Source organism: Populus alba, chromosome 13 (genome assembly GCF_005239225.2).
Source record: "Populus alba chromosome 13, ASM523922v2, whole genome shotgun sequence".
Classification (NCBI taxonomy): domain Eukaryota; kingdom Viridiplantae; phylum Streptophyta; class Magnoliopsida; order Malpighiales; family Salicaceae; genus Populus; species Populus alba.
The window spans coordinates 4,699,980-4,844,158 of record NC_133296.1 but is presented as its reverse complement, the minus strand read 5'-3'; the positions used below and the strand labels follow the sequence as shown (position 1 = coordinate 4,844,158).

Genomic DNA, 144,179 nt, shown 5'->3' with positions numbered 1-144,179 from the left:
TCAGATTAATTGGGTCACCAGATCATATCAGATTTTTTTTTTCAATCATGTCCGATTTCAATCATGGACAATTTAATTTATTTTTTAGTTTTACATTAACCACCGTTTTATTCAATTTAACACCAAAAATTCCACTAATCTTCGTTATTCGTCTCTAAAAGAGCCGAATCTCTCAACATCACTCACTATTATTTTATTGTTTGTTAGAAAATGAAGTGGTGACAGATTTCGAGACAAACAGATATTTTATATCATTTTAATATTTCATCTTGTTTTTTATTGCCATATTCTCCTGACAAATCATGCAGGCAAAAAAAGGCACTTAAAAAAGCACAAATACAAACAAAAGCTTTTCTTAAAAAAACTACTTTTATTTTTCTCGAGGAACAAACAGAAGCTCTTTTATTTGTTTAGTAAAAGCTTTGAAAGAACGTGATTACTGTTATGATGATGTCTCAACAATTATATGTACTTTAGTGGTAAGAGTTATGTTTTATACAATTAATTAATTTTTGGGTTTTGATAATCTGATATATTTTTTTTTTAGCCCCGGTGCTTGGCGCATGCTAGTTACTGCAGCGTAAGTCAAGATATTCCATGTTTAATACCTTTTAAAAGTCATCTTTTATTAACATTTAAATAAGTATTTTTTTAAAAGAAAAAAAAAACTATTATAATTTAAAGAGAAATTTTGAAAATAAATATGCACTAGAATATAAAAATTAAAAACTTAGAACTTGAAAGATTCATGGTGTGTTTGTAATATATAAGTCTTATCTCTTTATGAAGATAGACAATTAAAATATAATTTTTACCTATCAGTTTTTAACGAGGAAAAATATCATTGATATATGCATCAAAATTGATGGAAATATATTGAGCCCTTGTAAAACTTTTACATATTATTCCTTAAACAACATTAATTTCAATGAAAATATGGGAGGTCCTCATATAACTTTTACACATTATCTCTTACACAACATTAATGCTGATGAAAATATAATAAGTTCTTAGAAAACTTTTATATACTCAAAAGTATGGAAAGAATATGATCTAAAATGTAGTTGAGCTCATAAGGATAAAGTCATTCTCCTAAATTGAACTTAGGAGGGATGCACTTTTTAACTAGGCTGAGCCCATGACATTAGATATTTCTCTAAGGTTGAGCCCATGAGAGTCGAGATTTTTTTTTAGGTCAAGTCCATAAGAGCTTAGTTTGGGCATGTTACTTAAGACCACGAGTTTTTGAGCATTAAAGAGATGTTTTAGAGCTGTTAAATTTGAGTTTATCATATATATTCCATTACTGCAAAGTTTTTTAAAAAATACATTGATGCATAGGGACTTGTCTTTAGATCTGTGTATAATCTAAGCATCAATAATTTTGTCAAATATTCAACAATTTTTTTAGTACAATAATCTTATTTGTTTTTCATTCTTCAATTCAAAAAATCTAATTCAATTTTAATATAAAGGCATGCCTAATTTTTAATGGTTCACACATGATTGTGAATCTTGACATAGACGTGCCTCTATTCTAAAGTTTTGAAATAAACTCAAATCCATTACTCTAGTTTAGCTTTTAAGCTTGTGCTAATGGGATGAAACATATCTATTAGTGGTATAAAAAGAAAACTTACATTTAAAATATTGCTTTCATCAATAGTCTCAAATATAAAAACTAGAATGAGATGAACATTGTGTCCAAAATTTTAAAAATATTTTATTTATTCTTTTAAGTACAAAGGAGAGATTGTTCTCTGTATTAACATTTAGGTACACTACACACTCTTTTTGGTTTTTTCTTTCTATTTTGTTATTTTTTGTCTTCATTTCATTTTCAGATTTTTTTTTTGGTCGTTTAGGTTACCTTTTGATTGGCCAAGTTGATTCTCCTCTAAATCAACTTTCACATGGTTATTTTTAAATCTAAATTAGATAAAAAGTTGGTTCAAGATGTTTTAAAGTTAATTCGTTGGACCAGATTTAATAGCAATGTAAAATGGTTCTCTATTGCCTGAATATTTACATTTAATTTTTTTTTACATGACCAATAACATAACATGAGTCTTAAATAAGGAGGCTTTTAAAAAATAATCATGTTTGAAATAAAGAACTTTAATAGGAATGGGATATTGGTGTTAATTTTCTCTACATTATTCGAGTTGAATGAAATAAGAAAAGGTGATGTATTTAAAGCAATACAGTGCTCCATTTATAAAAATGTGGCTTTTGAAGAACAATTTCATTTGAACTAAAGAACTTTAAACCTGTTCTTTAGTTCAAATGAAATTGTTCTTCATAAGCTCCAGTTCTATACATGAAATACTATATTGCCTTAGGCACATCATCTCTTCTCATTCCCTCCTAAATAATACGGGAAAAATTGCCATTAGTATCTCATTCTTTTTAAAGTTAAGTTAAAACAAGGTTGTTCTTCTGAACCTCTTATTTTTTTAAAAGTGTTCTTTAGAAGCCCTGCTCCAGTTTTGTATATGGAGCACTATATTGCTCTAGATACATCACTCTTCTCAATCCCCCTTAAATAATGTAGAAAAAATTGTCATTAATATCCCATTCTTTTTAAAATTTAGCTCAAATAAAATTGTTCTTTAGAAGCCTTTTATTCTTTTAAAAATTCTTTTTATTCAAATGAAATTGTTCTTCAAAATCCCTGATTTCATACTTAGAGCATTATATATTACTTTAGGCACATTACCTCTTTTTATTCCTCTTGAATATATATATATATATATAAAAGGCATGTCGGTGGTTTTTGAATAGTGAAACATGTTAATAAATTATTTTAATCATTTTATATCAAATTCAAGTTGTAGCTTATGCGGTTAAAGTATGCAAGGCAACCCAAGGTCACGTGTTTGAATCTTGCAACATGTATATTTTTTTTTAAAACAAAAATAGACAACTCGTCTTTTGTGTTTCTTTTCTTTTTGAAAGAAAAAAAAAAAGAAAAAAAATGCTAGGCTAGGTGATTGGGCCTCCCTTAGGTTCACGCGCTTGATTTTTTGGGACAAACCCAACCCAATGCAACTAGCCTTTTTTTGAGGTCCTTTCATTTTGTTTGGGTTTTTTATAAAAAAAAATTTATTCAACCAATAGAGTTTATAACCTGGGTCTCGAGTTTGTCAAGTTAAATAAATATTAATCAAAGAGCCGGGTCAAGATTTTTTAAGTTTGAATTGCTATACCGAGTGTAATAACAATGCTAAAAAGTTTATGACAATTTAGATATTAATTTTTTACGTTCTAAAAAATTTAGGTCTAACCCGCAACGAAAGTGTGAGAGATAAACTAGTATATACTAAAATATTTAGGGATTTTCATAAGTGTTTAATTGTTCATCAAACAATGAAGCACTTGATTTTTTCTTAAAAGAAAATTAAAACATATTTTTTCTTTCAATTAAATTCATCAATAGCCTAATTTGATGAAATTAAGCGTGAAATTATGGTAAAAATACAAAATTGTAAGACAGAGAACGAAAGTGTGAGAGATAAACTAGTATATACTAAAATATTTAAGGTTTTTCATAAGTGTTTAATTGTTCATAAATAATGAAGCGCTTGATTTTTTCTTAAAAGAAAATTAATTTTTTTCTTTCAATTAAATTCATCAATAGCTAATTTGATGAAATTAAGCTTGAAATTATGGTAAAAATATAAAACTATAAGAGAGAGAACTAAAATGTAAGAAAAGTGAAAATATATGGCTAACCCCAGCAGCAATAAAAATATTTTTTGGTAGAACCTGCAGCAAAGCGTATGTAGTAATCTAATATTTCTAAAGTAAATGAAAATATGGAAGGGGTACTTTTTATTTTTTAATTTTTTTGAAAGGAGAGTTTAATTTGGTTAAAAAAATGTATTTCTCATTGTGGACTTGGGAGTAGAAAAACCCTCTATGCTTCCGGCCTCTCGTGCACGCGACGCGTCGTGCACAAACACCGAGAACCTTTGTTAATATTTATTTTCTTCCTTTGCAAGAAAAAACTTTCCAGTTTCCATAAAAAGAAGTAGTTTTTTATTTTGCTTACTTCTGTGAAAAGAATAAAGGAGAAAGGGTTTGTTTTTCTAGTCAACCCAGTCCACGTATCAGAGGTACCCTTAAAAGAAGGCCTAAGCCCAATCCACATAACAAATGGAGCTCAAAAGCAGGCCTCAACGCATTCTTTTCTAGGCACTAAAAGCACTCTACACCAATATTGGTGGGTCTAAAATTTAAATTTGGGTCAAGTTCAGGAATTTGTAGCTGGTGCTGTGTATATTTGTTTTTATATTTTAAAAGTATTTTTTAAAAAATATTATTTTTTTATTTTAAATTAATTTTAAATTATTTTGATGTGTTTATGTTAAAAATAATTTTTTTAAATATTTTTAAAAAAATAATAACACGTTACAAAGCCTCCTTAAAACACGTGACACTAGGGATGTCAAAATCATCTTGCGTAATACCATACGCATGCACATGAGAAAAGATGGGCCCAAGAGTCATTAGCACTACCACAAAAAAACAGGTAAGGTTAAAGATTAAAATAACTTAATGCCAAAGCAATGTTAGATAAGAAGCAAGCAGTGGCCAAGCACTGTTTTCATGTCGCATTGTCTTCTGTGTTGTGTTCTGTTGAGTCATACTCATCACAGTCCACATAATTTGGGTTGTTGAGCAGATTGATGAGCGATTTCGACTGTGAACCTCGCATTTAGAATTGTGGGAATCAAATTTGTTTGACAATAAATGTTGAGTCATTTAGACTGTGATTGCTTTTAAATAATTTTTTATGTTAAAATATATGTTAATAATATTTTTTTTATTTTTTAAAAATTATTTTTAATATCAGCACATTAAAATGATTTGAAAACACTAAAAATATATTAATTTAAAGTTAATAAAAAATAAAAAAATTTCAAATTTTTTCAAAACGCTTTTGAAACGCAGAAACAAATAGGAGCAGATAGTCTCAATTAATTTTCTAATATGATAAAAAACAATAAAAACAAAAAAAAATATTGGGCCGGGTTAAACTAGATTAACACATGAAATCCATGATTTGATGCATGAGATTAAAATAAACTTATAAAAAGATGAAAACATAAAAAATCAATTATAAAAAATTTGTCAAACTAGTGACTCCAAAAGTTAACAAAATTGTAATAAATAAAATTATCTAAAATACCGATGGATGCAATTTAAAAAATAAATCAATTAAGAAAATGATATAAAATATTGAGGGATGTGATTCAGAAGATAATTTAATTAAGAGAATCATCAATACAAAAAAATAAGGATTAAATCTAAAAGGAAAAGATATAAAATAAAATGAGGGTTAAATTAAAAGAAAATCTTAATTTTATGGATTATTTAAAATAAAAATAGCAATAAAAAGAACATGAACTAAATTTAAAAGAAAAAAATCAAAGGGTTACTTTGAAAATTTGCAGGGGAAAGCTATGAAACTGAGGAGAAGAGATAAAAGAAGGAATAAGACAAGAAAAAAATGACCACCAAAGCAAAACTTGATATTTTTTAATACATGTGCAACCTAATAATGTAGGCGACACCTAAATGAATAAAACGCTACCATGGAAGCTGGATCTTGGCCACCAAACAATGCCATACATGTTGGATGGAGATCACAGAGCATTCATGTGTGTTTGCATGAGTGCCATGCATGTCCATATAAATGTCTCATGTAACCAATTTTTTAAAATTAATTGATATTTTATGTATGTCTAAATACTAAATTATCCCTGATCAGACTTGATAATCACAAAAAAACCAAATGAAAAAGACATTAAAACCCCTTGACTTAAAGGAAAGACAAATTTAATTGAAGGGCATTTAAGTTATTTTACTATGCATTTGAAATAATAAAAAAAAAAATACCTCTCCTTTCCAACGAACGACCTCTTGTCTTTAAGAGCATACCAATCATTTTACTGTGCAAATAAATAGAAAAAGTTTATTATATCCTTGCTCCCAAGGTCAACTATGTTATAATTTTACGGGAAAAATCATTATTTTACTATTTTAATTTATAGTGTCAATAAATCTATAGAGTAATAATAAAAAATGCTACAGTAATTCTACTACCCTTGTAGTTTCTTTTAAGAAGACATGCTCATGATCTTTTCAAGGATTGTACACACAAAAATTCTTTTTTAAAAACACATTAATATTAATAATTAACAATAACAATTAACCAAAAAAAAAGAGAATGGGAAATCACTTTGTGTGCACTATACACGCAAAAACATTTGCTTGTTCCCTCATGGCCTTTTTTTAACCCTTTTTGCTCCGTGGAACTTTTCATTTTCTGTACTTTGATCATTAAGCTTTATTTCTTTATTTTTTTATCCATTGCTAGTCTTATGTTTTGGGGTTTGTTTTGCTTTACATGCTATTGTATGTGCAATTTAAAAACATTATTTTTGTATAATAATAAAGCTTGCTATTTTAAATACAATTATAGGGTTCAATTAAAAATATATTTAAAGAATAGGGATTAGAATCTACTAAAAAAGAGCTTGTTTTTTCTATTTTACTGCTCAAGAGGCACATCTTTCCACACTTTGGGCCCTACTGTTTTTTAAAGTTTACATTTCAATCATAAAACCTTTTTATTTTTCATTTCAGTCCCTAATAATTGACAGAAGATAGATAAAACTATCAGAAATGGAAACGAGAGAGAAAAACTTTGATAGGTTATATTTCATTGAAAAAAAGACAAATCTCCGTGTTTATGAGTTGTTTAGATGCTAAGAGTTCAATGGAGGTGTTTTGAGTCTCTAATCATGTTAAAAAAAATGGATTAGAGTTCGAAAAGTTTGATTTGATTTTTAGTTTTAGGCTAATCAAAGTGTGTTTTGGCATTCAAAAAAGGGTTAAGAAGGTTTTTTAAGTGAAAATGTTGAAAATTAGGTTTTGAAATTTTTAGATAATCAAAGGTAATAAAAAATTATCGCAACTGATGTCGGATCATCTGGTTCTTTAAAGGAATGGAAAATCAGGTGCCTAGCTCTTCCCTGTTAAGGCTAGATGCTTATGACCTTTTTTTTTTTTTTTTTTAAGGATACTGCACTTGGGTTTGGTTTGATGCTCTTGGCCTTCATCTTTATATATATATATATATATATATATATATATATTAAAACAAAATCCTATTTAGATAGATAAATACATGCAATGATATTTTAAAAAATCATTCAATTATGCAATGTTTTTTTTTTTAAATAAGATTAGAACTTTTTATAGTATGATTATATAAGAGATTTTATGAACAATATTTTCAAAAACAATTGCTCATGAATATTTGATTACAATAAAATATAATTTTAGTTATTGTTTTATTGATTTATTATATTATTTTCCCGAGTTAATTATTCTTTTATTTTTTCATACAATCATATAAAAATAGTCGAAACATTATTTTTTATTTCATGCTTTTAATACAAAAAAGTCTTTTTTTTTGTCAAGATAGAAAAAGAAACAAATGAATAACAATGAGGAAGTCTTGGCTAAAAAAATACAATTGTTCTCTTGAATTTAAATCATTTGATTTTTAATGAATATTTATTTTGATTGCTTTAAGTTTTTATTTAAATATCCCTATTGTTAATAAAAAAAGTTATGGTTTCATCGAGATAAAATAAATAAATAAATTTATTTTTTTATAGAAAAAATACAATCTTACTTGAGAATTTAAATAATTGAATTTATTATGAGATGTTGGGGCAGGCGGAGACTAAGATGGAATAGGCCCACCAATATGCCAAATGTGATGAGAGGCTATTCCTCCCGGAACAAAAGGATATTTAAATAATTTAATTTATTATGAGTATTCAATTTAATAACTATATAATTAAATAAAAATAAGTTTTTACAATGATTTCATGACATCACTCGGACAGAAAAAACAAATGAATGCTAAATGAAATGTACCTATATCTTGTTGAATTGTAAAAAGATTATACTTGTCAAAGAATTATTTTAACCCAATAACTTAAGTTATTAAATGAGCTCTCAAAATATAATTTATATTATTCTCTAACACATCCCTTTAAGTGAAACTTGTACATGTCAACATTACATTGTACTTAATTTTTTATCAAATAAATGAGAATGATGACATTCGAACTCGTGACCGCTTGGTCATCAAGACTCTGATATCATATCAAAGAACCATTTAACCGATAACCATTTTTTCTTTCCCCCATTTATTTCTCTCTCATACCCTGATAAATACACTATGATCCTCATTGTTATATTTTTTTTAAAATTCAGATCTTTTAGTTTTGATTGCAGTTTTTTAGTCATTTTTCTTTTTATTGAAGTTTTATTTATTTTCAATTTAATTTTTGATTTTTAATTTGTATATATAAGGTATTTCGATTCGGTCCTTTTACTTTTAATTTTTAATTTTTTTCTTTTCTTTTTTATTAAAGTTTTTATTTTTTAATTTTATTCTTCCAATCAAGTTTATGATTTTTGTTTCTTCAATGCTAATGATGATTTCAATTTCAATTTGATCCATTTGGGTGTATTCGATTTATAAAAACTGAAAACAAAATTAATCACAGTGTACATGAATATCTTAAGTAAGCGAATAAATTTTTCAATGTAGCAATTAAAAAGTCTTGTTGCACCAATTAATTTTTATTAAAATTAATTTCAGCACTTTCTAGTCTAGTTAACCACTGTTTAATGTAATTATGCTACGATATGGGTAGGATTTAACTTTAATTTGTAATGTAAGAGAAGAAGGCACAAACATTGTGGATATATTTTTCAGTATCATAAAATTTATTAATTGAAAACTAAAATGATGATGTCTACATTTTATAAAATATATTGTAAAATATGTGAAAAAAATATAAAAAGTGTTGTTAAAGTAGGAAGTTGTTCTTCATTATAAGAAGCAAAAGATAGATGAACATGTAAATATTTAATTTCATGTCTATGGAAATTTTTAAAATTTTTATTTAATTATAAAATAATTTAAATAGATTGTCATAACCCAATTTTGGGTTATTCCCCCAAATTTCACTTTTTTTTAAAATAAAAATCAAAAAAATAAAATAAAGGCTGGCAACGCGAAGAAGGTAGGTCGGGAAATCAAGCTGCAATTTTTGGAGGAAATTCAAGGCCTAATTGTTCCCCATTATGCCCAAAAAAATAGGAATACAATGCAAATTCAAGGTTAAATTAAATGATTATTGGATGAATTTGCATGAAAATTAAGTCCAAGGACATAATTAAATTTTTAATAGGTCAATTTGATTTAATCATGGGCCAAATTGAATTTTAATTATGTTTAAGAATTAATTTGGGTCCAATTGAAGGATTTAATTAAGTGCAAGGACTTAATTATACTTTAAATGGGTCAAATTAATTTTATTTGGGGCTTAATTGGTGAAAAATTAAGTTTGGGAGCCTAATTTGGGCTTAATTGAGAAGAATGAAATTATACGAGACCAAATTTAATTTTTACCAAGATGATTGATTGAAATCAGGGGCCAAATTGAAAGAAAATTGAAGTTTTGGGCCAATTAGGGTTAAATTGACAAAATCCAAAGCCAAGGACCAATCTGCAAAAAGGCGCCAAACTATAGGGGTCAAATTGATAAAATCCGGGGGTCAAATTGAAGAATTGGAAAACGGCGCCGTGTTTGTGTTTTAAAAAAAAAAAAAAAACGCGGGTACTGTTTCATCATCTTCCCCGTGAAGCTGCCCGAGTGGCAGACTTCTAGGCGCATTTTCTACCTCGTTTGTTCCCCAAATCCGACAAGGCATGCACCGACATGTTCACCTGAAATCCCTTTATCCCTTGGAGTGGTCCGGTCGGGTCGAAAATCTTGGAAACGGCTCCATTTATTGGCCCAAAGTGGCACCCTCGGGCAGTCTGCAACCTTGGATTGCCAAATTTTGCAGTTCGAGGTGCACACTTTGAACCAACGGCTTGAATTCCTAGAGTCGAATCAAGGGCTGAGACTTTTTCCACGTTGAAGACAAGATTACCCTCTTTTTATCCCTATAAATAGGAGCCAATTTCGTGCTTAGAGAGAGGAGAAACCTGAGCTCAAAGTTGGACAAAAATCAGTTTTTCCTGCCCGGTTTTCCTGCAACCAGCCCTCTCTTTCCTTTTCCTCTCCGCCGTGGCCTCTAGCCGCCACCACTGATCTCTCCGCCGTCCTTCCCACGAAACACCACATCCCATACATCACCCAACAACCTCACCGAAGCCTGCAACACCTCTCTCTCTCTCCCTCTCTTCCCTGCAAAACTTCTTTTTTCTTCACCACCGCAACCCCAGCAGCAGCAGCAGTGAAACCACCCTTTCCAGCGGCTTCCACCTCGATCAGAAGCTTCTGCCTTTCCCAGAGACCTCCAGGACAGCAGCTCTCTCTTCAGCCGCTCCAACAGTTGCAACCGTGAGCTTTCCTTCTCCTCTGCAGGGTCTGTTTCCTTCTTCTTCCAGCCGGGACCAGTGCACGCTGCCGGCCTCGCCGCCTCCAGTCACACCGCGCACCACCAGCCAGGCTGCCGACTCTCTCCACGCCAGGTAACACTCTCCTCCCTGCTCCATTTTCGTTTTCGTTTCTGCATAGCCGCTGCATGCAGAATTCGTTTCTGCATGCAGTGGCTAATTAATTAGTCACTTGGGCCGGGCCGGTTCTGGCCCAGCCCGGCCCAAAAAAAAAATAAAAAAATAAAAAAATAAAAAAATTTCAAAAATATTAAAAAAAAATCATGTAAAAATTTGTGGTTTTCTTAAATATTTTTCCACCAAGTTTTGCATAATATCGAGTTGTATATTTACATTGTAAAATACAAATTCGGTATTAAAATACCTGGTTTTCTCCAAAATATTTCAAAAAAATCAAAGCATTTTCGAAAAGAAAAAAATATTTCATTGCATACGGCCAGATTCTAAAATTGTTCCAAGCATATTTTTCAAAACAAAAAAATACAAAAAAATGAAAAATTGCATCTTTTTCATGTCTTTAAAAAAATAAAATGGATATCGTAACCAGTTTATGATTTATCCATTAGGATTTGGCCAACATGTCAAAAATATTTTTCCAATCCTTTTTAGGATCCAAATGTAGACTTTAATATTTGTGGGGTGTAAATTACACGATAAAGTACACCCTCAGGTATTAAAGATACAAGGTGAAGACATGCGATGCTAAAATTCAGATTTTAGAACGGTTAGGATTTAACATAATAAGGTAGAGACTTTCTCATGAAGATAGATCTACCTTGAACCTTAGAAAGACCAATGAATAGAAATTCGACCTACAAAAACAATCAAACAACATTGCAGCTTACCTTAGGTAGGGTGCACTGGGGGTGATGCGTCTTCCCCTTGCACAACCAGTCCCTTACTCAGACTCTCGCAGACCATAGGTTCCTAGTGACCATGATACTAGGTGGCGACTCCAACGAACCAAGCAAAACACAAACAATAATAAACAAATCGCCAGCGGATGCCGCGCGGATTTTGACGTGCGACAGAATGGCGACTCCACTGGGGACAACCATGTGTGGTCGGACTAAGCATTGATTGTTTGATTGTTTTCCTTTTATTGGTCTTTAATTTTAGCTCGCATTTTTTTAGCATGCATTTTAATTTTGCGAATAAACCCTATTCTAGGTTAGGCGGGGAGTAGCGGTCTGCCTCATGACTTTCAGTCGGGGTTCAGATTCGTGAAACATCCAACTATGAGCTGAGTGTTTACTTGGTAATGGCGGTCACATTGTGCCCCAACCATTCCTTGTAAACCCCTACACTGCCTTCACGTGAGGTGGTCACTGGGCAGTTCATAGACCTTTTCAAGACCAGGTAGAATGCCTACCCATCATGTAATGACCTAGAACCTTCCTTTAGAGCATGAACTCTCTTGTTATTCATTTTGCATGAGTTTTTTCCATTCATACCAAATGTGCATACATTTGCATCCACACACATACATCCATGTATTGTAAATAAACATACATACATGCGCCAGGTTGAAATATAGGTCCCCAAAGAGTCTACAACACTCGACTCCGAGCAAGAAACATGGAAGGTGAAGAGCGTGCTGACCGTGATGCCCATTTCCAAGAAGAGTTAGAGTCTCTGAAAGCAAGCGTGGCTCGCCTCACTAGCTTACTCGAGCATACACTTAGAAATGCCTCTGTTGAAGGTCCTTCCAATCGACCTACTATGGCTCAACCCGAAGAAAACAATGAGTGAACATGGTCAAGAACCTCCACACAATCCAGCATTTGTGCACTCAACGCCATCAGCACCACCCCCTGTAGTCATAGATCCATTTGCCAATGAGTCTCACAAGACCAAGTCATCTGATGGCATTGGTCAAGATAAAATGGCAGCGTTGGAAGCTCGAATTAGAGCCATTGAAGGGGTAGAGTTGTACGATCCAGTACGAGAGCAGCAGAAATGTGTCTGGTCCCAAATGTGGTTGTCCCAAAAAAGTTCCGTGTTCCTGAATTCATCAAATATACCGGAACGCAATGCCCCATGACTCATCTCAAATCCTACTGCAACAAAATGGCAGAAGTAGTACATGATGAAAAACTACTAATGCACTTTTTTCCAGGATAGCTTAAGTGGGACAACATTAAGTTGGTACATGAGATTGGACAACACAAAGATCCAAAAATGGAAAGACTTGGTGGATGCTTTTGTCAAGCAATACAAGTACAATATGGACATTGCTCCTGATAGAACAAGTCTCTCCAATCTAGAGAAAAAGGGACAAGGAAAGCATAAGGGAATATGCTCAAAGGTGGAGAGACCTAGCTGCTCAAATACATCCTCCGCTCCTAGATAAAGAGATGGTCACTCTGTTCGCCCAATACACTCAAGGACCCATACTACGAGCATGTGATGGGTAGTTCGGCCCAGAAATTTACTGATGCTGTGGCAGTAGCTGAGCGCATTGAGCAAGGGGTAAAAAGTGGTAGAATATCTGTGCCCACTGAGAAAAGAGGCTTTGAGGGTAAAATGAAAGAGGTCGACTATGATGAAGGTGGTTACACGGGTAGGAAAAACCCATTCCAAAACTACCACACTTCACCCCAAATCGCCAACATCAATTTCAACCCTTCATTTCCTACTAGGAAACCTGAGTTTCAAACTAAACACCAAAAAACCCAAGAACAATTACCTCTATTACCATTGCCCTTAAATGAGATGTATCAAAAGCTACTGAGCATTGGGCGTATAGCTCCTGAACCCTTGACACCTTTACAACCACCTTACCCCAATTGGTACAAGCCCGACCTTTCATACGAATACCATGCTGGAGCCGCGGGACACAACATTCATACTTGCAGTGCCTTTAAGAAGAGGCTTATGCATCTGATTAAAGTCGGATGGGTCACCCTCGAAGGAACTCCAAACATAACTTCGAACCCTCTACCCAATCATGCTTCAGGTAGTGGATCGGTGAATGCACTAGAGGCGGAATGCTCTAGAAACCTCAAAGCACCAATGGCAAGAGCAAGGTGTGAAGAAGGCAATGTGCACTTTTGAGGATAGAGGACAAAGTTCTGCTATAGAATGGGAAGATGGAGCCTACCCAATTATTGCATTTTTGCTTGATCATGTTTGTTTTAACCCGTTTTAGTCTTGTTGGTAATTTGGCTCAATATTCCACAAGACTTTCCCTGTCTATTGAGCCTGTCTTGTTAATAAGATCATGTGTTTTGCTGTGTTCATCACATGCTTTCTTTTTTGTTGTTTCATGCAAATAACACTTTGAGCATAACCTTTAAGCATGAAACCATTGCGCCAAAAATCTTTAGGCGTGTTTCCCCTTTCTTCCAAAACTGTGCATGTTTTCACAAGGATTTTTGGGAATTCAAAGTTTAGTCCAAAACAGAAATCATGTTGATGTTTGTCTGAAACAAACGAGTTTTGGAAATTCAGGTGATTCCTTAGAGAGGTAACCATACACCTAGAAAACCCAAAAAAAAAACACCATGAAGTGACTCCAAAAGCTGAGTTTTGATTGCATGAATAATGAGAAATCACTCTGCATACTCGCATGAAAGCAAGGCTTACCGATCCTAAATGCATGCATTTGAGATGAAGAAAGGCCATCTTTGATAATCCTTTCACAAGTCTAAAATATATCATTTGCAGTCCCCTTTTGAGCCTAACAAATTTTTCTTGAAAAATAACCTTGTCTAGGATCACACCCTACATTGGGGGGGCAAGTGCAAAAAATCTATAATGATTGAAAGTGTCCAAATAACTCTTTGGGGGCATGAAAAATTCTTCAACGATGAAAGTGCCCAAACCATACTGGGGGGCATAAAAGAAAATTCTCAATCATCAAAGGTGCCCATACAAAGCTGGGGGGCATGAAGAAAAATCCAAAGGATCCAAAATTGTGAGCATAAAAAAATCTAATGCAATGATGCTCAAAATCAAATGAAGAAAAGAAAAACAAAGAGAAAGAGCCCAAGCCCAACACTGGAGGGCACCATGGACCATTTTACAAATCAATTCCAAGGTCCAAAAATGTATGAACAAAAGAGTTTGGGATATAAGCACTTGTGATCCTTAGTCTTAAAGTCCCTTAAACACCTTTTGAGCCTACAAATATCATTTTCTTCATAGCCAAAAGCCCAAGCCTGCATTACGTGCCTAATTAAGCCCTTTCTGATCAAAGGCAAGCAATTTGGATCGATAGGCAGTGCTTTCTCATGCGAAACAAATTTATTATTCATGCAAATAAAATGAATGCTTTGAAAACGGTTCTCAATAACCCTCAAATTGAAATTTAAACCTTTTGTGACCCACCAGACGTCACTTCGTGTTCCTCACATTTTCACCAACGGTTCTCAATAACCCTCAAATTGAAATTTCAACCTTTTGTGACCAACCAGATGTCACTTTCGTGATTGTTCACACTTTCCCAACGGTTCTCAATAACCCTCAAATTGAAATTTCAACCTTTTGTGACCAACCAGATGTCACTTTCGTGATTGTTCACACTTTCCCAACGGTTCTCAATAACCCACAAATTGAAATTTCAACCTTTTATGACCAACCAAATGTCACTTCATATTTTTCACCAAAAATCAAAACAAAAAGTTTTCATCACTTTTGATAACCTCTCAATAGGAATCACTTGAATTTCTTCAGAATGAGTTCGCTTTAAATCGATGTCAAAATGATTTCTGTGTCTGGAATAGCTTTGAAATTCCAAAAATTCTGCTTGAAAACAACTCCTTGTCAAACCTTCCTTCACATAGCCTCATCCCCAAACCCGAATTGAATACTTGGGGGCATGATCAAGCTAGGGGGCATTCAAAAACATCTGGTAGGGCTGGCTTCATGATTCCCTGTCTAAGAAACTATTGGGCAAAATTTGCAAGCCTTGATATAAAGGGGCGGAGGACAAAGAAGTATGATGATATCAAGTCCTTCCAAGTGGTCAACATCACAAGATATGACTCGAGTAAACAAGAGCGAAAAGAGCCATCAAAGCTTACTATCAGAGACTCCAACTTCTGAGAAAAGGAGAACTCCATGAAGAAAAGGGGACCTATACTTCTCAGGTAAGTATACATGCATATATTGAACATGATGCACTTCTTTCATCCTTGACAGATCAGTGTCTCATCATCATCTCTTTTTTAGTGTGCCTTCGAGCCCTAACCTTTTAGGTAGTGTGTTTTCCAACCCTACCTCTTTTTGAGTGCCCCTTGGAGCACTCACCTCTTAGGTAGTGTGTTTTCTAGCCCTACCTCTTTTCTTTTAGGGTGCCTTCGAGCCCTAACCTTCTTAGGTAGTGTGTTTTCCAACCCTGCCTTTTCTTGAGAGCTCCTTCGAGCCCTCACCTCTTTGGTAATGAGTTTTCCAACCTTGCCTTTTCTCGAGAGCTCTTTCGAGCCCTAACATCTTAGGTAGTGCGTTTTCTAACCACCTCTCCTTCTAAGTGCGCCTTAGAGCCTTCAACCCTTAGGTAGTGCGTTTTCTAACCATACCTCCTTTTGAGTGCGCCTTAAAGCCATCAACCCCTTAGGTAGTGCGTTTTCCAACCATATCTCCTTTTAAGTGCGCCTTAGGGCCATCAACCATCTTAGGTAGTGTGTTTTCCAACCCTTCCTCTTTTTGAGAGCTCCTTCAAGCCCTCATCTCTTAGGTAGTGCGTTTTTCTAACCCTACCTCCTTTTGATTGCTCCTTTGAGCCCTTACCTCTTAGGTAGTGCGTTTTCCAAACCTTGCCTCCTTTTGAGTGCGCCTTGGAGCACTCACCTCTTAGGTAGTGTGTTTTTCTAACCCTACCTCCTTTCGAGTGCGCTAACCTCCTTTAGAGTGCGCTTTTCATCCCTCGTTCCCCATCGAGTCCTATCATGTCATCCCTTTCAGACATTTTGCCTTTTCACCCGGGTAGGTCACCCATTATAATCAGACCTCTTTCAAAACTCTTTTCATCTTCCATTTGGGCCGGTTGCCCATAACAATAAAACCATTTTTGAGAAATCATTGCATTTCTCCCCACCTTCATACTTTTTTCATTTGGGCCGGTTGCCCATAACAATAAAACCATTTTTGAGAAATCATTGCATTTCTCCCCACCTTCAAACCTTTTCCATTTGGGCCGGTTGCCCATAACAATAAAACCATTTTTGAGAAATCATTGCATTTCTCCCCACTTTCAAACTTTTTTCCATTTGGGCCGGTTGCCCATAACAATAAAACCATTTTGAGAAATCTTTGCATTTCTCACCACCTATAAAAATTTTCATCATTTTGAGAAATCTTCGCATTTCTCACCACTTCGAAAAATCTCTGTATTTTTCACCTCTTTGAAAAAATCTTTGTATTTTTCAAAACCTTTCCATCTTGGGCCGGTTGCCCATTACAACAAAACCACTTTGAAAAATCTCTGCATTTTTCACCACTTTGAAAAATCTTTGCATTTTTCATCACTTTGAGAAATCTTTGCATTTCTCACCACTTTGAAAAATCTTTGTATTTTTCACCCCTTCGAAAATCTTTTCATTTTCAACTTGGGCCGGTTGCCCATTACAAAAAAACCACTTTGAAAAATCTTTGCATTTTTCATCATTTTGAGAAATCTTTGCATTTCTCACCACTCTAAAATTTTTCACCATCTTGAGAAATCTTTGGATTTCTCACCACTTTTGAAAAATCTCTGCATTTTTCACCTATTTGAAAAAATCTTTGTATTTTTCAAAACCTTTCATCGGGCTGGTTGCCCATTACAACAAAACCACTTTGAAAAATCTCTGCATTTTTCACCACTTTGAGAAATCTTTGTATTTCTCACCACTTTGAAAAATCTTTGCATTTTTCATCACTTTCCATCTGGGCAAGTCGCCCATCACAACAAGATCATTTTTGAGAAATCTTCGCATTTCTCACCACTTTGAAAAATCTTTGCATTTTTCACCTCTTTGAAAAAATCTTTGTATTTTTCAAAACCTTTCATCTGGGCCGGTTGCCCATTACAACAAAACCACTTTGAGAAATCTTTGCATTTCTCACCATTTTGAGAAATCTTTGCATTTCTCACCACCTTGAAAACTCTTTTCGTTTTCCATCTTGGGCCGGTTGCCCATTACAACAAAACCACTTTGAAAAATCTTTGCATTTTTCACCTCTTTGAAAAATCTCTGTATTTTTCACCACTTTAAAACATCTTTGTGTTTTTCACCCGGGTAGGTCACCCCTGACAATTCGACCATTTCAAAATCTTTGAATTTTCAAAAAAAAAAAAAAAAAAATCTTCCTTTTTTCTTCTTTACAACGCTTATTATTTAAAGTATCTTACAAAACTTTCTTTCATAAGCGTTGTAAAGAGGGGGGCAACTGTCATAACCCAATTTTGGGTTATTCCCCCAAATTTCACTTTTTTTTAAAATAAAAATCAAAAAAATAAAATAAAGGCTGGCAACGCGAAGAAGGTAGGTCGGGAAATCAAGCTGCAATTTTTGGAGGAAATTCAAGGCCTAATTGTTCCCCATTATGCCCAAAAAAATAGGAATACAATGCAAATTCAAGGTTAAATTAAATGATTATTGGATGAATTTGCATGAAAATTAAGTCCAAGGACATAATTAAATTTTTAATAGGTCAATTTGATTTAATCATGGGCCAAATTGAATTTTAATTATGTTTAAGAATTAATTTGGGTCCAATTGAAGGATTTAATTAAGTGCAAGGACTTAATTATACTTTAAATGGGTCAAATTAATTTTATTTGGGGCTTAATTGGTGAAAAATTAAGTTTGGGAGCCTAATTTGGGCTTAATTGAGAAGAATGAAATTATACGAGACCAAATTTAATTTTTACCAAGATGATTGATTGAAATCAGGGGCCAAATTGAAAGAAAATTGAAGTTTTGGGGCCAATTAGGGGTTAAATTGACAAAATCCAAAGCCAAGGACCAATCTGCAAAAGGCGCCAAACTATAGGGGTCAAATTGATAAAATCCGGGGGTCAAATTGAAGAATTGGAAAACGGCGCCGTGTTTGTGTTTTAAAAAAAAAAAAAAAACGCGGGTACTGTTCATCATCTTCCCCGTGAAGCTGCCCGAGTGGCAGACTTCTAGGCGCATTTTCTACCTCGTTTGTTCCCCAAATCCGACAAGGCATGCACCGACATGTTCACCTGAAATCCCTTTATCCCTTGGAGTGGTCCGGTCGGGTCGAAAATCTTGGAAACGGCTCCATTTATTGGCCCAAAGTGGCACCCTCGGGCAGTCTGCAACCTTGGATTGCCAAATTTTGCAGTTCGAGGTGCACACTTTGAACCAACGGCTTGAATTCCTAGAGTCGAATCAAGGGCTGAGACTTTTTCCACGTTGAAGACAAGATTACCCTCTTTTTATCCCTATAAATAGGAGCCAATTTCGTGCTTAGAGAGAGGAGAAACCTGAGCTCAAAGTTGGACAAAAATCAGTTTTTCCTGCCCGGTTTTTCCTGCAACCAGCCCTCTCTTTCCTTTTCCTCTCCGCCGTGGCCTCTAGCCGCCACCACTGATCTCTCCGCCGTCCTTCCCACGAAACACCACATCCCATACATCACCCAACAACCTCACCGAAGCCTGCAACACCTCTCTCTCTCTCCTCTCTTCCTGCAAAACTTCTTTTTTCTTCACCACCGCAACCCCAGCAGCAGCAGCAGTGAAACCACCCTTTCCAGCGGCTTCCACCTCGATCAGAAGCTTCTGCCTTTCCCAGAGACCTCCAGGACAGCAGCTCTCTCTTCAGCCGCTCCAACAGTTGCAACCGTGAGCTTTCCTTCTCCTCTGCAGGGTCTGTTTCCTTCTTCTTCCAGCCGGGACCAGTGCACGCTGCCGGCCTCGCCGCCTCCAGTCACACCGCGCACCACCAGCCAGGCTGCCGACTCTCTCCACGCCAGGTAACACTCTCCTCCCTGCTCCATTTTCGTTTTCGTTTCTGCATAGCCGCTGCATGCAGAATTCGTTTCTGCATGCAGTGGCTAATTAATTAGTCACTTGGGCCGGGCCGGTTCTGGCCCAGCCCGGCCCAAAAAAAAATAAAAAAATAAAAAAATAAAAAAATTTCAAAAATATTAAAAAAAAATCATGTAAAAATTTGTGGTTTTCTTAAATATTTTTCCACCAAGTTTTGCATAATATCGAGTTGTATATTTACATTGTAAAATACAAATTCGGTATTAAAATACCTGGTTTTTCTCCAAAATATTTCAAAAAAATCAAAGCATTTTCGAAAAGAAAAAAATATTTCATTGCATACGGCCAGATTCTAAAATTGTTCCAAAGCATATTTTTCAAAACAAAAAAATACAAAAAAAATGAAAAATTGCATCTTTTTCATGTCTTTAAAAAAATAAAATGGATATCGTAACCAGTTTATGATTTATCCATTAGGATTTGGCCAACATGTCAAAAATATTTTTCCAATCCTTTTTAGGATCCAAATGTAGACTTTAATATTTGTGGGGTGTAAATTACACGATAAAGTACACCCTCAGGTATTAAAGATACAAGGTGAAGACATGCGATGCTAAAATTCAGATTTTAGAACGGTTAGGATTTAACATAATAAGGTAGAGACTTTCTCATGAAGATAGATCTACCTTGAACCTTAGAAAGACCAATGAATAGAAATTCGACCTACAAAAACAATCAAACAACATTGCAGCTTACCTTAGGTAGGGTGCACTGGGGGTGATGCGTCTTCCCCTTGCACAACCAGTCCCTTACTCAGACTCTCGCAGACCATAGGTTCCTAGTGACCATGATACTAGGTGGCGACTCCAACGAACCAAGCAAAACACAAACAATAATAAACAAATCGCCAGCGGATGCCGCGCGGATTTTGACGTGCGACATAGATATTTGTAACAAAGACAAAGATTTAAATTCTTGAGAAAAAATGTATTTTTTTAGTCAAAATTATATATATTTTTATTAGCATACTGTTTTTAGTTTAAAAGAAACCTCTCTCTCTCTCTCTCTCTTCTCTCTCTCTCTCTCTCTCTCTCTCTCTCTCTCTCTCTCTTATTAGTAGTATATATGATTTATTGAATATAAAAAATGGAGCCAATTAAAATAAAAACTTTTCATTTTAAATAAGGAGGGAAAATATATTTGTTGAATCGAAATTTCTTTTCCTATTCATGCATTGTTTTTGAGAAAAATATTTTTATATTAAAAATATTGTTTATAAAATTAAAATTTATTATAATTTTAAGCAAGCTTCAATAAAAAAAAAAGCATAAATAAAAAACTACTATGCAAATTTGTAAACAATATAAGAATAATAAATGAGAGAAAGTTTATGAAAGAAATTTACAATAAAAAAATAGATATTTTGTTCATATTGAATGTTAATTAATGAGAATTTTGTTTTCAAGAAAAAAAAGCATATTAGATTTATTTATAATTATTTTTATGCTAATTGTTTATATTATTTGAAGACTATGACAAAATTATTTAAATGCTATTCTAATAAATTTATTCAAAGTTAATGTTATTATAATATTAAAAAAAATCAAACTAAAAAAATTCAAAGGCCATTTATTTTTTTTTAAAAAAGCCAAGTGTGCTTAAGTTGGAGGACAAGTATGTGTGTCTAGCCTAAAATTATAAAGTCTAGGCATGGTGGGCTTGAAAGCTAGGCTGGACTGAAACGCCTCATTTTTTTTTTTATTTTAAAAAAAAGTGTGTGTCCAATCTTAAATATAATATTTTCAAAATAGGATGAATGATGCATAATTGTGCTTAGGTAGATGACATGTGTTCACCTGCAACATTTGTTAGGATAAAAGTTATTTGATTCTAAAAATCAATTTTAACCTAAAAACATGGCAAAAATTTATGGAAATCTAAAACCCAATTTTAAACCATAAAACACCTTTTAATTGGATAAGAAACTCAGAATAAAATCATATTAAAAACTTTTGTTGAGTTATGATCTACCATGTTAGGAATTATTGAAGATATCAACCTTCTCCATTGAATTCATGTTTTAAAAATGAATCTATATACACCAAAATCATAATTATTGGTGGATGAAATTTGATCGTTTGAGAGCTTTTTTTTATTTTTTGATGATTTGTTTCTCTCATTGATAGACATCTAAATACTAAAACAAAAAAAATTTAAAGATCGAATTGTAAAAAGCTGAAAAGATAGGGATTGAATTTTGAAAGTTAAAAATTAAGGGACCAAATTGAAATCTTTCATTCCATTTGAACAATATAAGCATGATGAGGTTATATTATTTTTCAAGTGTCGTTTTTGGTCTCCAATATTTTCAGTATTTGAAAAACAACCTAAAATTCAATATTGTAATGTTGGTCTTTAATTTAATGTTAGATTATTATATAATGTATTAGGTATGCAATAACATGCAAATTGAAATATATAACATCATATAGAATATAGAATCATGTCAACATAATTGCAAGGAATTAATTGAAAAGCTATAAGTTAAACAAAGTCTAATTATCAATAAAGCTTTAAGATTGTTGTCTAAATTATACTAGCAAGATGAATTAGACAATTGAGCTTGTATATTTAGTTTATAATCATGTATTATTATAAGAACATGGTTAACTTGCAATCATTATAAAATGACAACATGCTTATTAAAAGAATATATAAACTTTTATAAAAAATTGAAACACAATCCTAAAGCATAATAATCATATTTAAACAAAAACTCGTGTAGGATGCTTGTTGAATCGCTCGTAAATATGTAAAGTTATTGTTATAAAATATTAATTCTTTGTTCTTAAATGTTTATTTCTCCTTGCTTGGTGTAAACATTTTGATCTTAATAACTAAGATTCCACCAACACCGTCTTGTTTAAATGGTCTCCTAAACAAGGTCCAATGAACTTAAAAGAATTATAACTCAATAATCTATCTATATAATGAAACCTAAGCTTTAAATTAGAAAGAAAACAAAAAGTATAAATAGATCTTAAAATAAGAAGGGGTATGCAGAAAATCAGTTGGAGAAAAGTAAATTCTTTATAGGAATTATGTGAAAAACAATATAGAAAAAACCAACTAGAAACACTTTTCTTTAGCCTGTTTTTATAAAGAATTTTAAGAACCAAAATTGATAATATTCTATTAATTATCGCTTTGATTACTCTCCATAAGACCACAATTAAATCTAAATGTTTTTTAGTTGAAAAAACTTTTTAGGTTTTGAAGAAACTATTTTAGAAAAAATTAATCAGATTATTATATTGATGGGGTAGACAAATCAATGGGCTAGAAGAAATAAATCGATATGGATCATACCCAGGCCCAAATTTAAGCTAGAAAAAAATAATCTATTGTAGCTTATTTTTTATTTTTTTTTATAGTAAACCAAAATCTAGGTCTGAGCATGAGCTGAGCTAAGCTAGGCCGCACATGCACATATATGAGTTTAAGTCCAATCTTATTTTACTTGGGACTTATAGGTTCTAAAAGCTTGGGTGTGTTTTAAGTCCAAATTCTAACTTTTCACATTCCTACTAAATAAACTACTAGGAAAACTTGTTTTTTTTTTTTTTATATGTTGGATAAAGTTTTTAGAGGGTATAAGTTTCTCCAAAGCATGCCAATTAAGAGTTATTTAAGATTATTTTTTTATTCATTTATAATTTATTTAAATTCCAATAAAGTTTTAAACCTGAAAAGTGAGTAGACCTCACTTTTAATTTGATATCAAATATGCCCATTAACCATGCTTTAAACAAGTTTTCCAATAACCTCAACCCAATTCCTTAATTAGAGCATTGTAGTAGATCTCAACTCAATCCTCAATGTTTTTCAATTGAACCTCAGACCTAATCCCAATTTGTATCATGGGCGCTTCGGACCTTGTCTTTAGACACCTTAGATCTTATCCAAGTTGAACCTCGAGTGATTCGAACTAATTTTTGCACTCCTATACTTGTTCCTAGCCTTAACATTGCATGAGTCAAACCATGTCTCGACTCAATGTATAGTATTGGCCCAAATCACAAGCCTCCAAACCAAGCATTCCAAACCACTTCCCATCCTAAAATCAAAGCATTTAAATCAAGCCTTGGTTCGACCTTCTGGCACAGAGGTCCTTGAAAGACCCGTAAGTGCCCTGAAATTGGTTCAATCCTCGGATCCTAGGCACCCCATTGCCGGCCGGTTATGGACTAAACCCTCAGTGCCTTGAACCTAGCCTCAATCGCACCCTGAGCGTCCTGAACCAAGTCTTGGATCAACTCTCGGTCGTATGTCTAGAGGTAGTCTCACACAGAATCACACGTGTTTTATACTAGGTCTTGGTTTGAACCCTAACATCTCAACCCGAATATTTCAGATGCCAAGTCTCGGCTAAAACCTTAAGTATAATTAATCCATTTCCATTTCCCTCACTCTTATACCTCACTTGACTTTCAAAATATATAAATGATAGTATAAAAAACAGTTTCGGAAACTTAGAATTTTTTTTTTAGCCCCACCAACTCAAAATTCATAAAGTCATGTACTTCAAAACTCACTTGTCAAGTTTTGATCCGAACAAACATAGTCCGTATAAAAAGACACCATCCTCCCCTTAGAGCACTTGTGTCTCCATCCAACTTTTTCACTTGATATATTTACCTTCACAGCTCCTTACATATCCGATTGAATAAACAACAACATCCACATCCCCATCTGAACCCTCAGTTCTTGACATAAAACAAGGACACTGTACTAACTAATTTATCATACAGAGGGAGTCAGAGAATGAGGAATCTGTCCTCAAGGAACTCAACAAGGAGCAGGAGTACACCCACACCATGTTGTGGCAAAGTGGGTATAAAGAGGGGGCCGTGGACACCTGAAGAAGATGAGATCTTGGCAAACTACATCAAGAAGGATGGTGAAGGGCGGTGGCGTACACTGCCAAAGCGGGCGGGGCTTCTTAGGTGTGGTAAGAGCTGCCGCCTCCGATGGATGAACTATCTCAGGCCTTCTGTTAAGAGAGGACGTATTGCCCCAGATGAAGAAGATCTCATTCTTAGGCTTCATAGGTTGCTTGGTAACAGGTATTTATTTATAATTGGATTTTATGGACTCAATTAGGAATGATGATAATTCTTTTTTTCCACATCATGATCAGCTGGGGAATGTTTATGGAGTAATTAGGTTTGGATGTCATTTATTTTAATTTGTTTGATCGCTTTTTAGGTTTTCACTGTTCTCTACCTCTCTCTCTCCCCCAAAATACCAGCATATACGAGCTTCGAGTTTCAATTAACAAATATTTCAAATTGTTTTCCGTAGAAAAAAGAATTCAGATTGTATCAGAATCCTCATCACATATGTAACTTTGAGGTCTTTCCCTCGTAATTATATTAAAGTTTTCATGGTCTCTCCGTGTATCCATGTATGGATGTATGAATGTTCTCTCGCACTTCTTTGCCATAGCTTTTCATCTTGATTTTGGATTCTTGAATCTATCAGATTATCGAAAGCTCTAAAACAAAGCTTTATCATAGTGCATCAACTTGTTTGTCAACATTTTACTATGTTGCACCCTCTTATTCTCTCTCTCACAATAGAGACTAGAAGTACTTTTTGTTCCGAATTTCAAATTAACTTAGATTATTGTTGTTTTTTTATAATAATCGAGATAACTTAGATTAATTATAACAACTTGGAATTTGAGAATATGAATATTCTTCCTGTTTTTTATTTTTATTTTTTGGATCATCGTGATCTCGTACATTCACTTTTCAGGTGGTCTTTGATAGCTGGGAGGATACCAGGACGCACCGATAATGAGATCAAGAATTACTGGAACACCCATCTCAGCAAGAAGCTCATTAGTCAAGGAATCGATCCAAGGACGCACAAGCCTTTATACCCTAGCCCCAATTCTTCAGAAATTGCCAAAATTGCTCCCATCCAAAACTCCAACCCTAATTCTTTTCCACTAGAAGCGAATGGCGGGGTCTATCGAGCTACAGCCACTAGAGAAAATGAGAACTTTACAATGACTAACTTGGATCAGTTTCCAAATCAGGTCATTGATGATGGTGCCAAAAACTGGCCTAATTGTGATGGTTTTAATAAGGGGTTACAAAGTCATCATGAACAAAACAAAGAGGAAGATTACGTTGGAAATGAAAATGAGGACGCGTTCTCTTTGTTTCTGGATTCTCTGATCAATGAAAATGTATTCGTGTATCAACAACAACAACAACAGCAGTTTCAGCAGCCTAAGATTATTGGACCATCTGGTGAACCTATGATTTCTTCTTCACAGGCTATTCATCATGGCAGCATTTCGGAAGCTGAAGTCGCATATTCCATGGTAGCTTTCGGTGAGAAAGATGGTGCGTTAAATAGTTATGATCTAGCTTGATCCTGAACCACAAGAGAGTACTGTATAAAGACAGTCAGAATGGTTTGTTACGACTATAAATATGTGCTAATGTGTGTTATATATGTTCTTCTTGTGAGTGTTGTACTTACAATATGGAATGGTTGTATGGTTGTACGTTTAAGTTGATGTACATGCATCACTATACTGTGAAATTATTGATTGGATTTTTTTTTTGTTCCTTTGGATCCTATCTCATAGACAACCTAGCTAAGGACCTTGTTGTTTTAAGATTAAACTGTTCTAGCAAACACCCTCTCAATTAATATGATATGTAGTGGAAGTAGATCTCTCTTCATAGAAATGCATGTGCTTATAGTTAACAGTTTCCAAATCACGTAAGCAAACTTTGATTTAACTTATAAAATCTCTCTAGCTTGTTAACTGTTTGTCGAAGTTTAAAAGTTTTTTTTTTTGTCTCTGGCTTATCAGAAAAAAAACAATTTCCGGAAAAGTTTTTATTTTTTATTTTTTAGTTTTTCAGCTATTATCTAAATAATTATTTCTTAATAAATATTATTATAAAAAAGAAACAAAAAGAAAGAACAATCCCCCTATTAGCATTTTTAGTGAATTTATTAATGCTTTGCTTCCTACTGGTATGCATGTGAAGAAATACTCCATGCATGAATACGGGCCATGATGTGTGCAGAGCTTAAATATATATTGTTACTGTTACATGTATGAAAGAAATACTTCCACAAAATCTAGGTCCTTGAAGTTTGTGCATAGTACGTGTGCACATAATATAAGTAGGTCAAGTCAAGCCCAGACGATCATAAATTAAACAGTAAAAATGCTATATGAGCTCATGTAATTATGTTATTGAACTTCAGTTGTGGGATCTTGATGATCCATAATTATAATTATGATCTTAATTGTATGAGCTTATGATGATCTTATATGAGCTCACACAGTAGTGTTGCTGTGCTTGATCCAGGATGTTTGATGCGGTGGTGCATATAGTGCGTGTAGTTACCTTGTTAAAACTTGAAACTAATACTAACATTTAGAATATAATTACTATACAGTATTTTGTAAGAGATAGATCAAAATGGAAAATACTTGGTACGAGTATTTAATGTTAAATCTATTAATAATTAATGACTCTAAATAAATATTAAAAACAATTAACTACACATTTATTTCTATAAACCTATCTATTTATCAACAAATCAAAAATATATTAATAGTTAATTACACATTTCTCTAAACAACTTATAGTTATTTCATACGGTCAAATCCATGTTTTTTTTACAAATCAAAACCTCAAAAGACAAGAAAACACCATAATTCTAGGAAAACACCCTCTTTTTTTTTTTTTTTTATTATTATTAGTTCTTGTTAAAAAACCTATTACAGCAGCACCTTGTATAGAAAGAGAAAACTAGAAAACCCTATTAATATTGAATAAAAAAAACAAAAGTAAAAAAACTCTATTTTCTTCAAATAAAAACAAGAAAGTCCTGATAATATAAAATAGAAAAATAAATAAAGAAATAAGTAATTTAGGATATATAATTACCATACAGCATTTAATTGTCTTTTCAGCACCTCCCAATAGAAAAAGAGAACTCCACTTTTATAAACCTCTTGCAAGTCAAAAATAAGATCTCTCTATCTGACCTTTCATGGGCAAAGATACAGTGTATATATCTTTTTGATGCATAGAAGCAAAAAGCAGAAAGAAACAAAAAATGGTTAGGAGTAGAATGTTTCTGTGGAGTTTAACACACCATGAGAGGCAGATAAATAATACTATATATGCATGTGAGGTTTATACACGTAGTAGGTGGGGGTAAGGGTGCGCCATAGCTATATTTTGAGGTTGATATATAAGCTAGCTTGCCAGTATATCTTTCTATCTTCCTCCTCTGTAATTACTTTCGAAAAACTGATTAGTTGAACGCAACAGGAACCAAACAGTCAAGATTTCTACTTAACTAGGTTTCTAGAAAAGAAGATCACTCCCTATATAGGTTTATGATGCAACGACAAGAGCAAAAAAGCAAAAAGAAAGACAAGATACAACATAGAAAACATGTCTATGATGCTTCCACACCAAACACCAAGCTGGGCCATCCCTTGAGAATGGATGGATTGTATAAAATGTTGAGAGAGAACGATGGAACACGCTACAAACTCTAGCTACATGGCAGCCTGCTAATCTTCTATAGCTAGAAATCAGTACACTGATGATCAATCGACATTTGAGGAAGAAGATAACTCAATTATCATTGTCAAAGCATAAAATGAAGAACGATATGTCAAGCACAAGTCAATAGAGCAATCATATGTATAATTCTGAGCGGAGGACTCACCTAGACGCATGGAATCTCTCACCTGATCCAGCTAGAAGTACAACATAACAACGGCTCTCAATAACATTTCTCCATCCCACTTAGCAAGCTAGGAGCACAAATCTGTGGAAGGAGAATGAAAATTTGAAAACATTCGATAGGAATTACCCAAGAAATCTGAAGCACAGCTAGCCAAATATGAATCTAGGGAAAGAGAAGGTAATTTTGTAGTCGCGTGAGAGGGATTTTTTGCATCACAATCATGTGTTTTTGGTTTTTCAGTGACCAAACGTTCTAACTGCGAAACATATGAACCTACCCTTCTTTTGGACTTTGCATCATTCTATGTTTCAAACGACCCTCTTTTTGACGCGCTCATTCCCATTAATGAAAAAGAAAAGAAAAGAAAAGCTAGCTTTTGAGATATTTTTGAAGTAACTCAATTCTAGATTCCCAAGATTATTTTATATAAAAAATATTTTTCCCTTTTGAAATATTCAAAAATAAAAAAATAAAAAATAATTTAGGGTCACAAATGGACAAACAACTTAAAGATGACAAAAATAGCTAAAAAGGGATTTAATTGCACAGATTGAAAGTTAGGGGGCTAAATTATACCAAATGACAAAGGTTGGAAACTCAATTGCATCAATGAATAGCCTAATTAAAGAAGACAATGAGGACTTGGGATCAAATTGAAGAAAGCTATTGAAGATTAGGGCAGACTTGCAAAATAATTAAGTTTAGGGACTTAATTAAATTTTTGAAGGGACTAATTGATTTAATCAAGTGGTTAATTGATAGAAAAATTAAGTTTGAAAGTCAATTTGGTCAAATTTGGAAGAATTAATTAAGTTTAAGGACTTAATTAAATTTTTAATGGGTTTAATTGATTTATTTAAGGACTTAATTGAAGAAAAATTAAGTTTGGAAGTTTAATTCGGGTCAAATTACAAGAATTAGAAGTTTTGAGGACTAATTTTGAATTTTAATAAGTTAATTGGTCAATTTAGGGGCTTAATCGTGAAGAAAATAAAGTTTGAAAGCTAATTAAAGGCTTAATTAAATAAATTCCAAACTAGAACCAAGATGCAAATGACACGTGCATTTAGGGACTAAAATTGATTTAGTTAAGGGTCAAGTTAAAATGAATTGAATGTTTAATGGTTGATGGGATCAAACGAATTAAAACATTTGAGAAAAAACTTTAACTGCAAGGATCATCTATTTTTATCAAAATTTTATACCCCATTTATCTTGAAGAACTTGTCAATATTTTATCTCTTGTTAACCTCCCTTGCATTGATGGATTAAGGCTAATTAAGGATCAATCTTCTTGTCATAACTTATTTTTTGGTTATTCCTCAAATTCATGTTTTTCTCTTTTTAAAAAAATCAAAAAACTATTCGAACGAAAAAAAATACCAAAAAATAATAATAATGAAAAGAGGATGTCAGAGCACCTAGAAAATTGCTAGAAATTGGTTGAGAAGGCTAAAAAAATTTAAAGATTAAAATTTGATAGTATATTTTTTACAGATGAAGAGCCCTGTTGACAAAAAAAATTTAATTTGAAGAAGCAAGGTTCAAAAACAAATATTTATAGACTTAATTAAATTTTATTGGAGGTTTAATTGAATTTATAAAGGGTTTGATTGCAAGAAAAATTAATTTTTAAGTCAATTTGGGCTTTAATTAGAAGAAATTAAAATTCTAAGGTTAAATAAGAATGTTTTAGAGTTGATTTGGTCAAATCAGGGGCTTATTTGTAGAATTATTGAAGTTTGATGACCAATTAAATACTTAATTGAATAAATAAGAAACCAAGAACCAAAAAGGAAAAAGGCGCTGAAATCTAGGGCTTGAATTGAAGTTCATTAGGGATGAAATTGAACAAAATTGAAAGTATGAAGCCAATCAGGGGTGTAATTAGAGATAAATCTCAAATTGAAGGACTGAAGCATAATTAGCAAAAAGTTACTATTTATCTTCTTTTTTTAGAGAGCCTGCCCTAGGAGCCTCCTTCCCAAGGCATTTGACGCCTCGTTTCTTCCTCAAATTAGATGAAACTTGCGCGAAAACGATCCCTTAACACCTAACTACACTTTAGTATAAACCTTTCTGGCTGATCGAGGCTGTAGAGGTGGTGGCACCGCCCTAAAGTGGCTAACTTGACCAGCCATTTTTCCTGCACAAAACTGATAGTTCATCATTGCTACTTTGAGCCAATGGTTTGGATGCTTTCGGGTCGAACCAAGGGCTGAGATTTTACACCAGAAGAGACAAAGTGTCCCTCTTCCATCGCCTATAAATAAATTTGATCTTTATACTCCATGGAGGAAGAAATTTGGGTTCAAAGATAGCTAAAAAACCAGCCTCTTTAACCCAGTTTTTGCTGCCAGCAGAACCTCCCTCCCCCCTCCCTCTCCATCGCAGCGTTTAGCCGCCAACACATCACCATCGGCTTGAACACCTCCATCTCCATCACAAGCAACCGCCCGAACACCTCATATAGTGAGTGCACCGCCGAGCCTCTCTCCTCTATAACTTTTCTTCTTCCTTCACCAGCAACTGACACCGGCCACCATTCTCTCCACCAAAGCCTACTAAGCCATCGACAGAACCTCCTCGTCGCAACCAATCTTCCACCGTAGGTCAGCCTCCTTTCCCTTCCATTTCTTCTTCTTCTTCTTCTTTTTCGGTGGTCTTCACTCTTCAATTTTTTTTTTTATAAAAAAAATTTAAAATTCAAAAAAATATTTTCTAAAAAAATTAATGATTTTCTCGTTTATTTTTTCTATCTATTTTGTGTAATATTAGTTTGTATTTTTATACTGTAAAGTTACAAATTCGGTATTAAAATACCTGGTTTTTGTCAAAACATTGCAAAATATTATAAAACAAAAAAAAAATATTTGTTTTCATGCATATGGACAAGTCTCTCAAAAAATCATCACATCGTATTTTCATACAACAAAAAAAATCATATTGTTTTTTACACATAAAACAAAAAACATTCAAAAAAGATTTTAGCATGCACTTTGGCTTTAATAACAAGTTTGTTAGAGCCATGAGAACTAGGTCAATATTTCAAAAAATTCTAAAAAAATATATTTTTTTGTTTTTAGTATCCAGGATTACGAATTTATATGTAAAACGTATTCCTGATATTAAAAATATAGTTTTTTTTTTTTTTATAGACATTAGAATAGTTAGGATTTTACCCTATAAGATAAAGACCTTCTTATTGAGAAGGACTTTTCTTGAACTATAGACGGACCAACAATTAAATAACACCTTAGCTTTTTATCAGACAATCAAACTATGCAACTTACCTTAGGTAAGACGTATTTGGGGTTCTAATACATTTCTTTTACGCAACCAGTTCCTGTACCCGATCTCTGAGATCAATTAGGGTTCCTAGTAACCAAAATACTAGGTGGTGACTCCCATTTCATTTTCCACTGATAAAAAACTAGATTTTCTTGTCTCCCTATATTTGCTAAATAGATACATTTAGATTGAAGTGGAATATTCACCGCGACGCCTTACACATTCTAATTAAGGATCAATCTTCTAATAAATGAATGTAAAGTTTTTGACCTTTAAACCGAGTGTGGTTTATTCCTAGTGGTAGATCCTTATCAAAATTTTATACTCCATTTATCTTGAAGAACTCGCCAATATTTTGTCCCTAGTTAACCTCCCTTGCCTTGACTGATTCAATCTAATTAAGGACCAATCTTCTAATAAATGAATGTAGAGTTCCAGACCTCTAAATCAAGTATGGTTTATTCCTAGTGGCAGATCTACATATCTTCTACACATTTTGGGTCCTTTGATAGCATATTTACATCATAATCTTCATGATTAATTCATTAAAGTACTTTACGTAGTCAACTTTGATTGAAAAAAAAAGGTTTATTCATAAAAGAGCCAATTTTAAGGTTATTTTTTTCTTGATAATGTTCACTACACAAAAGACAAAAGGAAACTATATACCATAGCTTTCAGAGAAGGTTATATAAGAGAGAGAGACAAAAAGAGTAAAAAAAAAATCTTTCTTAACAACCTATCTTTGGAAAACCACAATAGAAATTATAGGTGATTTTATAACTTCTTGGTTTTGCTTTAGCCTATAAACGAATTGCCTTACTATAAAAAGAAGGGGGGGTCAAAAGGAAAAAATTTCAAAAAGAATAATTATACTTTTGATATTAACACTTTTAATTATAATAAAAATAATAGTATTTATAAGAATAACTATATTTAGAAATCTAAGATTTAAAATCTTGGGTTATGACACTAGACCCAAAAGAAATTGGTCCAGAAGTATTATGATTAGTACTTAAAAGTGCATGTTTATCAAGGTTTTATATAATCATTTTTGCACTTGAAGTATCAATAACTCCTTAACTAAAGCATGTTTTATAATAACAAGTTTAATATTATAAGATACCTTAATTTATGATAAATGCTCATTTTAAATGCAGGACTATCACATAAATAAAAGGATTGATTGATGAGTTTAAGCATTGAAAGTTAAAGGACAAAGAGATGGCCAAACTTAGAAAAGAGATGTCGGTGCAGTCCAAACCGGAACATTGCTCGGTAATTGGATCATATCTGGAGCTCTAGATTTCGGATTTAGGTCCACTTTATATGGATGGAAAGGTAAGACAAAAGCCTACAACTTTCATGGGGAGCCCAAGATTTGAAAAGGTCGTTTTGAAGTCCAAATTGAAGGAACAACGAAGAAGTCCGAAGCTGTCCTGCAGCCCAAACACTATTTAGTGTTCAGCCCATATCTTGAGTTCTAGAAGTCCAAATGACCTCATCTTTTTTTTGTTGGAAAGCTGAGACAATTTCCTAGAACATTCTTGAGGATTCTGGGCAAATTATGATGTTAGCAATGGCATCTTGATCAGACAAGAAGATAAGGATTGTTATCTAGTCAAGATATGGCCACCCACTCATCAATTAGTCAACAAATCAATAGTTCCAAATTTTGGCCTATAAAAGGAGGCACTTACCATGTATTGAGGCATCTTGGTGTTCAGATCAAGATCATGCTCTTGCTTTCTCTCTTTGTATTGCTTATGTCTTGTTTTCATTAATATCAAGTTTATGCACTTCATTTCCTTTCCTTTGTCTAGTTAACTTCTTTCTCATTTATGTTCTTGTCTTGCTCATTTATGTTTCTTTCTTTCATTATGTTTAGCTAAGTTAATTATGTCAAGGTGAAAAGGGTACACTAATGGTGTAAGAATAAGTATAATATAAACTTAACATGGACCTTAACGTTGGATACTAACATGTTTTATATTTGTTATCTTGTTCACTTTTAATACTTTGCTTGTTAAATGGTTAATCTAGATTTATGTTGTATAACACTTGGTACAACAAATACTTGGTACTTTCATAGCCCATATTGTATGGTATAACCGACACCTGAGCTATGAAAGGGACTTGATTTGTTGTTAACATAAGTTATAATCATGAATGCCTGCCAACATTTACAAGTATTAGCTTTATTCGAATAAGATAACTAATGTAATCATGTTAATAATTTATAATCTGATTGGAACCTCCTTTATGTGTGGTTTCCAATTGAGTAATAAGAGTTTATATTTATACTTGTTTGAAGTACCATTAGTGGATCCTTTAACCTTGACATTTGTTTTTATCATTGTTTAATCCTTACGTTAATCTTTCATCTCAAAGTTCTCATTAATTTCTTCCTTCTCTTCTTTATTATTGTTGTTATTGTTATTATTATTATTATTATTATTATTATTATTATTATTATTATTATTATTATTATTATTATTATTATCTGTTCATAAACTCAGTATATAGGCTGGAAACCTGTGACCCGATCTTTTAGATCATTCGTAGGTATAACAACGCCACGTACTGAGTATTATTATTATTATTACTATTACGAGTACTACTATTGTTATTATCATTGTTATTGTTGTTATTGTTGTTATTGTTGTGTTGTTATTTATAATTTATACAATTGACCTCTCTGTGGTTCGACCCCGGTCTTGCCGGGTTATTTATTACTTTGACACTCCTGCACTTGGGAGAAGACATCAAGCTTTTGGTCGTGTCAAGTTTTTGGCGCCGTTACCGGGGAGGTAAATTCTTGTATAAATTATAATATTTATTTTATTTTCTCTTTTCACTTTTCATTTTATTTAACTTTGTTTCTTTTGTTTTCTTTTGTTTCTTTTTCTTTTCTTTTCTTTTCTTCCTTTTATTCTCTTCTTACAAGTGCATGAGAGTTTGGTCACGTACATTAAGTGGTCGACTTTGTAGGGTATCTTCATCATTTTCAGAAAATATGGCCGAAGAAGATAATCAATCGCTTCATAATGAGAATAATGAGAATAACCGTATGAGAACACTTAGAGACCACATGAATCCCACAAGAACAAGTGCACCCTCATGCATAGTTTTCCCTCCTGATGCATCTCATTTTAATTTTAAGCCAGGCATTATTCAACTTTTACCATCTTTTCATGACTTAGACTTAGAAAATCCATACTTGCATTTAAGGGAATTTGAGGAGGTCTGTAATACCTATAATGACTCAAATTGTAGCATGAACACCATTCGATTAAAGCTTTTTCCTTTTTCATTAAAAGATAAAGCTAAAACATGGCTACAAAATTTGAGACCGAGATCCATTCGTGCTTGGGATGAAATGCAACAACAATTTTTAAAGAAGTTTTTTCCATCTCACAGAACAAACTCTTTCAAAAGACAAATCATCACTTTCACTCAAAAACCAGGAGAAACATTTTACCAATGTTGGGATAGGTATCGAGATTTGCTTAATACTTGCCCTCATCATGGTTTTGAAACATGGAGATTGATTTCACATTTTTATGAAGGTTTAACACCTAGAGATAGGCAAATGGTTGAATTGATGTGCAATGGAACCTTTGAAGATAAAGACCCTAATGAAGCAATGGAGTACCTAGACTTGCTAGCCGAAAATGCTCAAAATTGGGATACCACAGGTACTTATGAGGCACCAAGTAAAACTCAACCTCATACATCTAGTGGAGGTATGCACAACCTTAGGGAAGATCATGACCTTCAAGCCAAGTTTGCATCTTTAGCTAGAAAAGTCGAGGCACTAGAATTGAAAAAGAGTGGTCAATTAAAATCTGTTCAAGACATTGTATGTCAAATCTGTGAAGCAAATGAGCATGCAACAAATAATTGTCCAACTTTGCCTTCTTTTAAGGAATGCCTCCATCAACAAGCCCATGCTTTAAACAGTTTCCAAAGGCCCAACCATAACCCATACTCGCAAACATACAATCCTGGTTGGAGAAATCACCCAAATTTCAGTTGGAAGAGTGACAACAATAATACACAAACTTCACAGCCACCGTTTCAAGCACACCATAATTTCCAAAATTCTCATGGATATGCACCTCCTTATGCTCCACCTCCTAGAAGAAATTTTGAGGAAACATTGCATGCATTCATTGAAAAGCAGGAGACAATCAATACTCAACTTGCTCAAAGCATGATCGATTTTAAAGATGCTCTTGCAAAATTAACAACTACTCTCAGTTTCCAAGAGAAAGGTAAGTTTCCTTCTCAACCACAGCAAAATCCAAAGGGGCAATACAATGCAAATGCAAGTGGTTCTGGAAGCCAACACATGGATCAAGTCAAATCAGTCATCACTCTTCGTAGTGGTAAGGTTATTGAAAAACCCATTCTTGAACCTTGTGAGAAAGATGATGAGTCTATCTCTGAGGGTAAGGAAGGGGTTGAACCTGAACATTGCAAAGAAAAGGATGATTCCCCGCTAGCACTTCCATTTCCTCATGCCATGACCAAACAAAGGAAAGTCAATCACAACTCTGAAATCTTTGAAATTTTCAAACAGGTAAGGATCAATATACCTTTGTTGGATGCTATTAAACAGGTTCCTTCCTATGCTAAATTTTTGAAAGATTTGAGCACTGTGAAGAGAAAACTGAATGTGAAAAAGAAAGCCTTTTTAGCCGAACAAGTAAGTGCCATTCTTCAAAACAATAATGCTTTGAAATATAAAGACCCTGGTTGTCCTACAATTTCTTGCTTTATTGGAGAACATAAAATTGAAAGAGCCTTACTTGATCTTGGAGCTAGTGTGAATTTACTTCCATATTCAGTTTTTCAAAGTCTCAATATAGGTGAGTTAAAACCAACTTCTGTAACTCTTTTACTCGCCGATAGATCTGTAAAAGTGCCTAGAGGAATAATTGAAGATGTGTTAGTACAAGTCGATAAATTCATTTATCCTGTGGATTTTATTGTCTTGGACACGCAACCTGTTGAAGCATGTAATTCATTTCCTATTATTTTAGGACGTCCGTTTCTTGCAACTTCTAATGCATTGATTAATTGTAGGAATGGACTCATGAAGTTATCTTTTGGAAACATGACATTAGAGATGAATATTTTCAACGTTTGCAAGCAGCCTGGAGATGATAATGATTTACAAGAAGTAGATCATATTGAAGAATTAGTTCATGATCAACTTGAATCTACTTTGAGTAAAATTGAGTTGGATGAATATGAAGATTTGCAAATGATTTATTCTCAGGAAGAAATCACGGATGAAAAAGGCACCGAAAATATTGATGCCGATCTTTTGTCAAGAGTGACAACAAATTTGATATCTGACATCACACCAATCGATGATTACTTTCCTGAAGAATCCTTACTTTCTCTCAGTTCAATGCCTTGGTTTGCTAAAAATATCAATTTTCTTGCAACAGGAGATTTGCCAGCTCACTGGAGTACCGAAGACAAAGGAAAGTTTTTGAACGAAGTGAAGAACTTTTACTTAGATGACCCTTACTTATTCAAAAATTGTCCTGATCAAATATTTCAAAATGCATTCCCGACAATGAGGTAAGTAATGTCATTAAACTTTATCATTCTGAAGCATGTGGGAGTCAATTCTCATCAAGAGAGACGACTGCAAAAATCTTACAAAATGGATTTTATTGGCCCACCATGTTCAAGGACACACATGCATTCTGCAAAACTTGTGAAAATTGTCAAAAAGTTGATACTGGTCAAAAAGTTTTGCTTTATAATTCTCAACTCCATTTATTTCCTGAAAAACTAAGATCAAGATGGAGCGGTCCATTTATTTTGAAACATGTGTATCCTTATGGGGCCCTTGATATTGAGAATCCAAAGAATGACAATGTTTTGAAGGTAAATGAACATCGTTTAAAAGCTTACTTTGATGAGTTTCCTAGTGAAAATGAATCCATTGGTTTGAATAATCTTATTGATAAAGGTTGATTATTTTGTTTTTCTCACATTTTTTTTTTGTTGCTTTTTAGTGTGACTTTTGTTTTGCTAGTCTCTCACCCCGGTAAAATGGCGGATAACAGTACTCCATGACTCTTAAGTCGGTTCTTTCAGTTTCCCAAATAACTGATATTTGTATATATTTGTACAATTCTCTGCTCTTTCTCCCTTCTTTGAATATTTTCCCCAATTCTAATTTTAAAATGGACACCACTCTTGAAAAGTTGAAAAGGTATTTTCCCGCTCTGCCTCAGAATGCGATTAATAAAATTTACCGTGCTAGGTGTGCAAGATTGAGGTTGTTAATGAATCATGGAATTCCTGAAGATATCCGTTGGTTAATTGAAGCAAAGGTTCGATTATCAGGTGAGTCATCCAATTCTTTCATTTCACACATGCCTGGAACAGGTAAAAGCACTTTTGCAAAGAAACGTCGTGCAAAACGACTGAAAGTCTGTCATCGATGTGCCAGATGGACTTGTAATACGACATGTCGTTCTTTAGGAATGATATCTGTAAACCGTGAAGATAAGATACAATTCATTAAGGATGGCCTGAGTAAGGGGTCTTTAGATAATCTTTTGTTGACCCTTGAGACGCATCCTAGTGGAGATGTGCATCGTGTAATTCATGATTTATGGCCACAATTCCATAAAGAACATGATCGACTTAGTCTTGGGAATCTGACTAAAAAAGACCCTGTTTGCCAGTTTTTAAGAAAACTGGATGGGAAGCCTATCCCCGACCCATAGAGGGCGTTTAAGCCGTTCTTGGACGTAAAACCAAGGGAAGATGTGAGCCACAATCACAACTACCTGTACATACATGCTTTTTCAAAATAAATAATTAATAAAGAGAGAGAGAGAGAGAGTTTGTGAGACTACAACTGGCCTACATATAGGTGGTATGATTGCATTTTCACTTTTTGATCTATAAATTCTTCTCTTCCTTCCCTTCATTTCTACTCATCCCATATATTCATCAAATATAGAAGTGTGTAGAAATGGCAGGTTCCTCAAGTCATCATATAAGAAATATTTGTGTTTTCGGTGGATCCAGTTCTGGGAAAGAAAAAGAGTTTTTAGAATCAGCAAATCATCTTGGTCGGGTACTAGCTGAGAGAAAGATTCATTTAGTGTATGGGGGAGGCAGCCTTGGGTTAATGGGAGGTGTGTCAATGGCTGCATTTTTAGGAGGCAATCAAGTTTTGGGGGTTGTCCCCAAAGCTTTAGCTCGTAGGGTTGTCTCAACACCTAATGCCCTAAAACCAACTGGTCTGGGAGTCATTAGCCTAAAACTCGTTACATGGGTTAAAGATACATTGTGTTTTAAGTTGTATGTGTATATAAATAAAAAAAGAAGAAAAAAAAAGAAGAAAAAAAATCCCAACCCAAGGAAGTTCACCTTAAACATTTGAACATAATATTGTTTTCTTCCAACAAAAGCCCCATCATCTATGTTTTCATTGAGCACACAAAAAGAAGGTTTATTAATATCTTGTTTACGAAGTATGAAGCAGGAATATAAATTTAATGAGAGTTTGTTTATCTGGATAGATTAATGGAAGTTGAATGATGAATGCCTTGCTTTGTGGAACTTGCAAATTATTTCTCTATTTTAACGCTTTAGATTACTAGGGACTAGTAATAAGCTGGTTGGGGGGTGTGATTAGTACTTAAAAGTGCATGTTTATCAAGGTTTTATATCATCATTTTTGCACTTGAAGTATCAATAACTCCTTAACTAAAGCATGTTTTATAATAACAAGTTTAATATTATAAGATACCTTAATTTATGGTAAATGCTCATTTTAAATGCAGGACTATCACATAAATAAAAGGATTGATTGATGAGTTTAAGCATTGAAAGTTAAAGGACAAAGAGATGGCCAAACTTAGAAAAGAGATGTCGGTGCAGTCCAAACCGGAACATTGCTCGGTAATTGGATCATATCTGGAGCTCTAGATTTCGGATTTAGGTCCACTTTATATGGATGGAAAGGTAAGACAAAAGCCTACAACTTTCATGGGAGCCCAAGATTTGAAAAGGTCGTTTTGAAGTCCAAATTGAAGGAACAACGAAGAAGTCCGAAGCTGTCCTGCAGCCCAAACACTATTTAGTGTTCAGCCCATATCTTGAGTTCTAGAAGTCCAAATGACCTCATCTTTTTTTTGTTGGAAAGCTGAGACAATTTCCTAGAACATTCTTGAGGATTCTGGGCAAATTATGATGTTAGCAATGGCGTCTTGATCAGACAAGAAGATAAGGATTGTTATCTAGTCAAGATATGGCCACCCACTCATCAATTAGTCAACAAATCAATAGTTCCAAATTTTGGCCTATAAAAGGAGGCACTTACCATGTATTGAGGCATCTTGGTGTTCAGATCAAGATCATGCTCTTGCTTTCTCTCTTTGTATTGCTTATGTCTTGTTTTCATTAATATCAAGTTTATGCACTTCATTTCCTTTCCTTTGTCTAGTTAACTTCTTTCTCATTTATGTTATTGTCTTGCTCATTTATGTTTCTTTCTTTCATTATGTTTAGCTAAGTTAATTATGTCAAGGTGAAAAGGGTACACTAATGGTGTAAGAATAAGTATAATATAAACTTAACATGGACCTTAACGTTGGATACTAACATGTTTTATATTTGTTATCTTGTTCACTTTTAATACTTTGCTTGTTAAATGGTTAATCTAGATTTATGTTGTATAACACTTGGTACAACAAATACTTGGTACTTTCATAGCCCATACTGTATGGTATAACCGACACCTGAGCTATGAAAGGGACTTGATTTGTTGTTAACATAAGTTATAATCATGAATGCCTGCCAACATTTACAAGTATTAGCTTTATTCGAATAAGATAACTAATGTAATCATGTTAATAATTTATAATCTGATTGGAACCTCCTTTATGTGTGGTTTCCAATTGAGTAATAAGAGCTTATATTATACTTGTTTGAAGTACCATTAGTGGATCCTCTAACCTTGACATTTGTTTTTATCATTGTTTAATCCTTACGTTAATCTTTCATCTCAAAGTTCTCATTAATTTCTTCCTTCTCTTCTTTATTTATTGTTGTTATTGTTATTATTATTATTATTATTATTATTATTATTATTATTATCTGTTCATAAACTCAGTATATAGGCTGGAAACCTGTGACCCGATCTTTTAGATCATTCGTAGGTATAACAACGCCACGTACTGAGTATTATTATTATTATTACTATTACGAGTACTACTATTGTTATTATCATTGTTATTGTTGTTATTGTTGTGTTGTTATTTATAATTTATACAATTAACCTCTCTGTGGTTCGACCCCGGTCTTGCCGGGTTATTTATTACTTTGACACTCCTGCACTTGGGAGAAGACATCAAGCTTTTGGTCGTGTCATATTACCTCTTAGTCTTGGGTCCAGACGCAGGACCCAAGAGAAATGGTTCCAGGTGCTTGACCCAAGGGAATTGGTCCTAATATAGGATCCATTAGCCTTAGATACCTAAGCCGAACCTAAGAAAATTGAGTTCTAACGTATTATCCCTCAACTTTGGGTCCTGACGCAAATAATAATAATAATAATAATAATACAAATTATAATATTTTTAATATCAATAAAATTAATTATAATAAAAATAAGAATATTTAAAATACAAATAAGAATATTTTTAATTTCAATAACATTAATTATAATAAAAATAATAATAGTTATAATATAAATAATAATATTTTCAATAACATTAGTTATAATAAAAATAACAATATTTATAATACTCCTAGAGGGCTTTGTAGACCCAGGTGAGGGTCAGCAAACCTAGGCAAACCTAGGCATGCAGGTTTGCAACAAATGGGCAGGTTTGTAGACCTTGAGCACGCGGGTCCTCAAATCTGCTTGCCTGGTTCTGCTGCCAGGCACGTGGGTCTGACCCTAGCACCAAGGGCTTGGTAGCCCAACACCATGTGTCTGTATTATGGGGCCTGCAACCCCACAAAAATTCGAATTGGCCATTTTCTCCCCAACCAAAAAGACAACCCCACCAATCTTTATAGTTTTTGCAACTCTTTGCAGCAAGGGTATAATAGCTATTTCATTACACCGCTCCAATTCACAATGATTTTAGCAAAGAGCAAACCCAAATAGTTCAATTAACAGTGAAATCACTTATAGTCTACAATATCAATTCACAATGCTTTTAGCAAAGAGCAAACCCAAACATTGTAATTTACAGTGAAATCACTCACAATCTACAGTAATTCACTGATGTGATTCCTGGAGTCTGCAGCCTTATCATGCCCCACCAAACATTGAAATCACTCGTAGTCCACAGTAATTCACGTTACAGTAAAACATCGATCCCTTTTAGTTATAACTAGTTAGAAGACCAGCGCAATGTTGCAGTCAATTTTTTTTGTATAAAAAATATCAAGAAAAACTAAGATTTAAAAGTATTAGGTCTTTCTGAAAAACTATATCCAAGAGTCTTGGGTTTGGTTGCAACGCCTGATGCAAGAGTAATATTTATAATATTAATATTAATAATAACAATAAACTTGTATTACCCAAGTTTAAAAGAGTGTGATAATTAAATAGATTAAAAAAATAAAAAAAAAACATAGAAAAAAACAACAACATGAAGAAAACAACTAATGGAGAAAAAGAAAAAAAAATCTAAATTAACTGGGTTAACCCGTCAAACATTGGATTCGTGTTTGTGAAAATTTGATAACTGAATTGAAAAAAAAATTAACAGGTTAACTCAGAATTAACTGGGCTAATTCGTCAAACCCGGGATTCATGTCATGAAAGTTTAATAACTAAATAGAAAAAAAATTAACATTAACAAACTAAAATAAAAAAAATTAATTAAAAAGAAAAAAAAAAAAAAAAAAAAAACAAAAGGCATCGGCCTTTTCACTGTGGACTGCATTATGCAGTCCACAGTCAAAGGCATGAAAAAGACAAAAAAACAAAAAGAAAAGAAAAGAACAGAAAAAAACTAACTGGGCTAAAAGAAAAAAAAATATAGGAACAAAAAAACTAATGAAGAAAAAGAAAAAAAAAATCTAAATTAACTGGGTAACCCATCAAACCTGAGATCTGTGTCATGAAAGTTTGATAACTAAATAGAAAGAATTTTAATATAAACAAACTAAATTATAAAAAAAAGAAATTAAAAAGGTAAAAACAAAGAAGAAAAAACCTATACGGAGAAAAAAATTGATGAATTAACTTGGCTAACTCGTCAAACATGAGATCCATGTCATGAAAGTCTTATAACTAAAGAGAAAAAAATTTAACATAAACAAAACAAATTAAAAAAAAAATTTAATTAAAAAGTAAAAAAAAAAAAAGGCATAAGCTTTTTCATTGTGGCTGCACTGTGCAGTCCAAAATCAAAGGCATAAAAACAGGAAAAAAAAAGCAAAAAGAAAAAAAAAACTAAAGGCATCAGTCGATAACTAAATAGAAAAAAAATTAATATTAATGAACTAAATTAAACAAAAAACATATTAATTAAAAATAAAAAGAAAATGAAAAAAACCTATAAGAAGAAAAAACAATGAAGAAAAGGGAAAAAAAATCCAAATTAAATGGTTTAACCCGTCAAACCTGATATCTGTGTCATGAATGTCTGATAACTAAATAGAAAAAAATTTAATATCAACAAAATAAATTAAAAAAAATTAATTGAAAAGAAAAAAAAAGAAGACATCAGCCTTTTCACCGTGGACTCCACTGTCCAGTTCACAGTGAAAGGTATAAAAAGAAAAAAAGAAAAAAACTAAAGGCATCAATATTTTCACTATGGACTGCATATAAAATTAAAAGATGAAATTGGAAGAAAAAAACTAATCAAAAAAATAATCTGAATCAACTGGGTTAACCTGCCAAATCAGGTTAACCCATTAAACCTAGGATTTGTGTTATGAAAGTGTGATAACTAAATAGAAAAAAGATTGAATATTAATGAACTAAATTAAAAAAATAATTAAAAAGAAAAAAGCAAAGAGAAAAAAACCCACAAGAAAAAAAAAACCAATGAAGAAGAAATTTTTTTGAATCAATTGGGTTAACTTGTCAAACCAAGTTAACCCGTCAAATCTGGGATTCGTGTCATAAAAGTCTGATAATTAAATAGAAAAAATTTATTATTAAGAAATTTAATTAAAAAAATAATTAAAAAACAAAGAAAAAGGAAAAAAAAAGACATTAGCTTTTTCACTGTGGATTGCACAATGCATTCCACAGTAAAAGGCTTAAAAAGGAAAAGAAAAGGAAATAAAACAAAGGCATACACATGGGTTATTTTTTTTTTCTTGCATAAAAAATATAAAAGGGCTAAGATCTAAGAGTGTTACGTCTTTCTATAAAGATATACCCAAAAGTCTTGGTCTAATTGTAACGCGTGACCCAAGAGTAATATTGATAATATTAATAATAATATTAAACTTACATGACTAAAGTTTAAGTGAGTCTGGCTGCAACACCAGATCCAAGAGCCTTGGATGTGGGTCTGCCTGCAAGATCGTGTCATAAAAGTATGATAATTAGATAGATTAATTAAAAAAAGGAAAAAAAAGCCAACATGAAGAAAAAAACTTATAAAAAAAAGAAAAAAAATCTGAATTAACCAGGTTAACTCATCAAATATTGGATTCATGTTATGAAAGTTTAATAACTAAATAGAAAAAAAATTGACGGGTTAACCCGTGAAACCAGGTTAACCCTTCAAACCCAGGATATGTGTCATAAAATTCTGATAACTAAATAGAAAGAAATTTAGTATCAACAAACAAAACTAAATGAAAAAAATTAATTAAAAAGAAAAAAAGCAAAAACACTCCGGGTTATCTTGTCAAACCAAGTTAACCCGTTAAACCCGGGATCCGTGTCATAAAATTCTAATAACTAAATAAAAAAAATTAATATTAACAAAAGAAAAAAAAAATTAATATTAACAAAAGAAAAAAAAAAAATTGACGGATTAACCAAGAATTAACCAGGTTAACCTGTGAAACCTGGAATATGTGTCATGAGAATCTGATAACTAAATAGAAAGAAATTTAACATTAACAAACTAAAATAAACAAAAAAAAATTAAAAAATATGGGTTAACTGTGAAACCATGTTAACCTGTTAAACCCAGGATCAGTGTCATAAAAGTTTGATAACTAAATAAAAAATTAACATTAACAAATTAAATTAAAAAAAAAATTTATTAAAAGAAAAAAGAAAGAAAGAAGTAAAAAATAAAAAAGGGGAAGGCATAAAAAACAAAAAAATAAGAAAAAAAAACAGCTTAAAAAAAAAAATATTGCTCAGCGTTTCACTATGGATTGCATAGTGAAACACTGAGTAATTTTAGTATATTTCTAATTAATTTTACATGTTGTTTCTTTTTGTGCCTTTAGTTTGAAGTAATTTGGACTTTATCTCGAACTTGGTTTTTTGGTTCATAGAATTGTTTTTTATGTTCTTGAGATGTTAGATCGAAAATCCATTGATTGATCTTCATGAAATCTGTTTTGATTATGGGTCCTATTTTTTAGGTTTTGGGATAGGATAGGAAGCCCAATTCATGTGATTGTACTGATCCTTTTTAAGGCCTAATGTAGTGTTTGTTTAGGAAAAAAATTGCCAAAGAAAAAAAAAGGTTTTTGGGTCTTTATGTGTTGTTTAGCTAACATGTCCTTATGATGATTTCTAAGCCTCTATTTTTCGTGTTAGAGTGTGTTAGACAAACACGCTTTTAAAATATTTTTTTAAGTTAATGATTTTTAGCTATAAACGTGTTTAATACATACACCCTAACATATTTTTCCAGCCTTATTTTTTTTGTTGTTTTTCTTGTGTTTTTCCAAACACTTCATAGTTTAATTTTTAATTAATTTTTAGATTTTTAGAAGGCTGTTTTATAATTAATTTTAGGCCTTTTATTACCAATTTTACCCCTTTATGTTTCAATATTTGAGATTCTAAATTTATATGTAAACCATTTTTTCCGGTATTAATAAGCTAGTTTTTTTTAATAAAATAAATAAATAAATAAAAATTAGTCTTTTAAAAAATTTATTTTAAATTACATATGACCGAGTTTCCAAAAAAAAAAACATGTTTGCATCTTTAATTAAAAAATACAAAAAAAAAGTATGAGAGAAAAAGAGAAATTTTTTTGCATGATTTAGCATTTCTTGAAAATATCTAAAAAATAATAAAAATGATATTTTGCATGCATCATGAACTTAATAAAGAGTTTATTAAGTCCATGGAAAACTTGGTCTAAATTTTAAAAATATCAAAAAACTAATTTTGCTTATTTTTAATTTACAAACTTATAAAGATGTTGGTAAACCCTTTATCTCTTTTTTTTTTTTTTTTTATAGAATTTTTATATTTGAGAATTACAAATTTATATGTAAGATGTATTTTTGGTATTTAAAAAAAAAAATATATATAATAAATTATTATTTGACTTTAGAATGGTTATACTTGACCTATAAAGCTATGATTCACCTTATTAAGGTGGATTTGCTTTAACCAATAGACAAAGCAATGGATAGTAAAACACAACGAGGCCTTAGAAATAATAAAGCAAATAAATGTTGCATTTTATTTTATGTAAGATATATTACGAGTGATATTGCCTTTTTTATATATAATCAGTCCTTTTACCTAAATTTTAAAGACTGTTTAAGGTTGTTAATGATCAAAATACAAGAAGATGACTTCAAACCTTTTAAATCATAAAAGGACAAGAATTTCTTGGTCTTCTCGCACACCCAAAGTCCTGATATGGGAGAAAGATCACTACGACAACACACATGTACAATAATATACAACCCTTACACGATGATGACCCAGCATAACAATTTCAATATAACATATTTAATTTCAAACTAATTAACTACATAATGAATTTGTGATTTTTTGCTACTAAATGTAAAATTAATTAAATCATTGCCTACTGAATGTAAAGTTTTAAAACTAAAATCAGCATGTCATTTAATTAATGTCAAAGCATGCTATCTTAAAGCAATCAAATGTAGCCTAATGAAAGTAAAATTAAAATATTAAAATTAGTAATTAAAATGAAAGAAAATAAGAAAGATATTAAGAGGCTAAAACTGCAAGTAGAAAAGTGTCGGAGATCGAAGAGAAGGAGAATGACATAAAATAAAAAGAAGATGTCACTATTTGTACGAGGTTTCAGAAAGTGCACAGAGAGCAGAGAGGAAGAGACTAGAGATCGAAGACAGAATAGAGAGACAAAAACTAAACATGGAGGGCAGCAACTAGGTGGGCGAGAACGAGAGACAGAGGGCAGTGAGATGCTCTTCAACTGATTTTGGCTTTGCTATTACTAATTTTAGGTTATAATTTTTTTCTTCTGTTTACACTTTTTTTAAAAAAATCAGTTTATTAGTGGTTGAATCAATTTAATTTAATTAAATCTTTTTCAAACTTCTAAAACCGATACCACAACAAAACTAGCTTGGAATGTTATGGGAGGTTTTTTAAATCAATTATTTTATGTATTTTTCTAATTGTTTGATTTTGTTTTTGCTTAGTTGATTCTAAACAATCCTATAAGGTAAAGGAGAAAGGGTTTGTTTTTTTCAACCCAATCAAACTATTCTGAGAATGTGGTTGTAGTTATTTTTTAAAATATTTAATGTACTAAAATGTATTAAAATGATCCAAAATAAAAAAAAAATAATTTTTAACATTTTTTTTTTTTTTTTTAAAATGCAGTTGGCAATGTGTTCCTAAACTATGTCTAAAAGCAGTTCTAAACCCAATACACATAACAAATGGAGCTCAAAAGCAGGCATTATTGCATTCTTTAATTTATAGGCGCAAGAACGCGACTCAATGATAATATTGTTGGGTCTAAAACTCAAATTTAGGTTAAGTTTGGGAAAGAGTAGGAAAGTGCACCAATTTTATTGAGCTTTTAATTAAAATGTCAATTTCATCTTTCGGAATACCATACGCATGCGTATGAGAAAAGATGGTCCCTAGGGTGATTAGTAGGGCCACAGAAAATAGGTAATCTTAAGATTAGCATTTCTTATTATCCACTAGAAACGTAAAATTATTTCTTGCTTAATGCCAAAGCAACGCTATACAAGAAGCAAGTCCTAACCAAGCATTCTTTCATTTGTCTTCTGTGTTCTGCTGAGTCATAATTTTGGCTGATTGACGAGCAATTTCGACCGTGAATCTGGCATTTAGAATTTTATAAGACATGTTAAGGATCTTTCTTTCTTAGGATTGCACGAACATGAAAAAATCATTTCAATGACCGTTAATATTAATAATTAACATTACCAACTAATAATTAAAAATTAACAAAAAAAAAATTAAAAAAGAAATGGGAGATCACTGTGCGTGCACTGTAAACACATCAATATTTGCATGTTTCCTCACTATATGTTAGATAATAAATTGGTCCAAAAAGTAGTTTGAGTCAAAGATAAGAAAGATGAGATAATAAGTTAAAGTTAATAATTTTGATAGGTGTTTCCATATCAAACAAAGTCTAGGGTAGATGAAAATGAGAACATACTTGGTTATAGAGTGAACCACATGGATCATAAAGTTAATTTACTAATAATAAAAGAAAATACAAAAAAGATGCGATCTAGACTTTTAAAAGAAAGCGCAAGTGAGGTTGGGTAGTTTCAATATATCGTGCGTATTCAAAATTTCAAGTAATGGAGAGAATGCGTTGTTAACAAACGATTATCTATAACATTCTCCATATAAATCAAGCATCGAGGAACATAAGAAAAAGAACTCAACAAAAATCAACAACGATAATTGCTATGTAATTGCTATTTAATTATCATATTTTTATGACACGATCTTATAACTAGATTCATATTCAATATTTTTAGATCCTATGTTACAATCAGGCTTACCTAAACTTGGATCATGCAAGTTTAATTTTATTATTAATATTATAAATATTACTTTTAGGTTAGACGTTGCAGCCAAACCCAAGATTCTTGGGTTTTAAAACTCAAAATTTTTAAATTTTTTTGAATATTTTTTATACAAAAAAAAAATGACCCGCAGCATCGCGCGGGTATCAATGCTATGCTAAAATATCCTAAAACATAAGCATTCCAAATCAGTCTCGGCCGAACCTTTGTGTGCCCCGTCACAGGTCTCGAATACCTCGGAACTGGTCATGGATTGAACCCTGGGCATCCCATCACCGATCACGGACTGGACCGCATGCTTCCCAAACCTAGGCCTAGCTTGCACCTCAAGCGACCCAAACTAAGTCCTCGATGGAATCCTACTATTCTAGAATTTGTCTTGTATAGAATCCTAAGCTCTTTATTCCAGGTCCGAGGCCACACTTCAAACTAAGTCCAGATTCGAACCGTCGGTATAATCCACTACCATTTCTTAACTCTTAAACCTGACTTGAATTCGAGAATATATAATGCATGATAGTATAAAGAGTAGTACTGGTGACTTTTAAAAGCTCATTTTTTTTAATCACCACCAACCCATTCAACTCAGGAAGTCATGTGCTTCAAAATTCCCTTCTCAAGTTTTGATCAGAACAAACAAAGCTCGCTAAGTTCGTATAAAAAAACAGCACCCACCCCTTGGAGCATCTGTCTCCATCCAACTTTTTCACGAAATATCTTCATTCACAGTTCCCATATATCCGTTTGAAAAAGCAACAACATCCATCATCCCCGGTCCATCAAAACCCTCCGTTTTTGACAGATCACAAGGACACTGTACTAACTAATTTATCACACAAAGAGAGTCAGAGAATGAGGAATCTGTCCTCAAGGAACTCAACAAGGAGCAGGAGGACACCCACACCATGTTGTAGCAAGGTAGGTATAAAGAGAGGACCGTGGACACCTGAAGAAGATGAGCTCTTGGCAAACTACATCAAGAAGGATGGTGAAGGGCGGTGGCGTACACTGCCAAAGCGGGCAGGGCTTCTTAGGTGTGGTAAGAGCTGCCGCCTCCGATGGATGAACTATCTCAGGCCTTCTGTTAAGAGAGGACGTATTGCCCCAGATGAAGAAGATCTCATTCTTAGGCTTCATAGGTTGCTTGGTAACAGGTATATATTTATAAAAGGATTTTATCGAATTAATTAGAATTGGTTATAATTCTTTCTTCTTCTTTTTTCTTCCTATCATGATCAGCTGGGGAAAGTTTATGGAGTAATTAGGTTTCGATGTCATTTACTTTAAATTTGTTTGATCGCTTTTTAGGTTTTCACTGTGCTCTACCTCTCTCTCTCTCCCCTAAAATATACCAGGATATATGAGCTTCGAGTTTCAAATAACAAATATTTCAAATTGTTTTCATGGTCTCTCCATATATCCATGTATGGATGTATGCATGTACTCATGCACTTCTTTGCCATAGCTTTTCATCTTGATTTTGGATTCTTGAATCTACCAGATTATCTGAAGTTCATAAACAAAGCTTCTATCGTAGTGCATCAACTTGTTTGTCAACATTTGACTGTGTTGCACCCCCTTCTCTTTCTCTCAATAGAGAGTAGATGTACTTTTGGGTCTGAATTTCAAATTAACTTAGATTAATTATAATAACTTGGAATCTGAGAATATGAATCTTCAATTTTTTTTTTGTTATTCCCGTGATCTTGTACACTCACTTTTCAGGTGGTCTTTGATAGCTGGGAGGATACCAGGACGCACCGATAATGAGATCAAGAATTACTGGAACACCCATCTCAGCAAGAAGCTTATTAGTCAAGGAATCGATCCAAGGACCCACAAGCCTTTATACCCTAACCCTAATTCATCAGAGATTGCCAATATTGCTCCCACCCAAAACTCCAACCCTAATTCTTTTCCACTAGAAGAGAATGCCAGGGTCGATCCAGCTACAGCCACTAGAGTAATTGAGAGCTTAAAAATAACTAACTCGGATCAGTTTCCAAATCTGGTCTTTGATGATGGTGCAAAATCCTGGCCTAATTGTGATGGTTTTAATAAGGGGTTACAAAGTCATCATGAACAAAATAAAGAGGAAGATTACAATGGAAATGAAAATGAGGACACGTTCTCTTTGTTTCTGGATTCTCTGATCAATGAAAATGTATTTGCGTATCAACAACAACAACAGTGTAATTTATTGGACCATCTGGTCAACCTGTGATTTCTTCTTCACAGGCTTTCCATCATGGCAGTATATGGGAAGCTGAAGTCACATCTTCAATGGCAGCTTTCGGTGAGAAAGATGGTGCGTTAAATAGTTATGATCTAGCTTGATCCTGCAGCAGAAAATTGCTATAAAAAGAAAATCAGACTGGTTTGTTACGACTATAAATATGTGCTAATTTGAGTTATATATGTTGTTCTTGTGAGTGTTGTACTTACATGGAATGGTTGTATGGTTGTGCGTTTAAGTTGATGTATATGTATCCCTATACTGCAAAAACTATTGATTGGGTTTTTTTTGTTCCTTGAGATCCTATCTCATAGACAACCTAAGGACCTTGTTGTTTTAAGATTAAAGTGTTCTATCTCTAGCAAACACCCTCTTATAAATTAATCCCTTTAATTTTATATATTTTTTTAATGTAAGCTTAGACTTGATCCAAACATTGATAATTAACTTTAGCAATTAAAACTAATTAAGATAATACCTAGTTATATATACACGAAGAGGAGATAATGATGTGCTTGCACTTGACATGATGAATAGGATATGTAGTAGAAGTAGATCTCTACTACTGGTATGCATGTGAAGAAATACTCCATGCATGAATATGAGCCATGATGCGTGCAGAGCTTAAATATTGTTATTATTACCTATATGAAAGAAATACTTCCACAAAATCGAGGTCCTTGAAGTTTGTACTTAGTACGCGTGTAGACATAATATAAGGAGGTCAAGTCAAGCCCAGTCGACGATCATAAATTAAACACTCAAAATGTTATATGAGCTCATGTAATTATGTTATTGAACTTCAGTTGTAGGATCTTAATTGTATGAGCTTAATTATGATGATCTTATATGAGCTCACACTGTAATGTTGATGTGCTTGATCAAGGATGTTTGATGCGGTGGAGCATATAATGTGTTTACTTACCTTGTCAAAACTTGAAACTAATACTAAATCTAGAATATAATTATTACATTAATACAATATTTCGTTAAGTTAGATCTAAGGTATTTAAAAAAAAAACAAATTAACGTTGAGGGTACGTATTTAATGTTATACAACATTTAATTATCTTTTCAACACCTTTAATTTTCTCAATAGAAAAAGAAAACACGTTATAAACCTTAATTACAAATCAAAAATAGGATTTCTCAATCTGAGCTTCATGGACAATTAAGGATACGTACGGTATATATAGCTTTCTGTACTTTGAGAGAATAAAAAAGCAGAAAGATACAAAATATGGGTAGGAGCTGAATGTTGTCCTGTTTAACACCCTATGAAAGGCAGGTAAAAGTTATGCATGTGAGCGAGGTTGATACATGTAGGTAGGTGGGGGTATGCATGGTAGCACCCCATTTGACTCATGGATGCACCCTCTCTGTTGAGGTTGCTGCACGTTTTGCTAGTGTATTTAATTTAATCCATAACTCTACAAGTAATCCGATTAATTAAGGCCACTAACCAGCTAGTCTATACCGTCCTCTTTCAACCTTTCTCCTCTCGAATCACATGCGACAATGGGTCAGTTGATTCCAACAGGAACCAATCAATCAAGATTTCCAGTTAATTAGGTTTCTAATATAGAAAATCACTCAATACATAGGTTTATGTTGCACAATGACATGAACAAGAAGGTAAAAAAGAATGTCGACAAGATACAACATAGAAAACATGTCTGTGATGCTTCCACGCCCAAGACCAATGAACACCCCCTTGAAGATGGATATATCAGATGGTGAGAGAGAAGTGATGGAACATACTATAAACTCTATATGATAGCTTGTTGATCTTAGAAATCATCACAAACGCTGATAGTATATGATCAATTGACATTTGAGAAAGAAGATAACTCAATTTCTATTGTCAAAGCATAAAAATGGAGAACAGTATATCAAGCACAAGTCAATAGAGCAATCATATAAATAATTCAGTGCGGGGTGCTCACCTAGAAGCATGGAATCTCTCACCAGCTGCTCCAGCTAGCAGTACAGCAACATGTGTAGTGGCTCTCGATTACACAACATTTCTCCATCCCGCTTAGCAAGCTAGGAGCACAAATTTGCAGAACAAGAATGAAAATTTGAAAAATTTCTATAGGAATTACCCAAAAAATCCGAAGCACAACCAAATATGAATATAGGGAAACAGAAGGTAATTTTGCAGTGTGTGTGAGAGAGATTTTGTGATCACATTCATGTTTTTTTGGTTTTTTAATGACCAAACGTTCTAACTGAGAAACATAGCTAATTTGATGGACCTACCCTTCTTTTGGACATGACTTTGTATGTTTCAACCGAGTCTTTTTCGACGCTGCTCGTTCCAAGTAAAGAAAAAAAAAGATAGGATTTAAAGAAATTTTAATGACATAATGAAAATTTTGATGCTGTACTTGTATAAACTTCTCTCTATTTTAATTTTTTTTATTTGAGTGTCTATAATTGTTTTTATTTTTTATTAATTAGGTTTCTTTATTCTTACTTAAGATATGTATTTAGTGGTGTTTTCAGAAATTTTCTTTAACAAATTAAGTCAATAAACATCATCTTTTAAAAAATTGCATAAATTATTTTTATTCTAATTTTAATTAAAAATTATGTTAATTAAATCCATAAAATAATTTCAAGTCACTAGATATCACTTTTACAAGTAGATAAACTCAAAAATATCATTGCTTGAATAAGACTAGGGCATACAATCTTCATTCATTTAGTAAATATTACGAGTGAATCTTGAATACTATATAATAGATAAACATTAATAAGATATTATTTATTAATTTTTTCTAGAATTTGGATTGGGTTTAATTAATGAGCCCAACAAAAACCCATTGGTTATTCATTGGCATATTGACTTAATAGACTATTGCTTACACGTCATGACCAGGAGTCACTAGGTTGTAGACATATCAATTACCAAGTTTTATCAAAATATAACATCTAAGGGTGACAAAGATGATCTAGACCTTAAAATAATTAGACTTAAATCAATCTCTCAAGGTTTAACTTACTGTAGTAAATTCATTCTCATCCATGTAGATAGACTACTAATATTATGCATAATAGACTATTAGAAATAAAAGATAAGTAGCAATGTAGCTTCCTTATAGCAGGATGTTTTAGGGTATTAACATATCAAGTCCTTTATCTTAGAATTCCAAAGACTAGTTAGAATTTTCTAGTAATTGTAATATTAAGTGATGATTTATTTTAATATAAGATCTTTCCCCTTCTAATAAAAAAAGCCTTTCTCTTTCCTAGGAAAACGAGCATGGTTGACATGATTTCGGGTGCAATTGAATTGCGCTCCATTAGGGATATTAGGACAAAACTTTATCCTTTTAGCTTTTATTATTAATGTGTTTGTTATGTTTATTGTTTAATTTGCGTTAATTTATTTGTTATTTTCTCAATCTATCTTTCATACTTAGCCTGTCATTTTTGTATTGAATATGGATGCATACCCATGTATAGTATAACACTATCTGAGAGCACACGCCATTTGCTTTAAGTTAGATGGAGAAGTAAAGGTACCATAATGGTCTTCAACTTGGGTAAGACTTGTGAAGTTATCTTACTTCTATTTGATTAACTATTTAAGTATGTTTGGCATGTCAAGGTATGATGGTCCTAACCTATGCTATCCACACCTAGTAGGTGATGCGATCCAAGCACCAAAGGATCCATTAGAGGTTTTGGTTGGTCTAGTTACAAGACTTAGAGTTAAGAGGTTTAAAGAGGTTTTTAATGGACTTGTTCAAAATATATGAGTTAAAGTGAACTTTAAGAGAATATTAAATAATAAGAAGCAAGTCGTGATTAATCTTATTCATGTTCAAGAGAGGCTTGTTGGTGGAACCAAGATCATTACACAAGGATTGGGAGAAGAAGACTAGATTTGGACAGTTTGACCTTTCACTACCTTTGTTATCATAACTAGAGCTACAAGTCGAATTTTGAAGTGATTTTAGTTGGGCTGGAAACTAGACTTTCATACCTTTCCAACGGTATATGACATGCCTTCTAATTATTTAATACAAGAGAGAACTATCTGTTTGAAGTTGGACTTTGCTGCTGCAGACAGAATATAAAAATAACCGAACTTGTCTTATTAAATTAGTTAGACTATTAAATTTTTTTTATTTTATGAGGAAACACTTGTTTGGATTTCAAACTTGTTTATTTTATTTATTTTAATTAGTTTGGGTTAGTTTTAGCTTGGGTTGATTATTATTTAAATTGGATTTATATGTGACCCATTAAGGAAACTAGAGTTTTTGGTTTAGAGTATAAATACTTTTAAGAATAATTTTACTTTTTTTTGGCTAATAATATTATGATTTTTGTTGAATTTTGGTTGTCAATCTTGATTCTTGATTGAATTTTCAACTTTTTAAAGAATTGATCAATTTTTGTTATGAAATTATACTCATTTTGCTCGTATGCAGGTGTAGGCGTTGTTATTGGGTTGATTTATAATATTGCTGTCTTGGAGCATGTCTTTTATTATAACAAACTCATTCTAATTTCAGCAAACTTAGGTTAAATAGATCCTGGGTTCGTGAATTTTATTCAATTCCACAATGATTCACATCACATAATTAAGTTGGTATCCTGATCCCCTAACTACTTGACAAGGAGAATTAGTCCAATCTCAACTATTAGCCTTGGCAACTCTTTTGATCTCATCCTTTTTCTTGATAGCGTAGCTGTTCATAAACATAATATATATCAATTATTGCTAAATGTTTTTTTTTTCCCTTCGAAGGAACGAAATTAAATAGTCTTAACAATCACAAAATTAATTTCCCCTCGGAATGTTTATGTGCATATATACCTGTTAGAAGATCCCTTGGCCGCATTAATCAATTCATCAGCCAAACATTCAGCTGTGACAAGAAGATATATTGCTTGGTTCACACGGCGAAGTGGAGATACATCAACAGCTTGCCTGCTAACCACACCTGCTGCGCCAATTCGAGTCGCATCTTCTCTTGGACCGCTATGTTGACACACAAACAAATACCAAAAATCGACCAGATCTAGTTAGTTTTATGATATATATATGTCAATTTAATTTAAATTAAAATGAGCATTAAGTCCTTTGATCATCTTTCTTGAAAACCAGGAAGGGCAAGAATTAGAAATTGAGTTCAATTTGTTGTTACAAAATACTCCAAAACTATTAACACGAAAAAAAAAAATTTGAAGTAATAAACAGAGACATTGAAAATTACGATGCTACAAAATGGTAAGCCATAAAAAGAAAGAAATGATGATTTATTGTGTGCACAATTTATCAAATGCAAGAAATCATTTATTGGATCTGTATATATATTTACCTGCTAACAACAGCATCAATAATGACTTGAACGGGGTTTTGGGCAGTAAGAAGGTTGATAATCTCCATAGCATGCTTCACAATCCTGACTGCCATCAACTTCTTCGTGTAACTTGTTGAGCAGATTCACCTTCACATACATAAATGTGTCTATATTTTAGAACTTGCATGCAAATTAATGTTCAAAGGTCCATTTGTTGAACAGCTTCACATCAAAGATCGGCCCAAATGGCAGTTTTTTTTACCAAATCAATATACATGAATGCTAGTGACTTCTTGATAATGTTAGAAGCGATGGAGAGCTGGGTTTTAGGACCCGCCACGTCAAATGATTAATCTGGAACACAAACATAAATAAGAGAAGTTAACCTGATCACATTTTACATGAAATGTGAAAGCTTGGAATTGAATTGATGATCTCTTGATAAATATTTAGATATCCTTGCTAATGAAACAAACCCACCTAATGGTTGTTTAATATATGAGATCAAATCAAATTATCATCTGAAACTAAAACTAAAACTAAAATTGAAAGAAATATGGGTTTAGAAGTTGTTTCTTATCTAGAAAAATGATTCTTGTAAATCAAATAATTCAATATTTTTTTAATTAATAGGGGCATCCGGGTCAGCTTGCAAGTGCCTCAACTAATTCCATGGACCCTGAAGTTAATGACCATATAAGCTTTTAGTGACCTTAAGGTTTGTGAGATTTGAACTGGTGACATCCAAGGAACAAATCTAGGGTCTGATCAGTTGAACTATACTCATCATAATTCAAATAATTCAATATTAGTTGGAAGGTATAGGTTGCTTAAGTTAATTTTTAATTAAAAAATAGAGAAAAAAGCATGTGTAGACATTCTAAACACGTCTTTTTGGCATCCTTAAAAATTTTAATTGAAAATTATGTTTATGTTTAATAAAATAAATTATAAAATATATAAATTATAAAAAAATTATTAACATTAATTAAAAACTAAAATAGGAAGATAGTCTTTCTTTTAAAGAGCAAAATATAGATGTACTGTGATGTGTTCTTATAAAAGTTTTATTTACTTATATAGAAAAAAATAATTAATTTTTGTAAGAAAAGAATTGATTTAAATTTTATAGAAAATTTATTATTTTTTAGTCTAAATTCTCCTTTTCTTATCAATGTAACTTTAAACATATATTTCTTTTTAGCAATGTAGATTATTGCATAAAAAACTAAAAGCAATTAATATAAATATTTTTAAAAAAATTAATGATTTTAAATAATAAATAAATAAATCTATTAATTGAAACTCTTTTTTCTTATTCATTTTTTCATTTAAAAAATGTCTTTTTTATTTGAAATATTATTTTTTAAAAATAAAAACTTATCATAATCTTATAAGAAAGTTTTGATATAAAAAACAAATAAGTTGTTAAATTAATCATTTTGATGCAATGCATTTAAAGATATAAGAATAATAATTTTAAAAAAATATATTATATAAAAAATTGGCAATAAAAAAATAATGAAATTGATATTTCATTTGCATTGAATATTCAAGAGTAAATATTTGAGATAATTATACATATTATGTTAAAATATAAATATTCAAAAAGTGATTTTTAATATTACTATAAAAACTCTAATATTATTTGAAAACAATGGCATATTAGATTAAAATTATTAAAAGAGAATATTGTTACAAAATTAAAAAATAAAAATGAAGGGCCATTATAAAATGAATGGACACACATGCTTGGGCTGGAATAATGGGCTCATGTACTTGGACTATAATTCAAGAAATCTAAGTGCATCTGGGCTTGAAAATCTAGACCAATATGCATGTTCTTTTTCACCTTAATGGACGGACCATATTTTGTCTGCTCTAATTTTTTTCTAAACTGAACTGATGACGTATCACCTATTTTAGAAGGCGATGTGATGTCCATCTGCAACTCTTTTCAATTGTCAAAAGTAGCTCTAGAAAATCCAGGTTTAAGTTTGTGGATTAAAAAATTACTTTTAAATTTTTTTTTTAATAATATTAAACAAACTTTTTATGACCTAAAAATTTATTTTCAATAACAAAACATATTTTAATTGATAAAAAATAAAGTTTATGATAAAAAAAATTAAGCATCAACTTAATATTAACTTGATATTGAGTTATGATTTTGACACCATAACTATATTATAAAAAACAAATTATTAAAGTCAATAATGCATTTTTAACAAACCTCTTAGATTTTTTTTAATTTTATTTCTAATATTTTTTTATTTTATAAGCGGTTTAAAACCAATTCTCTATTACAATTGTATTTAATTATAGTTTTTATTTAAATTTAATTAATAAATAAGTTAAATTTATGTTTGGAAAAATTATAATTCAATTTATTTTATTTTTTAAAAATATTTGTAAAAAAAAAATGAATAGATGTCTATTTTGAAAAGGTGTTTTTAATATCATTTTTTTCTAAGTATAATAAATAAGAAGCACTAATTTCTAATTTTTTCATATTATTTTTTAAAAAATTAAATCCCATTTTAAATTTTATCGTAAAAAAAATAACCAAACTACTGGTAGCAAAACTAATCGAATTCAAGGCAGGAGGAGGAGGAGGCTTGGATAAGTTTTTAATATTTACAATATTTAATTTTTATTACAGAGAAGAGACAAAGAGAGGGTCACCTTTGAATCCAGTGGCTTGCTTTCACAAGATCGTACTTGCCAAATCCAAAAATCGTACTTTGTATCCTCCTAGCTTGCTTTCACAATCACAGGAGAGTTGTGTGTGTGTGTGTGTTCAACAAAACACAAGATACCATACCATACCATAGCAGTATATTAACTCTTGTGCTAAGCTAATAGGACTTTGTTTTCTTTAGATTGATTCGATCTCCACTTCTAATCTAAAATTCATTTCTTTTCCATTCCCGTCTCCCGAATACACTATAAAAAGTAACAACTTTCCTCCCAAATCTATGTTTTGACCTCATCACTCCTGGAGCTTGTAAGTTTTTGAACAACATTTGAATTCGATTCCTTTTGCTTGTTTGATTTGTTTTGATTTGATTTTGGTGTAGGGATTTGAATAGACAATTAGGGTATTTGGATTTCGAGAAGAGTTGGGCATGAATGAAGATGGTCTTTATATCCAAGATAAAACGGATTGCACTCTTTGTATTGATGCTATCTATGGTGTCTTTGGTGGTTCATCTTTCTATTACAAGGCTTTCAGGCGCTTATTCTATGCAATCTACTTTAATGCCCTTTAATGGATTTGATTTCACTGCTTCTATCTTTGCCCCACAGGTTTCGATTCTGCTCTCTTCTGTATTCTTTTTTCAGTGTCTTTTGCATTTTTTTTTTTAATCTGGGTTTTCTTTCCTTTTCTTGATGTGGCAGGGTGATAGATTTGTTAGGAATATGAAGTTGTGGGGGCCTGTGATGTCATTGAAATCATTGCAGCCTTATGCCAATCCAAGAAGCAACTATCCTGGTAATGGGTTTTACTGAAATTGTCTATTCTTGTGTTTACACTTCTATTTCTTTTATCTTCAATGATGTGGTTTTTTGAACTGGTATTTCTCAAAGATGAGTTTCTTTTGGTTAGTGGTTAGCTGCTGTGGAATTTGGAAATGTGACATGGATCTGATCAATATGCTTTATAGGAGTGTATTTAAATGAACGGTGGATTAGTACGTTGCTGAGTTTTTTTAAAAAAAATTTTTGGGAGGTTTATGTAATTTATAGCTTGATTGAGGTAATTTCTTGTTGGTTCTGGTACCCATTTGACATGCTTCTGAAGGAGTATTCAATGAATACATGTTTTAGGGAATTGAGCAATCATTCCATTTGGTCACTTTTCCCCTTGTCATTTCCAATTAGGCGATCTTGTATTTTGCTGATAGTTCCTGTGAGTCAGAGCTGTTCTTTTTATGGGCTTGGAATTCCTTATTTAGTCTGACAAATTGGTTAACAATATGTCACTCCATTATTCTTATAACACTAATGCATGGTAGATGTGTTGAATTGGAAAAGAACAGTACATATCTAGTTAGATATTTTTATAATCTGATGGAACTTAAATGTGATATGCAATGTGCATCACTATGTTTAATTATATTATTTACATACTCTTACAGAAGTATCTATTTAAAAGCCTGTGAAAAATTTGGGTGGCATATATGTTTCAGAGTAGATTGTGGAAAATGTTGGTGACATTTTTTATTTTTGGATGAAGGGAAACCCTTACCAAGGTTAAACCTTGTGGTGCATGCAAATTGCTCCATTCTCATGTACTGGGTAAAACTTGGACTTGCGTTCATGGGCATGGATAGATAACCTTCAAGGAAGAGTTTGTACCTAATAAGATTCGAATCATGACCTACCCTTATCTTGGCACCTCTAACCAATCAGTCAACTCCTTGTTATTTGTGGAATTATGTAAACATTTCTTCTTTACAAGACCTGTGTATATATTGCCATATGAAATGTGCAGAAAAGAGCATTCTAATTTTTTGATTTCTAATAAATTGCTTTTACGAAAGCTGCATTCTTGCTTCCCATTTACTTTCATTTAAACAATGAGCCTATTTCCTTGGTTCTCTTGCCGTCTTGCTTGTTATATCATGATCTTTATGACCCTTATTTGAGAATTTCTCTCCGTGTTGATTTTTATTTGCATATATTTTATTTGATTTTTTACAGTTCCAGATGAAGGGGACAATGTTTACATTTATGCAAAACTTTTTGGTGGATTTGAGAAGATAAGATCCTCGGTATGATTCATTTGATATTTTAGACTTGTTTTGATTGTGATTTATAGTGGGAGTTCATAACATTTCTGTTAATTTTCTAGATCTGTGATCTTGTCACCATATCCAGGCTTCTAAATGCTACTCTTGTCATTCCAGAGATTCAAGAAAGTCTTCCATCAAAAGGCATTAGGTAATTTATTTTAGCTAGTTTAATGGTTTGTTTCACCATTATTCCATGTGCTTGTAAAGCTGACCATTTTTCTTTTTTATTTCTGAATTTCAAACAGTTACAAATTCAAGAGTTTTTCATATCTCTTTGATGAAGATCAGTTCATAGCATCGCTTAGCAATGATGTAAACATTGTGAAGAGCCTGCCTGAGAATTTGAAAGCAGCCAGGCAAAGGAATGAGGTCCGTACATATAAGCCCGAAAGATCTGCTTCTCCAAATTTCTACGTCAAAGAAATTTTGCCTGTGTTAAAGAAATCCAAGGTTATTGGACTAGTTCTTCATGATGGAGGATGCCTGCAGGTAGGTGAATCTATTGAAATGTAGGTCGGAAATGATTTTTGTTGTTGTGCAATGCTCTCACCTCAAAGAGCTCCACTTTTCTACTCAGAATTATCCAAATAATTGATTGTTGTCTCATCTATTTTTTTCTTCTGGGATATGACCTGTGCTTGGAGAAACTTTAGTATTTGAATGATAATTGTTAATTATTTTCTTGTATTCTCCATGCATAGATAGGTTATGCTCATTTCGATGATAGGAGTATGCTGTTCCATCTAGCACCCATTCTTGTAGGTTGTGATGCTCTTATTGATGACCACGGTCAGATCAGTGCCATGGTTCCTTTCTACTTCCCACAAGCTATGACCTTCAATGGTAGGAAATGGATTTCCCTGCATCAACATTGAGGACTTTGGATTCATTTAGCATTTGTTTTTAGAATGCCCTATATTCATTTCTTCCCAACTTAACAGATACCTCCTTGTTAACTTGATGGGAATGTTGTTACTGTTTGGTGCTATTTTACCCTTTCTGCCTGTTTGTTCTTGTTCTTTGCGGCCACCATATTTGATATTCACAAAGTTTGGCATTTGCAATTATGCAATGGGGCTCCTCACTTTGGGGCATTGAATTTGGGTATTCATGGCACTCTTGACATCTATCAATTATTCTTGATAATGCTGTAATCTCTATTAAAACATTCTTCTCAGTCAATTCTTCCACCAAGCATGTCCGAATTTCAGAGGCTTAGATGCCGGGTTGCATTCCATGCTCTAAAATTTCGCCGAGAAATTCAGATGGTTGGTCAGTTGATGGTTCAGAGGTATAGTTGATTAGTTTCTCACTTTTCCTTTCCAATAAAATTATAATGCAAACTACAAGATCTGTGGTTTAGCACTTTCTGTAAGAACACAGCCCACGTTGCATAATAAATTGCATGTGAATTCACAACTTATGAAGCATTTGCTTGCAGTTCTTGACTTTAACCTCATTTCCACAGGTTACGGGCATCTGGTCAACCTTTCCTTGCATTTCATCCTGGCTTGGTGAGAAACATCTTGGCATATCATGGTTGTGCAGAACTATTCCAGGCTAGTTGTTCAAGCCTTTTCTCCTCTATATGATTTTCATAATTGAAGTTTCATTTTTATGTTTCAGTTTCATTTCTTTTAATTTTTATTACTTATTTTGCTATTTAGTTGGTCAGAAATTTCAGTGGCTGGAATTTCAATTTTCTGATACTTTATCTATATGAATTTCTACCTCAAACAAAGATGAAGATAGACTATGCCAATATTTCATTGAGTTCTCTAATTTTGCTAACTCCATTTTCTAACTTGGCACTTCTTCTAGGATGTTCACACTGAGCTTATACAGTATCGAAGGGCACAGATGATTAAGCAAGGGATTCTTAATGGTGAGCTAGGTGTAGACTCACACATCCATAGAGACAATGGGTCATGCCCCCTCATGCCAGAAGAGGTATGCTCAGGGTTAAGGTTTAACTTTCAAGTCCAAACTGTTCAATGCATGCTTACTTTTTATTTAGACTGGAATTTGTTTATTTGCACATTGTCAGCACTCCCCAGAATTTGAATTATATTTACCAAATCATTTGTAGATTTCATAGTAATTCAAGTCCTTAAAGTTTCTTGCCTCTTAGCAGGGATTTTGTTTTTCAGATTGAGGAAATTATCAATAGAAAGGGAAAAAATGTACAAGTTGGAGACATCCTCCAAATAGAGAATGAGAAAAAATAACAAAAATTCAATATAAAAGATAGTCTAATCCCCCTAAATTAACTTTGAAACTCAAACACCCTAGAAGTTTTATTCTATTGCATACCAATTTTGTGGAGGTTGACTTATCCTAACATCATCTACTCTTTCTCTCCATCCAAACATTCCAAATAAGACTGCATCACCCCAAGGTCATATGCTCCTTCCTCCAAAAACCCACAAATTGACAGGAATCCTGTTGCAAGCTCAGAACTGGCTAAGTTTCTCTTTCCACCATCATTGGGCAACCCAAAGTTGACACTTCTAGCATGGTAGCATATAACACAGATCATAGGAGGAAGCCTTTTGTGAGAGGTGCTCTAACTTGCAACAAATTATTAGTTTTCATCTTATCAAACGTTACTATCTAGATGAATGACTCAACTTTGCAGGGTCCTTTTAGTTTTCCAAATACCCTTTGGTAAAACAAATTTTTGAATACTTGTGACTTCAAAAAGGCGGGAAAGGAATGATTTATGAGGAAAAAAAGGCTTGATTGGAATACTCTATTTTACAAATCTATTTTACAATCCAACATCTAAGAGAAAGAACACAAATCAATGACACAACAACAACAACAACAATGACTAAACCTCAGCCCAAAGCAATGGTAGGGACCAGTGAAAAGGATAGATAAGTTCATTTTTATAATTTAAAAGGCCAAAAAGTTCTAACATAATTTTTAAAGAGCGGTAAGTTCAATTTTCTAGTTTATCTTACAATAAAAGTATGTATTTGATTGTACTCCTTATACTCTTCCCATATACTTCAAAAATTATAATTCAAGTGGTTCTCATATACTCCCTATTATTTATAGCACTGTCGACCAAGATATGACCATTTCTACTGCAACCTCTTTATTCAGGGTTTTAGGCCAGCTATCTTCAATCTGGAACTGATGCTTTCTGTTACATAAATAAGGATCAATGTCCGCAGAAAAGCATGCATTCCCTTTGTGGTTCATATTCTTCATAATGGTCATTTGCAACTGAAATTTCTTGTTCTGTCTAAAATATTTTCAGGTTGGTCTTCTCCTTCAAGCAATGGGCTATCCCAACAGAACAGTGATATATGTGGCTGGTTCTGAAACTTTCGGTGGTCAACGTGTTTTGATCCCTCTGCGTGCCATGTTCTCCAACACTGTGGATCGCACTCGGGTGTGCACTAAGCAAGAACTGTCTGATTTGGTTGGTCCTGAAACACCTCTTTCTCTGAATCCTTTTCAGCCACCTCCTACCAAAAGTGAGGAACAACTTAAAGAAGAGTGGAATATGGCAGGCCCTCGGCCTCGTCCCCTTCCTCCACCTCCAGACAGACCCATCTATCAACATGAAAAAGAAGGGTGGTATGGTTGGATCACTGAGTCTGACACAGAACCAGACCCTTCACCTGTAGATCTGAGGATGCAAGCACACAGGTTACTCTGGGATGCTCTCGATTATATTGTCTCAGTGGAAGCAGATGCATTCTTTCCTGGTTTTCATAATGATGGTAGTGGATGGCCGGACTTCTCAAGCTTGGTCATGGGACAGCGGCTATACGAGAGTGCTTCTTCTATAACATATCGGCCGGACAGGTATGATGCACAAAAACTCTTATTAAGAAATTCAAATGGGTTAGTTTTTAAAAGCTATTGAATGATTCCATGGAAATTTATTCAATAGAATATGTTCTAATGCACGAAATGGAAGCATAATGTGGATGAATCTCCTCAGCTACCTGACTATGATTGAAAGAGAAGGAAAGATTTTTTAAGAATGCAATAGATGCACTCAGATTTTTTAGAAAGGATATCAACCTGCATTTTCATTCTCACACAAGAATATGTATGTATAGATTTGAGTTGAGTAAAATCAATATTTTTCCTTCTGCTCTTTTAGAGAGTAATCATCTCAGTGGCTACACTTTCCAAATAATAATAATCATGTTATATTGAGATTGCCACAAGAGAGGTATTGTAGCATGCCAGGGAAAAAAAAAGACTTGCAAAGTTTTACGATTTTCTTTATCGCGTGTTTTTGCACTGGGTGGTGTTAAGCTAACAAATCAGCTTCGATCCATCACAATTTTCATTTAATTAAAAATCTTTTGCTGGTTTATCTGCTTATTTTCTATTTTTTACACCATGTACTTAAGTTTTTCTGTTTTTGGCAATCTTGATATATCTTTTTGATGTCCACTTGTATTTAATAAAATAGAAAAAATCATTCTGATGCTTTGTTGGTTCTTCAAACAGGAGAGTTCTTGCAAAACTTTTCAACATTACCCGTGACAACATGTACTACCATCTCAACTATTCTTGGAAACTTTCAGTGAGGGAACATCTCAACAAAAGCTTGAGTGAAGATGGCCTTATCAGGCAATCCCTTTTGTCAAAGCCAACTACATTCCTGTCTCACCCGCTTCCTGAATGCTCTTGTAGAATTCCTTCTGCAGAGGTTCCAAAACAAGTAAAAGGTAATGATGGACGATTCCTATATGGAGGAGAGGACGAGTGCCCAACATGGATGAAGCATAGTCAGGAAGATACTCACTTTGAGTCAGCAGTGGCAGAAGATGGTAGTAATGGTAATAACGAGTTAGAATATGAAAATGATGGTGTTGAACAGCAAGAATCTGATGACAATGCAGTTAAAAGTAGTCTTACTCAACTACCCGTGGATCAGGATAATGAGTGGGATCCTAATGACTAGAAGCGGACTTGCTGATGATATGACTTGTGTTTTTATAATTGAAGCTGGTAGTCAACTTTTCAGCAATATCGTCTGTGGGATGTAAAGTTTTGGGGATGAGGTGAAAAGTCCAAGGTCGTTTTTCATAGTTCCAACTTAGGGTGTTTTGAAGGAAATATTAGGATTTATTCTTTCCTGGTAGATTCACGGACACCTTCACATATAGAAAAGAAAAATATTTGTATACCTTCATACGACACTATTTTTAACGTTACGGTAGTGAGCCTGACTGATGCCTTCCAGATGAGCTTGTTGCAGAAACAGGATTGCCCCTGCTGGAGATGTTTCAGCACAGAGGAGCTTAAACGTGGGAATGTTGTATTGGACAGCTTGCAATGCTTGAAGATCTTTTTGGTATCTGAAACATTAATCTCTGTTCCTGGAACTGAATGTCATGTCAGAGTGTAAAGTTGATTCCAACAAAATTCAATGATAAATGATTCTTTTTTTCCTCAACTTTTATATCCATCAATTGGAGGTAAACAAAAAACATAAGCGGATGTTATCATGTCATCATCGTACAATGTTACAAGTTCAATGGCCTGCCTGCTCAGATAATTCTGTTCTACAGAGTGCAAACCTACACGAGATGGTTGGCACATTTAACCAGTGCAGTTTCAGGAATGAGGGATGAGGATCAGGTCGCACGGCTAATCTGCACCTCGGTTTGCAAACCAGCAAGGAAAGAGGCAGTTTTACCTAGCCTTAGCTGTTAGCAGGCGGGCCTTCTTCCTCTTATGCTCTCTGGAGTATAGCTCATAGCTCCAACACAATAACTCCATATTTAACTTGAGAAATGTTTTACAATCGGAAACCATACAGGGTGAGAAAATTGCTTTGCAGGAATAGATCATAAAAATAACTTCAAATATAAATCGACAAATTGCCGGAATGGTTACAAAGGCGAATCCCACAACTCATGATACATTTATACAATAGACAAGGCCAAGATGAGGCTAAGCACCCTTGTTGTTATTCCATGGCTTAATCACAGTCACAACGATGATGACAACAGTGATAAGAAGGATTATAATGGCAATGCACATCCATTTCCGGGAGTTCCTTTGTAACTTCTTTGCCTTTTGGAGAGCACATGATCCATTCCTTTCCACCCAAGGCACAGCAAGCATCCATCAGAGATGAATTCATTACCTGCGATTTATTTTCTGGACTTGTGCTCCTTTTTTTCACTAATAAAAATTACAATTCTATTCTGTCAAGCACGTCCCCTTGTGCATCCACCAAGGCTGCCATATCCAGAAAAATCTGCATGCCAAGTGAATAAAGAAAATAGAATCCTTCATGCTCATCCTCCACAAATATTTCTAGCTGATAATTCATTGATCTTGCTGGGTGCACATGCACATATGCCATTGTCGCTAAAAAACGACTCCCTTCTTGTTCCAGAACCTCAATTCATTGCTGGATGCACATGCGCATATGCCATTGTCAAATATAATTTTCTGTCTCTTGTTCTATCTTTTATTTTTTAGTCCCAACTGTCTTTATCTTTTTTGTTCTCAGATACCAACCAAAACGCTATCTAAATCATCTAATTCACAATGGTGTGATTAGGAAATGTTTCGTGGGTGGTAGAAACCAATGTATTGGATTTAGAGGGTGTTTAGAAGTGTAGTAACAGTTAATTTTTAAATTGTTTTTTTTCAAAAATATATTAAAATATATTTTTTTTATTTATAAAAGATAATTTTTAACATCAACACATTAAAATAATCTAAAAAAACAATGTACTACAGTTGTGCCTAATAGACCTGAGTTTTCCTTGCTATTAGGGCTTGCTTGTTATTAATATTATGTATTTTTTTGATCCAGGGACATCATTGTTATTGTTCTCCTCAACGCCCACTAAAACTAACTTCAAATTATGAACCCTAACCTTTTTCCAAAAGTTCCATTATTGCTATTAGAGACTCTCCTCCCCAGAACAAGATCCATAAATTCAGTTGAGAGCTTGACAACATCAAAGACCTAAACGTTTTTACAACCATTAGTCTAATCATCGATTCATATATTGTTGACACTAGCAGAAGGCATCGCAGACTCGTTTGAAGGATCAAGAGTTAGGCTTAGGGGGAGGTGAATATTAGGGTTTGATAGGATAAATAAGATTCTATGGAGAAATAAAAATTAGTTATCAGAACTTGAAACATCAACAATATTAAACAATGAATGTAAAGATGATGAACCTGTAAAAAAACTAGGCTCGAAACAATAAAACAAAGCGTGTTCAAACACAAGGATTTAACTTGACTTGACCACATCTAAATCCGTTCTCCAATAACAACAACTTGAGATTTCTTAATAAAAAAGCCTTTTACAACCACTTTTTTTTTAAAAAAAAAGGCTCAAGAGCAACGCATTTGTTATTGTGTCAGGTTTACTCTAATCAAACTCTATTAAGGATGAAAGTAACCCAAATGATTATACTAATTCCATGAGCAAATCAATTAAAATTTAGTCAAATAGCACAATATATTAGAATTCAACCAATTAAGCTCTCTTAAAAAAATATTTTTTTAATGAATATTCAACTTTTTGTCTCATTTTCTCTTTTATTCTTCATGTTTTTTTTTTAAATACATATATAAAAGATGGATATTTATATGAGATAAAATTAAACAAGTATATGAAAGTAACTATATAAAATCTTATTAAAATAGACAAGACTAGATGGATGTCCTGCATTTTACCGCGAGCTTTATTTTAATTCATCCATATATTTTGTAAAGTAAAATGGTCATATGAAAAAATTGATGTGGTTTTAGCAATCGAAATATAAAAATAAAACTTTAAATAAAATAAATTTTGAGGGGTGTATTTCAACTAATCAAGATCTAAATTTACTTTTTAGAGATCATCAATTCGAGCCTCACAAACCTCAGGGCAACTAAAAACTTACATGATCGTTAGCTTTAGGGTCTATAAGATTAATTGAGATACACGCAAGTTGACTCGAACACCCTTATTAATCTAAAAAACTTTAAATAAAACAGTGCAACAAAAATTAAATAGGACCTCATGTGTATTCAGAGAAGTTAGGCAAATGCAATGTTTAACAACAATGAGTCAATTGCAACAGTGGCAGTAAATCAACATCACCAGTGCCAAGCCAATCTCAGGTAAAAAGCCTTGTCCAACCAAAATAAGGAGATGTTTAGGGGTGCTGGGGAAGCTAAAGTAGAAATATCAGCTGTGATTTCTTGACATTTTCTCTGCAAAAGTACAGATATCGATATGATGTCAATAATCCCTTGTACAGATCGCGGTAAATGTATTGAAAGATTAAGATTTGATGTTGTTAGTGTCAGTGAAGAACATAGGACAAAGTATAAAAATAGTGTGATATTTTTCATAAATAGTATATTTGTTGGGGTTGAATTCAATCTTAATTTAAAGTTACGTCTAAAATTTCATAGATTAGAAAGAGTTTTTTATAAAATAATTGGTTTTTTTTTTGGTTGAATCAAGTTTCAATTTAAAATTTAGATGGTAATACAAGTGTTTGGAGAAAATAATATTGTGACTTAGAGTTTGATATTAATTTTAAAATAATTAATTAGGAATTTTTTTTCATAAAATAATATGGTTGAATTCAGCTGAATTTAAAGTTGACTTGAGAAATATTATTTTGTTAGAAAAGAATTATTTTACAATTTAGGATTTGGGGTTATTTTGGAGGAAATTGGTTAGGATGTGTTAAATAATGTGTTTGTTGGGGTTAAATTGAATCTAAATTTAAAATTTGGTTGGTAATTTAAAAGTTAGGAAATAATTATTTTTTAATGTTATATTTCCTTGTAATTCACTGTCTTGTTCATCTTATAAAAAAATTAATTTATAAAAATATATTAGTAATAAATAAAATTAATTGATTTGTCATTTTATTTATTGATACATATTTGTAGGTGCATGAATTTTGAAAAGTCTCTTATATAGAAAAGATGTTACTAATTTTTATTTTTTAAAAATAAAAATGTTATTACCTTTATTTAATCCTTTTATTTTAATTTTATTTCTTTTAACTTTTTTCTAGTATGTTTGTTTGAATTTGTTTTTTAAACAATATCAATTACATTACTGATAGAATTATCGATGGATTAAGTTCGTCATAAAATTTCATAGAATTGAAAATAATCACATAAAATGCCACTAACAATATATTAGTTGGATTCCATCCCTTGGTAATATAAAAAAAAAAATCACTATAGAATTATAAGCTGTTTTATTTGTTGGTGATATGACATATTTTCTAATGAAATTACCGATAAGATGATATTGGTAATTTTTTTTGTTAGATGTGTTTTTTTTTTTTTTGATAAATTCATTTGTATTTATATTACTAATGTAGTGATTAACAAAATAAAAATCACTGATAAAAAATTATTTAACAATCACTAACTGTCCGTGATGCCGTCAATAAATATTTTCTCTACAGAATTAATGTCTAAATAACGACAAAACAATCCGTCCATAATATGAAAAATTATAGTGGTGATATGAATTGAGAGCATCATGATTATCATCCAACATGTTTAGCTATTTTACAATGAAGTGCAAAAATTAAAGTAAGGTAATGCCATCGATCTAAACTCAAATCTTTTCAATTAAAGAAATAATCTTTAAGATATTGTTTCCTTGACTTGAGAATCATACTTGGAACAATGAAATAGATGTCATCACTTAAAACACACAAGGTGAAGCCTTTCACACTCAATTCATCAAATTCTCCTATGCATGTACGCACATTGCATGCTCAGTCTTGTTAACTGCTCTTGTTAACTAACCTTTGTTTAGCCTCATCAAGCTCAGAGTCCATGTGATGGCTCTTAAAATTTAAGAGTACCTTTATAAAACCAAATATTCCAAGATAGAGTTTGTGTTTTTCCCCAATGTTTCGACACAAAATTCATGTTTATAAGGGTATGTTTATTTTGTGGAAGACATTTTATGAATGTAAAAACACTTTCCACAAAAAAATTCAGATATAAAAATACTTTTTTTGGATAGTGTTTATATAAAGCATGTACAAGAATGATCTTAGCAATTACAAAGAGCTGGAGATATTCTATTTAATAGCAAATTTCGTGGCTTGATCAGGGGCTGATTTGGAGGAGCTGTGATCAGGGGCTGATGTAAAGGAGCGGTGACCATGGAGATTGGGATATGCTGATCTGCAGGATCTGTAATATGGTTAACACAAACAAGCTTTACTGATGCACGTGTGGAAACAATCTTGTTTTTTGACTGGCTGAAGAAGAAGAAGAAGAAGAAGAAACCCTCGATTCATTCTGAGCTAAAATGTTAAAGATCAAAGGGGGGTCTTGTTATGGCTACAATAAAATGGGAAAATCAAACAATGATGTAGGCAAAGGGCATAAATGTTTTGCAAATAGGGAATACAGAGGGGAGAGAGGGGGGGGGGGATATCAAGAAGTCGGGGAAGAAATCTCTGATTCTCGGATCTTACCCAAAAAGATCTCCCCGAGTGTCTTGGCAGCTAATGGAAGATCACCAATTTTGCACTCGATTTCAATTTTAATCCTTTTCCATGTTTCTGGATCGTATTGAAGAGTGCGCTGAAAGATCTTCCCACAATCCTCCAGTTCCGGATGCTGAAGGTGAATCACGTTCATACATCCTATCTCTTCAGCCACTTCTTTCCGTCTGCATGTGACAATGACTGCACCACCACTATTCCTAGGCAATCCCCCTGACGAGATGGTTTCTTCAGCCAAAAACTTGGCATGCCAGGGCCACACATCATCAAATACGATCAAATAGTTTTCATTTGATAATAGATGCTGAAGAGTGTCCAAGAGCTCGATCACGGTAAGATCATCGTCTATTATTGATTCATTAAGATCATAATCCAGCCCTTCCAAAACCAACTTTAAAAGCTTAGCCCCAATGTCTTGCTCATTCTTTTGAATACCTGATAGGCGAACCCAAATTTTCCTGGAGAACTTTCTGCTCAAAACACTGTCGAAAACCTTTCTTGCAAGCGTGGTTTTCCTTGCATCGCGCACCCCACATATCCCAATTAACTTGAATCCATCTTCTTGAACTTCGTCCTCAATTTTCTGCAAGCATTGGTCAAACCCAATTTCAGACTTGTTGCAGAGGCCAGATTTAACGGTATGCTCAAAAATATTCCAACATCCCTGTTCCATCAATGGGGGCGGAAGGTGAATCTTCTCAGCTCCAAATCTTGTAGCCACTTTCTGCAGCCTGGTTGTCACAATGACAGTACCATTACAACCTCTGGGAAGCACCCCTGCTGAACTAAAGTCTCTGGCCAAGACGTTGGCATGCCTGAGCCACACATCATCAAACACAATCAAATACCTTTCGTATGATAATAGACACTGAAGGGTCTGCGAAAGCTCCATCATAGTAATATCATCTGCCTTTAATTCATCAATATCATAGTCTAACTCCTTCAACATCAACTTAAAAATCTTAATCCCCATGTCTTTCTCACCCCCCTGAATACCAGATAAGCAAATCCAGATCTTCCTTGAAAACTGGCTGCTCACTTTCTCACTATTGAAAACCTTACTAGCAAGTGTGGATTTTCCTGTGCCACCCATTCCCCATAAGCCTATGATCTTGCATTCAACACCATTCTCATTAGATATATTTTCAAAAAGCATGCTCTCAATCTCTTTAATCTTGTCATCGAACCCAAGAATTTCAGACCCATTGCCTTCCCTAAATTTCAATGGTGAATTTCTAAGAGGACTAGATTGTCCCTCACCATCCACAACCATTTCCTCAAACCTTTTTTTGATGTCATCCAACCTTTTCTTTCTCTTACCCACAAAACGGTGATCCATAGAAAGGATGAAAAGTATCCTGTTTTTCTTGTGTGCTTTCCTTTGGTGTGCAAAGCTCTGGCACTCAACAAGTACATCATTGAGGTCATAAAGCACATCACAGATGCTTGATGCCTGGGATGAACATATTTTGATATTTTTACTCTCCATCACTTGTTTAATTCTTCGAAAATGAGAAGCAAGAGTTAAGTGAAAAAATAATTCAGTCTCTGCTTCTTTCAGAGCATTTAAAGACTTCCTCCAGAGGAACTCTGCCATGTCTGCTGCCATTTCTTACAAGTCTTCACCCTGCAGAAACCCACCCTTTTCAACGTGTCATTCTTTTGTCGGTGAAAATGAAGCAAGGCCTAGAGTCAGCTATGCAATTGAACCCTCAAATCTTTTATTTGCATGCAACTTCATTCCAGTTGATAACATACTGTTAATTCTGTCAACGATTTTTAAACATGTCAACCACAAATACAATGATATGACAGTGAAAAATGAAAAAATATGGCATGACAAAACACAGGTGCCTAGGTAAATCCTCTATGAACTGAAAAACACTTCAAAAAATTTTTAGTTTTTTTTTGGAAAACCAAAATTAGCATGAGATTACCAAAAATCTAATTATATACATATATATATATGCAGACACCACTCTCATGGGGCTCCCCTTGAATGAAATAAGCCATTGTGGCCATAATCCAGTCACCTGGATGTTGCGCATAACAGCCTCTTCATATGTTGCTCATGAACCATCCACTCATCTAAATGGTGCACAAAACAATTTTGTTGACAATTGCGCTCCCGAGAGAAGAGAGACAAAAGGAAAAGGAAAGAAAATGGTCCGGTTACTTATTTTTTGATTGGGATTTAAACTTGTTCTCCAAAGCGTTCACGTTAGTGTGTTGAAAAATAAAAACGGAAATTCCATTTAAAGACAAGAATAATTCTAGTAGAGTTAATGTCATGGGAATTTCCCGTTGTGAGATCCCTTCACAAGCGAGTTCATAAAGCTAGAACCCTGTAAGTTGTAAGCAGCTGGGTTGCTGTAAAGAAGGAAGTCCAGGATGAACAATGATTTGATAATTACTCAACAATGTATGCCAGCATCAACCGACTAATCCTCAGATTTCCTCTCCAATCCATCTCATTCGCTTTGCTAATCAAACAACTGAATTCTACTGTAACTAATGCAAATCAATCATGCTTTAACAGTTTCTTAAGCCCACAGAACCGACAGAGAGGAAAGGAACTACTAAATCACAACTGCTATAGTTAGTATACATCTAAATGCAGCAATGTTGTCGATAAAATTAAGCAAATTTAGCAGATAATACCTTTTATGGGTTTTGGCACAAGACAAAAGACAAGGTGCTGTTGTGGTTCCATCCAAATGCTTTCAACTTCACGGTCTGGAAAACAGATAAAAAAAAAAAAAAAAAAACAATTTTCTTAACGTCAAATTTTCCCGTTTGCCAAACAGAGAACTTGGGCTGCAATTGAATGGAGGAGGGAGTGAGAAATGTTACTAACCAGACTCGGATTCTCTACTCTTTTACTTATGTAACTTCGTCTTGGTCTTCGTCTTCGTCTTTTCTTTATCCCTTCGTTTTTCTTTTTTATTGTTTCCACTTTCCACTCTAGATTTTTATCTTTCCGACTGTCAGTCTATTTCGAATTCTTTTTTCTATCAACAGGTTTTGATATTTAAAATCATTTTGAATTTTATGAATAGAATTTAATATCTAAAATTAATATAAAAATAAATAAAAAGCCAACTTTTTTTATTTACTATACTAAAAAAAATATTAAAACTAATTTCTCTAAAATATTTATTTATCCATTTTTTATTTTATAAGAGCATGTGAATTTAATTAATTAATTAATTAATTTAAATTAAATATTATAATTAGGTTCGAGAAATAATTTTAAACAGCATATTGAAACTCATTTTAATAATATTCAAATAAAAAAATCATAAAATAATAAAACTAAAATTCACTTAAGTTAGATTTTAATAAATAAAATCTTTAAAGTAAAATAAAAACAAAAGTTCAAGATAATAATGGTAGTGCTCTCCATAATATAAAGCAAGATTCTGTGTCCCTCTTCTCATCATTTCTTTACTCAACTTGTTTTGACAGTTTAGTTTTTATCTTTTATATATATATATATATATATATATATATATATATATATATATATATATATATATTAACTATAACTAAATGGTACCGGGGAACCACTGTTCCCCACTCCTAAATTATTATGGATTACAACAATAATCCATAGTGTATTCTTTTTTTTTTTTTGCACTTTTCCTTTTTTTTTTTCCAACTTTCCTCTTTTTTTTTTCCAAAAATATCTTTGTTAATTTTACTTTTTAAATATTGAACTGATTAAAAATTATTATTTGTAATTTTTTTAAAAAAAATATTATAGATTGCTACAATGTTTTTCCATATAGATTTTCTATTTTATTTTTTTATGTTTTAAAATTATTTTTATTAATTTTATTTTCAAAATCATTTTTCCTCACACCAAAATGCATTGTGATAATATCTAAATGGTGTAGGGGAATCAATGTTCCCCACACCTAAATCAATGTGGATTACAATAGTAATCCACGGTGCATTCCTTTTGTTATCTTTTTCCTTCTTTTTTTTTGCACTTTTCCTTTTTTTTTTTCCAACTTTCTCTCTCTTTTTTTTTTCAAAATTACTTTTTTTTTCCAACTTTTCTCTTTTTCTTTTTTTTTTCCTTTTATTTTTATCCAAAAGTATCTTTGTTAATTTTACTTTTTAAATATTGAGCTGATTAAAATTTTTTATTTGTAATTTTTTTTTCTTTAAAATATTATAGATTGCTACGGTGTTTTTCCATATAGTTTTTCTATTTTATTTTTTTATTTTTTAAAATTATATTTGTCAATTTTATTTTTTTAAATCACTGTTTTCCACACTAAAATGTATTGTGGATTACAACAATAATCCACAGTGCATTCCTCTTTTTTTTTTTTTTTTTTTGCATTTTTTCAATTTTTTTCCAATTTTCGTTTTTTTTTTCTTTTTTTTTATAACAATATCTAATTCCCCAGACCTAAATCACAATGCATTCCTTTTCTTCTTTTTTTTTTTTGCACTTTTTTTTTTGTTTCCAACTTTCTCTCTTGTTTTTGGTTTTTTTTTTTTTCCTTTTTCTTTCCAAAATTACTTTTTTTTTCAACTTTCCTCTTTTTCTTTTTCTTTTTCTTTTTTTTTTCAAAAGTATCTTTGTTAATTTTACTTTTTAAATATTGAGCTGATTAAAAATTTTGATTTGTAATTTTTTTCCTTTAAAATATTATGGATTGCTACGGTGTTTTTCCATATAGTTTTTCTATTTTATTTTTTTATGTTTTAAAATTATATTTATTAATTTTATTTTTTAAAATCACTGGTTCCCCACCAAAATGCATTGTGAATTACAGCAATAATCCACGGTGCATTCCTCTCTCTCTCTCTCTTTTTTTTTTAACTTTTCCTCTTTTTTTTCCTTTTTTTTCATAACAATATCTAAATGGTGTGGGGGGATCACTGTTCCCCCACACCTAAATCACTGAGGATTATAACACTAATCCACAGTGCATTTCTTTTTTTTTTTTTTTTTTTTTTCAGTTTTCCATTTTTTCTTACAACTTTCTCTTTTTTATTCTTTTTTTTTTTCAACTTTCCTCTCTTTTTTTCCTTTTTTTTTCAAAAGTATTTTTGTTAATTTTATTTTTTAAAAATATTATGAATTGCTACGGTGTTTTTTCATATAGTTTTTCTATTTTATTTTTTTATGTTTTAAAATTATATTTATCAATTTTATTTTTTAAAATCATTGTTTCCCCACACCAAAATGCATTGTGGATTACAACAATAATCCACAGTGCATTCCTCTCTTTTTGTTTTTTTGCACTTTTTCATTTTATTTTTCCAACTTTTCCCTTTTTTTCTATTTTTTTTCAAAATTACTATTTCTTTTTCTTTTTTTCCAACTTTCCTCTTTTTTTTTTTCATTTATTTTATTTTATTTTTTCAAAATTATCTTTGTTGATTTTACTTTTTAAATATTGAGCTGGTTAAAAATTTTACTTTATAAAATTTTCCTTTTAAAATACTATGGATTGCTACGATGTTTTCCCATGTAGTTTCTCTATTTTATTTATTTATTATTTTTTAAAATTATATTTGTTGATTTTTTTTTATTTTTTATATTGAGTTGATTGAGAATTTAGTTTTGTAATTTTTTTTCTTTAAAACAGTATTGATTGCTACAGTGTTTTTCCGCATAGTTTTTTTTCTTTTGCTTTTCTATGATTTTCTTTGAAATTATATTTTTTGATTTTATTTTTTAATATTATGTTGGTTAAAAATTACAGTTGCAATATATGAGCAACGCATTGTAACTTTCCTTGCAAAATATTGTGGCTTGCTACAGTATTTTTTCTTACATGATTTTTTTTCTTGTTTTGTTATGTTTTTCTCTAAAATTATCTTTGTCAATTTTTTTTTTTTAAAATATTAAGTTGGTTAAGAATTGCAATTACAAGTGAATACAAGTTTTTCCTCACAAAACACTATGGATTGATACAGTTTTTCCTCACATGGTTTTTTTTTTTTTCCAGTTTCTTTTATGTTTTCTTTTTTTGTAATATTTTTTTCTAAAATTATCTTCGTCAATTTTTTTTTTTTAAATAGAGTTTGTTATAATTTAACTTTGTAATAAAGCTTAATCATGTAGGAAAAGCACTATAGATTTCCTCACAAAACATTATTGAGAATTACAATTACAAGTCATTACAAATAAGGCTAAATCATGTGAGGGAAGCAATGTAGCTTTCATCACAAAACACCGTGAATTGCTACAGTGTTTCTAACATATTTTTCTAATTAAGAAAGATACCAAAATATTAATATAATTTCTAAATAATAGGCTAATGTTATTTTTCCATTATATGCCTATTCATGTGTCATACCAAATTTTAAACAATATAAAATAAATTTTGTGAACCACTCCTAACGTATATATAATATATTGTTTTAGAGGAAAACCTATATAGTATCTTATTGACCCTTCATTTTACTATAAAAATAGGTAAAACAAAATCCAATATTTAAAATACAAAAAAATTACATCCGAATTTAATCAATTATTAAATAAGATCCTTACTTTTATATATATAATAATAATAATAATAATGCCTATATTTTTCATTTCTAATCACTTAGACATTAGTTATTTTTTTTTATAGAGAACTCTTGGTTATGCTATTTTCTGGGGCTGAGCATTTTCGGGTCGGTTCGATTTTGGATCAAAATAAATAATCAAACCAAAATTATTTTTTTAAGTTTTTTAAACAAACCAAACCAAAAACCAATTGAAACCGATGAGTTTTGATTTAGTTTGGTTTGATTTTTTTTAAACTTTCCAAATCAATTCAAATTGAAATTATTTTGCAATGCTAAATAAAACCCAATTTCTAATTATTGTCCTTACAAGACCAACATCAAGGAATTTTCCGCATTTCATTTTACAGAGAATCTAAGCTAACTAAGCTAAACTTAGAGCAATAAATGCACCCTATATAGTATCTTAGCCTATTTTATATGAGTCATGCCACAATACTCAACTTTAATCATAAATCGTGCTACAACATTCTATTTTTTACTACTCCAAATAACAAGATTACCTCCTATAAAAATAAAGTATCTAGATGTGGACCTATGATTAGAGGAAGACCCTGTCCAATCAACATTTGTATACCTTTCAATATTCAGATATCCATGTTTGTGAAATATAAGACCTAGATTAAAAGTTGTTATAAGATAACTCAATATTCATTTGATTGCTTCCTTATGTTCTTCATTAAAAGAGTGTGCAAATTGACTTACAAGGCCAACAACATGGGTGATGTCAGGCCGGGTGCGAGATAAATGAATAAGCTTCCCAACTAATCTCAGGTATTGGTCTTTAATGGTTGATATTTGACCAGGATAAACTTGTAAGTGATGATTCTCAATAATAGATGTGGTGGATGGCTTACAATCCAACATACATGTTCTAATCAACAAATCAAGTACATATTTTTATCAAAAAAGAAATATAGCTTCATTAGAACGAGACTTCATGTCCTAGCAAATATTTGAGACTTCCCAAGTCTTTCATCTTAAACTCAAATGCTAGATGGTCTTGTAGTATTTGGGTCTTCTTAGTATAATTTCCTATAACAACCATATAATCAACATAAATAATTAGTAATATTACATGATAATTGTGCTTTTTGATGAACAAGGTGGGATCCAAGTTACTATGATGATATCCAAACCACTTCATAGTATTAGTAAATCTTCCAAACCAAACTCAAGATAATTGTTTCAATTTATACAATTACTTTATATAGTCGATATATATTACCACGACCATCATCAAATCATTTGTATGTCCACCGCCCATAGGCCACTTTGAATGGCTTGCTATGCCATTTGGATTAAAAAATGCCCCTGCTATATTTCAAGAGAGAATGGATAAGCTTATTAAGCAGCATATCAAATACGCTGTCGTCTATATCGATGAATTTCATGTTAAGAAGATTCTCCAAATGTTCCGAGAAAACAGAATTATTATTTCTAAAAAGAAAATAGAGATAGCCAAAAGGAATATTTCCTTCCATGGTGGAGAAATAGGAAACGGGACTACAATGCTACAACCCTATATAGCCCAGAAAATCTTAGAGTTTCCTGACAAGCTTGAAACTGTAGAACAAATTCAGCAGTTTTGTGGCCCCGCAAAGTATGCAAGGCCATACTTCAACAAACTAGCCTCATACCTCAAACACATTTATCAGAAAACTGGTAAAAATGGTCAAAAGAAATTCGATGACCAAGATGTGAAAGCAGATGCAGACTATTAAGGCTGAGTTTAACCTGTTTTTTGATAAATTTAAAATTTTTTTTTTGTTAAAATTGAATGTGGTTTGTACCTTTTGGATTGTTTTGATGTGCTGATATCAAAAATAATTTTTAAAAAATAAAAAAACATTATTGACATGCTTTTCGGTACGAAAAGCTATTTGAAAAGCAACAGCTACTATACTCCCAAACACCCTCTAAATCCGTGGTAAAAACTTTACCAGCACTATTTGTTTTCATGCAATAAAATAGATGGATCCGAAGACGGATGGGGGCAGCTTTGTTTGCTAAGCCAAATAAATATTGTCTGTTTGTTTCTGTAATTTAAAAGTATTTTTAAAAAAAATTTAATTTTTTTTTATTTTTTTATTAATTTTAAATTAATATACTTTTCATGTTTTCAAATTATTTTAATGTATTAATATTAAAAATAATTTTTAAAATATAAAAAAATTAATATATATTTTAACACAAAAAATATTTAATTTAAAAGTAAATAAAAAAATAAAAAAAATTAAATTTTTTTAAAAATGTATTAAAGTTCACCTTTAATATCCAGACACGTGGATATAAGGTACAGATATATCCAAGGAAAAGAGAATGGCATGGCAGATGCTTTATCTCGCTATATAAAGAAGCCACTCTCACCTCTCAGTACTCACACCTTCTAAGCCAAACTCTCTCATTACACTCTTCTAAGCCAAACTCTCACACTATGAAGACTGCTTCATCTCTCCCGAGACAAATCACTCATGTGTAGACAATATATCGAGCATTGTTCGATAAAATAGATCCTAATGGATAATTCTATCTCTATTCTTCGCAATAAGAGAAACAGAGACATGCAATCCCAACAGGGACTGTTCCCTGTCAAAAGACAAGTGCCAAAACGGCAACTTCTAACTACAGTTAGAGGACGAGGACGAGGACGAGGACGAGGTAACCCTTGCTTCGGTACAAGATCATCTACAGATGAGAAACAATACACGTTCCAAGCCACAGAGAAAATCTCGCTTGGCGATGTCGAATTCTTCGATAATCGAAGAACAGATATGCAATCCCAACAGGGACTGCTCACTATCAAAAGACAAGTGCCAAAACGGCAACCTCTAACTACAGTTAGAGGACGAGGAAGAGGTATTGCACCTTACTTCGGTCAAAGATCCTCAACAGATGAGGAACAATACACGTATGAGGGTCCTCCTCCTACAGAAGCCGGCAGTTCATCAGCAACATGCCAAAATTGCAAGACTTACAGAAGTCAGATTGCACAACTTATTGATCAAATCAATAAGAAAGATGAGCAGATACAATCTCTCTACGAGCAGATAATGACGCTCGAAGCATAAGTGAATACACTTAAAACATCCCCACAGGTGTTGCAGCAGCAGCAGCAGCATAAACCTCTCCTAAGTCAAGGAAGAAAGTCCGATCAAAACAGATCGAATTCTCGCTCTTAAAGATTGAGCAACAGACGACCGATCTGACAAAAGCTTGAAGAACAAGGACGAGAGCTTGAAGAACAAAGCCCCAGCTAGGCCCCACAACACAGTAGGGTCAAAAATGTAGTTTACTATCTAGGGACAGCTGTAAATAAGGCTGTCCCACCACTTTGTTTTCTTTTTCTTGTCTTAATTATTATGTTTCTTAGCAGCTAAGAGAAGCAAGCGGAAAGTTAAAGATCGTCGATGGGGTCCAATGAGCACCCGAATCTTTACTTTACCACTTTGCTTGACTCTTATGGGTTTTTTCCTTGATAAAACCCCTTTATGTCTATCGAATGCCTTTTACTTTATTGTTTTTTGTCATAATTTTCTATAATTTATATTTTTATGAAAATTTTCTCTTTGTCGATGCAGGTCGAGCTTTCCACTCTGATATCTTTCTTATCATTGCTCTCAAAGACCGGCAGGAAAAGTAAGAATAAACAATAACTCTTTTTTTTTTTTATATCAAATAATAAGAAGGAATTACAACACTATCAACGTCTAACAATTAACTAACTGATCCACGACCCTGCAACTCTCTAAAATAGTGCAGTCATCACTTGTTTCTATAACATAATCACTATTTATTACAGTCATCATCTATTTATACAACATGATCACCACAGAGTTTATTTTTCAATGGTTATGATTATTTTTTAAATAATATTTTATATTAAAATACATGTTAATACTTTTTTTTATTTTTTTAAAATTATTTTTAACATCATCAAATTAAAATAATTTAAAAATATATTAATTTAAAGTTAATAAAAAATTTAAAATATTTTAAAAATATAAAAATAAACAATGAATACACTTGCCTAGCATCTACGCTCGCTTAGTATCTACGCGGTTCCACCGCCTTGGAACTAGTATAGAGGTAGCTCTCTCTCGTTCCTTGAAGCAGAGCTCTCGAATACATCAATGAAGTACTCCCCTAGACAGAAATATTGTAAGAAGATCTTAGCAATAAAAGATTGAAAGTTTCAATACCTCTTCGTGTTTAGTTTTCTTTTAGCTTTAGAGCGTGTTTGTTATTGTATTTTGATTTTTTTAATTAAGTTTTTAATTTTAAATTAATATGTTTTTGATGTTGTTTTTTTAAATAATTTTAAAAAAATAAAAATATATTATTCATATATTTTTTTAAATAAAAAATACTTTACAAAACAATTATAACTATACTCTTAAATTTTCAAGAAAAAAAGGGATTCTAAGATTATCTTAGAAACATATTATGAAGTAGATATATCATTAGAATAATGGTAATGCTCTCCATGATATAAAGCAAGATTCTGTGTCCCTCTTCTCCTCAATTCGTTACACAACTTGTTTTGACAGTTTAATGCATCATATATATATATATATATATATGAACAAACTATTCATTTTTTAAGTTAACTTAACTTTGTATTTAATGATTTCCATGATTAACCGGGACAGAATTAGAGGAGACAAGTAGGATCTGGTCCTTGTAAAATATTTTATTATTATTTAGTATTTAAATATGAATTAGTATAATATTTATTTTATTTTAAATAAATAAGTTTTTTTAATAATATATCTTATTTTATTAATTTTAGCCTTTTCTATCAAATACTACCAACTCCACCCCTAATTATTGAGCTTTCTAAAAACATTTATTAAATTTTGTTTTGGACTTTTTTATTTTGTAAAATTCATATTATTTATTTTTTATATTTTTCTTATTTTTCAAGTGAATCTACTTTTAAAATCACATTCGTATACATTCATAATTATATATAAAAACACAAACTCTTTTTGAATATTGTATTCGACAAATATATATGGTCTTACTTGGGAAAAAAAAATATACATGTTATCAAAATAAATAACTAAATCAAAATTATTTTTTTCAAGTTTTTTAACTGAACCAAACCAAACCAAAAACCAATTCAAACAGATGAGTTTTTATTCAGTTTAGTTTGATTTTTTTACTTTTTAAACCAAAATTATTTTGCAACACTGGATAAAATCCGATTTCCAATTATTGTCCTCACAAGACCAACATCAAGGAATTTTTCGCATTTTATTTTAGAGAGGATCTAAGCTAACTAAGCTAAACTTAGAGCAATAAATACAACCTATATAGTATCTTAGCTTATTTTATAGAGCAATAAATACAACCATAATAATTCACAAATAATATGAGTCATGCCACAAACTTAACTTTAGTCATAAATCATGCAGCAACATTTTGTTCTTACTACTCCAAGTAACAAGATTACCTCCTATGAAAGTAAAGTATCTAGATGTAGACCAATGATTAGAGGAAGACCATGCCTAATCAACATCCGTATACCTTTCAATATTCAGATGGTCATGTTTGTGAAATATAAGACCTCGACCAAAAGTTGTTATGAGATAACTCAATATTCATTTGATTGCTTCTTTATGTTCTTCATTAATAGAGTGTGTAAATTGACTTACAAGGCCAACAACATAAGCGATTTCAGGCCAGGTGTGAGATAAATGAATAAGCTTCCCAACTAATATCAGGCATTGGTCTTTAATGGTTGGTATTTGATCATCATAAACTTGTAAGTGATGATTTTCAACATAGATGTAGTGAATAACTTATAATCCAACATACATGTTTCAATCAACAAATCAAGTATATATTTTTGTTGAGAAAGAAATATACCTTCCTTAGAACGAGTAACTTCAATGCCTAGCAAATACTTGAGACTTATATTGAGGACAATATTAATGATAAGTGGTGGCAATATTAAGAGCAATAACAGTAACAATAGAAGATTGAGGATAAGTGGCAACAATATTAAGAGTAGTAGCATTATATTGAGGACAAGTGGCAGCCTTTGCTTTTGTGATAGTAGATTTTATTTATCTAGTAAGATAATGCAAAATGGTCGTTCATGTTCTATAAAATATGCATCAGAAAGAGGGGAAACATGCTCATTAGACTGAAAATATAAATCAGATTCCATAAATGTAACATCTTTGGTAATAATAATTGCTTTTCTGATGAGACGTAAAACCAAGAAAGACAATAAATAACACAAGGATCTGACTTACTACATTGTGTCTTATGAATATAAACATATTCTACACACCTAAAGATCCGTAGGGTGAGAGTTAGGATTGCAGGAATAGAGACATAATGAGTTAAGGTTTCCATGGAAGTCTTGAAATCTAAGACTTGAGAAGGGATTCGGTTCAAGAGGTACATAACATATGTAACAACTCCGAAACAAAACAATTGTAGAGTTAAGGCACTAAGGAGAAGAGCTGGGGTAGTTTCTAAAATATGTCTATTTTGGCATTTTGCAATACCATTTTGTTCTGGTGTTTGTGAACATGTAGTTTTATGTAACATCTCATGTTCCTGAAAGAAAATAAATAGGGCAGTGTTGACAAATTTACTAACATTATTAGAATGAAAAATCTTAATGGAGGATTTTAAATTGAGTGTGAATCATTTGATAAAACACATGAAATATGTGACCAGTATCACTCTTATTTTTCAGTATATATAAACAAGTCATACATTTATAATCATTAACAAACATAACAAACCATTGAATTCCATTATGATTTTTGACAAGGGAAGGACCCCAAATATCAAAATAAATAATAGTAAATGAAGTATCATTTTTATAGAAACTTAAAGGATATAAGACACTTGATGACTCTTAGCCAAGATATAGACTTTATATTTGAACTTAGATACATGGACATCTTGAAACAAATATGGAAGCAAAAAACATAAATAACCAAAGAAGACACGTCTAAGTTAGCGATGCCACAACCAAATATCTTGAATTGTATCATGTTTTACACCAGACACATGATGAACCCAACTTGATCCCCTATTCTCGACATAGCAGAGGCCTCCCTTATTAGTACCACGCCCAATGATAACCCTCGTCTGGATGTCCTATAGCAAGTAGAATTTAGGAAACATCATAACAACACAGTTTAGTTGCTTGGTAAGCTGACTAATGAATAATAGATTATTTGATAAAGAGAGAACAAATAAAGTATGATGCAAAGAGATAAAGGATGTAAGATCAAAAGAACCAGCCTCGATCACATTAATTTGATCATCAATGGCAGTGACTACACACTCACGATAAGGTGGGTTCTTAGTATGAAACAACTTGTCATTTGTCAATCGATGGAACTAGAATCAAATTATCCAACCAGTGTCATGAGTGTAAGATGGAAGAAAAGCCTTGTATGGTTGAGTAGAATCAACTGAAGAGTCTACCGATGGAGAACAAAGAGAGAGAGAGAGAGGGGGGGGTAACAAATTTAAGCCATGGTCAATGCTGGAAAGGGCCATAGATGAGCTAGTAGCTACGAAGGCAACCACACCATGTAGAGAGTTTGATTTGAAACTAGAGGTGGATATGTAAGTTGTACATGCAGTCTTAATTTGCTTGTAACGATCCAAATACCATTCAGGGAAGCCATTTTTTTTATATATAAAAAAAAACAGGTCTTCTGTATGTCAGCTCTTTTTGTAATACGAACAAATCAAGCCATCTTTATTTGTTGATCAAGAAGAAGATGCCTTGGATATCATGGCAACAATAGAGTCCAGAAGTGAGCCAAGTGAAGAATAACCACCAAGCATTATGGTTTCACGCTAAGCCTCACGATGAATATAAATTACAAATGCATCGTAAATTCTTAGTAGAGGTCTAGTCTGTAAAAAAATCAATCCAAACTTTATCAAAAACATCATTTAAACTCGCAAGAAAATCATAAATACGATCTTTTACAATCTCTTCGTGACAAAGCTCAAACATCGTCTGATCACTTGGATTTGATAAAATTTTCCACCTTTTTGGTTGTGCCTTTGGGCTCACCCCTGTCTTTGCCCTTCCTTTTTGGTTTGCTACGCCCGAAGCCCCACTTCATACCAGTTTAGCTCTTTAACCCTTGATTCGTGTCGAAAACGATTGAACTCATTATCTCTGGGGTGAAATCACCTGCAGGACTCACTCACCTGTTTAGGCACTTCTCTTCGTCTACCCTTGACCTTTGGGTTCTCAAACCTAGCCTAGCCACCGCCTTCTGTTATCTTACCTTTCAATGTTAGCTTTCGAAGCAGAACGAGAAGGGGCTTGTTTGGGAAACTGCAGCAGTGATTAGGAAAATAAAAAAACATGAGATCTTGATCATATACCATTTTAATGGGATGATGTTGATCAAGTTCCTGGCAAAGATGTTTCATGTCAACAAAATATGATGGAATTCGTCTAGCTTGCTTGACAACACAACTCTTTTGTTTTTATAATTGACTATGGTAAATATGAGATGATAATCAAATTATTAGACTATGGTAAATATTTGAATAACTTAAGGGATCTAAATATTTAGTGAAAATGACATACCTTGTCTTTATATTATATAATGGGGCCGGTGAGTTTAAAATTTGTCATTATAACTCTAATTGAGCCAATTTTATCCTTACAAAATTATTGAGTTTTCAATCCATCATTGTCTCAACTTTTTTCTTCTAAATTAACATAATCACCAATGCACATGACTTAATATTATATGCATAACTAATTTAATTAATTTTTATGGAAAAATTTAATATGAGGATATTTTAAAAATCCAATCATTTTATAAGGATATAATTGACTCAATTTAAGAGCATATTAAAATTATAGACTGAGTCATTATCCCTAAAATTGATTTTACCTTTATCTTTTTTTTTTTAAATAAACATTATACATCTTAAATGAAAGTTATAGTATATATTATTTTTTTTGTTTTTAACCAAAAAACATCAGCAATAAGTATATTAAAAAAACTTGCATAGGAATGTTATAGATAAACTCTTCCCCTTTTAATATTAATTAATAAGTTATATGTTCTTCAGGATATCTTATGTTTCAAAAAAAAAAATTACACAAAAAAATTGCAATTAACAAGTAGATGGTCCATAATTTTATATTGTGGAGTCTTGATCTCTTGGACTTTACAGATTAGAGTGCAATTTACAAAATAAAAGGAAATTATTATCAATTTTATATTAGCTATAGTTTTGAAACCCAGCTCGGCTTGGCGAGTTGACCTGGGACCTAGTCAATCCGAGATTGAAACTGGGTAAGGTTTAAGAAAAAACAGGAAAAAGAAAAATCTGGTGTGACCCGACGGGTTGACTCGGCAAGATCCGGTAAAAAACTCGGTTGCAACCTGTTAACTTTTTTTTTTTTACTAAAATGATGTCATTTTGATTTTTTAAAATTTTTTTTGACTTGAACAACCCGATCAAAGCCCAAAACCCAGGCCTTAGACCGAGTCTAAAAACTATGATATTAGGAGAGTTGACAAAAAAAAAAATAAAGAAAAACTGTATTATATGTTATTTATATCACTTTTTTGTTAATTTTTTTTAATGGAAACTGATACAATAAGTGAATTTTTTTTTTTTTAGAAAGGTTCGAAGGTTGATTGAGGGAAAACCACACTTTTACAAAAACAAATTAGTAAATTATAAATTGATCCCTTTAATTTTGAAAAATTAAAAAAATTAATTCCCTTTATTTTTAAAAAAGTAATTATTTAGTCTTTTTTATTCATTTTATGTTCTTTTCCAATTCATTTTATTTTTTATTTTAAAAGATACAGAAAGAAAAACTAAATAGCTATTGTGAAGATATTAATGAGAAAGAAGTCCTTTTTAGAATAAAATAATATTAAATTAAATATGCTCATAATTAGTCAAGGGGGTTAAATAATTTGTTTTTTTTTAAAAGACATTTTTTTAAAAAATAAAGCAATATTAAATTAAATGTAATCAATATTAGTTAAGGGGCCAAATAATTAGTTTTTAAAACAAAAAAATAATTAATTCATTATTTGAAATGAAATAGATTAATTTATGATTTACACAACTAACAATTATACACCTAAAACTTTAGAGGAAAAAGGAAAAAAAAAACCCCAATTTAATTTATACGGCTCCACATATATATATAAAAGATGGATCCAACATTCACCGCGTGGGACCGACGTGTTGTGGGTCACGCGTTACCGACTTGTTTTTCTTAGCTTAGTGGGTTATAGACAACTCAGCTCAAAAAAATCATATGTTTACCATTTTTAGTTTTTGTTTTGCCTTCAAAAATTAATTTTAAATTTTTTTGTTCTTTTTTTAATTTAAATTTTTTTTATTATACTATATTAAAAATAAATTTAAAAAAAAAAAATAAATTATTTTAATATATTTTTTAAAAAATTACTTTTAAAAAAATCAGCACAGCTATAAAAAGAAAACAAATCTTGAAAAAGAAAAAAAAAAGAAAAAAAAAGGGAGAAATCACAGTTCCCAAGTCGAAACTCTATAAGTAGATAGAGAGATTGAGAGACCTTAATCGTATTTTAGACAGAAGCAAGGCCAGCCAAAATCTTTAACCGTCTCTCTTCATCATCCATCAGGTTGTCTTGAAAGTAGTAACTTCCAGAAAAAGAAACTAAGGTACAAATTCTTTCATGTTTCTGATCATTTTGATTTGATCTGATAAATAATATTCATCCAATATCAGTTGGGGGATCTTCTAGCTCATACCTTTGTACCCTTTTGTTTTCTTGATAACTTAATCAACATATTCTCTTATATTTTTAGGGGGTTTCCTAGATTTCATCTGGCTCTCATCTGTTTCTTGATTTGTTGGGTTGACAACGTTCTCTTCTTGCCATCTTGTTTTTGTGATATTCATTTCGTGTTTTTGGAGAGGGAGTAATCTTTATGGGGTCAATATCTGTCTTAGGTGATTGAGTAGCTGTCGGTATGTTCTCTTGTTTTGATGATGGGTTTTTTTGTTCATTTGTAGAGTAATGTTTTTCTTTAGCTAATCATGCCTGCAAATCCTTCCAGATGGGAGAATAATATGTTGATTTTTTTTTATCTATACAATGATATTTGGAATCTTTCGGTGGTGTCTGCATGTGTTTTTGTCTTTTGTAAAAGACACTTGTACAAACCATCCAAGGCATTATTTTAGATCATACATAAAATAAAATATTTTTCTGTATAAAAAATCTGTTCATTTTGAAGCTGTTAAATGAAAGCAAATTGAGGCGTTAATAATATTGGGAATCGTTTGTGGGGTAGCGGAATGATGTAAGGATTTTGCTATGAAAATAGAAAAAACAGAAATGCAATTATGAAAATGCTGAAGCTTTAAGAAAAGATTATTTATTGCTGTAACGATATGTTGTATAAGTTTCTCGGTCTTTATACCGCTTGGAGCTTGCAAGAATTTGAAAAAGACGAGCATTTATAACAATTTATTTTGATGGGGATGTTAAAATCTATGTATCTACCTAGTCTTAGATCTTGTGCTCAACGGGCTGCTGCGCAATCATGTGTCGCCCAGGCATTTATCGATGTTCTAGTTTGATGATCACTCCATGTGGTTTGGACTTTGGATAATTCATATCGAGATTTTCTTATAGGTTATTTGTTACAATTAGTACTTTGATTCCTAAATGGTCTGCTACTTTCTTCAGGAAATTTGACCTTCAGCAAGAAAAGGTTTGCATTTCAATTTCAAATTTTCAGAAAGAATTCTGAGATGGAAGATACGTCTGAATCTGTTGCTTCTGCTGCTGAAGTGCACGAAAAGGTTGTAAAGGAGGAAATCCATCTGAAAGTCAAGAGTAAGGATAAAGAACCAAATGACGAGAAGGGAGAGAAGGCTGTGGTGGAAGTTGAATCGAAGACTAAATCGGTAGAAAAGGAGAAGCATAAAGAGAAAGTTGAGGAGAAATCAGAGAAAAAGGAGAAACATAAGAAGAAGAAGGATGTAGATGAGGAGAAGGAGAAGAAAACGAAAGAGAAGGACAAGAAGAAGAAAGGAAAGGAGGGTGAGGATAGTGTATGTGAAGGGTCAGAGGTGGACAAAGAAGCCGGAGAAGCTAAGAAAAAGGAAGAGAAAAAGAATAATAAAGACAAGGAAAAAGAGGACAACAAGAAGAAGAAAGATGATGAGGTTTCAGGGGATAACCAGGAGGATAGGAAAGTGGAGAAAGAAGAGAAAGGGAAAGAAGAGAAGAAGAAGAAAAAGAAAGATCATGAGGTTTCAGGGGATGAACAGGAGGATAAGAAAGAGGGAAAAAAGAAAGATAAAAAGGAGAAGAAGAAAGGCAAGGATAAAGATTCCAAGGATACAAAAAAAGTGGTTGAGGAGTGCAAAGACAGAGGTTTGAGTGCTGAGGCAGAGGAGGAGGAGGAGAAAGAAAAAAAAGAGAAGAAAGGAAAAGAAAAGAAGGTCAAAGATAAAGAGAAGAAGGTTGATGAAGAATATGAGGAAGAAACAGAAAAAGACAAGGGAGTTACAGGGGGGGAACTGAAGAAGGCAAAGAAGAAAGATAAGAAGAAAGATAAAGAGAAAAAAGAGAAGGGCACAGATGAAATTGAGGAGGAGGAAGATGATGAAGATGAAGGGAAAGAAGAAAACAAGAAGAAAAAGAAGAAAGGCAAGGATAAAGATTCCAAGGATACAAAAAAAGTGGCTGAGGAGTGCAAAGACAGAGGTTTGAGTGCTGAGGCAGAGGAGGAGGAGGAGAAAGAAAAGAAAGAGAAGAAAGGAAAAGAAAAGAAGGTCAAAGATAAAGAGAAGAAGGTTGATGAAGAATCTGAGGAAGAAACAGAAAAAGACAAGGGAGTTAAAGGGGGGGAACTGAAGGCAAAGAAGAAAGATAAGAAGAAAGATAAGGAGAAAAAAAGAAGGGCAAAGATGAAATTGAGGAGGAAGAAGATGATGAAGATGAAGGGAAAGAAGAAAACAAGAAGAAAAAGAACAAAGCTAAGGAGATGAAAGAGAAGAAGCACAAGGATGAAGCAGACGATGAAATAAAATATGGAGATGAAGAGAAGAAGAAGAAGAAAGAGAAAAAGGATAAGGAAGAGAAAATGCCGAAGGAACGTAAGGATGAAGCTACTCAGTCAAAGTGCGAGGCTGGGGTTACCACCAGGGAGATTGGAATAAATGATGAGTCACCAGTGGAAGAAGAGAAGAAGCAGAAAGATACGTTAAAAGAAGGTAAGGAGAAAAAGAAAGAGGAGAAGAGTAATAAGAAAAGAAAATCTAGTGAGAAGGGCAAGAGCAAGGGCATTGACAAGCTGAAACAGAAGTTAGAGAAGATCAATGAAAGAATAGAAGCTGCTCTTGAGGAAAAAGAGGGCATTTTGAGGCAGATAAAAGAAGCTGAGAGTGGGAGCAGCTCTGTCCCTGAGAAGGAAAAAGATGCCCCAAAGGCTGATGTGGAATAATCCCATTTGGTGGATCCCTTACACTTGATTATAATATAAATGCAGTTTTGTGCGAGGATGATCCCTTTTCTCATTGTAATCATATGTATTTGTCAATACATCCATGGATTAACGAATAACTTCTTCGATGAATAATAACTTCTTTGATGAATAAAACTTCTACACAGTTTTGCTTTTGTTCAATTGCCTCCAATTTCTCTGATTTCACTCTTCATTTAAAGGTGCCTTCATGTTGCATTTCCTCGTTCAGTAGAATCCATCCCTGTATGTCCACTCTATTGTTGTTTCACATGATACAGCATTTGGATCCTCCATTGAAGCTATTGATAGTTTATCCTAGGCGTTTAGCACTTCCTCTTGGTTACATGTTTGGAACAGTGATTTTTTCTTTTAACAGGGCATTGTTCACCTGACCTGCCAATTAGACATGATGCCTAAACATGTTATGGATTGTGCTTGCTGTTTGTTTTGTGAAGTTACTGTACATGATGTCTTCTAGAGTTGTATTGTCATCATCATCACAATTTTTGTAGAATATAGTCCCATGTTCTGTTGCTGTTGGGCAGAGCTGTTGACAGAGATGAGGCATTGAACAAAATCTCACCAGGATGGCGTTTTTGGTTGCTTTTGATCTTTATCACTGGTTATTTAGGCATTCAATGTCTCATTCAGGTTCTGGAGCGTTATATGTCAGGCGGATGAATTTGTGCAAGATGTTGCAGATAGATATGCTTTGTCCTTGTAGCTAGAGGTTATTATCTGTTCTAAAGAATTGCACTCTTGGTAGGCCTTTTAACAGTAATATTTTGACTTCAAAAAGAACAAAAAACGAGACACCAGTGAGGTTGTTTGGCCTAGAATTTGAATTCAAGATGTGTTGCCACAGACTGCGGGTCCGAACCTTCGCCACCACACTAAACTAATTCGGGCAGTATCCACTAATTTTTGGCACATTTTCTTCTACATTTGTGATATTGAAATTGAAAAAATGATGTCCAGATGGTCCTGGTAGGATTAGTGCCGAGGACAAACCCGAATGGGAAGAAGGGATCATAATATTTATCTCCAATATTCACAGGGGAATCAAGAAAACACAAAGGAATGAAAGCATAATCAAGTTTGAATGCATGCCAACGATTGTAATCTAAAATATGACTGTCCACTTTCTTGTTTGTTTGGTGGACAATTTCCACCATGTTCCACACTAAAGTACTACAGTATAGAATTCGTTCAGATAAAACTTCCCTTTTAAATGAATTTATTAAATTAAGTTGAGCAGAACTTAAACATATACATAATGATCTCATGGAGTATAATCAACTCCTAGAACTTGGCTGTCAGCAATATATTTCCTTGCATGGTAGCTCCAAGCCCGATATTGTGAGGAAATATGGTTGCCTTGTAAAAATCGTTCTCTCCATGAACAGCACCAATTCCATGAATCATAGGAATTCCTAATCAGGTCGATACAACACCCGTTTGAAATTCAATCACCATGTCAATCCAAGTCTCTGCAGATGCCTTTCTAGACGGAACACTCCCTCCTTCACTTGACACTCCCTGCAGAAAACGGAAACAGAATTCTTCAGCTTTCCTATACGACTCAATTCTTCAGAAAGTAAATCTGCGACTGATGTTTATCAATGAAGTAGTCCTTCATCACCTGAGCTGATGCAACACTGCGTTCAACGTGAGTCATCTGACCAATTTTCTTCTCTGGTGTCATCAAGTCCTTAATGCTAGAATTTATGGGTTTTGTCGCATTATTATTGATCATGCATTCTGCTTTTGCCAAGGCTGCCCAGATGACAAGAAGTCCCATCAAGAAGATGGGAAATATTCTAGCCATTTTTCTGTTCCTGAAAGGCATTCCAGTTGTGACCAGAGTTACAAATACTCAAACAGAGCATTTCTAGAAAGAAACATGAAAATAATAGAGATAACTCAAGACTTACAGAGAAACAACAGTACATATTCTGTTCTGAGAAAGAGAGAAGTTTGAAAGGGTAAGGGATGGAGGTGACATTTACAAAATTTTCGTCCTACCTATTCTCTTTTACTACTTTTTGCTTCATTTCTTTCATCAATGCTTGCTAGTAGTAGTAAGTGATCAAACTCCAGCAATGTGGACTGCAAAGTCAGTGTTGGTATTTGTTCTTATAAACTATTATATTGTAAGGCTCAATTCGGTCAGTTTAGTTAGTTAATAATTGATTCAAGAAATTAGTGTCGTCGTCATCACAACTTTTGCAGAATTAAGTTCCATGTTCTCTTGCTTCCGGGCAGAGCTAGTGACTGGCGTTGAACAAAATCTCACCAGTGGTTATTTAGGCATTCGATGTCTAGTTCAGGTTTTAAACCGTTTAGTGACAAGCGAATAATATGCACAATACCAGACATTCCATAAGTAGTAGGAGCAGTTAATTGATACATGATAAATCTTGGTAAAAAGCATTGGAATATTATTAAGATGATTTTGAAATACATTAAGAGAGTATCTCAGATACTGTATTATTTTATGAAAGATCGTAATTTAATGTTAAAGGTTATATTAATTCAGATTTTACAGATAATCTTGAAAAAAAAAAATTAACTTCAGTTTATATTTTTAAAATTATAAAAGTAGCTATAAGTTAGGTCTCTATACTATAAACTATTGTAGCTTTATCTATAATAAAAGCTGAATACAAGACAACTAACTAAATAAGAGAAGATTTTTTTTGTATTGTGACTGTCAAAGTGTCTTATATATTGCAATAAATCCAACATTTCATTGAAGAATAAAATACATAGATGTTTAGTATCATTGTGTTCGTGAAGTAGTAAAAGATTAAAGTGTGATATTTTAAAAGATTCACACTAAGAAAAATCTAATAGATATTTTGACTAAACGAGACAATAATAATAAGTTTATATGGTATATATCTTTTTATAGCTTAACAAAAACATAACCATTATGAAAATGGAAAGTATAAAAAGAATAAAAAAATTATAAATGATGAAGTGTTGAAGATATAATTAAAAATTAAAATCTTTAAATAGAAGAATGTAGAGAAGCTACATTGTTAACACGTAGCTGCAATTGTTGACTTGAAAGGCACTAAATGCTTCTATCATAAATGCATTTCGTGCCTAATTTAAAAAATAGAGAGGAAGGCTTGGATGCTCAGCCTATAAATAGATTGCATCCCAAGCTTTTCATGCAACACATAAGAGAAAATACAAGAGAGAAAGAGAAGTAAAGTAAAGAAAAGAAATCCCACCATATTATGAGGAATTTGTGAGAAAATGTATGATGTGTTTATTTTTATTAGTAGAAAGATTCTCAATTATTCTCTTATTTATAAAAAGTATTTGTAATTTTTATATATTTAGTAAAATTTATTTATACTTGCTTGTGAATATAGTTAAATTTAAATGAATCACGTAAATTATCGTGTGTCTAATTTTATATTTTACCATGTTTTTTTTGAGTTATGTATTGTTGTTTTATATACTAGGATCTTAACATTAATAATAGTTGTTCTTTTAATATTTGTTGTATGAAAATAATATTGTATTTATGCCTTATCGATGATTTAACATATGAGATTTTTAGAAAAAAAAAAGAGAGAATAATATTTAATAAAATTGTTATATTTCTTTTATCAAATAATTTAACAATTTTATAGATCATACAGTACGCTTATCGTAGAATCCAAATAATTATCAGTATATAATAAAATCAATTTCTTTTTAATAGAAGCATAAATTTGAAATAAAAGATTACAAATTCAAAGAAATCACAATCAAAATACGATTGGCATGACCACAATTTCAGCCTATATTTTTGAAGCATGACTACTCAATATTCTCATACATTTCCAATTACTAACCAACAAAAAAATTAATGGTCAAAGCATAGTATATACACTCTTCAAATTATCTTCTTATATTGGCCATGAGAATTTGCATAGCATGGCAGGTCGATTGCCACAATCACTCTACCGTGGACGCTGCTTTCTTTTATTTTCAAGACGGCCAAATTGATTTAATTTGCAATTAAATTTTGTAGGTCACAATTGTTTTGAGTATCTTCATAAAACAATATTGAATTATTTTTTTTACCTTTTAGAGTCTTTTGTTATTGGATTTTTTTTTTTCTTTTTATGTATAATATAGCCAAGTTCTTCTTGTAATCATGGGTTCCCATTAGCTAATTTTAGCTGCCGGCATTTCTATCTAATAATCCACTTTATATATATATATATTTATATATATATATTTATATATATTAAAATAATTAATTTAACTACAAAACTTAAGTTTTTAGGTGAGATAAGATATAATTTATATTATTCTTTAATATATCCCTTTAAATAAAAACTATCTAAGCTTGAAATTTATACAAATTTATATTATCTTGTATTTAATTTTTTTTATTAAATTAATAAAAATGATAATATTCAAATTCAAGATCAATTTAATGTAAAAACTTAAATTTTTAGAAGAGATATCAAGATATAATTTAAATTATTATATATTAGAAATAAAAACATATTTATTCAAAATCAAATTGAATGTTTGCTCACACTTTTATGAAATCAGAAATCATGAAACGGTATAGCCTATGCTTAGAAATATGCTCAAGAGATATTTTTTGTGATCTTCTTATTATACTTTTTCTCACACTTTGTTTCTTTTTTAAAAATTATTTTAGTTTATTAAATAGCTGGTTCTATGTGACATTGAAGTTAAATGTGAGCAAAAAAAAATTGAAAAACTAAGAAAACAAAAAAAATTACTGAAAAAACCGATTAGAATATTTAAAAAAAATATTTGGTTCGGATCAGTTTCGGTTTCATAAGCCTGAAACTGAAAAACTTCAACTGAATCAGTTTAGTTAAAAATAAAAAATATAAAATAACCAAATAAAAAAAACCAAACCGAAACTAAGCTCATCATTAAATCCATTAGAATGTCCAAAAAAAGCCTAAAAAACAATGTACTTTTTGGTTTTTAATATAAAATAACCAAACCGAACCGAAATCAGTTGGTTAAAACCAGTTTCAATTTTATTTTTTTGTATTTTAAAAAATTTCAGTTTGATTATTTTTATAGGTAAAAACTAAACCAACTAAAAAATAATTATTTTTAATGAAAATAGCAAACAATTATCCAATAATCCATGCTATGTGTTGGTGGAATTTCAAGTTAGTGTTTTTAACATAAGAAAATAATGCCTTGATATTGTAAACCTATTTTTTTGCATAAAAAAATTCTTAGTTAAGAATTGAAAAGTTTTTGCATATATTATAAAAATACTAAGTGAAATACCTGAAAATTATATCAATACTAAGCAAAGATCAAAACAAAAGGTTAAAAAATAGATGCATATAATCATATCTTTCATCGTAATGTAGGGTGCTCCTTATATTTATCTTAAATTTAATTATATAAGAATAAAAATAAAGTTTCAACACAAATATAAAAATAATTTAAATATTATTGAGAAAAAGTAATTGTTAGTATACTTTTTTATTAATGTATTGTTAGAAGATTCTATTCAATGAGTAGGACCATTAATGAAACAACATGTCTTATTAAAAATGACAAATAAAAAAAAATGACAAATAAAACTAATTCTTATTTATTAAAAATTAAACAGATGCTTGTTAAGGAAATTATAAGATGGTTGTTTAACAAAACATGTATTTGTTAAAAATACTTCTTTCTTGAAAAATGATTGAAGATTATATTCAATAAATTGAGACCACTATATATTTTCTTAGAAATGATAAATAAAATTAAAATAATATACATTGTTTTTACGACATGTCCTTTTTATATTTTTTTATTTAAAAATACATAAATTCACTTTTAAAATATTTTTAAGACAAATTTATTTTTATATTTTTATCTCAATCTTTTCAACTAAATACTTTTATGTTCCAACTGTTTCCATTTCTTTTATCACATAATAATAATAATAATTAAATATTATTTAAAAGATCCATGATTTAAAATTGTATATATATATAGATTCTCGTGAAGAAAATAATCTTTTTCCAGAGATTCCATTTGAGATAGATGAAGACAGTAATTCTTGCTTTGTTGGGGGTGTTTTAAGCAATTGAACTTGGTATAAATGTTCAATCGACAATATCAGCAAATAATAAATGGAAGGGCCTGCAAGGTGACAAACCATATTCTTAAAATACCAAAATTATATACAGTATATGGGATATTTAAGAGATTTAGTATTGTTTGAAAAACGCAATTCATATTTAAAATATATATATTGAATTATTTTGATATACTAGTTTTAAAAATAATTTTAAAAATTTTAAAAATAAATTATTTTAATATATAAAATATTTTTTAAAAAAAATCACAATTATATCTCAACAGCAGGCTGTTATATAAGATCATGTCGACACTGCTGTACCAGCAGCTAGCAGATTTCTTATTGTTTTAGCAGCTTCCAATTATTCAATGGATGGTAATTGGGTTCTTTCTCTTTGGCATCTCGCATGCTTTAATATTACATAATGATTTAGTTTCAAAAAATAAATTTAAGTAATTAGGAAATATATTTTTTTCAAAATGGAAATTTTATTAATTTTAAAACATGAATTCCTTAGGAAGCTTAGAAAAATAAGTTAGTTTTTTTAAAAATAAAACCGGAAGGAACAAGTCACGGGGAGTCGGAGAAGAAACAACGCCCGGTGGTCCCCATTAAAATATAGGAATGAATAAAAAGAGGAATAAATTTCATGAGAAATATTCTAGATATGAAAATGGGAAATTGCATAAAAAGGGACCTCAAATGGGCCGTTCTTGTGGCCCGAGCCCATGGTCTGTGGCCCGTATACCTGGGCCACACATTCTGAGCATGCGGTCCTGGGCATACAGCTTATTAATTAAGCACTACTTTGACCTAAATTAATTATCTAACTTTGGATTACATATGCCAGGAAGAGGATTAGGATTAGGATTAGCAGCCTGGCATTATCACCTACTAAAAACCATCCAATCAACTTACATGATTCGATCAGACAAAGAAGGGAGCCTCCTAAAGAAGTTCAACGCCGGCGATGGCATTCTATCACGGGATATCGGATGCCGGAAAAAATAGAATCCCGATGCCATAGCCACCATCTTGGAGGGTACCATATAGAGGATCATCGCCACCACAAAACACAGCCCCACAAAGATCCCCGTGGCTCGCGGGTCCCTCCAGGTCACCAGTGCTTGCAACCGTTCCCCTTGCGTAGCAAAATCCCCCAACACCGTCTGCACACGTGCCCCGAGCATGCGCAGCTTATCGTACCTTGTGCGCACCATCTCCGGCGGCCTAGAACTGGGCAGGGGATCAAACTCCTCATCAAGTTCATCACGATCAGCAGTATCAGCCAGTGAGAGCTTGGGATCAAAGTGGGGCAATGGCGCCCTTGACCGAAACCTATAATTCCAAACGCCAATCACAAACACGTAAAATGCTAATGTGGGGACAATTAAATCAGGGAACCACACAAGCATGATTAGCAATGCATGCACAAGTATTGTAGACGTTGGATTCTTCCATACACGTGTATCATCGATCCATCGTACGATATCAATCACGCTAGCAATCACGTTGATAATCCTAATCCAATTGGCTCGTATCTTCCTCATACTAAATGCATGTGTGTCCACATCAAGCATGTAAGACACCACCTCTCGTCGCAGCGCTGGCTCGGATCTTGACAAGTGTGTGGCTATTATCTTCACTGCTGTGTTCCTCAGCAATTCTTGCTGGACCACCCCCAGTGGCTTCAGATGATGCATCAACGGCAAGAGGGGCTGTGTGTACACGTGTAAGAAATCCAGTGTTGGAGTTGCACGAACAAATTTTACAGCCACTTCCATCTCTCCCATTTTCTTAACTCCATTATTAGTCAACAAAATCAAGGGAAATCTATTTCTATACACTTTACCCGTCTCCAAGGTAGACAGACGTACCCTGACTTTCCCCATACGAAAATCAGGACGCGTGGCAGTTTTATCACCATCGATCTCGTACACACCCGAGCTATCGAAGACCCCAATAGTCAACACGGTGCATGGGTCGTAAACCTTCCACGTGTACTGCTCGTTCCATTTAGGATCTAAGCTATCACACACAGTTCTGGTCCGGACCCATTTGGGACCGTACTTTGCCACACAATAAGCATCAGTACAGCCCTTACCGTCTACCGTTTTCATCGGTGATAAATTCTTGCACCCGATGATACCCAGCTCAAAAGTCCCCACTGGTTGCTTCCACAGTTGCCTTGCCGTTGGCCGGTAATCGCTGGTCATGTGCGCTGCTTCATCCATAACGTGGTACCCACCATCGAAACATAACCTCAACTGGACCCTACCTCTGTAGCCCGCTTTTTCACTCCTTGGATCTTCCAAGCTGAACCACCTAGACGCCACTTTCCTGTCGTCTACCCGTCTCTCGATAGCTGAAAGTGGGATCCTCACCATCCCGATTGAGACCGGCCCTTTTGGTTGCCGGCTTTCTAATGTGAAAATCAATTGATCACTACATGGCTCCGCTGCAACAAATAATAGGTCCTCGTTCCATGACGGAGTGCCGTTACGGGAGACTGAAGTCTTTGTTTTTTGCACTTGGAAACCTAGTTGGGCTTTGACTTGAACTGCGGTTTCTCTTAACGGCATCAACGGAAAAATGTCCTGGGCTTCTAATACAGTAGCTCTGAGGTACCATAACTTTGGAGACAAGTAGACTTTAGCTCTAGAGTTGATGTTACCGGCTGTGTCGGTCTTCCAAGCATCAGGGAATGAATCATCAGCTTGTGTGCCTACCCACGTTGCAAGCATCAAATCGCTTCTGTAGGCTCCACCTCCTTCCAGCCTGTACCATTGTGGGGCCAGTGGGCTGTCCGGTGGGTCCCGCAATGGGATCTCCGTCACATCGAAGCAAATTCCGCCTAGGAAATTCGCCGCCGCTGCCATCTCGGATGATTTAGGGTCATGTGGGTCCCACACTGAAATCTCAACTATGGAGGAGGAGTCGGGTGCATCGCGGCCAAATGCAAAAGTCTGATCCCACTCGAAGCATGATGTTTTCCTGGCGGGTTTTGATTGTACGCGGCTGTTTGAAACCTCAATCCTTACAACCGGGTTCCCACTGGTTGGTAGGTGCCGAGCCTTCACTACCCGAACAAACAAGTAATGCATCTTTTCAACCAGATCAAACGCTGACCGCTCAATTGAAATACTTTCCTGTGGTTCCAGTGTGTAATTCGAGGTTGGAGCCACTGGCCTTATGATGGGCTGTGGAGCGTTGATTCCTGATACTTTGATTTCGGGAAACGGTCCTGGTGGTGCCGGGCCCCACTTACTGAATGCTGCCTCAAAGACGATACCATCACCGTCTTCTTGAGCAGGCTCATTTACTGCTGCTGAGGAAGGTGACGGGTCCTCCTTGTTTTGACAAACAGGTCCTTGTGGAGGTGGTGATGGTGCCACATCAGATTCTGGTGGTTTATCAACTTGAATAGGTGCTGGTGCATTATCTGAAGGTGGTGGTGGTGATGCCGCTGCTTCAGCTTGAGCTGGTGGTTCCTCATTGGACTTTGCCTCTTCAGCAGGTTGCTCTTTGTTTGACTCTGTCGTTGCCCCTGTTTCTACATCAGATTTCTGAGCTTCAGCTGGTTTTATTGCTTCAGATTCTGCTGGCGCCGCTGCTTCAGCAGTTGGCTGTGGTGGTGAAGACTCCTGGTTCGTGTCCGCTTTCGCTTCCTCTTCCTGTGCTGCTGCTGGTTGTGGTGGTGGTGGTGTAACTTCATCCTGGTAATAGATCCTTAATCCGATCTCACCTTGTGTCCAACTAAACAAGTATTTTTTCTCCAAGGGATAATATATCAAAGCCTCCTCGCCTTTTCTAACAAACTGGCTCGAACTTAATCTAATTCTACCAAGATGGTTGATTCTTCTAGTTGGACCATAATTCTTGTCATGGTAAACATCGAGCTCAAGCATATCCCCAAAAACATTAGATGGCTTACCAACATTGAACTCAAGCGTTTCATTCCATGTTGGGTTCAAGTCACGAATTGCTGATTTCGTCCTCTTTCTTTGCCCATAGAAATCGATCACGACGTATGGACTCGAGCTTCCATGGCCATCTTTTGGTAAGAGGTTCCGGGCATCAACAACTTCAACTATTAGTTTCTGCTTCGTGGCCATTACTTGCGGGGTTGATTTGAAGCAGGAAATCACTAGCTAGCTAGTGATTAATGCGATGGTGAGTTTTCTTTTCTCGATCGTGTGCAATGTTACATAATTGGGGGTAGTGGTGTAGAAATAGTTGGTAAGTTACCGTTTCAAAGTGTGAAAAGAGGAGTGTTTTGGGTTTATAGAGAGGTGATATATAGTGAGAACGAGTGAAGAAATCAAAGAGAGGTGATCTCAAGGATAGTGGGTTCTTGGTTGTGAATGAGGGGACGCAGAAAAAGGAGAGGGAAAAGGAAGAAGGTGGAGATAAGAAAAACTATAAAGGTGCTTAACTTCATGTGCAAGGACATCTTTAAACCAAGACGGTCTCTTCAAAACCAGTTTCAGTAGCTTTGCTTTACTTGTTTACGGTGATCCTTTTCCTTTCACATTCAAGATTCCTTCCTTTACCTTTCGCTTTTCAAAGCCGATCGCCTCCTTCACCAGATTTAAGTTTATTTATATGAAGACTTTATATCAATTTGTGACAAGCTTTTGTCAAAGATAAACTTTCTTTTGTCTCACCGACCTTGAAAATCTTGTCACCTTACAACTCTTATCATAATTGGGTAATCTGATAAAAGATGACGCGTTAGCTAGTCACTGAATTCTCTCTTTCCCACATCTCGATGAAGGATTTTGGTGATGATCGATAATATGATGCTCGCTCTTATTCATGACTATATTGCAGATATGCCATGTAAATGCAAATGTAACTTGCTCACTGAGCGTGTATTTGGAGCAGCGGTGCATTTAATATTTCAAGAAATTTTATTTTTTTTATTATTTTGTTTTGAATTATTTTAAGAAGTTGATATTAAAAAATATTTTTTAAAAAAATATTTTTAAAAAAAGTAACTTCCAATTAAATCCTATTCACCTCCTATACCGAGCACAGAAAAGTAATTTTAGAAACATAGAGATACAAATGTCATTGTATAGGCGTCAGAAGAATGTTAGCTGCTTAATCATTGCTAGTGTCGTTAATAAAAAAAATTTTGGGTCAAGAGACATTTAAATTTGATAAAAACAAAATTGTATGTTCTTATAGAAATAGACTTATTGAAGGAAAAAGACATGCTTATAAAATATATTCAAATACATTTCTAAATATAAAAACAAACAATACCAAATTATGAGAGTATTAAAGGGGTTACTACCATTTCGTTAGCTAGATCATGCAAAGGACATATATATGTTTTCATTGAAGCTTTTGAGGAAGTATGGAATGATCCATATAAAGGATTTTTGTTCCCCTTTTCTTCTTTATCAAAAACCCTAAAAAGGTTTTGATGTTGGCAAGAGGCAATTGGAGAAAATTAAAGAGGATGGGAGTGGAAGACAATAGATGTAAGAATAAAAAGGTGGACATTATTAATTATGCATTATCTAATCAAAAAATTATTAGTAGAGGTGGTATTTGATGTTCATACAAAAGGTGTATGAATAAAAAATTTATTGATCTAGATATTATAATGATATATCTTCTATAAAAAGGGTTCTTAAAGAAATACTCATGTTGGTATATACATGCAGAACCATATGTTCCTTATGATAGTATGATAGAGAGGAAGGGTTAGGTCAACTTTTAATGCTAGCAACGTGCATGGAGTTGTAGATGGCAATAACAATCTTTTTATGAATATGGTTATAAATGTGATAAGAATGAATCAGGGTTATGTCGGTCAATGTTCAATTGTAAATGAAGAACCTAATGAAGTCACAACCAGGTTTTTTTCTTATCTTTTGAAAGATTTTGATGAACCATTATAGGATGGTTGCACAAATCAAAGTAAGTTATCGGCTGTTGCAAAGGTGTTCATCATCAAGGTCTTGTTTGTTTGCTGGAAAGTAGTTTCCTTATGAAAAATGAATTTTAGAAAAAGTGAATTCCGGGAAAGTAAATTTCGAGAAAGTATTTTCCGATATTTGGTAGTGTAATGAAAAATAAGTTGGAAAACACTTTCCAGTGTTTGGTTATGTCATGAAAAATGAGCTGGAAAATAACTTATTAATATTTTATTTTTCTCAAGTTTATTAAAATAATGAGGAACAAATCTTACAAATTAAAAAGTTGAATGAGAATGAAATTGAAAAAAAATATAATTTCATAAATTATCTCAAATAAAATAAATAATAATCAAAATAATAGAGATCAAATCTAAAAAATTAAAAAAAAAATGAAAGATGAAGAAATTAAAATAATAATAATCAACATTTCATAAATTATTTCAAATAAAATAAGTAACAATCAAAAGAATAAGGATCAAATTTGATAGATAAAAATTTCAATAAAAAAATGATAAGGAAAAAGAAATAACAATTATAAAAATAAGGACCAAAGTTAATATAAAAATTAAATTTTAAGAGATGAAATTGAAAAATAAATATTCAAAACAAAATATATATAGCAATCAAAAGCTTGAGGATCAAATTTGATATAATCAGCAAATAATGATATTTTTAAATTTTTCATAACTTTCGAAAAGTGTTTTCCGCCTAAATTTTCCAGGAAAATACTTTTCCGTCAAATTTTTCTTTGGCTGGAAAGTGTTTTTCGTTGACCAATTTTTCTAATAACAAACAAACACAAGAAAGTTTTGAAAGTGATTTCCCGGAAACCACTTTCCGAAAAACAAACACAGTTTAAAAGGGAAAACACTTTCCTGGAAACCAAGCAAAATTTTCCTTTGACTAAAAAGTGTTTTCTGTTGACCGTAAAATGTTTTTCATTGACCAACTTTTCTAATGGCAAACAAACACAGGAAAGTTTGGAAAGTGGTTTCCCGGAAATTACTTTCCGGGAAACAAACATGGCCCAAGTCAGATCATGAGTTCAGTGAGGCTGATTATGATAGAATTATCGAACAGGCCAGAAGTATTTTACCTAAAGGCAATAAGCTGAAAGAGAACTTCTATGTTATTAAGTCCATGATAAAGCCCTTCAGCCTGGGATACCAAAAAAATTAACATATGTCCAAACTTCTGCATATTATATTACCTAAAAACATGTAGAGTCAATCAAGTGCATAAAATATGGGCATTCTTATTATAAACCTAGAACTGGTAAGGGAAAGAATCTTATCGCACAAAAAAAAATTAGATACTTCTCAATCACACCTAGACTATAAAGGTTATTCATGTCATAAAAAATTATTGAGCACATGACATGACACGGTGGATGGAATGATGGTGCACCCTTCTGATGGTGAAGCCTAAAAACACTTTAACAATGTGCATCCTTATTTTTTAGTGGAATCAAGAAAGATGCATTTTAAGTTATGTACAAACAGATTCAATCCATTCAAGTCATTTGTTGCTCGTTATTCTTGTTGGTTAGTGATACTCATAGTTTACAACTTGTCATCGAGAATATGTATGAGGCTGAAGTTCATATTTTTATCTATGGTCATACCTGATCCTAATAGTCCAGGTTAGAATATAGATGTTTATCTTCAATCTTTGATTTATGAGTGAAAGTAGTTCTGGTCATCCGAGGCTTTAACTTATGATGTATCAAGAAAACAAATTTTTCTAATGAAAACAGTTTTAAAGTGGACTATTAATGATTTTTTTGCTTATGGAATGACTACTTTATTGGCAAAGTTAAAAGGGATTTTCCAGCACCGCTTTTTTCGGGTGGGGAATTGGATGACATGATGTTGGAGTATGGTGACACTGTGTTTGGTTTTTAATATTGTAAGTATAATTTTTTTTAATTTTGGTTTAACCCATAATTGGGTTAAATTTAGTATTTTCTAATGCTTCCTTATTGGATATCAATCTCCTCCACCATAACTTTGATGTTATGCACATAAAAAAAAAAAAAACGGGTTTAAGAACATTTTCAACATGGTTATAGACGTGAAGAGGAACATAAAGGACAACATCAAGGCTAAAATGAATATAGTTTTGATTTGTCACTATAAGAATATGAAGTTGGTTTATATTGAGTTATGGGTCGTAAAGCCCAAAGCCAACTTCGCCTTAATCAAGCATGCACAATTACGTGTCCACCAATGGCTTAAAAATCTATGTTTTTCTAATGGACATGCCTCGAACATATTAAGGTTGGTGAATTTGGAGAATTGTAGATTGTATGGAATGAAAAGTCATGATTGTCACATCTTTATACAAACACTCATTCCACTAGCTTACCTGGATTTATTGTCAAAGGGAATATGGATGCACTCACAAAGATCAATCATTTGTTTTGAGATATATGCTCTAACAAGTTGCAAATACAACACATGGAAAGCCTTAAAACAAAAATCATCCAGATAATTTACAAAATTGAAATAATATTCCCTCCATCATTTTTAAACTTGATGAAACATTTACCCATACATTTAATGTTTAAGGTAAAAGTTGGAGGCCCAGTTCAATATAGATGATTGTATCCATTCAAGAGGTTGATAATTACACATGTATACATGCATCATAATAATAATAAAAAATTGTCTTCTTTGAATAGTTCAAAACATTCAGTTAATTCCTTGCAAATACTTGTTCAACACTAAGAGAAAAGTAAAAATAAAAAAAAAAAAAATAGGCACATGTTGAGGCTTTAATATGCAAGGCTTATATTGTTGAAAAAATCTCAACATTTATCTTGTACTATTCCGAGCCTTAATTGAGAACAAAAATCAACCAAGTTCAAGGGGATGACAATGGTGGGAAAGTGTCTTTGAGTGGGAACTTGTCAATATTCTCTCATCTTGGATGATCCGTACCAAAAAATATTGTGAGGGGAAGATATTTGTCTAAAATAAAATTCAGACAAGCACATAATTATATGTTATTTATCTGCGATGGATATGACCTTTTATTTACTAAGTATACTACTTAAAATGTCATTATATTCAAACAATTTATCTCATAATATCATTAACAATTACATTGTTAAATTCCTCGTAAGCAACAACATCAATATTTACTGTCTAGATACTCACAGCTAACTAAATCCCAAATCTTTCGATTACAAGATAAATAATTTTCCACATGATTCAAAATGCATATAAGTATTTTTTAATTATTATTATCTCTTGGGATACTTAAGTTAATTACACATTTCTTATTAACTATTTATAGTTGTACTTTATGTATCAGGTTTATCAATTGAGAAAGAATACTAGTGTTACTTTGTCTTTACTAAGTTTAGGTCCTAAAATAAAGGTGAAGTGCTACAATAGAAATTTCATCAATGGACATGTGTTTCATATTGAAAAATATTGACATGGTAGAAAAACATATAACAATAGGGTTTGTGTTAAATGATCGACTTATAATGAGTTTGAAGTTGATTATTATAGAAAGTTAGAAGAGGTAATTGAATTGCACTATCATAGCGAACATAATATAGTTTTATTAAAATGTTTTGGTATGACATCACTAACAAAGGAATCAGAATAGATCCTCATTATGGTTTGGTCGAAATTAATTCAAAGGCTAAACTCCTCAACGTCGACGATGTCTTTGTTTTTTTTTAAGCAATGCTAACAAGTTTATTACAAATACAATCATTTCTTTAAAAAGGATTGTTCAAGAGTTGATTGATTATCCGTAGTAAAAATCAAACCTAGAGGATGTGTCAAGGTTGTTCAGGGTGGGAATGATGAATTAACTATGGGAGATGTTTCTTTCACTATAGCAAAGAACTTGTGGACGACCCATAGTGTTTCCGTCATTGGATACTCACAATCGGTTCTGAAAACTCAAACACCAAAGTTCACGGCCTTGTTAGATCGAGTACAAAAATGTACGACCCATCTTAATGAAAAATATAAAGGACTTAATGTTGATTATCAAGAACTTTGTTGAGAGATTATGGAGATAAGATCATAAATGGATGGTACATGTCACCTTCTAATTGGCTCCACGGTCTCAGCAACGACCAGCCTCTTCTAGCACCACCTATGTTTAGTTTTATTGTATTTGAACGTACAAATATTTAAATTTAAAATAAATATTGGATTTTTATAATAAGACAATTTATTTTTATATATTTGATTTTTACATTATTTTAATTATTTTTCTACTTTTGTTCTCTATATATATATATATATAATTAAAGACGATATTATTAATGAACCAAGTTTGTTTGTATATTCCAGGAAGATGAAAAATAATTACAACAAATGTCATTGCTACTGTTAACGCATCGATAGAATAAGTCTGTCGGTATATTCCAGAGAGTTGGAAAAAATTTACAGCAAATGTCATTGATACTGTTAACGCATTGATGAAATAAGTTTTTTAGTATATTCCAGATAATTGGAAATGCATTACTACAAATGTTGCTATTACTATTAACTCACCGACGAAATTATCGATAATATTATATTGGTGATGTTATAACCCATTTTTGGGTTATTCCTAAATTAATCTTCCAACAAAAAAAAAAAAAGAGCAAGCATTACATGGTGTTGTTTTGAACGACACTGTGTGTTTTCTTCTTCCCCCGCACATGTAGAGGCGAGGAAGAAGAAGATTTAAAAAAAAATTTTTTTTTCCGTCACTCTCTCTTCCCAACCCACTTGCACAAATCTTGACAATCCATATCCCATACCCTACCACCATTAATGCAACTCATGCCTCCTTACCCTATCACTACGATGAAGAGAAAAAAAAAAGGGGGGGCATTATGCCTTGCAGTAGCTGGGGTGGCTACACAGAAGCCGCCCCACGCCACCGTACCTTGCACCATGAAGAGACAGGGTAGGGTGACCCTCTCTTCCTCTGCCTATAAATAGAGAGGAAAAGAAGAGAAGTAGAGGGATGGAGAGAAATAAGAGAGGAGAAGAACAAAAATTAAGGGGGGAATTTTAAAGAACGAACTGAGGATCTGAGAGAACTAGAGGTGGGGTTGAAGAGAAGATTGAAGCAAACTAGGGGAATTTTGGCTAAGAGAAAAATAAAGAGAATAAGGCAGGACGAAAAACAAAGAGGTTTTTTAAGGAGAGAATGATTTTGAGAGGAGATGACAGAGGAGTAACAAAGACAAAAAGGAGATTGTTTTTAGGGCCAAAAGATGAAGAAACAGAGTGGGCCTTGAAAGGTGAAAGAAGAAAGGACAAGAGACATAGAGAGAAAAACAGAAACAAAAAGGAAAGAAAGGAAAACAGGAGAATAGAAACAGGGAGCAAAAGAAACATAGAAAAATATAAAAAATAAAGGAGCAGAACCGCCGCCCAACGGGCTAGAACCAACTGGACCACCACCTTTGCAAACCACCACCAGTCTTCCTCTTCGCTCACCGTCAACAACCATATAATCATCGTCAGAAACTAAAGAAGATAAAGAGAAACAAAAACAGAAAGAAGAAGAAAAGGCAGAAATAGAGGAGAAAGGAGAAGTTGTCGCCTAGAACCACCATCTACAGCTAGGGGTGAGCAATAAACCTGAAAAATCGATTAAATTGAGAAAATTGAAAAAACTGAATTGAGAAAAAAAATAATTAATTAACCGATTAGAAAACCCAAAAAAATTTCTGATTTCATTTTGGTTTTAAACGCCTAAAACCGATTGAGCCAGAATAAACCGAATCGGTTCAACTATAACTCTAAAAAAAAACTATAAAAAAATAGTATAAATAGGCACTAACCTAACCCTAAAGCAACATTCGCAGTCACCCCCTTTTCTCTCTGCCTCCCTGCATTATCTTCTCCATAACTCATATTCTTTTCTGTCTATAGCATGTCTAAAGCCTTGTAACCACTATCAATTTCAAAGGATCCATTTCACTTGCACGTCTGGCATCTTTATTGACTAAAATCACCAGAACTAAGCCTAATGAGTCACCAACCATCTTACTAGTGACACCTACTTACTTGTTCGACACCAAATCTTAATCTTGTTCTTCTAATCCGGCTTTTTCTTGCTCCCATAAAGGTTTCATGTTTTGAGGCTAACACTTTTCTGAGTTGCAAGTTGCAACAAATTCATGAACTTCACCTTTTACTTCAATCAAGCTAAACTACATCCAGGATCTGTCCATCTGCTTCTCTTTCAAAGAGAGCCTTTACTCTAGTTTTTATTTTCCTTGATATTTTATGAGTTTTTGCTTTTTTCATTATGTTGTAATCTGCAACTTTGGTTTTGCTTGTATTGTAAATGGAATTCAATCATGTCTTATGTAATCTGGAACAAGTTCTTGAACAGCAGAAACATGATTTGTTTCTGGGTTTCACTGGTTTTTGAACAACAAAAACCAAACCAAATCGAACCGAAATCAATCAGTTTGAACCAGTTTTGGTATGATTTTGGTTTTAAATTTTAAAAAATAATAATTTCAGTTTGGTTAATTTTTTCATGTAGAAACCAAAATGATCACCCCTATCTGCAACCATATTCGGCCGCCACCAGAACAATAGTGAGCCACCACAACAGCCACCATAGGTCTGCTTTTCCCCGCCCCTCTCTTCCTCATTCTTCTCCATCACTACATCGTCTCCATTGTTCACGTTGCATGTGAACAATAGAGAATGCTCCATTGTTCATTGGACTGAGTTTGGCCTAGTCTAAAAAATAATATTTTATTGTGTATTTTTCTATCAATTTTACGTCATAGTGGTTGGTATTTTTATACCATAAAAATACAATTCGGTATTAAAATACTCAGTTTTCTCTGAAATGTTGAAAAAGAAAATTAAAAAAAATCACCCATACAGTCAAGTATTTCAATACAATAAAAGTGTTTTAGCATGCATTTTGGCTTTAAATAACCAGTTTATTAAAGACATGAGAACTAGGCCAATATTTCAAAAAACTTTAAAAAATTATTTTGTTTTCTTTTAATATTAAGGATTATGCGCTTATACGTAACGCATATTTTTTATATTAAAAGCATAGTTTTTTTTACGTAAGAATAGTTAGGTTTAACCCGATAAGATAAGGACCTTCTTACTGAGAATGATTTTTCTTAAACCATAGACAAACCAACAAAAAGAAATACAATGAAACCTTAGCATACATCAAACAATAAAACAATACACCTTGCCTTAGGTATGACGTATTTGGGGTTCTAATACCTTCTCTCTACGCAACCAGTCCCCGTACTCAATCTCCAAGACCAGTTAGGGTTCTTAATGACCAAAATACTAAGTGGCAACTCTCGTTCCTACTTTCCATGGATAAAAGAAAAGAATCATTGTCTCCCTATATTTGCCAGATAGATGCATATACCTAAGGGTCGAAGAGTCGTCGCGATGCCGCACACATGTGACAAAATAGCGACTTTGATGGGGACCTTGTGGACTAAGCTTTGTTTTTGTCTGATCTTTATGTTTTATTGTTTGGTTTGCGTGTTTATTGTTAATATGCATTTCCTTTATTTATTTCTTACGCACTTTAATTTCTATACATATTTGTTCATGCATTGTGTAGAATTGCCTCATGCATCACACTTTAATTTTTAAGAAATACACACAAGTTTATAAGTTAGTTGGGGGATTAGCAATCTACCCTATGACTATTGGTCAAGGTTCAGATGCGTGAAACACCCAACTCATAACTGAGTGCATGTTTGGTAATGGTGGGCACACGTGCCTTAACTATTTCTTGCAATGCTCCCATACTGCCTTTACAAAGATCGTTACTTGGAAGATATGAGACCATTTTGAGAAGCCTATCCATCATATAATGGCCTGAAATCTTTTTTTAGTATGAGCTCCCTAAATATAGTCATTTATACCCAATATGTATGTACATACATTTGCATATATCAATTCATTGTAAGTAACATACATACATGAAAGGTTGAAATATAAGTCCCCAAAAAGTCTACAACACCCGATTCTGAGCAAGAAACATTGAAGATGAAGAGCATGCTCACCATGATGCTTATTTTCAAGAAGAGTTGGAGTCTCTAAAGACAAGTGTGGCTCGCCTTATTAGCTTACTCAAGCAAACACTAAGAAATACCTCTAGAGAAGGTCCTTCCAACCGACTCGTCACCTTTAATCAGACTTCTACATCAGCTTAGCCTAAAAAAAGAGTGAGTAAACATGGTCAAAAGCCTCAACATAATACAACATTTATGAAGTCAACGACACCTGCACCAACCCTAACAGTCATGGATGTATTTACTAACGAGTCTCATAAGGCAAAGTCATCTGATATCATTAATCAAGATAAGATGGAGGCGATGGAAGCCAGAATCAGAGTCATTAAAGGGGTAGACTTATATGATCCAGTACGAGCAGCAGAGATGTGTTTGGTCCCAAATGTGGTTGTCCCGAAGAAGTTTCATGTTCCTGACTTCTCAAATATAGTGGAACATAATGCCCTATGACTCATCTCAAGTTCTACTATAATAAAATGGCAAGAATAGTACATGATGAAAAACTACTGATGTATTTTTTTCAAGATCGCTTAAGTTGAGCAATATTAAGCTGATACATGAGATTGGATAAGAAAAGATCTGGTGGATGCTTTTATCAAGCAATACAAGTACAACTTAGATATTTCTCCCGATAGAACTAGCTTGTCTAATCTAGAGAAAATGAACAAAGAAAACATAAGGGAATATGCTCAAAGATGGCAGGAATAAGCTGTTCAAGTACATTCCCCACTTTTGGACAAAGAGATGGTCATTTTATTTGACGACACACTCAAGGCGCCGTATTACGAGCATGTGATTGGTAGTTCAGCCCAACAATTCTAATGATGTGGTAGTGTGTGAACGTATAGAGCTAGGTGTCAAAAGTGATAAAATTTCTACACCCACTGAGAAAAGAGGCTTCGAAAGGAAAGAGGTCGGTCATGATGGAGATGGTTATAAGGGTACAAAAAACTCATCCTGAAACTACCACACTCCATCCCAAAATGCCAACATCAAGAAACCTGAGCTCCAAAACTTTCAAGCCAAAAGCCAAATTGGAAATTACCAAAGGGTCTAAGAACAACTACCTCCATTACCGCTACCCTTGAATGAAATGTATCAAAAGTTGTTGAGCATTAGGCATATAGTTCCTAAACCTCTAGCACCTCTACAACCATCTTACCCCAGCTGGTACAAACCAGAGCTCACTTGTGAATACCATATTGGTGTTGCTGGACATAACATCCATACTTACAACACCTTCAAGAGAAAGCTTCTGCAATTAATCAATGTAGGTTAGATATCCATTGAAGACACTCCTAATGTAAACATGAACCCTCTACCTAATCATACTTGAAGCGGTAGATTAGAAATGCATTAACAATGGAATGTCCAAGAAATCTGAAAGCCCCAATGGTCCAGGTAGGGTGCGAAAAAAGAGATTTTTGTCCCCACCATCACAAGAGCTGTTGTAGGGAGGCTAGCCTAAAAGGAGATTTACCAAAATGGAAGGATGAAGCCTGCCTTATTATTGCCTTTTGTTTAATCATTTTGGTTTCAACTTGTTTCATTCTTATCATTAATTTGGCTCATAATACCATAAAACTTTCTCTATCAAATGAGTCTTTCTTGTTAATAAGATCATATGTTTTATTGGGTTCATGATATGCTTTTATTTTTTCTTATTATTTCATGCAAATAACATACCGAGCACAACCTTTACTCATGAAACCATTGCAACAAGAATCATTTGGTGTGTTTCCCTTTTCTTCCAAAACTATACATGATCTCATATGTTCACAAGGATTTTTAGGAATTCAAGGTTTAGTACAAAAACAAAAATCATATTGGTGTTTGTCAAAAACAAACGAGTTCTGAAAATTCAAGTGATTCCTTAGAAAGGTAACCATACACTTAGAAAACCTAACAAAAAAAAAAAGGTGACTCCAAAACTAAGTTTTAATTGAATGAATAATGAGAAATCATTTTTCATACTCGCATGAAAGCAAGGCTTACCAATCATAAGGGCATATGTTTGAGATGAAGAAAGGCCATCTCTGATAATCCTTTCACGAAGCTAAAAATATATCATTTACAGTCCCTTTTTGAGCCCAATACCATTTTTTTAAAAATAACCTTAGCTAGGATCACACTCCACACTAGGGGGCAAGTGCAAGAGATATAAAAAAATCTTCAATATTAAAAAGTGCCTCAAAACAACACTAGGGGCATAAAAGAAAATTCTCGATGATCAAAGGCGCCCAAACAAAGCTAAGGGGCATAGAGAAAAATCCAAATGATCCAAAAGATTTGAGCTTTCCACAAAAATAATTGATATTATGATGCTCAACCAAGTGAAGATTGAAGAAAACAAAGAAAAAGAGCCTAAGCTTAACACAGGGGGGCATGATAGACCACTTTGGAAAGATTCAAATGACAAAAGGTAAGGAAATAAGAACTAGTGATTCTTAGTCTTAAAATCCTTTAAACACCTTTTGAGACTACAAATATTATTTTCTTCATAACCAATAACCAAAGCCCTATATTGTGTGCCTAATCAAGCCCTTTCTAATCAAAGGCAAGCAATCTAGATCAGTAGGTAATGTTTTTCTATGTGAAACAAGCTCTATTATTCATATAAATAAAATGAATGCCTTAAAAATTGATTCTCTGTAACCCTCAAATTGAAGTTTAAACCTCTTTGACCAATAAAATGTCACTTTATATTTTAACCAAAAGCAAAACAAAAGTTTTCATCACTTCTGAAAATCTATCCATAGGAATCACTTGAATTTCTTTAGAATGAGTTTGCTTTAAACCAATGTCGAAATGATTTCTATGTTTGGATTTCTATTTTTGGAATAGCTTTGAAATTCTAAAAATTCTACATGAAAACAACTCCTTGTAAATAACACATAAATTTTGTCACATAGCCTCATCCCCAAAGAAAACTCAAATTAAACACTTGGGGGTATGATCAAGCTGGGGGCAATCAAAAACACATGATAGGACTGACTCCACGATTCCCTTTCTAAGAAAAATGTTGGGAAGAGCTAGCAACCCTTGAGATAAAGGATGAAGGACAAAGAAGAATGATGATATCAAACTCTTCCTAGTAGTTAAGATCATAAGATGTGACTCGAGTAAGCAAGAGCGAAAAGGCCATCAAAGTTTGCTATCCAACACTCCAACTTTTGAGAAAATGAAGATTTCATGAAGAAAAAAGGGACCTATATTTCAATATTGGCATATTGATCATAATGCATTACTTTCAACATTGGTAGATTAGTGTTTCACCATCATCTCTCAGGTAATGTGTTTTCGAACCCTAGCTTCTTTTAAGTGCATCTTTAAGCCACCATCTCTTGGGTAGTGTGTTTTCTAACCCTACTTTTTTTTAAGTGTGCCTTTAAGCCACCATCTCTTAGGTAGTGCGTTTTCTAACCCTATCTCCTTTTAAGTGCGCATTTGAGCTCTCACTTATCGGGTAGTGCGTTTTCTTACCCTACCTCCTTTCAAATGAACCTTTAAGCCTTATCTTTTGGGTAGTGCGCCTTTAAGCTCTCACTTTCTTTTGAGTGCGCCTTCAAGCCCTCACTTCCTTTTGAGTGCGCTTTCAAGCCTTTATTTCTTTTCGAGTAGGCCTTCAAGTCCTTATCTTTCAAATAGTACATTTTCTAACCCTACCTCTTTTGAGTGCACCTTTGAGCCCTCGTATCCATTTGAGCCCTATCTTGTCATCTCTTCAAGACTTTTCTTTTTTCCTTTATGTAGGTCACCCATTACAATGAAACCATTATTTTTTCTGCACTCATTACAATGAGACCATCATTTTTTCTAGGTAGGTCACCCATTATAATGAGACCATTCTCTATTTTTTTTTATCTAGGTAGGTCACCTATTACAATGAGACCATTCTTCCACCTAGGTAAGTCACCCATTACAATGAGACTACTCTTCCCTTTTTTTCACTTAGGTAGTCACCCATTATAATGAGACCATTCTCCATGTTTTTTTTTTTTTACCTAGTAGGTCACTCATTACAATGAGACCATTCTTCTACCTAGGTAGGTCATCTATTACATGAGACCACTCTTATTTTTTTTTCCATTTGGGTTGGTCACCCATTATAATGAGATTATTTTCAAAACCTTTATATTTTTTTCACTTGGGTAGGTCACTCATTACAATGAGACCACACATATTTTCTTTGGTTCTGGTTAAATAAAATTGCTAGATGGGATCTCAGGTTATCCCAACTACACACCAATTTAACTTTGGTTAAAGGAAGTCACTAGATGGGATTTTAAGTTGGCTGAGCTACATGGAATTTTGGTTCTGGTTTAAGGGGATCGCCAGATAGGATCTTAAGTTAGCCCAACCACACATAAACTTTGGTTCTGGTTAAAAGGAATTACTAGATGGGATTTTACTTTAACCTAGTCAAAGACAGAATTTAGAGGATCGCTAAGTTCAGGATCTCAAGATAACTAAGTTGTTGATGTGAAGACAGAGTTTTAGATCAACCAAGCTTTGAAAAGATCAGTTTCGAAATGAATATTTTGTTTTATCTTTACAAAACTTACTATGCGAAGTCTTTGCTGCGTAAGCATTGTAAAGAGAGGGGCAACTGTCATAACTCAATTTTGAGTTATTCCCAAATTAATTTCCTTCTCTTTCAAAAAAAAAAAAAAAAAAACAAGCATTCCATGATGCAGTTTTGAACAGCACTGTTTTGAATTATGAGATAAAGCTATATTTATAAAGGTTATGATATGATAGAACATCATCTACTATTTTTAATTCTCCGCTATTAAAATTATAAACTAATTATAAGATTTGATGGAAATTTTTCTCTAATTAAGGATTAAGTTAATTATTATGCCACCTAGAGTTAACGGACTAAAAGTGATTGTTCCTAAAATTGAGGAAGTAAAACATACTTATTCCCATTATTCACTTGAGTTGCTCGCGAGGGTCATGGCACACTTTATATATATATATATATATATGACTAAAACACTCTAAAATTAGTTAATTCTTAATTATAATAGCCCAAAATTACCGAAATAATCAGCTTTAACTCATTTAAATCTTATAATTAGTTTGTGATACTAATTATATATATATATATATAAAATTTCAGATTTTTGTGCCAAACAGAAAAAGCTCAATGCTTCTCCGCTCTACCATTTCATTTTGAACACTTTTTTTTATAGAACCATTTTATAGCATTTTGAAATAACTATACATTTTAATTTTAAGAGATTGGTGTTAATATAGTTTATTAACTTCCTTGATTTTTAAATTTATCTTCACTTAAGGTAATTTATTAATGTTTTTAAAAAATACATCATGTCAATATGAAAGTGTGCCCATAAAATTATTTGTGAAGACATTTAATTTTAGCTGACAAAAAAATTAATTTAAAGATACTTTCATCAAAAAATAAGAAATTAATAAAAAGGAAAAAAAAAGCTATACATTTTATCGAAATAGCTAGCCTATCAATGCTTTACTACATGTTTCAAACATCCTGTTCGACTCTTTGAATTCCATCGAAAATAAAGAGCACTGCACTGCTACTTTAGAGAATCATTATTTATTGAATTCATCTCAGAGTTCTTGTTGTTTCTTCTTTACACAATGGAGATAGATAATGTCTTAGCAAGTTAGGAGATAAAAAAAAAAAAAATAAATAGGTTCCATAGTAGTTATATAGTTTTTTTTTTACAAGTAATTATAATGTTAGTGAATAATTAATTAAAAATTTGTACTTTATCTTATATAGTTGAAATGAAGAATACGCTTAGAAGTGCAAATTATTTTTCGAAGGAAATATTGTCGCATAATTCATTAAAATTGCTGTATGTATATATATAGTAGAATTTAAAATACAAACATGATGTGATAGTTCCTCTACTTTTCTCTGTTTCCTTTGTTCGTAATGCATTGGCACACTAACAAGAAATCTTTTCATTGTAATCATCTAATTAATTATACAGTAATAAAAAAAAAAAGTTCTCGATTTATAACATAATATAATCCCCTCCCTAGCATTTTAGCAGATCAAATCAGTCATATCTTGCCCCATAATTAAAGAGCATAGCACTGTATTCACTAATCAAGATATCACCTCAAGATCACCACTTCGAATAAATTTTATGTTCATGACAAAATCGGTTCTGTATGATGTGATTAGTAGCAGAAAAACAACAAAAATGCTAAATCATCATATGTGTAGAAAACGAGTCTACATATGCCCTAAAACAAGATTTTGTCGTCGTAACTATATGATAGTGAAACGTAAATTATTTAGCAGATGATGTAAACAAACTGAGCATTAAAGATAATGAAACAATCAATAATTGCATTTTCGTCCAAAAAAAAAAATTGCAGATAAATCTGTTGAAAATGAATTAAATTAATTGTCACATAATATTTTACAGCAAAAATATAGATATGGCCCCTTGTTTTAGCCATAATATATCGCTCTCTTGCACTAAATCCTCTTATTAACCATAATTCATGAGATCTGATCACATTCATCAAAAAAAGAAAAAAGAAAAATTATATATGGCCACATGTAATAAACGTATCTGTGAGTGTTTTCATATGCAAGGACATGCTGATCATATATATATAGCCTGTGCATGTATATAAACCCAGATGATGTCCATATGCTTCCAGGGACACGCTAAGGGGTTTATGTTTATGAGATCCATGCATAACTTGGTGAAACAGACCAAGAATCAAAGATTTTTAGCAGGGGTACAGGTGTTGAAGAGTAAAAACACCAAGAAGCAAATTAAACTTGACACAAAGTTCCGAACGGGAAATTAAGGAGAGAGGTGTGTGTGTGTGTGTGTTCATATGTACTTGATATTATATATATGTTTTTAATAAATTAAAGCAGCATTCGTACATGGCTTGTATTGTTTGTCTGCGAATCTTTTTGTCACCTGGAGAATTCTCTCTAGGTTGGAGAGGAAAGAGCTGGAGAGAAGAAACAAGTAGTACGTGCTTTATAAAATTAAAATAATGGAATCGATCTACCATTTTCTGGGTATTTCTGATCAAATTCATGGTCTCGTAGTAACAGGTCAAATATTGGAAAGCTGAAGTGAAGGAAATATCAAAGGATCGATCATAGTAGCCATACGAATATTGAATTAAGTACATGGTGATGAGATCGAAATCAAAGAATGATTCATAAGTCAGACCAGAAAATGCAATAAATAATCTACTTCAAATTCCACGAGCAGATCAGAACTATGTTGTTTCAGGATCAGATGAGATTGGATCAGGAGCACATACCTTATAATTAGGGTCTTGTAATCAGCCAAATTAAGGAAAGGTTCGGTGTAAGGAATGAAGCCTGGTCCGAGATCAGTTCATGATGTTTACCAAATATAATAACCTAACAATTAACAGGAAGTAGGGATATGATTAAAAATTTAAAAGCTAGCTAGCACACATGAGATGGATCTTGAATCAAACTCTATCACTAGCGCTCACTCTCTATTGAAGCTAAAATCTGAGCAAAAGGCCTAGCTCGTAGCTGCTGTGTATACAGTACTGATCAATACATAGCGAAACCTAGCAGTGCTTACATGGACTAAATGAACGGGAGAGACAAGGATCTTGGATCAAACTTCATTCCAAACACCCCTTTTCCTTCTTTCAAGGATCCACTATATCTGAGTCATGATTCAACAATCAAAACACAACAAGGCTGCAAGGTACTCGGGTTCTTAATGTTGTCACTCTCTTCATACTTACAAGCTAGCACACAAGACCACACACTAAGGAAGTAGATGGAGGTAAGAGAAAAGATAACGAGGACATAAATGTGGAAAAGCACATGACAGACAGGTCATTTGAAGAATAAAATAATGGAAAGGCTGGTAGGTTTTGGAGGGATGATGTTGTCTTCTTGTAGGGAGCTTTTTATTAGAAAAGAAAGAGAGTGACTTTGGAGGCTTTTACAGGCTACCTCTGTGGAAAAAAGAGCTTTGTCACTGAAATAACGAGGACCCAGAGAGAAGCATGAGGGAGAGGACATGGACCTCCACAATCCCCTTGTTTATTTTATTTATTGATATATTATAGTTAATTTTTGGTTGTCTTCCAAGAAAAGCCATACGTAACAACAAGGTAGATATCTCCATCATGAACCAAAAAGGATCACCACCGCCCATACCAAAGCATGATATCTGCACTTACTCTTTGCTTTATCATAAAGATATGTATGTAGCAAAAAAAAAAAGGAAATCTATGAAGATACGATCGAAACATAAACATTTTCGATTACGAGAGAGATCAAATTAATGGGAGTATTAAACACACATATCATGGCAAAAAGCATTGCTAGTCAGGAATATACACACACACAAACGTAATCGATTGTACCATGATTGATTTCTTTCAATTTATTTAAGTTAATTTGTGCGTGGAGTGCTGTAACTACCACAGTGGTGTTTCTTGTCCCACCACTAAAAAAATGAATAAAGAATAGTAAAACCCATCTTGGTTAAAATCTTGACTTGTCTTAGATTTTTCGATCAAACACCGATCAAGATGCATTGGTTATTCCGGCACCACTTTGTTCTGCATTGAAGTAGGGTCGATTTTAAAATGTTCTAGGCTTATAACCCAGCAAACCGCTAGTTTTCTTACTTTCTCGGGTTTTTCCCTTTCACTCTCCCCATCTCTGTTTGTCCTAAGAGTATTCTAGTGTTAAAACAAAGGTCAAAAGGTGAAGATTGAAGGCTAGAATTTGAGTTTGTTTATCTAATGCTTTCAATTTTGAATTATATAGCAAGAAAAATAGATTTTTAAGTGGAGGTTTATGGGTTTTTTCCTCAAAAATAAATAATAGATAATGGCTTTAGTTATGATGATTATATTATGACTAATATATATTTTACGAAAGGGAGCTGCTAAATTAATTTAGCAAAATAAAAATGAAGAAATCATTTTAAAAGGTGAGATAATGGAAATAACTAGCTAACAAGGCTAATTATGAATTTAGCAACACCCTTTACGAATTGATTATACAAAAAACATAAACATTGACATGTTAACCAGTACTGTCATGGTCATATCCTATGTAGAATAATTTGGGTTTCCAAATGTTGCCAGAGAGCTACAAGTTTGATCATATATGTTCGTGCACGCAATCTTTGATAAACATATCTTCACGCAAATTTTATCAAATGTAATTTGATCAAGCAAGTTTAAAGAGATTTGCTTTGATAAGATAATTGAGGATGATTCAAGATACAGTGGTGAGGCCACACTCAAATCAAGAGGGTCGGGCCTAAATTAAAGAGAGATAAAAAGAGTAAAATATCATCTTTTAAGGTTCGAATTCATAACCGTTTAGTTATCAAGGCACTAATATCATATTAAAGAATCAATTTAATACCTAAAAGTTTAAGCTTTTAGGTGAGATCTCAATATATGATTTATGTTATTCTCTAACACACTCTTTCAAGTAATTGGGTTGAATTAGTTCTTTGACATAATATCAGAGTTTAGTTTAAATCTCATCATCCCCATTTATTTGATAAAAATAAAGCACAGGGTAGTGTAGGCTTGTGCTAGTTTCAAGCCCAAAGGGCTTTCACTTGAGGGGGGTGTTAGAGAATAATATAAATTATATATTAAGACCTCAACTAATAATTTAAGTTTTTAGATTGAATTGGTTCTTTAACAATAAAATTACAATATCCACTTTTCTATTTTGTTGTGATTTATAGCTTCCTTTTTGAAATAAAAGGTTGTCTTTCACAAATGTGAATAAATATTATTCAAATGTATTATCTTAAAAATAATAATAAAATAAATATTTTTATCTTTCTTTGCTTCATCTTATTTTACTATTAAATAATAATTGATATGATTTTCAAAAAAATATGATTCATGATTATTTATTGAACTTGTTGAAAAAACACTTATAATTACACCACCATTAGGATCTTAGTTGATACAAACTAGTCCACCAACACAAAGATCCACTTGATGTATTAATTGAATCATTCACAAGGTCAAGAACGAAGAAGTTAAATGAGGAATTGAATGAGCTTGTTCAATATATTTAGGGGGAAGCTGACTTCAACGAGGCTACAATACATATGGGATAGCCTATAATCAACATAATTCAAGTTCTAGAAATGCTCAATTCTTCCATAAAATATGCTTAAGGTTAGCATCATGATGGCTACCTTGTTTGAACAATTAATCCTAACATTACAAGGATATTTTGATAGAATATTTTGGGAGTTTATATATTCTATAAGGATAATAAAAGGGCATGAGCAATTACAAATATTTCCATACTTGTTTAGAAGGTTAAAGTCGTTTTTTGACTGATTTTTTCAAATACATAGTTTTACACTAACAAGCATAATTTTCTATCCAACGACTATGAACAAGTTGAAATTTTATTATAATTTTTAAGAGATATTTTTTTATATGTGGTTAAAATTTCAAGTGAATAGGCTATCAATAAGATCTTTAAATAAGATGCAGAAGCTGCTGTACAAAATTTGTATTAGTTTCCTTGTTGATCTAGAATATTTTTTCTATTATATTTAGAACACCCTTATTATTTTTTTAGAATTGTTTAAGATATTTTTTTATCGATTATAAATAGATTTATTTAGGTTTTAGTTAGGTTTATATTATAGACTTTGATTTCATAATAATATTGCTTGTGTGTGAGAGGTATATTCTTGCATTCCTGAGTTCTCTAAAGAGCTTATTAATTTGACTTATTGAATAACAATTGTTTTCGTGACATCTTCCTTTTGCTTTCGTTTATGAATTGATATTTGTTGGGTAAGGGTTCATTTTAATATTGTTGATTCAGATAATTTATATGTCACACTTCTATCAAACACGATTATTTGGCTTTATAGAATTTATCTTTTTTTTTGGTATAAATTATGTGACCACGTGATCAAATCACTATTCTTTTTTAATAAGATTTAAGGATGTTAATCATATATCATTTTGGTTAGATGACACTTATCAAATCTTTCATAAATTAGTAGTGGCTTACATCTACAAATACCCCTACCAGTTACCTCATTTGGTAACCTTTTAATATTAATGTTCTTGATAGTTTCTCACACTAATCTTATCATTTGTATCACTACATCATTTGTTTTTTCCTAAATTGTTTCACTCCTTACACATCCTTTTTTTTTTTAAGGCAACTACATATAATCATCATTCTTGTTTACAATACTTCTCACACCCATGTATGCCACATCATCCTCACTCATTAAAATTGTGTCTTCCTTTCAACTCTCTCTCTTTCTCCGTAGCATATATTAGTTTATTAGCCTGCTTTACATATAGGTCGGATCAAAAAAGATTTACATATGAAAATACAATATCCAGGTCATAATAAACTATATGATATTGTTATTAAATCTAACCTAACATGTCAATCTTGTAAAAATCAATCAAATATTGAATGATGAAATTGAAAATAAAATAAAAATAAAAAGAATTCAATCAAAAGAAAAAAAAAACTAAAAGATAAAATTTTAAAAAATAAAAGAAAAGGGAAAAAAAGGGTCAACCTAATGGTTCAACCTTGAAACCTTTTGACCTAACTCTTTGCCTAACACCTAAATGACCGGTAAAAAGTGTGGTTTGGTTTTAAAAAAAATTTCAAAATAATATTTTTTTTTAATATTAAGATGATGACATATTGGATCGATATGGGCTTTACAGCTTAACATGTCAAACTCATAATCTGGATCATTGACTCCACTTGATTTAACAACTATATATATATATATATATATATATATATATATGTTTTTTTAACTATTGAAAAAAAAAAGTAGCTAAAAAGGATCCAATAAAAAAAAACAAAAAATTATGACATATATACAAATTATTTTATGAGAATAAGTTATTATATGATTCTCAAGATTGAAAAAAAAAATACATTATCTCTAAAGTTTGTTTCTTAAGTGCAAAGAGTGTTTAAGTTTTCTCACTATAATTTTTGCACTATTTTATAAAATAGCCTAAGTATGTTTAATGATGATTATGATCCTTTTAATTCATATTGGAAAAGACCTTAGAATGATCATTCATGTTATTGAATATGTTAGATAGAAGAACCTTAAGAGAAATCAAGTTTTAACTAATATATATATATATATATATATATATATATATATATATATATATATATAGAGAGAGAGAGAGAGAGAGAGAGAGATTTGCATATTAGTTATAATATCTTTTCTAAGAGCTTGATTGATTAAAATATTTCATATTATGCTATTGCAACTTTGATTGATTTGCTCTATGGATGAGCATAAATATTATTTGGGTATTATTATTTCTTATTGAAATATATATTAAAATTGAGGTTGGGAGTAGGTAGCTTTTCTTTACAACTTATACGAATAAATTAATGTGTACCTTTAGAGATATAATAGCCTCGTTGGTAAATGGGTTAGCTCCCATGACATCATTAAAAAAAAAAAAAAAAATTGGAATCTTAGGAAAGTTTGGTGGCAAAATAATTTATTATGAATTCGTCAGTTCATTTAATGATAGCCTATTTAAGGCCCGAATAAGGAATTAGTCTCAATGCATAAGAGTTGGCACCAAGATAACCTTGCTATGAAGACTTAGAAATATGAAAGAAAAAAAATTCCCTTAATTTGTAGTTTAGCCATCAAATTATTAATTAACACCCATGAATTTCATTTCATTTAATTATAATTTTTATTTTTTATTTTATTTTATTTTTTTTGCTAATACTTGGTATTAGTTGTCTTTGGTTAGAGATTTTTGACATTTTATTTCTCATGATTTGATCTGAGATTTCAGTGGTAAAAATAACTACTCCATCTTAACCATCATGTCAACCCTTATATTACAAAGACAAATTATATTATATGAAAGTATAAACATTATACAATGGATCCCAAATATTTAGATAAAAAAAAATTAATTCAACCATACTATTTATGAAAAAGTATGGTAGATTAAACATATTTTTTTAACATTATCAAATTAATAAAATACATGTATAAACAAATTAATCCTATATTATCTTTAATGGAAAAGCTAATTAAGATCATTTCTCTTATCCAATCAAAGATAAGCTATTCAAACTCTAAAAGGTATAGCTCAACTTATTAGGTTTTAAATTTATTTTTTAAAAATCACCAGTTCAAGTTTTCATAAACCTCAAGGCCAATAAAGACTTACATGATCGTTAACTTCAGGGCCTGCGGGATTAATCAATGTGCATCCAAACACCATATTAAATTTAAAAAAAAAAAAAAAAAAGATATGCTATTCATGTCGAGACTAGAAATTTATGAAAGTCCTAATTCTTAATGCTTGTCCTACAGTTTCATTTATGAACACAAATATCTGATCAGCACAAGAGATAGTAAGATTTCTTCAATACTAGCTTTAGATGGAAATAAAATTTATTTCTTGACCTGTTTTTATAAGGGTCTCTTCAGTTGGTTATCATCTAAATTTGGCTAATCCTCTCTATTAAGATCATTGATGACAAGTTCTAATTTTTTTAAGATGATGTTTGAAACATTTGTTTTAATAGACTGCATGAAACAATCTTTATCTTGTGTTTTAAAAAATCCAAATATATCATAGCTCATTTAATTGTATATTTGACGGTTAGAATTATTTGCACCATTGATCAAAATGAGAAGCGATAATGTTCTTACCAATACATGTTCACAGGTTCTTTCCAAGTTCCTTAGTAAAAAGGAGAGGGGCCCAGTTCATTGTTATGATATAAGATTGCGTCTGCAAATCTTTTTGGCTTGCTGCTCTGAATGGCTATATGGTGTTTGATAAAATGCTAATGCAGAAATTTAAGCTTGCAGAGTTCATTGGTTGAAGACTCATTTGAGCATATATTGTAGATGGATATGAAGTTTACTGGCTTTCATTCAAATGAGTTTTATGAAAATATGGCTGTTTTTGTATTGGTGACAAGGTGATTTTTTTTGCTTTTTTATTTTATCAAAAAATATTAAATTTGCTTCTTAAATCAAATCTTATGCTATGTGTTTTCAATTGATTTAAGTAAAAATATTTTACATTATACTTGTGCTGGAATTATAATTCCAAGTTTTTTGTTAAAAGTTTCTTATATTATAACTGGTATCAGTGTTTTAATTTTTCTCTTTTTTTATTTATATATATATATATATATGATAAAAGAGATCCATTTCATATATTAATTTTATACTACATGCCAAGATATCATTTCGTAAAATCTAAATATATTAAATACACAAGCAATCCATGTCTTTTAACCAAGAAACATACTTAGAAATGTATATGCCTTACTATTGTATATTTATATTGATACATAAAATCTAAAATATAAATTAAATCACCCAAGATTTCTTAACTGAGACATTTGTACATAGATATTTTCTCCCTCCAAAGAAACTCCTCTAAATTCTTCGTCGCATCATCCCCTCAAAGTGCCCTTTTTTTGTATTTTGCTTTCTATCAAATACTCGGCCTTCTCTTACCCAGAAGGGTCCACTATATTTCCAATCTATCATTTCTTTCTTCTATTGCTAAGGCATATGTATTCTTCCAGCATGCAAAAGCAAAAGAGTGCAAGATCTCGATATTGTTCGCATGATTTTTTGACTGCTCCTGTCTTCTCTTTTGGGCCAACGGACATGAACATCCATGGCTGCTATCTGTGCTTGGCAAGTAGCCCTTCTCGATGGGTCCTGCACAGTTTCTCTCCTGTTGGAGACATGCATGATTGTTTTAGGTCCACCAGCAGTTTGCTTGGCGCACATCTGTCAGAGGCTTGAGGATTCCAACCTTTAACATTCTTCATTAGCCATAAGAGCTTTTGATAAAATCTTTTCGTTTTTTTCCGTGTTCCTGTGGTTTGGACTCTTCTCAATGTTCTTGGGGTTTATCATTACACGTTCTTCTTTTCCTCTTCTTCCTCTTCTGTTTTTTTTTTTTTTTTTTGGGTGTTTCATAATCAATGATTATTGGAATTAAAAGATAAAATTATCTATTTCACAGGATTTCTTTGTTATTATAAAATTGAATGGGGTAGAACAATCTTTAAATCTTTTTATTTGCGTAATGTAATGTCTAAAATATGCTTAAAAGTTAAATTTGCTTAACTACTGGGGAGGGGAATTTTTTGTTTTTTATCTTTCTTAGGACAGTTTAATTACTGATGTACTCTTATAAGCAAAAACTTGATAGCTTAGGTCAAGGGGTTTTTTGTTCTTTTAGTTATGGTCTTTACATTAATATCATGTAAGGTCCAGGGCACTTAGCGCTTTTAATAAATTAAAAACAAACAAAAAATAAAAGAAAAGTTATTGCTGTATGGGAGGCATTTGCACCCTTTATGTGACACGTGTAATGCCTCTCGGTATCCAAAAGGAAGCAATCATCATCTTTGTCAATGGTGCACTTCGAGATCGATCCATAGGGGTAGCGTGTGTAAGATGTTTTGCAGTTGTTGGGTTTTTTTTCCCAATATTTTCTCTTTTTTTTCTCTTAGAAAACATGCCAAGCCAGTCAAAATTAAGAGTTATCCTCCTTTTTTTTATTTCAATTGTGGCCTTCATTCTTCTAATCTCTCTTTATTTGTATTGAATCCTTTTTTTATTAATTATTTTTTAATATCATTTTTTATCATTTAATTTAATTTTCACGTTAGATTTGGCCTTTATTATTTTAATTATTTTTTTTCTTGGTTTTTTTTAATTAATTTTTTTTAATTTCATCCTTCAATGTTTTATTTTTTTTAGAATTGAATTTTGTTAGTTTTTTCAGTACAATGATCTTGGTCTTATGAACTAGGTCATTGATATGAAATTTTAACCTTGATTGATTTATATCTTTTTTTTACTGATTTTATTTTTTGATTTCATCATTCAATATTGAGTTTATTGAAAAATTAAGCATTTTTTTTTATTTATTTTTTTTGCTTTCTATGATGATAACCCAGCCTCGCCGTTCAAGTAACACATTTGTCATGCTAGCTCTAATTGATTCACAACTTTTAAATCATTTTATTTTTTTTTATTTTTATGTCAAGTTTATCCCTCATTCTTTTAATTATTTTTAAATTGATTTTTATTTTATTTTCAGCCTTCATCATTGGATTATTGAGGATTGGGCTTCGTTACTTTTTTTTATGCGGACATCTCCGTCTCATGATCCGGATCACGAGTATGAGATGTTAGTCAAGGTTGACATCGACCTTCTTTTTGAATCTTTTTTTACACCTATTTTCTCTCTTGATTTTAGTCTTCGACTTTGAGTTTATTAAATATTGAGTTTGTTTCTATATGTTTTCTATGAGAATGTCCCGGCTTCACGATCCCTATCACAAGTTTGTTATGCTAACTCGGATTAAATTGAGGTTTTTTTCCATTTTTCATTTTCTTTTCATTTTCTTTTCATCTTTTTCCTTTAGCATTATGTTCTATAAATCAATTCATGGAATTTTTGTTTGCTTTAAAACACGCTAGCAACACTTTGATATTAATTTTTTTTTTGTTATGAAAGAAATCATCTCGGCTTGTGGTGATACACATGCCATCTATGTAGTAAACAACCAAGGGATGCATGTGGCAGTAGTTCACCACCTATATTATGCAGTGCCTATAAAATATTTGATTTGCCTCAGCTTTTTATCGAATATTACCATCATATAGGAAAATTAATAGCATACATATCTTCTAATAATTTCTTCACCGTAACCCAACTAAGTTGTGGTTGAAGATTCAAATAAATATCCACCTTTAATGAAGATACACGGATGGAGGATTTCATGGATTGGCTTAATAATTATGATAGAATGATGGAGTATGCGATATTGTTAAGAGAAAAGATGAGGCGATTGGTGGAGATTAGATCGAGAGGAATAGCTTTTTTCACACTAAAAACAAATCCAAGATATTTTGCTAACAAAAGATGTCTGTTCAAAGTTGCTTCATATGATGTAATTATTGAAGAACAGACTTATTTCACTGCTAATTGAGCAGCCAAAGACGACCATTATTAAAGTTAATTTGCAATCTAAAGAAGAAAATAATCCAAGGTGAACCTGAGATTTCTGCATTTATTTCCACGAGCACTACAAAACCACAAAATAAAGATTTCACTAGATAATTGATAAACAATCCATGAAGATAAATAATAAGTTTAGTGACAAGGACAAATCCCTGCAAGAGAGATTTTGATTGATCTTTGGGGAGACCCTACCCCGCTAACCCCATCTCTGGTAGGTTAGGCAAGGTTATGGCTGGCAAAGTGAAGCCTACCCAAAACTCTAACATGTTTTTGTACATCCTAGTCCATAATGATTTTTAACTTGTTTGCGGTTTGGTTTTTAAATTTTTTAAATTGTTTTAATATGTTAATATCAAAAATAAAATTTTAAAAACTTATATTTTATATATATTTCCAAACAAAAAACATTTAAAAAAGTAATCTCTATAAAAACAAAACCAAGTTAATTAGCTCCATTTCAAGAAACTGGGAGTCTTTCAGACACTACATAAAAGGAAGTTGAAGAAGAAGAAAAACCTCCTTCCTAAAACAAGACCCATCAATCATACAGCATATAAAAACTCGTATGGTTCATGATCGTCCAAGTCACCTCATCCCATCAAATCCTCTTAAAAAATGGAGGAAAAGAAAAGTTATGGCGTCCAAAAATAAAAAATAAAAAAGGAAATCATTCATCTTGGCACTCCTCTATAATTGAAGGAATAAAGACATATAGCACCAAGGGAAAAAAAGGTCACAGGACAAGAGGTTCAATAGGGTTATAAAAAATAGCATTTGATATGATAACACTGCTCCTCCCGATTTATCGTTCTAGTACTACTGATTATTCACCATCCATGCCAGGGTAAATCTTGCTTTTAATCAAGAATATTCCATGCACGTACTTGAGGTCGTGGCATAACGAAGGAAGGGACTTGTTTCCTTTCTTTGCACTGAGTTCGATTTTTTTTATGCGTGTTTATCATCTTCGCGATGCCTTACCTGTCTATTAAACTTGTAGAGTGTCCAGTGGGTTCAGGGATTAATCATAGTACGCGTAAGCTGACCTGAACATCCCGGATTATCAAAAACAAAATAGAATATTCCATGCATGCACCATAGGTAATTCCTATATCATTGCTCATGCATGTATCATAGGTAATTACTATATCATTGAATGTGTTACATTACGTAGCAGATTGAAATTTTTAATAATATAGGGGAAAAAATTCAGATATTGCTAATGTGTTGTTTTAGTATCTAGTAAAAATTAACTCGATGTGACTTAATTGACTTGACAGTTTAAAATAAACTCTACTGAACTATAAAAATATAGTTTGATTCAAAGAAATTTAAGACGATATTTTTTATATCTATTAAGACAGCAACACATTAAATCAACCTAGATCAACTTAGATTAACATATCCAATTTGCAACCTGAATATTGAGATCGTAATAACTTATAAAAAGTGAATCAAAATAAATTAAGAAGCAGTTTTCAATTAACTCGACATTAAAAGATGAAATTGAAAAAAATTAATTAAAAAATAAAAGACCAAATAATATGATTTTAGTTAACTCGAGTTAACTTGTCAAACCTACAACCCTAGTCATTAAACCAAGATAACCCCATAAAAATAAATGGTAAATTCAATATTGAAAAATAAAATTAAAAAAATAATTAAAAAATACTTAAAAAAAACTAGAGTCAACTCATATTAACTTGACAAACTTACAAATTAGATCATGGGATGAGGATAATGTTATAGAAATTAAATTAAAATAAATTATAAAGTTAAATTTTTAATAAACTCGATATTAAATGATAAAGTTAAATAAAAATGTTTTGTAAAATTAAATAATATTTTGTAAATCAAAATAAATGATGAAGTTTCATCCCAAATAAATTTAGTATTAAATTATAAAATTAAATGTTTTTAAAAAAAAACAGCACTGTCAATAATGTTTTGTAAAGAGATGAACACTAAATTCACCTTCTAATTAATAATTTATTGGTGCTGAATGATTTTACCATGCCGTTGACCGTTTATTAGCTGCTGCGGATTCCCCGATTTTCAAAGTCAAAGAATTGGAGCTCACGCCTACGGTTTTTAGTATATGCCACTCTATTATCAAGAAATCATAAATACCATAAGTATCCCCACAACCTCTTGTTGAGAAAACGGTATTTTCGACCAAAAGTACTTTCGATAAGCTTTTTATCCCGCATGAAGCAATAATTTTTATCACGGTACAAACAACTTGGAAGATCTTAATTTCTTAAAAAATCATAAATACCATATTCTTAAAGGTTAGCAGGTCCATGATAGGACTTTTACCATGCACACGAATTAGATTTTAGGACAAAATCTAATTTATTATGAAGATAAATACAGTGTGTTTAAGCATTGATAATCCTATAACCAAACAAAAGAGTGATACAATTGCTCACAGCTTGATATGATGATTATTTTGCTGATGAACATCAGCCCTTTGTTCACATCTTATTAAAATGAACAATTGATTTTGTTATTCAAAATTATCTCTTGTTGAAAAAGAATGAAGGGACATCTGAGAATTTATTCATCTAGGTCCTTAAGATAGAAGGGATGAAAACTACTCTAAAAACTAGAACAGAATGTACAATGTAACCTCTGTACAGTGAAATTATAGCAGTGCATGGAACTGAAAACAAGAGCAACGAAGCGCCGCTGTTGCCAAGTACTGAAGTTAAATCATACAGCCATCTTAAGATGGGTTCTTGACAATCTTAACACTACTGTAGAAGCGCTTCAGATCCTTTATAGCCTTTTCCTCGATCTGAATCGAACGGATCGATGATGGAGTGTCAACCTCAGGTTTGAACCAGCGGTTCATTCCTGGAGAATCTGATGGAGAGCCCTGACCTGTGGAAACTGAGAATCCATGTGTTCTCATCTTTGGACTATGGGATATACTTTGATGTCGCTTTCCCTGTCATGAGATTAGCAAAAAAAGAATAAGATCACTAAGGTATAATAAAAATGCAGACTTGAACTTCAGAAAAGAAATTGAAACAAAAATAGAAAGAAGGCTTGGTAATTCAATCTAGACATTCTTCCAACATAAAGTATGGATTGTGTTTTCCAGAAATGAAATGACTTTGTCCACAGAATATATTGGCGACCTAAAGAAATAATATATTAGCCTGTATCACTAAGAAAATGATGATGTATCTTGTTGCATTCTTGTAACGCAGAGCAGTTATATGCTCATATAACAAATTATCATGTACAGAAAAGGACAGCAATTCAATTACAAAAAATGGTAAGACACAGCAAGGTATGAAATTGTATACCTGCTGCATTTGGATGTCTCTAAGTGATGGTCGAGAAAGAAGTGGAGGAGTCCCGGAAGCCCACGAGGGTGTATTTATTTCTGCATCAGATGCCTGTGATGCTGGTACTGACACCAAAGGAATTGGTTTGGAAGGCATAAGTGAGCTCAACAAAACTTTTCCATCACTTCTACTATCAAAATAATCTTCCACCTGATCTTTGTTCCTAGTTGGTATATTCAATTTGGTTTTGCTCTGTTCATCCTGTATTTGACGAAGTGAAGCAGATTCCTTTGAAACCTTAGCCCCACCCCATGCAGGACCCTCACTTCTGGGTGTTGGTGGAGGGGGAGCAGCATCTTTGGGGACCTCATCCAGGGCACCACTCAAGAACATGGAAAGCCCACCCCTGCGGTTCTTTTTCTTGGATACTGCTGGAGATGAAATCTTATTTTTTGGCAAGTCTGAACCTGATTTCTTCTGAACAAAGAATCCGATCTCTTTAGAAGTTTGGTTCACCACACTTCCACTAAACATGGTCTCTTCCTCCTATTAAACATTAACTTGAACAATTCAGCAAATGTAACTAGTTATTCAAGAAAATCTGAAGTTAACTTTACGACCTCTTTCGCTCCAATGAAAGACCCAAAGAGCCTTGGACTATATTATGGGGGTTAGCTAGCCTTCCCCCAATTCCTAAACTCCCCACTCCACCCCTTCCAATGTCCTGAAAGCTCCTAGTAGAAATCCCAAGTCTTAACCACTGAGGAGTCCAGTCGGAGACTTGGTTAACACAAGGACAGTTAACTAAATTAAGAAAAAACTAATTAATGAGAACCTCCTCCTCCTAGAATATGCGATCAGCCTATGGAGTTAAATAGATATTACAACAGTTATCCTAACAGTATTTCTAAACAACCACGCAGATTAAGATTGGGATATTGTCAAGGCCGTTGCCACCAATCATGCGAATTATAGGTGGAATCAAAACCAGCACCTGCTACTCAGTTAAACCTTGACACTTTACAATACTGAGATGCAAATTCAGCAAATGCACTGGATTCACAGAGAAAATAATGAGATCTTTTAGCCTAATTTAAACAAATCTCAAAAAGGACATGGATGATTTAAAAAAGTGCTGGGCCAAAAACTGAATCCCCCCAAGCGACTCTCTGACAGAAGATACCTCATGCAACTAGTGGTGCGTGCCCTTGTTGGTTTTGGACTGAGATTTCCAACCAGTTCCGAAATTGTCAAATTGGTAGCTAACTAGGATATGGAGCACATTCTGCATCCATCTATATGCTTGCTGGATCAGGCAGGTTAGCAGGCCAGCATGTTGGACAGATAGGAATGAGTATTCCTGAATTAGAAATAAATCTTGGTCTGTTGAATGGCTAAAAATAAAGGGACATTGTTTAATATTAATCAACCAGTTATCCTGAAATACTTGAAACTTTGAACCCCTTAATTGACACAGTATGTTGGTTATTTCACAACTACTAAGTGACCCTACTTCCCTCCTCTTGATTGAGTGGGTCAGGGACAGTACAGTTGGTGGGGCAGATAGGTGGGTTGATGAACACTCCTGGTTAAAACAGCCTTTAGTAACCATACTTAAATCTAAAAATTTAATAAATAACGCATCAGCAATGGTGCATTAAAAATTTTCATGATAGTAGAAGGAGTTCACACAGAAAAACTAGAAACCTAACCTTATTTGTGGGAACTTGCGAGACCTCAACATCCATGAAATTCTTTACACAACTGGATTCTGCATCAGTGCTAGTAAAAGCAGATGGCATTTCCCTTTGTTCTGCCAGTTGTTTGCTCTTTCTTCTTTGTTTTCTTGATACCTCAGATTTTTTGCTCCCCTTCTCATCTGGTGATGCTGAAGATGATGCTTTTAGCAGTGCTGTTTCAACTGGAGCACCAAGTTCAGCCAGTGAACTTTCAAGAATTGATCTTGTCTGAAGTTTTGCAATTTGTTGATCATCAAGAATATGACCCTTAGATTGCTTTGTCTCGAGCATCTCAATCTGCTGCAACTTCTTTCGTAAAGCCCGAACTTGTTTGGAAATAGGATCATCTTTGGGTTGTAGGAAGGAATTTAATTGTTGATCTATTACACTCCTTGGGGTGGATTTGTCACCGTAATTGTCAGGAGTCCTTGAAACCTCGCTTTCACTATCTTCCTCAATATTGATAATGACAGGAAGAGTAGCTGTTGGAGATGGAAGACTACGATAGCTCCACGGTTCAGATGACCTTTGGTCTAACAGATTTTCAAGATTAGCAAGAATTTCAGGTGAGGCACTACCAAAAGCATGTGATGAGACTGTTAAAATATAATCAAGGTTGTGAATGGCAATATCCTGCAGAAAATAGATACAGGGAATTTAGTCAAACATCAGAGATCCATTCGTGATTGTCAACAAGAAAATAGCAATAAATACTTGCATAAAGATGGAGATCCTATTCAGAGCAGATAAATAGATAAATGTGTGCTATACAATACATAATACATACAGAAAGGGAATCTAAACAGGATCTTTAAGTTCAGAATTGATCTAACAACGCTATATTTACCGTAAGAATGAGATTAACCATACAAGAAGCATGACAAGTGGGATGAAAGAATAGCCAATAATGCATTAGGATAAACTATTTAGTAGGAATTTTTACCAATATAACAATCCCTAGAAAGCCAGCTAAACAAAGACCTTGCTTCATTCAACCATGTACCACCTAATACATGAGGCCTCAGGGGGTGACTAGTCAGTCAAAAGAGTTCCAAGGAGAAAACATAGTTTTTGGTTCAAACCTAGTTTCGAAAAAAGCAAAGAAAAGCTCTAGGATGACCCTAGAGAAATAGCCAAGCAACCTTCAATAGAATAAAGCACTGCTGTGCAGTAGATCAGATTTATTTCACAAAAAAATGAACATTTTACACATGCGAGAGGGGGGGACGGCTCATCATGTTTTCTGCCTGTCATAGCTATAGATAAGCAACAAATGCTGAGCCTTGAGTCACTTGACATATTAAAGCATGTAGAACTAAAAGTCTGGAATCACGTTTAATCTAGGTACAGGTTGAAGCTCATTGTGTAAGGTTTGGGAATCATTGCAAAGACCATGGCTGTAAAACATACCTCACAATGCTTCCTCAGATCTTCTGCTCCAAGTGAATCGGCAATTTCAAGCATTTGTATAGCATTTCGTGGCTCAACCAGACTTTCTGCAGCTGCTTTTTCACAAAGAGCTTTTAAGCTTGGTATGGACTTTTGGCCAGAATCATCCTTCTCTACAACAGATGACATATGATTAGACTCTGCATCATTAAACATACTATCTTCTTCAAGCTCCTCTATTTCATCCCTAACTTGCACCATCTGTGTTTGAGGACTCTTGTCATCACTGGATAGATAGATAGGGTGATAGAGGGAACCAACAATCAATAAATGTGTTTCCCCAACTGAAACTGATGTGGCCTTTTTCAGACCATGTAATCGGGTGACAGCTGGTGGCTCATCCTTTCCCTTTTTTCCATCCCACATGTAAACATCACCTGTAGCTGTAACTACAGCAGCCCAATACTTTCCTGTGGAAATGCTAACGATATTGTTTCCACACAATGAATACAGCTGTGAAACATAGGGAGAGAATAAGAGATGATATTTCATTTCTGAGTTCTGAAATAAGTTAAAAATCAACAGACACCAAGGCTTTTAAAAGTAAAACCTGTTGGCATCGAAGATCAGGATCTGCAGATGCCCAATAAAATAATGTGCCATCATCTGTTAGAGCCAAGCTATGCACCATCCCAGCAGCAATAGCAGCCACATGAAGACGTTCCAAGCGATGAAATTTCCAAGGGGTATTCTCACTTTTCTTTAAATTTCTAGCCATCACAACACGTCTTGGTGTAACCAGTCGGTGGCCCCAAGTATAAACCTGCCATACAAGAATATTTACAATTAAACAATGATTAGTTATTTGTGAATCCTAAGTGACAATAAAAATGATGAGCTGTTGCCTCCAGTTAAGAATTGCAAACCAAAATGCACATAAGAAATGATCCAATTCAACTCAAAGCTACCTCTCCACCAGCCCCCAATACAATAGTGTGGTATTTTGCCACTGAAACTCCTGTCAAAACTTTGCCTTTCAAGTAGTCTACAGCTCTTGGAGTGTAATTGGATGCTGAGTTCGAGGTTCCATACCCAAGTTGACCCTCTCTATTGCAACCCCAAGTGAAAACTTCACCAGAATCAGACACTACAGCAGTGTGTTTGTTTGCTGCAGCAACAGCAACAATCCTTGACCTGAGGGAACTTACCCTACGAGGAGTGGGTTGAGTGTCCACAGTGTACCCAAGCTGACCCTCTGGAGAAAATAAGATCATAGAGATAAATACTTCAGAGTGAAAAAACAGCAAAATGCCATAAGAAAAATACCATTTTTCCTCATTCACTAATTTGAATACTTAAAACAAAAACCCTATCAACTAAGGTTTGATAATTTAAAATATTCCCCATCCATTCCATTACACAAAGGGTAAGTATCTGATTTAGAATTAAATGGTTCCACAGAGTTGGGAGTTGAAATCAGATATCAGTTGCCTAGAAAACTCTAAGAGAAACTCAAATAATTATTACCTCTATTGGAACCCCACGTAAAAACTTCCCCACCCTCCGTGGCAAGAACAGTGTGGTGCTTAGCAGCTGCAATTGCCTTCACTCGGCGGGATCCTAAACCAGAAGTCACCTGACGGGGAGTGATAACTGCAGCTTGGCCACTGAAAACAATAAAATAAAATGCACCTGATTGTTGATTCACATAAGTTTCACAGAAATCACAGTAAGCAGAAAGAACAAGACAAGAAAAGATGGATGTCATTTTCACAAGTTCAAGCATTATTATTATTATTATTATGCATGTGGATATCAAAGTCAAATTCTTAACACTATACCTGTGGATATCAAATTCAGGATGCCCAAGGCGGCCCCCTCTTCCAAATCCCCACGTGTAGACTTCTCCACCAGCACTAACTGCTGCACTATGAAACTTAGCAGCAGAGACTAATTTAACAAAAGAGCCATGAAGTGCATCAACTTTACAAGGTAGCTTTTGTATGTGAGTATTTCCGGTTCCAAGTTGATAATTGGCACCACTTCCCCAACTAAAAACCTCGGTAGCCACTGAAGAAAATGAAAGTTCAAGGTTATCCACAAACAAAGTGACATAGAATTTGCAGGAACAGTAAGACCCTCATCAACCATGCTTGAAATAGATGCAGTTTACCTGAATTATAACCATCTCTGATGACCTGCAATACAGGGCCAGACAGGAGATCGACTGGTGTACGGGACTTACAGTCCTCCAATGTAATGGAAGCACCAGACTGAAGGAGGATACTTGCAACTGCAAGATGACCAAAATGCAAAGCCCTGTGAAGGCTACTCCATCCTGATTCTCCATCCTGAATATAAATAATGTTAAGAGTTGTACAAGGCTACGCATTGACCCATTGATATCACATGCCTCTCCACAAACAAATTATGTTTACTATTGTGGTTCCATGAAGAGGGTTGCTTTAGACCAACAAAAGGCAATAAGTTCCTTTACAAAATATCAATAATGACTTCCACATTGAACTTAATAAGAATGCACGCCACCTAGTTTCCCTCTTCAGTCTCTAATATTCATCATCATCTTTCACCTTTCATCAATTCTTACTCACTACTAGTTAAATCTGCCTTGCTGCTCAATATAAACTCAATTGTCTTGCATCCTAATCTCCATTTCATGTCTGATTTGAATAAAATGATCTGAAGAACACCACATCAAGTAAAGCTCAACGAAGTACACCACATCAAGTAAAGCTCAACACTCATTTGCAACAACTCCGCCCATTTACATGCCTTATTATCATCAAGGGTCCAATACTAAAGGACTTCCAAATAACTGCAGAGCTTTCAAATGACCAATATATTATGAGGAAACAAAAGCACACACATCAAAAATTTAGAACAAAAATAAGAAAAAGGGAAGATGGTGGGAAGTTACAATCTATCACCATAAAAAAATGCTTATGATTTGAAATTAATCAAATAAACAGAGGGATAAAAGAAGTATCACACCGTAGCATCAGGGTCAGCGCCAGCTACAAGAAGCCTCTTAACAATGGGAATGTGGTTTCTCCAAGTTGCAATATGAAGAGGAGTCAGGCCAAACACATTTCTTGCATTGATATTTCCTCCATTCTTCTTATGTAGTGCCAATGCCAAATCCACATCAGCCAAAGATCCTTCTCGCACGACATGCCACAGATCCTTCTGTGAACCACCAGATGAAAATTTCTGAGCAGCTGTTTGCAAATTATTTTTTTGTCCTTGTGGTGAAACCAGGACATCCATTGTCAAATGACCTAAACAACTCTTCTTAACTCACAGAAATTTATTGCTTGTAGCTCAGGGCTTCCAAATGCTGCTTAACAGTAAATCTGTTTTGCCCAATTAATGTCAAGAGCCAGATCCGAAGACCTTATAACAAGTTATCACCTGACTAACAAAGCACCTGGCCCATGGAATAGAATCTTTCTAGTCCATGCTAACTGATTTTCCAGTTTAAGAATCAAGAGCATCAAAAAGAGATTTCCATCTAAATACAAACTTGAATTACAAACTGCTAAACCACTAAAATCATCACCATCAGTAGCATGAACACAAAGCAGTTCCAGCAGCCATTCACAAACGCCCATCAACACTCATCAAGCTCAATAGGACACTGCATTACCGAATTTCTCTGTCAGTAAAATATGCATCCTATGGTAAATAATTAACTACTGAAGTGAATTGGACAGGATAGGACACAAAGATTTGTACATTAAGCAAAAGATAATGAAAGAGAATCTGAAAAAGTGAGGGGACAATTTTTTCACTTTTATTGGAAGAAAAAGACGAGGGTGGACCCTCTGGGCACAATCCATAGTTAGAAAAGGAAGACAAAACTGCTAAATGAGGCAATTCTTTATAAGATTTTAATGCCAAGTGTCATAATGAAGATCCATCGCTGGAAAAAAGTTTACAAACAAGGAAAAGAAAAACCTACACTTTTATCATCTAATAAAAGCTATGAGCATGAACACTAACGAGATTGCTCAAGTAATATCAAAAAAGAAATACAAAAATCAAATATTAATCCCAAAAAAAGGCACCGAAATGATTGATCACATTTTACAAATCCAAAATATCGAAAAAACCGATTAACTAAACTCATTCTGAAACTGAATCTTATGGAATAAGACCGCACATTGTGCAAGAATGACACATTTCTAAGACAAGATTCTTCTCTCACCAACAACCAGGCTGAAAATGTACAGTTACAGGAAAAATAAACAATTCCAAGGCCAAATCACTACTATTATTTAGAATCCAATCAACAAAAAACAAAAAAAAAAAAAATCCTTGATAACACATCATAGATGTTAACAATCCAAACCACTACATCAAACACTTAGATCCATTCAAACATGCAGTATTAATCATTACCAATCATAAAAATCAAAACCCACCTAGCAAAGGTTCAATCTTTAACATAAAACAAGTCAAAAACCAATGACCCATTATGATTTCCCAAATCCAAAAATAAAAATAAAAAACGAGAAATCGAAAACTCAAAACAAAGAAAAGCTGACAAGAATTGGAAAGAAATGAACAGAACCCATTAAAAACTATAAGTTAAATCATCATCACCTTAGACTTGCAGCTTCATAAGAAGAAAAAAAAAAACGCTTGGCGAATATGAAAGAGAGAATCCAAAACGAAGTAAAGATTATAAATGAGGTGTTTGGTTTCTGTAAAGAACAAGAGAATCGAACCACAGAATATACCCAACAAGGCCATGCTCGGCATTTAACAGAAAGCAGAACCGGGCATTTAAAGGGAAGGGCATCGTGGGAATTTAACTAGGTCTAGTGACGAAAATGTCCTTGTACTTTTCAGAGATTGACGTCGTTGGATCTTGGTGCTCGGTTTCGGTGGTTGTTGTCTTTGAACACGTTAGTTTAAAGTACGTGTATGGGTGTTTTTCCGATAGCCACGTGGCAAATGTTTAGGCAGCCAAGAAGTCAGGAAGGATATTCTAACAGATAGAGGGTTGGGGTTGTTGCTTCAAGTAAGAAATTTTCAATTTCCAGTTTTTTTTTTTCAGTTTTTTTAATAAAGAATTAGAATATTTTTTATTGAAAATAAAGATAATTTTTTTCATAAAAAATAAAAAAATACTTCATGATTATAACTATTTTTCATAAGAAAATCAAAACCATAGTTTATGAAAGTCATCTTAAATTTGTATTTGTTATAATTTAATTATAGAATATTAATTTATTTTATTGAAATTAAGAATAATCATAAAAAAATTATATTCTCAACTGAAAAATATCTTTATAATAGACTTATTATAAAAAATAAATTTATAATACTAACTAAAAATAAAACATAAAAAATAATAATTTTAATATTTTACATTATAAAAAACTACAAAAAAAATTGTATTACTTATTAGGTAAAAAATATATTTTTTTAATTAATTATCCATTAGGTTTTGGATATTCATATTTGTAGACATTATCTATTATTATTTATGATTTAATAAAAATAAAATAGTTAGTTAGGTTTGGGATATTTTTTATTTGAGTTTGACAATATTCATAACTTATTTATTATTCAACAAGCAATGTAATTATCCAAAAAATACTTATTTGTACTAGTGTTCATCAAGTTCAAACAAATTTCTCAAATGACCATTAATATTCCAAAATAATGAGTTGAGCTCCTTTTGATTTTTGCCGAACAGTTGAAAGAAAATGATTTATTTAACATTTTATTTTTTTTATTTAAAAAAAAAATTATTGCTGCCTAACTTTTTTTTATTTTTTAACTCAATAAAAATTGCTTTAATATGATCCAACTACTTAATAAATCTAAAAATAACTTGGATAACTAATAAAAAATATGATTTTACTTTTTAAAAAAACTTTCAAGATAACATTGGTTTTAATATTAAATTGGCAATATATTAAATTGATCAAGGTTTAACGCCTTAACCCACTAAACTCACGATCCAGATCATAAACTTCATTGCATCAGATTAAAAAAAATAAAAAAAAAAAAAAACTATTCTTTACATAATGATATAATAATAAAAATAGATACTAGCAAAATTAAACATCAACTAAATATTAAGATATTTGTTTGAGACTATGATAATCTCATCTAAAGCAAACCAAAAAAATTACAAAGGCCAATTTAAATCCAACCAATATTAAAGAATAAAATTGATTAAAAAAAAAAGCCAATAAGATTCTATTGAAAGAAAAAAAATAACAAGAAGATGGAGTTTTTAAAAAAGAAAACTATTTAGCATTATTATTACATCAGACTTAACATGATCAATCTTGAAACCTCATAACTTGACTCTTCTCTCAACCTGGGTTTAAAATCAACCCATATGAGAGTTGATTCTACATAACTTAGTCAACTTAACATGTCTAAAAGTAATCCAGATAACCAATAAAATCATAGTTTGGCTTTAAAAAAAAATTAAAATACCATTTTTTTTTTTTAATATTGAGACAACGATATATTGGATCAACCTGAGCTTTGTGACTTAACTCGCAAACTTCATGACCTAGATCATAGACTCCACTATGTTTAAAAAGAAATTTTAAAACTATTTTTTATTTAATAACATGAAATAAAAATAGACATTTATAAAAATTGAGTATCAACCAAATATTATGATATTTATTTGAGATCTCATAAAAAGAAAACCGTAACAAATTATGACTACCAATTCAAAATCAATGAAATATTGAAAAGGAAAAAAAGTTCATAAAAAAATTGAGGTACTTCATTGTTTATATGAATAGTAAAGTAACATAATGTTTTTCAATTCTATAGTAAAGACTAGTTTGTATATTCCGTGATACGTCGTGGACCAAAAACTGTAAAAACATTGTAAAGGTCTTAGAAACAATTTTAGTATTATCATTAAACTTGAAAATATAATTGATTTGAATTTTTTTTCATCAATAATTTTTTTTATTAATGTATATTTGGTTTTTCTTAGTTAGCGCAATGTTTTTAATTGTAATTATTATTTTATAATTGTTAAATCAAATTAGCATATAATATCAAAATAGTATGTCTATATTTTGTGTAATTGAAAGCTAAAAAATCATAAAAGTGAGAACATCATGTTTGAAATAAATTTAAAAACTCTACTAATAAAAAAAACAATTTAAATCGAATAATTTATAATTAGTATTATTGTTTTCATTCAGATACATCATAATTAAAAATAAAAATAAAAATAAAAATAAAAATAAAAATTCACAATTATATTTAAAAAATAAAAATAAAATAAAAAGCAAGTGAATCTAAAAACAATTCTTGGAGTGTAAATAACAAAAATAAATAGAAAAAACAAGGATAAAAAGACATCAAAGGAGTGACCTTAGTAACCAGTCCACTCGTGTATGGGCCAAGTGTGCTTAGGCTTGAAGGCCAGATCCATGCGCCTTATCCTTCTTTATATTTTTTTATTATTCAATTTTTTATTTATTTATTGAAAAAAAGTGACATTGTCCAATACAATTAATTTTAAGAGGTGTAATTTAACTGGTCAGGTTATAGATTTACTTTTTAAAAATTACAATAACATAAATTAATTCAAATATTCATATTAATAATAATAATAAAAACTTTCATGTGCCTCCCAACCACGAGGTTGTCCCATGCGCTCGGCAACTCAACCACGGCAAAGAATTGTTCCTAACCGACTTAAATCATTTACTAAGCAAAATAATGACTTCCAGTATTTTCTAATTCGTTTAGAAGAGAGAGTAATGGGTTTGAACAGCATAGTCAAATGGCAGCTACCTCTTTTTTCCCCTCGCAGATTCCAGACAAGAAAGTTAAAACTTGCAAGTAATCTCCACTCAAAGCTTGAAATTACAGGGAAGACCACATGATCCATGCACAAAAAGTGCCGAACATGCTTGGCATTGACGTGAAAACCACAAATTCAACTCTCCCAACGTGCTTCCACCTTCCTTCAATCAATCCATGCTACCTTTCAACAGCTACAATTAACAGCTATGGCATTAAATTTTAAAAGGTAGATGTGTCGTGTCTGAAATTTCTAGTTGCTGGACGTCACGGCCATGACTCTGTTTTGGCTTCTCATGTAAACTATCTTATTACAAAAACAGCTCTGGGATCCCCAACCACCAATGTCCTTGAGGATTAAGATTTTTTGCTTGAGTTTTGGGCATACATGACCATATTCTTTCAAATATATATATATATATATATATCTTTTTCAATGAGCGTTCCACATGGAAGGAATGCCACAACTTTTTGTTTCCCTGTATCTGCCAAAGGGGCAAGCGGAGGAGAATTCTGTCAAGCAAATAGAAGAAACTGTTTTTGATAGCAGCACCATAGCCAATAGCTCTAGTAAATACTTTTAACTCTTACAAAACAACGATTACACGCCAAATCGCCAGTCAAGTTTCTCCTAAAACATAGATAAACATCGGTTTCAAGGGATGGTTCAAATAAGTTGGTCTGGTGAAAGAAGATGGAGAAAAGGAAACCATAAATTGGCAACAGGAAGTGGTCGCCTCTTGGTGAATTTTCATTGACTTAGAAACAATGTTGCAAACTACAAAATTACAAGGAAGCCATAGGCTATAATAATACCCTAGGAACCAAAGAATATTGAAAAATATGCAAGTATTGAATTGAATCGACACACATGAATCAAACCATAGAAGAATGCATAAAGGGAACACTGCACAAATTACTCTCTTTCTTCACCAAGCCAGCAACTCCAAATTCAATAAATCCTGTTCTCCAAATTTGATGATTGGAGCACCATAGCAGTTAAATGCATGCAGCAAAACGTTTGATGAAGCAACTTTCAGCTGACTCTGAATTTCTGTCTCATACTGCGATTGGAGATTCCTGCAATTCACAAAACAAGGAAAATTATCACTTCAAAGACAGAAAACCAAGCCAATGCGTAATTAATCAACTTTTTTTTTTTTTTTTGCATGGGATTAGAGCAAACATTTCTTGCACTAGTAAACAAGAGGTGGATCCATACAAAGATCCCTTGAAATATGACATTTGGATGGAGAAACATTATGCTTTTGAATTAACATCCTCTACTATGGGAAACTATTAATAGAACCCTTTGTTACCTTCTATCCATTTTCTTAATTTTCGGTTTTAGCCTATCAGCTACTCTAC

General features: G+C 32.6%; 10 protein-coding genes, 1 long non-coding RNA gene and 1 pseudogene across 13 annotated transcripts in view; 5 read left to right on the top strand and 7 right to left on the bottom strand.

Moving 5' to 3' along the window:
• The first annotated feature begins 24,104 nt into the window (after positions 1 to 24,104).
• Positions 24,105 to 26,090, top strand: LOC118036433 (transcription repressor MYB5). Its single transcript, XM_035042127.2, has 2 exons — positions 24,105 to 24,574; positions 25,269 to 26,090. Exons 1-2 carry the CDS (start codon positions 24,273 to 24,275, stop codon positions 25,894 to 25,896), a joined length of 930 nt encoding a protein of 309 aa, XP_034898018.1. The 5' UTR covers positions 24,105 to 24,272; the 3' UTR covers positions 25,897 to 26,090.
• Positions 26,091 to 49,083: 22,993 nt separating this feature from the next.
• LOC118036434 (transcription repressor MYB6) lies at positions 49,084 to 51,053 on the top strand. Its single transcript, XM_035042128.2, has 2 exons — positions 49,084 to 49,672; positions 50,244 to 51,053. Exons 1-2 carry the CDS (start codon positions 49,371 to 49,373, stop codon positions 50,740 to 50,742), a joined length of 801 nt encoding a protein of 266 aa, XP_034898019.1. The 5' UTR covers positions 49,084 to 49,370; the 3' UTR covers positions 50,743 to 51,053.
• Positions 50,625 to 53,007, bottom strand: LOC140954428 (uncharacterized). The gene is made up of 2 exons (XR_012167654.1): positions 52,701 to 53,007; positions 50,625 to 50,873 (listed from the first exon to the last, which is right to left on the bottom strand). It is a non-coding gene; the product is annotated as an uncharacterized lncRNA (long non-coding RNA).
• A 2,398-nt stretch (positions 53,008 to 55,405) lies between these two features.
• Positions 55,406 to 58,907, bottom strand: LOC118036502 (small ribosomal subunit protein uS7). The gene is made up of 4 exons (XM_035042227.1): positions 58,900 to 58,907; positions 56,094 to 56,204; positions 55,589 to 55,753; positions 55,406 to 55,460 (listed from the first exon to the last, which is right to left on the bottom strand). The coding sequence occupies exons 1-4, from the start codon at positions 58,905 to 58,907 to the stop codon at positions 55,406 to 55,408; spliced, it is 339 nt and encodes a 112-aa protein (XP_034898118.1).
• On the top strand, positions 58,685 to 66,308 carry LOC118036435 (protein EMBRYO SAC DEVELOPMENT ARREST 30). The gene is made up of 11 exons (XM_035042129.2): positions 58,685 to 59,082; positions 59,156 to 59,384; positions 59,478 to 59,571; positions 60,783 to 60,853; positions 60,934 to 61,022; positions 61,120 to 61,363; positions 62,053 to 62,165; positions 62,343 to 62,433; positions 62,696 to 62,824; positions 64,143 to 64,696; positions 65,357 to 66,308. The coding sequence occupies exons 2-11, from the start codon at positions 59,208 to 59,210 to the stop codon at positions 65,811 to 65,813; spliced, it is 2,019 nt and encodes a 672-aa protein (XP_034898020.1). The 5' UTR covers positions 58,685 to 59,082; positions 59,156 to 59,207; the 3' UTR covers positions 65,814 to 66,308.
• A 500-nt stretch (positions 66,309 to 66,808) lies between these two features.
• Positions 66,809 to 67,226, bottom strand: LOC118036437 (syntaxin-132-like). Its single transcript, XM_035042131.1, has 2 exons — positions 67,057 to 67,226; positions 66,809 to 66,956 (listed from the first exon to the last, which is right to left on the bottom strand). Exons 1-2 carry the CDS (start codon positions 67,224 to 67,226, stop codon positions 66,809 to 66,811), a joined length of 318 nt encoding a protein of 105 aa, XP_034898022.1.
• A 3,624-nt stretch (positions 67,227 to 70,850) lies between these two features.
• LOC118036438 (putative disease resistance protein RGA3) lies at positions 70,851 to 74,353 on the bottom strand. 2 transcript variants are annotated; one of them, XM_035042132.2, is made up of 3 exons: positions 74,228 to 74,353; positions 74,032 to 74,106; positions 70,851 to 73,136 (listed from the first exon to the last, which is right to left on the bottom strand). In XM_035042132.2, exon 3 carries the CDS (start codon positions 72,977 to 72,979, stop codon positions 71,300 to 71,302), a length of 1,680 nt encoding a protein of 559 aa, XP_034898023.1. In that variant the 5' UTR covers positions 72,980 to 73,136; positions 74,032 to 74,106; positions 74,228 to 74,353; the 3' UTR covers positions 70,851 to 71,299. The 2 variants fall into 2 exon arrangements, with proteins under 2 accessions (XP_034898023.1, XP_073259920.1); XM_073403819.1 differs by having other exon boundaries at positions 70,851 to 72,997.
• A 4,888-nt stretch (positions 74,354 to 79,241) lies between these two features.
• Positions 79,242 to 79,631, top strand: LOC118036503 (uncharacterized). Its single transcript, XM_035042228.1, has one exon. The coding sequence runs from the start codon at positions 79,242 to 79,244 to the stop codon at positions 79,629 to 79,631; it is 390 nt and encodes a 129-aa protein (XP_034898119.1).
• Positions 79,632 to 88,439: 8,808 nt separating this feature from the next.
• LOC118036439 (uncharacterized) lies at positions 88,440 to 91,572 on the top strand (annotated as a pseudogene).
• Positions 91,573 to 98,160: 6,588 nt separating this feature from the next.
• LOC118036440 (multiple C2 domain and transmembrane region protein 16) lies at positions 98,161 to 102,017 on the bottom strand. Its single transcript, XM_035042135.2, has one exon. It carries the CDS (start codon positions 101,614 to 101,616, stop codon positions 98,416 to 98,418), a length of 3,201 nt encoding a protein of 1,066 aa, XP_034898026.1. The 5' UTR covers positions 101,617 to 102,017; the 3' UTR covers positions 98,161 to 98,415.
• Positions 102,018 to 131,100: 29,083 nt separating this feature from the next.
• On the bottom strand, positions 131,101 to 139,771 carry LOC118036441 (uncharacterized). 2 transcript variants are annotated; one of them, XM_035042136.2, is made up of 11 exons: positions 139,614 to 139,770; positions 138,000 to 138,645; positions 137,161 to 137,338; positions 136,829 to 137,057; positions 136,515 to 136,654; positions 135,956 to 136,242; positions 135,598 to 135,810; positions 135,009 to 135,500; positions 133,572 to 134,231; positions 131,878 to 132,405; positions 131,101 to 131,513 (listed from the first exon to the last, which is right to left on the bottom strand). In XM_035042136.2, the coding sequence occupies exons 2-11, from the start codon at positions 138,273 to 138,275 to the stop codon at positions 131,289 to 131,291; spliced, it is 3,228 nt and encodes a 1,075-aa protein (XP_034898027.1). In that variant the 5' UTR covers positions 138,276 to 138,645; positions 139,614 to 139,770; the 3' UTR covers positions 131,101 to 131,288. The 2 variants fall into 2 exon arrangements, with proteins under 2 accessions (XP_034898027.1, XP_034898028.1); XM_035042137.2 differs by lacking the exons at positions 131,101 to 131,513; positions 131,878 to 132,405 and adding an exon at positions 132,426 to 133,219 and having other exon boundaries at positions 139,614 to 139,771.
• A 3,747-nt stretch (positions 139,772 to 143,518) lies between these two features.
• The window catches only part of LOC118036495 (binding partner of ACD11 1), a 4,485-nt gene continuing 3,824 nt past the window's right edge, over positions 143,519 to 144,179 (bottom strand). Inside the window, exon 8 of the mRNA XM_035042222.2 lies at positions 143,519 to 143,891. Within this exon, the coding sequence (XP_034898113.1) occupies positions 143,871 to 143,891 (21 nt within the window). The 3' untranslated portion in view covers positions 143,519 to 143,870. The remainder of the gene's footprint in view (positions 143,892 to 144,179) is intronic.

Bases quoted from the DNA above. Each gene is read 5' to 3' on its own strand.
- LOC118036433 (XM_035042127.2), top strand. From the start codon at position 24,273: ATGAGGAATCTGTCCTCAAGGAACTCAACAAGGAGCAGGAGTACACCC. The intron at 24,575-25,268 runs GTATTTATTTAT...TTCACTTTTCAG, and splicing joins CATAGGTTGCTTGGTAACAG to GTGGTCTTTGATAGCTGGGA.
- LOC118036434 (XM_035042128.2), top strand. From the start codon at position 49,371: ATGAGGAATCTGTCCTCAAGGAACTCAACAAGGAGCAGGAGGACACCC. The intron at 49,673-50,243 runs GTATATATTTAT...CTCACTTTTCAG, and splicing joins CATAGGTTGCTTGGTAACAG to GTGGTCTTTGATAGCTGGGA.
- LOC118036502 (XM_035042227.1), bottom strand. The intron at 55,754-56,093 runs GTAAATATATAT...GTGTCAACATAG, and splicing joins ATTGATGCTGTTGTTAGCAG to CGGTCCAAGAGAAGATGCGA. The intron at 55,461-55,588 runs GTATATATGCAC...GTTTATGAACAG, and splicing joins GCCAAGGGATCTTCTAACAG to CTACGCTATCAAGAAAAAGG.
- LOC118036435 (XM_035042129.2), top strand. From the start codon at position 59,208: ATGAAGATGGTCTTTATATCCAAGATAAAACGGATTGCACTCTTTGTA. The intron at 62,166-62,342 runs GTATAGTTGATT...TCATTTCCACAG, and splicing joins GGTCAGTTGATGGTTCAGAG to GTTACGGGCATCTGGTCAAC. The intron at 62,434-62,695 runs GCTAGTTGTTCA...CACTTCTTCTAG, and splicing joins GTTGTGCAGAACTATTCCAG to GATGTTCACACTGAGCTTAT.
- LOC118036437 (XM_035042131.1), bottom strand. From the start codon at position 67,226: ATGGCATATGTGCATGTGCACCCAGCAAGATCAATGAATTATCAGCTA. The intron at 66,957-67,056 runs GTAATTTTTATT...TTGGGTGGAAAG, and splicing joins GTGCTTGACAGAATAGAATT to GAATGGATCATGTGCTCTCC.
- LOC118036438 (XM_035042132.2), bottom strand. From the start codon at position 72,979: ATGGCAGCAGACATGGCAGAGTTCCTCTGGAGGAAGTCTTTAAATGCT.
- LOC118036503 (XM_035042228.1), top strand. From the start codon at position 79,242: ATGGATAAGCTTATTAAGCAGCATATCAAATACGCTGTCGTCTATATC.
- LOC118036440 (XM_035042135.2), bottom strand. From the start codon at position 101,616: ATGGCCACGAAGCAGAAACTAATAGTTGAAGTTGTTGATGCCCGGAAC.
- LOC118036441 (XM_035042136.2), bottom strand. From the start codon at position 138,275: ATGGATGTCCTGGTTTCACCACAAGGACAAAAAAATAATTTGCAAACA. The intron at 132,406-133,571 runs GTTAGGTTTCTA...AATGTTTAATAG, and splicing joins CGCAAGTTCCCACAAATAAG to GAGGAAGAGACCATGTTTAG. The intron at 131,514-131,877 runs GTATACAATTTC...ATCTCATGACAG, and splicing joins GAGACATCCAAATGCAGCAG to GGAAAGCGACATCAAAGTAT.